Source organism: Hevea brasiliensis, chromosome 7 (assembly GCF_030052815.1).
Source record: "Hevea brasiliensis isolate MT/VB/25A 57/8 chromosome 7, ASM3005281v1, whole genome shotgun sequence".
Lineage (NCBI taxonomy): Eukaryota > Viridiplantae > Streptophyta > Magnoliopsida > Malpighiales > Euphorbiaceae > Hevea > Hevea brasiliensis.
The window spans coordinates 21,219,976-21,364,154 of NC_079499.1; the positions used below are offsets into that span (position 1 = coordinate 21,219,976).

General features: G+C 36.2%; 1 protein-coding gene, 1 non-coding gene and 1 pseudogene across 2 annotated transcripts; 1 reads left to right on the forward strand and 2 right to left on the reverse strand.

Annotated features, from left to right (window-relative positions):
* Nucleotides 1-32,689: 32,689 nt before the first annotated feature.
* Nucleotides 32,690-104,357, reverse strand: LOC110641111 (probable terpene synthase 12; annotated as a pseudogene).
* Nucleotides 104,358-116,813: 12,456 nt separating this feature from the next.
* On the forward strand, nt 116,814-121,317 carry LOC110661372 (probable terpene synthase 9). The gene is made up of 7 exons (XM_021819985.2): nt 116,814-117,149; nt 117,326-117,581; nt 118,830-119,211; nt 119,480-119,698; nt 119,807-119,945; nt 120,070-120,318; nt 120,901-121,317. Exons 1-7 carry the CDS (start codon nt 116,856-116,858, stop codon nt 121,192-121,194), a joined length of 1,833 nt encoding a protein of 610 aa, XP_021675677.2. The 5' UTR covers nt 116,814-116,855; the 3' UTR covers nt 121,195-121,317.
* A 5,422-nt stretch (nt 121,318-126,739) lies between these two features.
* Nucleotides 126,740-126,846, reverse strand: LOC131181877 (small nucleolar RNA R71). The gene has a single exon (XR_009150352.1). It is a non-coding gene; the product is annotated as a small nucleolar RNA R71 (small nucleolar RNA).
* Nucleotides 126,847-144,179: the final 17,333 nt, after the last annotated feature.

Consider the following 144,179-nt stretch of genomic DNA (forward strand, 5'->3'; position numbering starts at 1 on the left):
TTGATATGGGAATTCTTCTTGGCTAAGTTCAAGAAGTACATTGGTAATGTGTATCTTGAGGCAAGAAGAAGAGAGTTTATTAGTCTAAGACAGAGGCAATTAATAGTTTCTGAATATGAAAGGGAGTTTATTAAACTGAGTAGATATGGCAGAGAGATAGTTCCCACTAAAGCTGATAGATGTAGAAGGTTTGAAGAGAGTTTAAATGACAATATCAAGTTGTATATCACAATTTGAGGATTACTAGTTTTCCTCAATTGATAGAAGCTGCTTTAAAAGTGGAAAGTGTTAGGGATAGTGAGCAAACTAGGAGAGATAGGCAGTGTAAGAGGGAATTTGGATCGGGGCAGTTGAGTATGCCGACTACTAGTAAGAAGCCAAAAGGTTCACAGGATCAGACACAGGTCCAAAGAGGCCAGTCTGGAGTATCTGTAGCTAGTTCCCCAAGCACAGTAACTAGTTCCCCGAGTACAGTAACAAAGGGATCAGCCCCAGTGCCAAAATGAACCCATTGTGGTAGGAGACACCGAGGGGAATGTCGACTGTTGACTAGAGGGTGTTTCAAGTGTGGGGCTATGGATCATTAAATAAAAGATTGCCCCTAGAGGATTGGTTCAATAACTCCAGTACAAGCTGATAGACCTGTCCCCATGGTTCAAAGGGGTAGGAGACCTGGTAGAGCAGAGGCGACTGATACTTCACAGAAGGCTGCTTCTGAGATGGTCAAGATGCCCGAAGCCAGGGTAGCACCATGGGTATATGCCATGGAGGCTCGGGAGGAGCTGGATGCAGATAATGAAGAGGCAACACGGGAAAGTGGAGAAGCAAGGAGGTAGCAGTACTATTTACACCAGGTAAATTTCAAGGATGAAATTTTAATTAAAGGGGAAGAATTGTAACACCCTCACTTTAGGTAGTTCCCTACATTCTACTGTTTCAATCACTAACGTCTATTCAGACAGTCAGAATGTCTGGAATCACACTTAAACTAGAGTGAGGAGTCATAAATTGATTGAATAAAGATCAAGTAAAGTTAAAACAAAAATAAAAGAAGTAAAATACAAATTGGTTAAATGAGCATAAGTCCCAGCGATGGGTGACCTCACTGGGAAGTGACTATAGGTATGGTAGTTACTCCAGTTCCTGTAGAACTTTTTGCATAAATAAGTCAAGAAAATGAAAAGAAATAAGTTCAAATAAGTGGATTAAAAGCTATGAGAAAAATGAAAGCAAGGATTTATCAGGTATTAAGGAAAAAGATAAACTGAAAACTCGGTAAGAACAAAATTTGGTTAATGAAATTTAAAGGCCTCACATTGACCAAAAATGAAATTTATTAATTTAACAAAGCTAAATTAGTTTAATTAATTGAGATTATAAAAATTAAATATAATTATTTAATTAGTCAAACCAAAATGAATAGGAATTTCAATTTAATTACAAAAGTGCCATCTAACAATATATACAAGTTTGCCATTATAATTATTAAATAATTATAAATAAATTAAAGAGATTAACAAGACAAAAAGTGGTCCATTTCCAGCACATTCAGCCAGCACTTCTCTTCTCCTACTCTTTTTCTCTCATTTCTTCCACTGAACCTTAGGAATAAGCTTCCAAACACCCAAAATTTCCATAGATTTCATAGGGAATTGCAAGAAAAGGCTGTGTTAAGCATTGAATTGATGAAGCCAAGCGAGAAAAGAAAGGAATTTGAGAGATTTTGTGGAGATAAAATTCTGCTAGAAAGGGGAACAAGAAGGGATTCAAGTTTTGGTTGAGGAGAAGGTTGAATTGAAGTTGATTGAAGTTAGGAGACAAAGTTAGTGCTATTAAATCCATTGGATTTTAAAGTTTTAGCAAATTGGGTTAGGGTTTTCAGAATTTGGGGCTTTTAATTTCTATGATCTAATTGATGTAGGTATGCTTAAATTAAGTTTATTTGACATGCAATTAATGACATAAGTTGATGAGATAACAAAACCATTGAGTGAAAGGAAGGATGTTCAATGAGACTGGTTTTGGATAGCTTGTGTCCAGAGTGTTTAATTGACCATAACTTGAGTTCTATAACTCCAATTATTGTGAAATTAGTGCCAAATTAAAGATGAAATCCATATCTGAAACTTTGATGTTTTGACCCTTACCAAAATCCTTGAGAAACTTGATTAAATTGCTAAACCAAAGTAGAGTAGCTGAATCTAGAATTTCTGAAATTCAAGCAAAATATTCTGTGATATTCGTGTACTAAAAATGGAATAACTTACAATATATAACTCCAATTGAGATGATCTAAACTGTTCTGAAAACCTAAGACCTAGGGATACAATTTTGATTTAGAGACCTTACACAAACTCTAGGTGTGAAATGCCCAAATGTGGAATAGAAAATTGAGGTGGAAACCTAAAAACCTAGAAATTTTGGACTTTAGGCCATCCGACCAGTTATGGAAAAAATGCCATAACTCAGCCTAAAAAACTGCAAATGCAGTGATTCAAAAGCCAAAATTCTCATAAGACCTAGAACTACAATTTTGGTGTTTTGACCAAAACCCAGAACTAAATGAAATTTAGGGAATTCACTAGGAGAATTCAGGATTTCCCAATCTAGAAATTCCTGCACCTGAGTAATTGACCATTTGACATCAGAATGATTATAACACCATAACTCTTAGTAGGAAACTCCAATAAAGATGAGTCAATATGAACTGGAAACTTAGGAAATAGGGCTACAACTTTGGTTTAGAAACCTTCCTCCAAATTTGAGTGTAAGAACCCTAAATATTAAATTCAAAACACTGATATGAATATGAGATCCCGCAAGTGCAGGGTTTATGAGTGTAGGTCAGTTAAATTACTATTACTCACCCTACATAACTTGAAAAGCTATGATTCTTAAACCTGTGTGACCAGGACACATAGGGAAAAAACTCATATGAAGAACATTAGGCCAAATTATGATCGTAGCTTGTCCAAATGGCTGCACAAAGTGAAGTTCCAGAATCTGACAGATTCTAGAACAGCAAGTGGTCAGTGAACCAGTCTTGGTAAATTGACCATATCTTGAGCTACAAAACTCCAAATTAAGTGATTCAAAAAGGGAATTAAAGTTAACACATAAAGGAATAACTTTGGTGAAGAAAGTAAGGTCAACTTTCTACTGTAGATTGGCCTAATGTAATAGTTTAATGTACTAAAATGTGGGATGAATATGAATTTAGAGCTTGTGTTCCCATTATGAAAGGCATAATCAAAATTTAGCATAAATAGTGCAATGAATAGTAAATGTAATGACATAATGCAAAGAATAAGTGCTTAAGATATTATGTGCCCATGTATGCCTAATCTTTGTGATTGGTTTGGATAGGTTGGCATGCCAATAGGGTTTTGATTTGTAGTACTGCTTATGGCTTTATGCCATTCTGTTATCATGGCTTTCATGCCATTCTATTATTATGGCTTCTAGCCATTCTGTTATTATGGCTTCTAGCCATTCTATTACATGATGATGTACATGGCTTTATCCCCGATTGCTATCATGGTTTTTTAGCTATTCTGTTGCATACCTGGTTGACATTATGTGTCCCATAGTATGACGGCCCGCGGCATAAGTGTGTCCAGTGCTAGTTTATTCACTTATCCAGTCCAATCAGTCTGCTATAGGTTACTTAGGCAGTGAAAAGCATTAATAAGATTAAATATGTGTTGAAATGAAAAAGGAAAATTGAATATCAAGATGAAGAAAAAGAAAGATCCTAATAAAATAAATGTTCCCAAATATCAATAAAATATAAAACGATGTTTAAGATCATTATAGAATCAACTAATAAGATGCGTAAGAGAGTCAATATCATAAATTTCAATTAGCCTTAAACAAATCTATATTTCATTAAATATGCATTTTTCCAATAAGTATTACAAACAGGAGAATATTAATTTTACTTGTATAATAAATGTTCCCAAAGATCAATAAAATGTAAAACGATATTTAAGATCATTATAGAATCAACTAATAAGATGCGTAAGAGAGTCAATATCATAAATTTTAATTAGCCTTAAACAAATCTATATTTCATTAAATATGCATTTTTCCAATAAGTATTACAAACAGGAGAATATTACTTTTACTTGTATATTATATTTCCATTGTATTATTGTACCACTAAGCAGAAATACTTAGTGCGTTGGATTTGTCCACGTGTAGGTACTAAAGATAAAACCCAGTGGATCTCAGACATGGATTTTTGAGAGTACGGATCTGCAAACAGTGTCCAGTGTCACCTTCTCGTTGCAGTGCATTTTGGTGGGGCCCATTAGGTTGTGTTATTTATTTTTGTACATTGTAATTAAGCATCAAAATTTGTAATATAAATTATAAATTTATGCAATTATTTTGTAGATTATGTAATTAATATATTTTGTAAACTCTGTGAAGGGTATGAATGAAAGATGAAAATTTTATGAAATTGATTATGGAATGAGACTTTGATTTTGAAATGTTGAGATATGAATGAATATGGAAATTTTATGGGAATGCACATGGATGAGAATGGATATTATTATTTGATATTATGAAATGATGAAAATTGAAATTGAGATGGGATATAAGATTATTTTAAACAGGTGAATAGTAAAATACGCCAAATATTCATAAAATAGGGGGAAACTTCGTCAGTTTCTCTACTAAAAATAAATTGAATAATTAATTAAAATGGGATAAAATGGTAATAAAAATTTTATATGTAATAAAATAAGATAAGATAAGGTACTCCGGCACAAAATGTAACATTACTTGCTCAGCTATACTGTAGATCGAGTAAAGGGGTGTTACAATTCTGGTCAAAACATGAAGTTTTTAGTTCTATGTCCTATGAACATTTTGATTTTAGAATTACCTAATTTGCATTTTTGTAGCCCAATTTATGGCAATTTTGCCAAAACTGGTCGGATAGCTCATTGTTCAGGATTTCCAGGTTAGTCCAGAATCAGGGCAAATTTATTAGACCAATTTTGTCTAGTAATTTGATCAACTTAGGGTCATAATTTGGCTCTATGGTCTTCATAATAATTGTTCTCCTATGTCTCAGGTTTCCATTGGTTCAAGAATCACCTAATTTGGAGTTTTCTAGAGTGAGTTATGCCTAATTAACTAAATACTATTTATTTAGTCATTTTTTATTAGGTCTAAAATTGCAATATGGATTCAAGCCAAATTTGAGGTAACCTATGGTCACTTTCTGGGTTGGGTGTCTTCATGAAAAATTTAGCATTATGTCTTAGGTTTCTTTTTCAATTGGTTTTGTACTAATTGGAGTTATGTAGCTCAATTTATAGGCTGTTAAGGACACCAAGTGTCCAGATTCCAACAATTCAACATACTACCAATCCATTCACTCCTTTCATCAATTCACATCAATTCTCAACCAAAACATACCAAATGACCATAATTTGCTCTTATAAACATCAATTGCATCACATACCACAAAAGCCCTAATTTCCCATAAACCCTAATTCCTCATCATCCCAAATTCATGCAAACTCATGCAATTTAGCATACTAATCATATATACCACTTCAATTAAGCTAGAATTCATGCCCAATTCATTTAAAACACATCAAAACCCTACTCTCCTTTGGCTGGCCGAAATTCCAACCTCTTCTAACAACCATGATTTCATCAATTTTCAAATTAATTTTTACTCAGCTAAGCTTGAATCCAAGTAATACACCTATGACTAAGCATGAAAGTTAACTTACCTCTAATGATGCTTTTCCACTCTTCAATTTCTTCAAGTTTCTCTCAATCCTTTTGCTCCCAATCTTCTTATCAAGGTCCAAAATCAATTTTTTGTTCTAGTAGTTTTGGAGTTTATGGAGGGGATTCAAGAAAATCAGGAGCTTGGAGAAGCATTAATGGAAGAAAATGGAAGATGAGAGGAGAGAGATTAATAAGAAGATGGGAATTGTTTCTTTTTATTTTAATTAATGTTTTTGTCTTCTTATAATATGTAGATAATCTCTAATTTAAATTATTTAAATTATAATTTTTAATTATGTCATGCTTAGTCATTGTAATGTCATAATTCAATTAAAATTTGAATTTTTCATCCTTTTTCTTTTCTTTCCATACACTTATTCAAAGTTTTACTTCTTTTTCAATATTTTAATCTTACACAAATTAATGGACATTTAGGTCAAAAGTCACCTCTTGAAGTGAATTGACCAAAATGCCCCTCATCGGATTATAGTCCATCTTTTTCCATAATGCCCGATGGGTCCTTTGATTTTGATTCCCTTATTTATACTTATTCTCTTTTCCTTTCATGATTTTCACCTTCCTAATAATTTCACAATTAACCCTTAATTAAGGATGTCATGGGGTCCTACACGAATTTAGGGTAGCAATCACAGTCACTTCCCGGATCGATCACCCATCGCCAGGATCTTGGCTCATTTAACTTATTGGTGCTCCATTTCTTTTATTTTTATCTAACTTCATTTGATCTTTATCAATTTTATTTGTGGCTTCTCTACGTGATTTAAGTATAATTCTAAACATTCTAGCTGTTCGGACAGACATTAGTTATCGGAATAGTAGAATGAACAAGACTACTTAGTATGAGGGTGCGACAAAGTTTATGACTGATCAATCTTCCTAGAGGTGCACCACACAATGTAGATACATCTTTTTTTATTCAACTAGAAGGGAATTTGGTTATAGTTTATTACTGACTTGATCATGAGCATTATTATTTGTGGCTGTTAGAGGACTACCAGAATGAAATTTGGACCAAGTGTTACATCATCTTCCTATCATATTTGAAGAAAAGAATAACAGGACTCAACTTTGTTGTTTCAAGAACCATTAATACAGGTGAGATCATAATGGCACCACAATGTTTATCCACACCATTTACACCATTTTCTGTGTTTTACTATAATCTATGAAGAGGTAATTTTAGGAGGGTCAAAATATTTGGTCTACCTTATTATGATGATTTTGATATGTCTTGCAATGATATCATAATCACTAATATGTCGAGAATATCTTGTCTTTTTGTCAACAAGTTAGCTAGTTATTCTCTTGCAGCAAGAAAGTAATTTGGCTTGAAGGATGGGGTGGGTAGCTGCTTGGCTCCTCTATGTTTCTAAGTAGTCTATATAATTTAATTACAACTTAAAAATAATGTGTTGTGGAGTTGCCTTGGTGTTAATGGATTAGCTATGTATACCCTATGAGGTTGTTATAACACCCCTATTTGCATAGCCTGATAAATTATACTGTTCCGGTGATCAGTGTCGGTCTAGATAATTAAGAGAACTAGAACTATGTTTAAGACATATAGAAAAGCCCTGATCGAAAATAAATAGTGATTACCAAATGGAAAAGTAAAAATAAGGAAAACAAAACATAAAAAGTTGAATGAGCCGAGAGTCACAGCGATGGGTGACCTTACCGGGAAGTGACTGCGAAGTCAGTCCCAACCCAAATTTTGAATGGGAAAATGTGACGTCATGGTCCTAAGGACTATTGTGAACACAGTGAAAAAGAGAAAATCACAGAAAAGAATTTTTAAGCTGGTCAAATAATTAGTTCAAGGATACCAAAGAAATATCAAATAACTTGCAAATCGAATTGAACTAGCGAGGGGCAATTTGGTCAAGTCACCTCTAGAGCTGACTTCTGACCTAACTGTCCAATAAAATCGGAGAAACGAAAATTTTGGAATCGAGAATTAAATTAAAGAATTATTGAAAAAATTAAGGAAAATAGAAAAAGAAAAAAAAAAAGAATGCTTATATCACTTTAATGATATCATCAATGATGTCATAATAAAATTTTAATTTTCTCAATTTTTTTTGACCAAGTCAAAATTTGTTTAAATAAGACAAATACATAAAAAAATTAAACAAAAAAATTTACTCTTGTCCCTCATTAGAATCGGTAGCCCATCCTCTCTCTCTCTCACCACCATTGTTTCTCCATGGAAGCTTGATACAAGCTTCAAATCCCCAACCAAACCCTACTTTCTTCCCCAATTAATTGATAAAAGCTTGTTCTCCTCACTTGAAGTGGCATTTGAAGAAGGAAAGAAAGGGAAAAAGGAAGTAAAATTGAAGAATTGAAATTCAAGTAGAGGTAAGCTATTTACTTTGGAACTTTAAGTTTATTACTTGTGTGTTTAGCTCAATTAACTTAGAAATTCATTTAAAAATCAAAGAAATTAATTATTGGGGGACCTTTAGGGAATTCGGCTAGCCATCGAGGGAGTTTGAATTGAGTGATTTTGATGAAATTAAATGGTTAATTTAGGTGAATTAGAGGTGTAGACAATGAATATGTAAGCTAATTGCATTAAATTCCAAGATTTTGTAATTAGGGTTCTTGAGCAATTTGAAAATTGGAGAAAAATTAGGGAAATGGTCAATTGATGCCATTGACCTTAGTTGAGTTGAGAAATGGTCAATTGGGACCATTTTTGGTGTGTGTGAATTGGTAGAACCAAATTGTAATTCGGATTGGTTAGTGTACAGATTCTAGCAGCTTGACCTAGGTCCTTTTCAGGGACCAAAACTAAAAATTTACCAACCCAATTGGTGTGAGGTTAATTGGGAATGAAAACGGACACATAATGGCACATTTTTTATTTAGGAATCATGCCCAGAAAATGGCCATAATATAGTAAACAATTAGGTCAAACTTGGGTGTAGTGCACTGCCACTGTACCAAAATGACCAAATAAACAGTGTTTGTTCATTTGGCCATAACTTGGGCTATACATGTCCAAATGACCTAATTTTTGTGGCATTAGAAAGGTATGAAATAGCACTACAACTTTCATGAAGAACACAAACTCAAATTCTATCCATAACCCAGTCATTTTGCCACCCAAAATTAATGGTCTAAACTGCCAGAACCAAATTAGGTGCCCAGAAATCTGGGTTAAACCAATCCGGCCAGCTATGTTCAAATGGCCATATCTTGGGTTACAAAACTACAAATAGAGTGATTCAAAAAGGGAAGTAAAGTTAAGACAATAAGGAACAAGTTTTATGAAGAATACTTTGCTAAATTCTCATAGAAATATGACCAATGGAACAATATAAAACAGGACATCAAATCTGGAAATTTTGAAATTGTACCCAAGATACCTAAAATTTGAAGAAACAATCAAAACCAACAAATTTGGTACCCAAAATGTGGTATGTGGGTATAATTGGATTTCCCATATCTATTAAACATAAGAAAGTTAACATATTGATATGAATAGTAATCCCAAAATGAAAATTTTCAAGAATGTTAGTTTAAGCATATTGGGGCTAGAATAGAGTATATATGAATTAATTATTGGATTTATTGTGAGATAAGATACTGAAACACTATAAATTGTGTGTTTCAGCTGAAAAAGACTTGAAAAAGGATAGGGCAAACTGAGTCAAGGCCTAGAGGCGACTCACATCAGGTTTGTGCACAATAACTTTTCACTTTCGATTTGCTATTAGAAAATTTATTTGAATACATTATTGGAGCATTTTATGCTAAATAATGCCTTGAGAAATGTTGTGTTGCCTACTTTGTAAATGGAAATTTGAAATGAAAATTGATTAATGTTTTGCATGAAATGTTGAATAATATGATTTTGAAATTATTTTTATTTCACACTTGGCATGGCAGTCCCTTACTATGTTCCTCCTCCACTTGTGGGGTTGAGTTTGATATTTGATCATTTTTCTCCCTCTCTGGCTTGCCAGTCTGAGGTGAGTTTGGATGAGTACTCATTAGCTAGCTAGCCATCTTCCTCATTGATTTCGATTAGTGGGGTGAGTTTGCCTTGTCGTGGTGTACAATGCTGCATATTTGGAAATTTTGAGTGATGACCTAAGTTGTGTTATTGATTGGCAACACTGTGTTTATTAAATTGTTTGATCAAATTTGTGTTATATTAAGTTTTGAAAATTGTGATTTGTTATAAATGTGATTTGAAAATTTATGAAATGCAATTGTGAGATTTTTGAATTATGAATTGTTCATAAATGCTTTATATTATGCATTTTATATTTTATTGTGCACCACTGAGTATTTTTATACTCAGCGATAGCTTCTTTTGTTATCGTAGATAGAGGCAAGGAAAAAGCAGCAGAGTGAGCTACTGATTTTGGGGACTACTCAGATACTTTTGTACGGATATTTAATTATACCCTTATAATTAGTTGATATAAATAATTTTGTAGTCATATGTACTTTTGTAACTGAGCAGTTGTACAGTTAATATGTAATCATATTGTCTTTTGGCTTTTTATGTCTGTGAATTAATTTATGAATGTAATCAAATATTTTGAATGCAATGGGAATGAATTTATTTAATTGTTTTGAAAATGTTATGAATTGTAGAGATTGGATGCATTTGTATTGATTGAGAGTTTTGGTGGTTGAATTGGTGAATTGTATCATTATTGGGAGTGTTTTTTTTTTTACAGGTAAAATTTTCAACTTTTGCAAATACTGCCGGCACTCTGCCAAAATTTTTCCAGAATTTGCGAAAAAATAAAATTGGTCAAAAATTTTACATAACTTTTCAACTTCAATTAAATGTTTTTAGTTCCTACCAAAAATGCTCACCACTTTTAAAAAGTAAGAAGATTGTTTTAAAATCCCTTGTAGTGTACTTAATGGGTTATTGGTAGGTGAAGTTCGGTAAGTCATTAGGTACACAACGGGATCATGTTATGCCTTATAGAGAAGTAAGGTGTGACAGTTGTGATGTTATAATACTTAATCTACAAACTTGTTTAATAATTTTCTTTCTTCCCCTTTTAATGAATCATGTCAAAATTTTGAGGAAGAAAAAATGTTACTTTTCTAAAACCTATATGCTAATTGTTAAACTTTGGTGTTACTAACAGGACTTCTAAAAGCAATCCACTTGAAATACCCACGAAGCTACTCTGTTTTTGTTTTACAAATTAGTGGGTTCATATTGGATCATGAAACAGATAGGGATATTGAAAATGCAACTCATAACTCTACCTTAACCCTTTGTTTGGATAGAGGAAAATGGAAAGAAGATAAAAGAAAAGAAATTAAATTTGTTAAATTTCCTTTGTTTGGATGGCAAATAGATGCTATTTTTATTTGTGAATAAATGATAGAAATGAAGATAAATTATATTTCACATTTTCCTTCGTATCCAAAATATTTCTCATCAATTTAGAGGTAAATGGAGAGAATTAGATACTATTATATATTTATAGCCATATATATATATATATATATATATATATATATATATATATATATATATATATACACACACACACACACACACACACGAAGGGGTAAGGGAGAGACATTAGTTTTGCCAATAACACTCTTTATGATTTATATTATTTATAAAAAAAAAAATAATAATGTATCTATAGCGATAACTATATGTATTTGTTGTTAATAATATAAATTAGTGACAAAAATCAATCACTCATTACCTTTATCAATAGCATATTATTGCTAATACTGTTAGCAGGGTTAAGCTATTCTATATAATGTCATCGCTAATAATTTTTTGTGACAACTTATTTGTCGCTAATACTTTTAGCAGCGAGAAGAGATTCTATATAAGTCCATCGCTAATAAGTTTTAGCAATTAGTTATCTATCGCTAATACTTTCAACAATGGAAAGCTATTTAGTGCAAATTTGTCACTAATAATGTATAGTGACAACTTATCTAAATCAATAAATAATTTTAATTTTTAATATTACTATAATTAATATAAATTGAAATTTTAATATTGTTTTGAAAGTAATTGTACTTACACTAAAAATCCTATTATAATTATATATTTTTAATTTTATATGTAATATTAATTCATTAAAAATTATTTAGTTTATCACAATAAAATTAATAAACAACATTAAGCACTGAATCTCACTTATAATAATTTCTTATTTTAATTATAATGTTAAATTATAAAATTAATATTGAAAAATGACCTTATTTAATTAACTTAATTGTAAAATTATTATTAAAAATGAGCTATTTAACTAAATAAAAAAAATTGTATTTATATCAATAGATATAAAATTCTAATCCTTTTCAATAACAAATATTTTATTTGTTATAATATGTAGCCTTTTTTTAAAAAATAATTACTAACGAATTGTTTTTACATTTACACATTCTATTGTCATACAATAAGACTCAAGCTTAACTAACTTTGACTTATAACGTATTTTTTTCTTTCTTCGCTATATTTTTGTGTCTTTTTTTTTTTCTAACAAGAAAAATCTATTTATAAATATTTAAATTTTCTAAATTTTTATATGTCAGAAGTATCATTCTTATAAGGATAGTTGCAAGTAAATGTGATCACTAAGATTTTGTTATTATTTCAAATATTTAAATATCCTTGCAAATTCAATAATATTTATATGGACTAACATAGGTTGATTTTCCTTTTTTTTTATGTTTAAAATTGATGCATTCTATAATATTTGAGATGATTAATATCATTTTTACATAAAAAGTACATTTTACATATGATTGTATGAGATTTTAATTTTCTTGGTTCTATTTAATTTAAATGTAGATTAATTATAAGTTGTTAATATCCTTAATTCCTTTTGAGGATGAACATATTTTTTATTTTTAATTTATTAGTCAATATTAGTTAGGGTGTTGGTTTTGACCATATGGTTATAAGAAAGCCTAATTATATTTTTGCATATATTTATATGAAATTTTATACTCATATCAACACTAATTTTAAGTTGTTATGTTTTGGATTTTTAAAATAATGAAAATGAAAGGAAGATACAAAAAAGAAAATAAGAAAAAAACAATAACTTTACTACTTAAAAGTATTAATTATATAATTAATATGAATTAACTAAAAATGCATGATTAAATTTATATTTATATTTATATTTTAATCTATAATGTATTTATAATATATATAATATAATCTATAATTTTAAAAAATAAAAATACTTATTAAATATATTAAATAGGTTTGTATTAAATAATATGACAATATAAAATTTTAAAATATTAATATAATGAAAGTGAAAATTTTATAATAATAATGCACTAAACTATAAAATACATTTTAATTATCCTATTTTCTAATTTTATAAATATTTTTCTTTCATATTAATTTAGCTATATATGCAACCTCATTTTATAAATTAATATTATTTTAAATTATAATAAAATATAACATAAAAAAAAATCATACTTTTTAAAAGTAAAATAACAAAGTTTGAATAAATTTAATTCAATGAGCTAATTTGATTTTTTTTTATTAATTTACTTCAATTTTTAAACATCTTCACCCACTATATTTTTAAAAATTATTATTATATAATTTTTTATTATATTGCAATTAAGTTTATAATTATGTTATTATAGATAACACATAACTTTCATAAAAATATGATTCAATAAAAAACATAATAATTTTAAATTAATAAATATTTTTATCTATATAATTAATTAAAATAACATTCAAAATAATATTTTAATTTAAATTATTTAATATATTACTTATAATAGTATGACAATATTATATTATATATAAAAAATAAAAAAATTATATATATAAAAAATAAATGACAAGTATGTATAACGAGAATAATAACGTGCAATGTACGTTGTAGAAAAAACTAGTATATGTAAATGTGGGAAGGAGAGAACATTAGCTTTGCTAAAAATATCCTCTATTTTTTAAATTATTTACAATTATATTTTTATTATTAAAATTAATTTTAATATTTAAATACATCTAAAATTCTTAATTTTAGAGTTCATATAAATTTAAAATTCTTAATTCTACTTATACTACAACTTCAATTAAATAAAAAATTTTATAAATACTTAAATAAAATAAGAAATTAATTAGTAAAAAACAAAACACACACACATGTTTATATATGTATGAAGGGAGGGAACATGGGAATTTTCAAAATACCCTTAATTATTTTGATTATTCACAAAAAAAAAAAATTTAAAAACGTATTTATGGCGATAGATAAATAATTTTTCACCAATAATATATATTAGAGACAACAACCAATCACTAATCCATATAACTTTATCACTAATATTAATGACAAAAATTATGTCACTAATAATTTTAACAATTAGAAGCTTCCTATACAATACCATTGCAATAACATTTAGCGATGGAAAGTTAGTCACTAAATCCCTAATAATGTTAATTTCTACAATATACTATATCATTGCTAATACTTTTAGCGATGGATTATCTATTTGTAAATATCTAATAATTTCAATTTCTAACATTACAATAATTAATATACATTAAAATTTTAATATTATTTTAATAATAATTCTACTTATACTAGAAAAACATATTATAATTCTTCATATAGTAATTCTATAATTTTAATACTATCTAAATATTATTAATTTATTAAAAATAATTTTTTTTATTTGAATAGAATAATAAAAAAATTAAACAATAAATATTACTCATACTAAATTATTTTTTAATTGTTTTAGATATTTACAAACTTATAATATTAAAGTTTATTAAATTTTGAACAAATATATATATATATATATATATATATATATATATATATATAAAATAGTGAAAAGAAAGGGAAATAATAGAAGAAATAAAAATATCCTTTGCGTAATTATAAAATTATTATTAAAAATTAAATATTTAATTAAATAAAAATATATATTTATATCAATAGATATGCAATTCTAATTTTATTTAATTATAACTATACTATTTGTTACAGATTTTTAGCCACTTTTAAAAATATAAATATTAGTAAAAGATAAGTTTAACTAAATATTAAAATTAAAAATTTGAATTTTTAATTCAATTCAAGCAGAAGAATCACTTTATTAATTATAAATATATAGCATTCTTTTCTAAAAAAGAATTATTGATATCGATAAAAATGTAAATTTAACCAAACTTACAATTTATTTTTATATATAAAAAATTTTTCGTTAATTTCATTTTCATTAAAAATAAGAATAAAATTTTTTTATATTCTCGAATTATTTTTCAATATAATGAATTAAAAATAACTTTTATTAAAAATTTTAAAGAAATTATTATAATTGCTAGTGAAATTTGACTAAATTATGTAAAAAGAATAAAAATATAAATAGAATAAATATAATTAAAATTTTAAATTAAATTAAAAATAGAGTTTAGAATTTATTTTATTAATTAGTCCTATTTTCAAATAAATTTACTTTTTATGTCAATAAAATATTATAATTTATAAATTTATTTAAAATTTTTTAAAAATACTATTCATAAAAATTATTTAAATTTTATTTGGATAATTAATTGTTTGAAATAAAAGTAAAGTTTTATTTTGTATTAAAATATAATAAAAAATCATAATATCAAATTTAAATGCTCTTTTGAAAAAAAAAATCGAAGCCCTTTTTTCAATTTTAGCCAAACCTTTTAATTTTATTATTTCAATATCAAATTTTCACATTAGTTTTAATTTTAGCATTTAGACTAATTGTATTACTTAATTGGCAAAAGCAATTCAAATATTCACCTACATTATTAATATTAGTCAATCTTTTTTATTTTTATATCAATTTTAGCAGTTATCCTAAAATTGATAAAATTATTTTTCTCTATTATTTTGAAAATTACAATTGCATTTATTTTAGTTATTATTTTTTCATACTTTATGTTTAAATATTTGATTTTTTTTTTTTACTTTAAATTTGAAATAAAATGATAAGAAAAATGTTAATTAAAAGTATAAGTAGAAAGAGAGAGAGAAAAAATAAAAATTAAGATAACAATATTAGATATATTATTCATTTATTTTTTTCATTAATATATATGAAGTTTGTTAAAATTAATAAAAGTACTAAAATTATTGAATATATTAATAAAATTAAAATGAGTACCTAAAATTGATAATAAATAAAAAATTTAAATTATTTTTATTAATTGATGAGTTCATTTGTTTTTTAGTTAAATTTATTGCTAAAATTGAAAATAATTGAAAAGTTTTATGATCAAATTAATTAATAAAATTAATAGTTTTGACTAAAATTGATAATTAACATAAGGTTTTGATTTTTTTTGTCATTTAACCATATTTAATTAATTGAATATATGAATAGTTAAAGTTATATTAATTCTTTAAAACTAAAATATAATATATAATTATGACAATGTATTTTTAAATAATATAATTTAAGTTTTCATCAATATATTTACCATATATATTTTTTTGTTTTAAATATTTATTTTTTAATTTTTAATTTACATTACATAAAATTATACATATAAAAAATTAATAAATATAAAAATATGAATGGGAGAATTTATGAACTGATCAAAGTATTTTTATAATTTTTTAATTTACAATAAATAGTAATTAACATAATAAAATCTTAGTCTTATTACAAATCTTATTTCAAAAAAATACTTATATAAATAAAAATTCTAACTCATAAATAATTTTATTAATAGTAAATTATAGTATGTAATTTAGCAGCTTAATATTAAAGAATATATATATTTTTAATTTTTATAATTATAGCCAATTTTTTTTTTTTATAATTTTAGTGTGGTTTTAAAATTTTCTTTTACCTATATTCAAAATTGATTTAAATTAGCTAATTTAACTGTTGGTTTCTCTTCCGGTCAATTGGTATATTATAATTTTGATAGTTGATTTATTTCAATTTTAACTGGTTATTAAAAAAAATAAATATTTAAAATTGAGCTAAAATTCTCAAAAATTAAAGAATTGGCTATAATAGCAAAAAATTGAAAAAAAAATAAAAAGTAGGGGGCGAGAACATTGGGTTTTCCAAAAATACATATTATTTTTATTATTTACAAAAATACTAAATTAAAATGTATTTATAAAAAATTATTAGTTCTAAACTTCTTATTGTATTAAGATAAAATCAAGCAATAAAAACACATTTTTTTACCTTACATCTCTATTCTAAATGAACTATAGTAACTTTATTAAAAAATTTGTTGTCCCAAAGAAAGTAACCAAGAGAGGGGTGAATTAGACACTTTAGGCAATTTTTTAGTCTTTGCTCAAGACTTAATGAAAAATTGTGGTTTTGCACTTCTATTTATGTGTATAACTCTATTTTTAAGATGTAATTTAAGTGATCAAACAAGTTATTCACAAATATCAGCTCATACACAAAATAATCACTTAATATCAAGTGTATCTTTTCACATATAAATCAGAATTTGCAGGTTTAATTATCTAAGCTCAGTTTTAACTCAACAAAATAAATTCTCAACACATTCAATATATAATCAGAGAAACAAAGTGCTGAAAATTAAAGAGTTAAGGGAAGAAGAGAATCAAACACAACGTTTATAGTGGTTTGGCTCTCTTAGCCTACATCCACTCTTGCTAAAGTCCCACTTTGAGAGTCACTCTACTATTTGATCTTTTTCAACAGGCAAGACTTAAAGTCTTTACAATCTTAGTAAGCTTCCCAGGTGCTTGAGAACCTTTACAATGTCTTTACTTCCCACAAAAGACCACAAGCTTCACAAGGTGCTTGAAAACCTTCCACAAGCTTCACAAGGTGCTTGAATGTAATACCCATATATTTGGTAGTGCGTTCTACTGTTCCAGTGACCAGTGTTGTCCGGACAGCTAGGATGCCTAGAACTACACTTCGATATGAGTGAGGAGACATAAAATAATGAAATACAAGAAAAGAAAATACAAGAAAAACAAAGGAAAAATAATAGCAAAGAAATGTAACCAAGTTAAGCGAGCTGAGAACGCTAGCGATGGGTGACCACACCGAAAAGTCACGGCGTGGACCGTTGGCTAGCCCTGGACTGCGGGGAACCTTGGAAAATATTTTTAGGACTTAAATAGACACCTATTGAAATACAAATACCATTAGAAATATTAAATGAAAATTAAATAATTAGTACAAAGAAAAGTGAGAAATCGAAAAACGGGCAAAACTTGGTGTTACTAAAAAATCAGGAATGCAACCCGAACAGGGGCATTGTGGTCATTTGACATCCCGAGTTATCTTTTGACCTAAATGTCCATTGAAAATACATGATATTATATTTGGAAAATGTCATGAAAAATTAAATTAGGGGTACCTAATATAAATAGCCAAAAGTGGAATATAATTTGAGTAATTAGCACTTAAACATATAATATAATTAAAAATGGGTGAGTGGAGCACTATGGGGATTAAATAAACGCTAAGTGGGCAGGTTACTTCCACTCGCACTTCATCTTCAACCTTTCAAAACCACCATTGCCGAAATGAAACCCATCCAAACCTCCATAGCTGAAACTTGAGAGAGCTTCATAACCTCCTCCATTCCACCTCCAAACACCAAAGTCATTTCACTAATCTTGATCCCCACCTCATAAGGAAGAAGTAGATACTAAATTTAAGGGAGTTTGGGGAAGATTTAACAAGCCTCATCAATAGGTAAGTTTGTATTTTTAATTGTTGTTTTGTTAAAGTTTGTAAGGATGTTATGGGTGTTTGATTTATGGAGAAATTTTTGAGGTTTGATGTTTAAAGGGGGAAGTGTACTTTTGGCAGCCATGGAAACACCTTGAAGACAGTTTATTTTTTTCTTGTAAATGGTGAATTAAAGGATTAATTAAATGTATATTGTGTAGGAAATTATTTGAGTGATGTATACTTAGTATATGTGAATGTGTATTGAAATTTGAATGCTTGGAAATTATGGGAATGTAATGCATGAAATGGCGGCCTGGTTTGGTGAACCATAAGGATGTTATTTCATGTTTGGATTATGGAATATTAATGTTGAATTGTGTTGGTTATTATGGCAGTTTGGGTATGTGTGTGATGGTGTGAGGTTGGACATGTAAAAGTGTTATGGTTAGGTGATTGAATTGTTATAAATTGGGTTTGAAAAATTCTGTACTAAATGGTGCACATTGAATGTAATTGTAAGCTGCCAAAATGACCTATAATATGTTGTGAATTATGTTTAAGTTATGGTACAACCAGAATTGGCTTGAATGTTGAGTTTGGTAAGTGTTAAAAGTGATCCTTGATGTGTATGAAAGAAATGCAATAAGGCAGTTTGAGTTTTAGGCGTAGAACTTTAAGTGTGTGGCTCCAATTGGTATGAGACCAATTGGAGGTGAAACTAGGCACAAAATGTACCAACTTTCATGAAGGAAGCTTGCCAAAATTCTGCATGCAAGGTAGCTTGAAAAATGACCAAATCCGGATTAAGTGCAAATAAGGCCTGAAAATTGACCATTTGGGCAGCAGTTAGTGTTTAGGCCATAACTCACTCAAAACAGGTCCAATTGACCTAAAATTTTGACCATGAATAGTTAAGACCTATATATATAAGTATTATGAAGACACCAAAGCCCAGAAATGACCATAAGCAAGTCAAACAGCTTTCACAAATTCGGGTCCAAAAACTGACCGAACCAAAATTGACCTAAAATGACCTAAAGTGACCAATTTTGGTGCAATTTGACCAGCAATAGTAAAATGACCATAACTCGGTCTACATAACTCAGAATGACCTGAAATTTTTCCCCACATGCAATAAGACATAGATCTACAAGTTTGTAGTTTTGACCGAAACCCGAAAACCGAGGGAACTAGGTCGTCCGGCTAGGTCAAACTAGTATCTCGGAATCCAGGAAATTGCAAGAAAACGCAAAATACATAGAAATGAATTTGGTAACATGTACAAACCCTAAAAGACTATCGAATGTAACATATTAGTAACATTAAAACTTAAATTACCTAGAATGCACCGAGGGTCGACATATTAGGTTGGTTAAGAAAATAATAGCATTCAATGAATTACTTATCAAGCATTATCGTTAGAGACAGTTTAATTGAGTACTGAAACACTTCAAATTGTGTTTCTCAGTTAGCAAAGACTCAGGGAAAGGGAAGGAAACACTGAGTCAAGACCAGGAGACAGTTATCAGAGGTTTGTGCACAACAGCTATTTCTTTTGAATTTTTCAATTAAAATGAATTATGACTATTTGTACATTATTGTTTTAAATTGTGGAAATGTGTTTGAATGAATATTTATTGCTTGAAAAGCATTGTATATGGTTTGAAACTGTGAAAAAATTGTTTGAATGATATTGATGGATACTTATTGATTGAAAAGCATTGGAAATGATTTGAAACCACAGTTATCATGTATATTGATTGTATTCCTCGTTAGTTTGTCTTGTGGGACGAATTGAATTCCCTCTCTGGCTGAAGTATTGAGGTGTGTGCCTGTTAAGGACGAATAGAATGAGTACTCATATTTTTGCTAGCTAGCTATGTTATTCCTCATTAGCTATCGGCTTCTGGGACAAATTGAATACCTCATTATCCATCGGCTTTTGGGACGAATTGAACTTTGGAACATGATTAAGCTGTGTGTGATTTATTGATATGTATTGTGAGATTGTGAAATGAATTTAAATTCTTATTGATATTCATTGTCTTTTGAATTTAACTATGTTTTGATTTCTGAGATTTATTGTGATATTGTGTTAAATTCCTTATGACATTAATCGTCTTGAATTTAACTATGATTTTATGTATCCATCATTTATATGATTTATGAATTGTGATTTAAAGTTGTATTTGGTTAATGTTGTGCACCACTGAGACATTGTCTCAGCGATAGCTTTTCATTGCTGTCGCAGGTAGACAGACGGACAAGGCAGCAGATTAGGCTGCTAGTACATCCAGTGAGAGATTATCGGGTATAATGAGTATACCACAATTTGCATTTTGTACTGTAATGTATGACCACTGTATGTATATATTGTTCTTGATTTTGAGCAGTTGTAAATTAAAATTGTACATTGAAGTTGTAAAGTAAATTATGAGATATTTTGGCTTGTAAAATTTGTACTGTATTTCTTTATCTCAGCCTTTGAAAAATTATTGTGGATTGAGTTGAAAAACATATTGTGTTGAATTTTGTTGGAGTTTGAGATTGAGGAAAATATTGAAGTGTTTTTTTTACAGGTTTTTGAAGAACTATTTTATCCAAATTACAGAGGGCACTCTGCCAAAATTTTTACAGAAATTACTAATAGTCTAATTGTGTTAGCTAATTCACTTCAGTTCAAAAAGGTTTTTAACACCTGTAAATAGTGCTCACCACTGTAAAAGAAGTAAGAAAAGTTTTGAAAATCCCTTGTAGTGTATTTAATGGGTTATCAGTAGGCGAAGTTGGTAATTCATTAGGTATACTATGGGATCATGTTACGCCTTACAGAGGGGTAGGGTGTGACATGTTTTAGTGGTATCAGAGTTAGTTTTTAAATTCTATTTTCACTTGTTACTTGAATATTCTTTCTTCATAGTACAACTGCTCAATATCATTGTTTGATACATACAGTACATTACATTATAAATATGCACTAACGGGAGGAAATCTCCTTGTGTTAATTGTTCAGGAGGTCTAAGATCCTCGCATTGACCATGGAAGAGGGTGATCGTTCAGTCGATTAATCTATAGAGGCTGAGGTGCAAGGGGATGTCCCAAGCCTATACAATGTCAGTGGTTCAAGAAGACCACTGCAAGATCTGCGATTTCTGCTTTCGATTCGCTAGCGGATGGCTACAATGTTCCAACAAATGGCTGGTAATGTGCCTACTCAAGTCCCAATACAGACACCAGTGGTGCAACCACAGTCTTCTGCGAGGCAGTATGACAAATTGATGAAATATGGAGCTACATAGTTCAAGGGGACAGTAGATCCTCTAGAGGCAGAATAATGGTTAGAGAGGATGGATAGGGTATTCAAGAAGTTACATTGTACAGAGGATCTCAGATTTGAATACTCAGTATCTTTGCTACAGGGGGATGCTTATGACTGGTGGAAAACCATTCCCCACAGTCTGGTAGAACCTACAGTGCTAACATGGAATGACTTTCTCAGGGAATTCAGACAAAAATATGTCCCTGATGCTTATGTAGACCAAAAGCTACAAGAGTTCCTAAGTCTGAAACAGGGGAGTAGATCAGTGGCTAAGTATGAAAGAGAATTTTCTCCCCTGAGCCATTATGCAGTGAGTCTACTTTCTACCAGCAGGGAGAGATGCAAGAGGTTTGAAACCGGCTTGAAGCCCAGTATCAGATTATAAGTAGTCAGATTCAAACACACTAACTTCTCTGAACTTGTTTCTCAAGCCCTAGAGTTGGAAAGAATTGAGTCTGAAGCTGCTCCTAAGAAAAAGAAATCAGAGAAGACAGAGAAAGAGGGAAAATCTGTAGAACAGAGTTCCAGTGGTCCTACTGGAAAGAGTAAGAATCATGGGGAACACAACAGAGGTGGCAAGAAGTCTGGTAGAGGAAGATATTCATGACAGAAACCTCCTCTATCTGGTCAGCAGAGTACCAGAGGTTCCTACCCTCCCCGCCAATGTGAAACCTGTGGAAGAAATCATGGTGGGATATGCTACAAGGCTATTGGAGCCTGTTATAACTGTGGAGGCACAGGACACTTTGCCAAGGACTGCACCAGTAGTCGCAGAGTTGGACCACCTCCTACTACTACAGAAGGGTCAGTTCAAAGCCCTGTCACCAGAAGTTCACAACCACCCAGCAGAGGTAGAGACAGGGGTAGAGGTAGCCCAGCAGGCAGCCAAGGCACAGTGAAACATTCAAAGCAAGACAGTGCTTCAGTCAGAATCTATGCAATGAGACAGAGGGAAGAGGCCGAGACATCTGATGTTGTGGCTGGTACCTTCTCAACTTTTAATCAAGATGTGTTTGTGTTATTTGATCCGGGTTCTACCCATTCTTATGTGAGTGCTAGCATCATTGATTGCATTGCTGTTCCATTTACAAAAATGGACTTTGAGGTGCTAGTAACAAGTCTGCTAGGACAGGAGGTCAGGTTTAATAGAATGTATAGAGATTGTCCTTTGGTGATCCAAGGATACACTTTTCTGTCTGATTTCATTGAAATGCCCTTCAGAGATTATGATATCATCTTGGGCATGGATTGGTTAGCCAGGCATCATGCCATGATTGACTGTAGGCTGAAGACAGTCACTTTCGGTCTCCCTCAGTACAGTGATGTGGTAATACATGGGGAGAGGCAGCTATTGCCATCAAACATCATTTCGGCTGCACTAGCCAGAAAAATGATCAGAAAGGGGTGTGAAGCATACTTGGCACATGTAGTAGACACCCAAGTGGGGAGTCCAGCATTGAAGGACATTCCTACAGTATATGACTTTCCAGATGTATTTCCTGATGAATTGCCAGGATTACCTCTGGAAAGAGAAGTGCAGTTTGAAATTAATGTTATGCCTAGTGTGGATCCAATCTCCATAACACCGTACAGAATGGCACCAGCAGAGTTGAAGGAGTTGAAGATACAGTTGCAAGAACTACTTGAAAAGGGCTTTATCCGCCCTAGTGTGTCACCTTGGGGAGCACCAGTGTTGTTTGTTAAGAAGAAGGATGGTACTCTCCGCTTATGTATTGATTACTGAATAAGGTGACAATAAAGAATAGATATCCATTGCCACGCATTGATGATCTGTTTGATCAGTTGAAAGGTGCAGCTATATTCTCCAAAATTGATTTGCGATCTGGTTATTATCAGTTGAAGGTGCAAGAGCAGAGTATTCCAAAAACTGCTTTCAGAACTCGGTATGGCCACTATGAGTTTCTAGTAATGCCATTCGGGTTAACAAATGCTCCAGCTGCTTTTATGGATCTGATGAACACTATCTTCAGACCATATCTCGATCAATTTGTGGTGGTGTTTATTGATGACATTTTGATATATTCGAGGAATGCAGAGGAGCATGACAGACATCTGCAGATTGTACTGCAGACTTTAAGGGAGAAACAGCTATACTCCAAATTGTCAAAATGTGAATTTTGGCTGAAAGAAATCTCCTTTTTGGGACATGTTGTGTCAGCTGAAGGGATCAAGGTAGATTCCAGCAAGATAGAAGCTATCCTTAATTGGAAATCGCCAGAACATCACGAGAATTCGCGATTTTAGGTTTAGCTGGATATTACCGTCAGTTTGTGAAGGGGTTTTCTATTTTATCTTCTCCACTGACCAAGCTGCTTCGAAAAGATGTGAAATTTCAGTGGACAGATAAATGCCAGCAAAGTTTTGATGAGTTGAAGAGGTGTTTAACTGAAGCTCCAGTCCTCACTTTACCTACACCGGGTAAAGAATACACAGTTTATAGTGATGCTTCTCACAATGGGTTAGGCTGTGTACTGATGTAAGATCGGAATGTCATTGCTTATGCATCACGCCAGCTGAAACCGCATGAGAGGAACTACCCAACACATGATCTGGAGCTAGCAGCTATTGTTTTTGCTCTGAAGATCTGGAGACACTATTTGTATGGGGAGAAATGCTACATTTACACAGATCACAAGAACTTGAAGTATTTGGGCACCCAAAAGGAATTGAATTTGAGGTAGAGGAGATGGTTAGAACTGATTAAAGATTATGATTGCTTAATAGACTATCAGCCAGGGAAAGCAAATGTGGTGGCTGACGCCTTAAGTCGCAAGACTATGGTAAGTCTCAGAGTTTCTCCTTTGTCCATGGTATATGAATTGAAAGCACAGCATGCCAGTTTAAAGATTGATGATGAGGGACAGACAATAGTTGCATGGCATGTACAGCCAGTGTTGATTGATTAGATCAGAATGGCTGCTCAGAATGATGATAAATATCAGAAGCTACTGTAAAAAGTCCAGCAGGGCAAGAAACCTGAATTTTCTATGAAAGATGATGGTTTATTGCTACATCAGGGCAGAATGTGTGTTCCTAGTGATGTGGAATTGAGACAGATCATTATGAAGGAAGCACATGAGTCTCCATTTGCTATACACCCTGGTGGAACTAAAATGTACAGAGCGCTGAAAGAGCATTACTGGTGGATGAGTATGAAGAGAGATATAGCTGAATTTGTTTCCAAATGCCTAACTTGTCAGCAAGTAAAGGCAGAACATCAAGTTCTAGCTGGTTTGTTACATCCTTTGTCAGTACCAGAGTGGAAATGGGAAGGAATAACTATGGATTTTGTTACAGGACTCCCAAGGACACAGAGTGGTCATGATGCAGTATGGATTATAGTTGACAGATTGACCAAGTCTGCTCACTTTTTGCCAGTTCGGATGGATTATAGCCTGGAAAGATTGGCCAGATTGTACATATATGAGATTGTAAAATTGCATGGAGTACCAGTATCAATTGTGTCTGACAGAGATCCTAGGTTCACTTCTAGATTCTGGGGTAGTCTTCAGAGAGCCCTAGGAACTAGATTGAACTTTAGCACAGCATTCCACCCATAGACAGATGGCCAGTCTGAAAGGGTAATTTAGATATTGGAGGACATGCTACGGGCTTGTGTGATTGAATTTGAAGGTAGTTGGGATACACACTTGCCTTTGATTGAGTTTGCTTATAATAACAGCTACCAATCAAGCATTGGGATGCCTCCATATGAAGCTTTGTATGGCAGAAAGTGCAGAACTCCCTTATGTTGGGATGAAGTAGGTGAAAGGAAGATGATTGGGCCAGAAATTGTTCAGCAGACAGAGGAAAAGATCAGATTGATCAGAGATAGACTCAAGGCTGCATCAGACCGTCAAAAGTCCTATGTTGATCTGAAGAGAAGAGATATTGAATATGCAGTGGGTGATAAAGTATTCCTCAAAGTTTCTCCTTGGAAGAGGATTATGAGATTTGGCAGAAAGGGGAAACTGAGTCCTCGTTTCATCGGACCATATGAAGTTCTGGAAAGAGTGGGTCCTTTGGCATATCAGTTGGCATTACCTCCGGAGTTAGCAAGGATACACAGTGTCTTCCATGTGTCCATGTTAAGGAGGTACATATCAGACCCATCTTATGTACTATCAGTTGAAGAGATTGAAGTAAATCCAGACCTCTCATATGAGGAAGAACCCATAGAAATTCTGGCTTATGAGGTGAAGCAGCTGAGGAACAAATAGATACACCTGGTTAAAGTGCTGTGGAACAATCATTCAGGCCAGGAAGCTACTTGGGAACGTGAAGAGGATATGAGGAGACAGCACCCACAACTATTCAGAGACTAATGCCAGGTAAAATTTCGAGACGAAATTTATTTAAGGGGGGGAGAATTGTAACACCCCTATGTTCGGTAGTGCGTTCTACTGTTCCAGTGACCAGTGTTGTCCGGACAGCTAGGATGCCTAGAACTACACTTCGATATGAGTGAGGAGACATAAAATAATGAAATACAAGAAAAGAAAATACAAGAAAAATAAAGGAAAAATAATAGCAAAGAAATGTAACCAAGTTAAGCGAGCTGAGAACCTTAGCGATGGGTGACCGCACCGGGAAGTCACGGCGTGGACCGTTGGCTAGCCTTGGACCGCGGGGAACCCTGGAAAAAATATTTTTAGGACTTAAATAGACATCTATTGAAATACAAATACCATTAGAAATATTAAATGAAAATTAAATAATTAGTACAAAGAAAAGTGAGAAATCGAAAAACGGACAAAACCCGGTGTTACCGAAAAATCGGGAATGTAACACGAACAGGGGCATTGTGGTCATTTGACATCCCGAGTTGCCTTTTGACCTAAATGTCCATTGGAAATACATGATATTATATTTGGAAAATGTCATGAAAAATTAAATTAGGGGTACCTAATGTAAATAGCCAAAAGTGGAATATAATTTGAGTAATTAGCACTTAAACATATAATATAATTAAAAATGGGTGAGTGGAGCACTATAGGGATTAAATAAACACTAAGTGGGCAGGTTACTTCCACTCACACTTCATCTTCAACCTTTTAAAACCACCATTGCCAAAATGAAACCCATCCAAACCTCCATAGCTGAAACTTGAGAGAGCTTCATAACCTCCTCCATTCCACCTCCAAACACCAAAGTCATTTCACTAATCTTGATCCCCACCTCATAAGGAAGAAGTAGATACTAAATTTAAGGGAGTTTGGGGAAGATTTAACAAGCCTCATCAATAGGTAAGTTTGTATTTTTTATTATTGTTTTGTTAAAGTTTGTAAGGATGTTATGGGTGTTTGATTTATGGAGAAATTTTTGAGGTTTGATGTTTAAAGGGGAAAGTGTACTTTTGGCAGCCATGGAAACACCTTGAAAACAGTTTATTTTTTTCTTGTAAATGGTGAATTAAAGGATTAATTAAATGTATATTATGTAGGAAATTATTTGAGTGATGTATACTTAGTATATGTGAATGTGTATTGAAATTTGAATGCTTGGAAATTATAGGAATGTAATGCATGAAACGGCAGCCTGGTTTGGTGAACCATAAGGATGTTATTTCATGTTTGGATTATGGAATATTAATGTTGAATTGTGTTGGTTATTATGGCAGTTTGGGTATGTGAGTGATGGTGTGAGGTTGGACATGTAAAAGTGTTATGGTTAGGTGATTGAATTGTTGTAAATTGGGTTTGAAAATTTCTGTACTAAATGGTGCACATTGAATGTAATTGTAAGCTGCGAAAATGACCTATAATATGTTGTGAATTATGTTTAGGTTATGGTACAACCAGAATTGGCTTGAATGTTGAGTTTGGTAAGTGTTAAAAGTGATCCTTGATGTGTATGAAAGAAATGCAATAAGGCAGTTTGAGTTTTAGGCGTAGAACTTTAAGTGTGTGGCTCCAATTGGTATGAGACCAATTGAAGGTGAAACTAGGCACAAAATGTGCCAACTTTCATGAAGGAAGCTTGCCAAAATTCTGCATGCAAGGTAGCTTGAAAAATGACCAAATCCGGATTAAGTGCAAATAAGGCCTGAAAATTGACCATTTGGGCAGCAGTTAGTGTTTAGGCCATAACTCACTCAAAACAGGTCCAATTGACCTGAAATTTTGACCATGAATAGTTAAGACCTATATATACAAGTCTTATGACGACACCAAAGCCCAGAAATGACCATAAGCAAGTCAAACAGCTTGCACAAGTTTGGGTCCAAAAACTAACCGAACCAAAATTGACCTAAAATGACCTAAAGTGACCAATTTTGGTGTAATTTGACCAGCAATAGTAAAATGACCATAACTCGGTCTACATAACTCAGAATGACCTGAAATTTTGCCCCGCGTGCAATAAGACATAGATCTATAAGTTTTTAGTTTTGACCAAAACTCGAAAATCGAGGGAACTAGGTCGTCCAGCTAGGTCAAACTAGTATCTCGGAATTCAGGAAATTGCAAGAAAACGCAAAATACATAGAAATAAATTTGGTAACATGTACCAATCCTAAAAGACTATCGAATGTGACATATTAGTAACATTAAAACTTAAATTACCTAGAATGCACCGAGGGTCGACATATTAGGTTGATTAAGTAAATAATAGCATTCAATGAATTACTTATCAAGCATTATCGTTAGAGACAGTTTAATTGAGTACTGAAACACTTCAAATTGTGTTTCTCAGTTAGCAAAGACTCAGGAAAAGGGAAGGAAACACTGAGTCAAGACCAGGAGACAGTTATCAGGGTTTGTGCACAACAGCTATTTCTTTTGAATTTTTCAATTAAAATGAATTATGACTATTTGTACATTATTGTTTTAAATTGTGGAAATGTGTTTGAATGAATATTTATTTCTTGAAAAGCATTGTATATGGTTTGAAACTATGAAAAAATTGTTTGAATGATATTGATGGATACTTATTGATTGAAAAGCATTGGAAATGATTTGAAACCACAGCTATCATGTATATTGATTGTATTCCTCGCTAGTTTGTCTAGTGGGACGAATTAAATTCCCTCTCTGGCTGAAGTGTTGAGGTGTGTGCCTGTTGAGGACGAATAGAATGAGTACTCATATTTTTGCTAGCTAGCTATGTTATTCCTCATTAGCCATCGACTTCTGGGATGAATTGAATACCTCATTAGCCATCGGCTTTTGGGACGAATTGAACTTTGGAACATGATTAAGTTGTGTGTGATTTATTGATATGTATTGTGAGATTGTGAAATGAATTTAAATTCTTATTGATATTCACTGTCTTTTGAATTTAACTATGTTTTGATTTCTGAGATTTATTGTGATATTGTGTTAAATTCCTTATGACATTAATTGTCTTGAATTTAACTATGATTTTACGTATCCATCATTTATATGATTTATGAATTGTGATTTAAAGTTGTATTTGGTTAATGTTGTGCACCACTGAGATATTGTCTCAGCGATAGCTTTTCATCGCTGTCGCAGGTAGACAGACGGACAGGGCAGCAGATTAGGCTGCTAGTACATCCAGCGAGAGATTATCGGGTATAATGAGTGTACCACATTTTGCATTTTGTACTGTAATGTATGACCAGTGTATGTACATATTGTTCTTGGTTTTGAGCAGTTGTAAATTAAAATTATACATTGAAGTTGTAAAGTAAATTATGAGATATTTTGGCTTGTAAAATTTGTGCTGTATTTCTTTATCTCAGCCTTTCAAAAATTATTGTGGATTGAGTTGAAAAACATATTGTGTTGAATTTTGTTGGAGTTTGAGACTGAGGAAAATATTGAAGTGTTTTTTTTACAGGTTTTTGAAGAACTGTTTTATCCAAATTACAGAGGGCACTCTGCCAAAATTTTTACAGAAATTACTAATAGTCTAATTGTGTTAGCTAATTCACTTCAGTTCAAAAAGGTTTTTAACACCTGTAAATAGTGCTCACCACTGTAAAAGAAGTAAGAAAAGTTTTGAAAATCTCTTGTAGTGTATTTAATGGGTTATCAGTAGGCGAAGTTGATAATTCATTAGGTATACTACGGGATCATGTTACGTCTTACAGAGGGGTAGGGTGTGACATTGAAGACCTTCCACAAGTGTGTCCTTACATTGACACAACCTTAAATAGGTTTTGGTATAGATGAAATCACTCTCAATAACTCTCAGATATAGAATTTAATGCTAAAAGATTGAGAGAGAAGATTTGTCACTCAAGCTTAAGAGTATTTCAATGAAAACTTTAAAAATAGCACAATAAATTCTTAATGAATAGGAACACTTTCATTAGGTAAAATTGTAGTAAATGATGTGTTTTATAGGTGCTTTCCATTTCTAAAACGTCTGCTAAAGAGTGTGTCTAATGGCTCTTTAATTTTTAAAAAACTAGCCGTTACTTCTTTAAAAGTCATGCAGCAGAGTTGTATAAGGTCAGAGCATGAAAATAGTTAACTAAAATTTTCACTGGTTAACTAGTTTTGTAAGACAGAAAATTTTAAACAACAAAACTAGTTAACTAATTTTCGCAACAAGTTAACTAATTTCGCTACTGTCTGATTTAAATTTTGAAATTTTGAGTTTTTGAAGGAAGGTTGTAAAATTTATTTTGACCATTCAAAAACCTTAGAAATGATGTAAAAACACTTTTTAAACTCTTGAATCTAAAAACAAATTTGATTTTAGGTCTTAAATGGCATAATCTCTCTAATCTTGTACAATAGACCTAAGAACTTAATTTCTATCCTAATTATTCATGGACTTTGATTCGTCTTGTGGTATACAAGATAACAATCTCCTTTTATCTCAGTCATGTTAATAGAATAGACCTTCCATCAATGTCTTTGCATATCATAACCTATAAAATCACTTCAAAAACTTATGCACAAAGAGTTAATGTATTTTTCATTAAGTTTTGTTATCATCAAAACTAAGCTCATTATAACTTACGGGGCCTACAAAATTTTAAAAAATTAAAATTTTTTTGAAAATATCTTTTAGTAAATGATAAATTTTAATTATAAAATCAAAATATTCATATTCCCATACCACATTTATGGTATTCTATTTATAATATTTTAATCACTAAAATAATATATATTAAAAATTTTATTTCATTCGTTTTATTTATAATATTTTAATCGATTAAGGCAATATAACTTATTAATTTTATTTTCTTATAATTTTTAAACCAACTTTAATTAGAAGTAAAATACAATTATACTAATAAATAACTAAATTTAGTTGATTATTATCACAAACGAAAAATTGAAAAAAATTATTTAAAAAAATTTCAATCATGAGTTTATATAACAAGTAAATCAACGTGCACTACACGTTATTATAAAAACTAGTATAAAATAATTTAGTGAAAGAAATAATTTTATATGTTAATGTAATTGATGTTGTTTATATATATACATATATTATTGTAAAACTAACACAAAAGGTGTTGTAGGCTCATTTGGATGTTGTTGTGGAAAATCTTATTGAAGTTTAATGTTCAATTCCCTGAAGCGTTAGTTGCAAGTGGACTTTCTTTCATCGAGTAGTCAAACCAGGTCAAACTTCTGTTAAACTGGTTAAATTGATTGCTTTAATCTGCTTCAATTCAAGTAATTATGGTAATTTATATTAAAATTTATAGTTATAATAAATGTAACAGACATAATTTAAATTTTAAATTTCAAAATTTTACATTCTCCTATAAAAATACTCTAAAAGATATTATAGTAAAATAACTTAATTTTTATGTACAAAATAATATTACTATCTCCATTAATTTATATCAAATAGAGAGTTAATCCCCTAATCACAATCGTTTTGTTTTTAATTAAATTTATGTTGGCATGTATTGGAGAATGAAAATGATGCAGCAATTTGAGGATACAACATGGTATCTAATCATTTAAAAAATACTAACAATAAAAAAATTGATTCAATTTAGGTTCATTTCCACTTAAATGTATTTGATTCAATTAGAATTAATATAAATTTATCTAATCAATTTAAATTTAAATTTTAAATTAACTAAAATTACTTTTAAAAATTAACATCTTAATCCTTTTGGTGAATTAGCAAAAAAATTTTAAAATTTTGTATATTTTGCTATTTTATTCAAATGTTTTTAGTTTTGAACTATCAAAGAATTTTTATTTAACACTTAAATTTTATATCCAAATTTTAATAGGAAAAGCCCTTAAGTAAAACCCTTAATTCTATATATTTTCTTTGAGAGAAAAATGGAAAGCTATAAGCTTCTGTGCCTCAATCCAGTCATCATGAATTGCAGTCAAGTCAAGATGTGCTTCCATTAGCTGCTGGAAATACGAAGATCTCACAGTCAAGTCGTGACCAAGTGTCTCCTCTGTGTCCATTTTTTGTGTCCAAGCTGGGTTGGTTTCTCCTTCCCAAGCTACAGCTTGAAAGGGGATCTTATAACAGAGGCAACTGTAATTTGTTTAAATGCTCTTCCCGCCAGCTAGCATGTTGAGCTGAAGAAGACGATGTAAAACACTGCATTGCAATTAAGTGAAACGGTGCATACAGACAAGACTTAAGAAACAGTTTGTTACAAAGATTGAAAGAATAAGAAGCATGAAGCAAGAAAGGGCGGGAAATTTAATTAGAATTTTCTCTTTTGTACAAGAATATAAATAGATGTAGGTTATGTTGTTGCATTTTGCTCTTTTGTATTCTGTTGGCTGCAATTAATTTCATCACTATTGCTATGTTTGGCAGCAATTAACACATGTAGCAATTTTTGCAGGCCTTGTTAGGCTTATTGATGTATGTGATGGATCAATTAAAAAAAATGAAATTCCTTTTATTTCTATAATTTATAATATAGTAGAGCATTTTGAGTTGATGGCTAAAAAAATATGATTGGCTAAGTACTGTACAAACTCTATTTTAGCTTTCACAGATTGAAATTGGCTCAATTATCAACCACAAAACTCTTTTCTTTGATCTGCTATCAGGAGCTCCATGTCCATCTCCATGTTGGTATGTGCATTGGGAAATCCTAGCAAGATTAATAGATGCTTCAATGAAAGGTTTTGCGAAAGGAGTCTTCCCAATTTGATAATATTTGTTCATCTTCTTCTAAGCATTATCTATCAATTTATTTATGTGTTTACGTGCCTGCTCCTCTGAAACTCCAGTTTCATACATATAGCACGAAATTGAATTTGCAGTTTCACCTCTAGCTAACTCATCCTGGAAAATCACAAATAAAGAATCCATTGTCCATTCTATATGCTAAACAAAATTTGTCAGTATAAGAAATATACTATATGTACATACCGATGAAGTTCCCAAATCATTGCAAAGTCGGAGAATAACTGATGGCCATTTTAATAGTTCATGGTAGTTTACCAAGGAATCAAGTGCTTCCTTTGTGATGTCTTGATCCAGCATAAAATAGGCATGCTTAAGTATAACAGCTCCTGATACAGATCGCCATCCATTTTCAATATATTCATCAAATGATGGTATGGATTTTTTGTGGCTCCACTTTTCTTCTTGCAAGAATGCTTTCCATAAATCAGCCCACTGAAATTTGAAATTATCTATTGTTAATTCTACATGAAACGCTTATCTAAATCCAATTCATTATAGAAATTCAAGAAACAAGATGGAAGAATCCATATAGATATAAATCCTACATGTTTGTATCTTGAATGCATAACAAATCAGATCTAGATAAGGGAATAATAATCGGAGGAACTTACTGATTTTGTCAGGTAAGGAAGGATGTATTCTCCATGTTCTACGAGAGTGTCATAAGCTATCTCATTGACAATGTTGTGTAGAGCTAAGAAACAAAACTTCATATGCTCTGGAAGATCTTTCACGGCGTTGACATCCCATCTGATATGAAATTGAATAGTTTAGAATTTTTATAAATCTATATATAATTAATAATGCAAAATAAAGATTAATAGATGACAAGGTACATATTTCATCTCTTCTAATTACCCTAATATCAAAGTCATGTTGTGAGTCACATATCGTATCAAGTTTTCTGGTGAACTTATTCTAAAAATTAAGTAAACTATTTTATAATTTGCAATAAATTTATAATTTAATGATTACATCACAAAAAAAAAGTTTTGTAATCTCCGTAAAATTAGCATATAAATTTTATTTTTATGAAACGTAATCATATACTTATATACACGTTCATTCAATTCGTAACTTTCGACAGCATCTGTAAATAACTCCAATTCATCCAAGTGCCATAAACATCATATACATCATCAATGGTGGTTATAAACGAGGTTACTTTTGTTAGCCCTTTACGACAAGAACTTAAGTGAGGCTCAAAGGCCATTCCAACCGTCTAGAGGAAGCATTCCATCAGTCTATCTCTACTGAACTCAACTTGCCTGTTAGTCCCTTATTTTTCCTCCACCTAATCCCAAAGATAAATTACTGAAATTAATTACTATTTCTTTAGAGAATTTATATTACATTAAGTAGGTATTTTAGGCATACTTGGACATGTCTTTAAGATCTCTTTGGAGTATAGATTGAACCATGTTGAAATTCATCTTTGCAAGTTGAAGCAAAAAATGATTTGCATCCTTCTTTTTATTGTATGTGTCGACACCATATTTTGGCCGATCCCTAGAATCAATAAAAAAATCTTTTTTTTTGAACAGCTAATCACGTTTCCAGTCCCTCTTTGATAGGCGGTCACATTTCCGATCTCTCCTCACAGAGAATTGAATCAATGCTAAGTCCTCACATTCATTAAAGCCTCGCCGATCTCTCAAAATCATTTTACCGACCTCTCAAACCCGATGTCGGATTTCCGGACCTGTCAAGAATATTCCTGATCTCTGTTGATGAATAAAATGAACGGGCACTAGATCTTTTCCTACCAGTTTTATTGCCGACCTCCTTTCCGAAAGTTTAAGAGCTAAAGTTTTGGTTCGATTCCGATCTTAAGTGTTCGAGTTAAATTTTCGGTCAAGTTCTGTTCAGCATTTCTTCCCTACCGATCTCATGTTCAAAGTGCTTTCCGATCTCTCATACTTAGATTAATAATCACATTTAGTTTTTGTTTTGCTGTGCTCATACAATCAAATACTCAGACAAATAATGGTTTAAAATTTTCCGATCACAATCATTCATTGAACAAAAGGCATTTCATTTCATGTCATAATTTGTACAAGTTATTCGGCTGGGGGATCACCCCCAGCCTGATCTACATTTGGATCACTCCCTCTCCCTCTCACCCTCGGCTTCATCCTCACTGTCTTCATCATTGTCCTCAGGAGCCACATCGGCCATCCAAGAAAAGTCTTCTTCTGGGTAACGCTCCTGGAGTGCGGCCAAGAGATCCTTGTGAGCCTTCACATAGGCCTCGGCTATTCCCGTCACCATCTCTTCATCCCTCTCCTTAAGCTCCTTATCTTTCTCCTTAAGCTCCTTATCCTTCGCCTCAAGTTCCTCTATAAGTTGAGCGACACAGTAACTTCGTTGGCATGAAGCACTGGACTTCCTTAATAGCACGGTCCCTCTCATCCAAAGCACGATTGCTCGCCAACCGGTCTTCATGGAGCTTTGCCCGTCCCTCGACTTGAGATATATAATCCGGCGGATGAGAGTTGGGATCGGAGGGAATCCACCTCCTGATTCTTCTTCCCGATCTCCTTACCCAGGCGCTGAATCCTCTCCCGGATCATGGTCTGGTTCACCAGACACTCCACGTTTAAGCTCATGGTCCGAGTCAATATGTCGTCGAGACCATTCTGGGATAGCCTGTCCCGATCCTCCTGAAAGAAGATGGTAGACCCCAGGACTTTGGCGAAATCGAGTTCTCCTTGACATCGGTTATTCCTCAAGCGATCGATCAAGACTTGAGCGCCCGAGAAGAGGTCCTCCTGAGCTTGAGAAGGCCCCCTTCCCCGCTTGGAACAACCGCAGAGTCGGAGGCGCTCCTCCGATCTAGGAGGAGATCGGGTAGCTTCAGTGGTCGGCGGACCCGAAGGTTGGGGAGGATCACTTTGTATCTCCCCAGGTTCGTGACCGGGCGTTTGGAGTCGTTCCGAACGCTTTATCTCCTTTATCTTCCGGGAGATCTCTCTCTCCTTCTTCCGTTTCCTTGAACCCTCACCACCCGCCATACCTGCACAAAGAAAAGGTTAGTGAGATCACTAAGGTCGTGAGAATTGAGATATAGAAAATACCGATGCCGAGGTTAGAGAGCGGAAGTTCGCGGTCTTGGCGATGGCGGTGAAACAGTCCAATGGTGCAGCTCGGCAGTCACCGAATCCAAACAAGAATACTTTTTAGTGGCAGCCTCACTCTTCAGATCCATCACTATCAAACTTTCCTCTTCGCTCAGGGTAATATGGTTCGGAAGCAAGGGTCCCTGGTACCACCAGCTGCGGGGGAAGTCCTCAAAGCGGCTCGGATCTTTGCTCCTCACAATGAAGAAACGATTCTTCCAGTTCTTAAGAGACGAGGGCAGATCGGAAAAGAGCGCGCAATTAGGCTTCGCCTGAAAGAACCAGTGGTCATCGTCCTTTCGGTGAGTTAGCCGGCAGCTTGGCGAACACTTTAGTAGAGGTCTGATTCCCTTAGCTCGGCATAGACCTCGGAAAGCAACCAAGATCCACCACGAGTTGGGGTGGATTTGAACAATGGATATTCGGTGAAATTTTAGGACCTCCTTATAGAAATCGGCTAGAGGAAACCTCAGATCGCCTTTAATCGTTTCTTCGTACACCATGACCATGTCATCCTCTTCAAAAGAATGATCGACACGAAGATCGCCATGGCGCTTGATCAGCTCATATGAATCAGGACAAATGTTGTATTCTTGAACAAATGATTGCAGATCGGATTCCCGAAGAACCGATGGAAGCTCGTCTATAGGAAGGGTCTCTCTCCTTAAAGAAGGGCGCGTACGCCTTAATGGTACGACCCGACCCCGACCTGGAGCAGGGACCCTAAGGGGTCCAGGTTGCGCGCTTGGCCCGACTGCCTCTTCTTCATCAGACGATGACCAAGAGAACTCAATGGAAGGAGGGCTCGCCGCTCTCTGACCTTCGGCACCGCTCATTTTCAAAAGAAACAAAGAACTTAAACAAAAAAGAAGATCAAAGTCCTTACCAGAGTCTAATCGGCGTCGGAGAAACTGGAGAAAATGAGAGAACTTCGAAGCTATGAGCAGGAGACTGAAAATGAAATGAGAGAACAACTGGCTAACCCTCCCCTATTTATACTAGTCCGAGCATTTAATGCTCGCGAGGTTCTAGGCGGCGCATCGATTGGTGAGACTCGACAGCTGTTCTGACACTTCTCTCAAATATCCGAATGTTCAGAGATCGATTAATTGGAGATCGGCATAATAAGTTAAATATTTTGAATAAAGGATTAGTCAAGTGTCATTCAAGTAAAGAACCAGATCGGATAACCACCTTAGAGATCGGAAAATAATCAATGCAAAAATAATAAGATGATAACTGCTAAATAAAGTCTTTATTTGCAAAAAGATCGGATTACATCATTTGGGCGATCTCTAGGGATCGGATTACAATAAAGGACAGACTACATCATTTGGGTGATCTCTAGAGATCTGATTACATTGACAGACTACATCATTTGGGCGATCTCTAGAGATCGGATTACACTAACATTGGATCACATCATTTCTGTGATCTCTAGAGACCGGTGAAAAATCCTATCCAAGAGGTCGATCTAAGGATCGCTTTATAATCGATCCCAAGGATACTCCTGTGAGATCCATGGATCGCTTTATAACTAATGCCAAGGATACTCCCAGTGATCTAAGGATCGCTTTATAATCGATCCCAAGGATATTGCCGATCGGATGCTTCATCCTTGCCGTTTAACACCCAATGTGGGAGCAAACCGTCGAACACTCAATGTGATGAGAAGCCGAATGAACTCGGTTGAGCAACTCGAGATCGGTACAACCAAAGCCCGCAATACGGATCGGTCAAATCCAGCTTCTCACCATCGCCAATTAGGACCATCCAATCACCGGATCAGAATTTTCACGAGGAATAGGGAATTCCATCTAAGAGGATCAAAACCACGCTTGTAGCCTAACTTTCCCTAATAGCTAGAACCAAGAAACAAGGAGAAAGAGAGAAAATCGAATGAAGGAAATGCCACTATCAACAGGGTATATATAGGGAAAATGGGCATTTAATGTCGAGCGGAAAACGGCTTGACGCTTCAAAATCGAGATGTAATTAATGCTTGGACCGAATCCAGATCGATCAAGGGATAAAAGAGATCGAGATAGGAGATCGCATGAGAGATCGGAATAGGAGCTAGGGAGGATCGGAAGACAAAAAGAATAAGACAAATTCCAATAACCGCCGCCGTAATCGTGAGCCGAGGTAGTTAAAGCGCGATGCACGAGATCTCCACCGCACGCCTAAGAATCGCCCGCACGTCGACAGTGCCGTGGTATGTCATGACACCAGTACATCCCAATCTCCACCGTTGATCTCCTTGTAAGGATGAATCCGAACCCTTGGATCAAAAGAGAAGATGACAATACCAGCTGCTTTTTCACTCTCACCCTCGATCGTTCCGACAAGAGGATTCAAGACCGCTTGATTAAAAGAGGAAAAGGACAAATACTTTGAGAATCGATCTCACCATTCGCTTTGATTCTCTTTAATTCCCGAACATCCGATCATGTACTTCAAAATCCCGACCCTCCATCTCCTCAAAATGAATCCCGACCCTTCATGGGGAGCACCCGATTCCTATAAATACTGCATGAAAAAACTGCTCAGGGACGAAAAAGCGGACAAAAATATAGACAAGAGGTCGCTATTATCGTGGAGGAACTCAAACTTCATTCAGCTTTGTTACTCATTGCTTTTGTAGTGATCAAAAAGACTTTTGAAACTAGTTTTCAGGAGTGTTTTCTTGGAAAAGATTTTGAATATCGAACTCTACATTTCCAGCTTGTTCATTATCCGGTCATACTCGCCATCTTTGCTTTCTTTTCTTCCTGCTCAAGCTCAACTTCCTTCCACCGGTTCTTACCCTGCTAACTTTTAGCTAAAGCATCTCTCGGTTTCACGCAGACATCAACTCTCGTGCTGGTTAATCCGCCATCTTCATCACTATTTACCACCTCATAGTTATTTCAATACATTTGGCTCCTCACAGACATCAACTCTCAGCCGATCAATCCGCCATCTTCATCACTATTTACCACCTCGCTTATTTCAATATATTTGGCTCCTCACGGTAAGAGTTCATATTATCGCTTTATTAAGTATTTGCGCTTACTTTTCGCACTTTCTTTGTTCTCTACGCACGCGGTTTACTCTAAGTTTATTCTAAGAAAAAATCTCAAAGAACGTTACTCTCGAATTATCTCTTTAGTGATCGGTCCATCATTTCACAATTTTCGCTATTTCGAATACGAGCTTTTAGCTCCTAGTAGCGTGTAAGTGGTCGTGCAAAATATAGGTATCTGCAACTTAAGGGCCTCTTTTACAAGAGAAAGTTGAATAACACGTCCAGAAAATAGCCAAACTATTAGGTCGACGTGAACGGGAATTCGCAAGATACCATGAAGAGGAATAAAACCAAAATAAACTAGACAGTAATGATCGGACATTAATAGGTATGCGTGAAATGACTACATGGAAGGTCGGTAAATCAAGTTTAGTATTACCCATTTAGTCATAGGGTATCAAGAAACCTAACCTCCAGATTTTTGAATGCCGAAACCTTAGTTTTAGGTTCTTGTGACATGTAGCTGAAATTGAAATTCGAGATCGGCAAAGCCCCTTCCGTGCTCCTCGCTAATCCAAAAGAGATCGGAGGAGAGTTCTTATCCTGGTCTCACTTAAAATCTTAATAAATACTTAAAAGAGGTCGGAGGAGAGTTCTTATCCGACCTCAATTCAAAATTTTTAATAAATATTTAAAAGAGATCTGAGGAGAGTTCTTATCCTGGTCTCACTAAAATTTTAATAAATGCTTAATAGAGATTGGAGGAGAGTTCTTATCCTGTCTCACTTAAAATTTTAATGAATACTTAAAAGAGGTCTGAGGAGAGTTCTTATCCGATCCCAAATTAAAATCTCTAATAAATATTTAATAGGATCTAAGACAGTCCTTATCCGATCCCCAACCAAAATTTTAATGAATATCTAAAAGAGGATCGGGGGAGAGTTCTTATCCGATCTCCTAAATTAAATTTTAAATAAAACATTCCTTTTTAAGTAAAATTAACATGCAAAAGTAATTCACTAAGGTTGTCTCATTTACTTATGTATCTGGGTGATCCTAATCAGTGAAAAATCAAACATTCCTTTTACCAAAAGGACTAACATTCCCATCCGAGCCCTTCTAACTAATTTATAAAGGACGCAAAATTAAATCTACCTACCCTTATTAAGGGACGAGGTGGGGTGCCTAACACCTTCCCCACCCGTTTACGGACCCCGAACCTAGAATCTCTGTCTTGAAGTGGTTTCATTCTTTATTTATCTTCTTAAATGGTTTTCTTTAGTTCCCCTCAAAACTAAGGTGGCGACTCCTCACTCTTTCCCACTTCGGTGAGTGATCGTCCGGGCGACCGCAAAATCCCATTGCGACAGCTTGGCGACTCCACTGGGGAAATAGCGACTTAACCCCGGTCTAGTGGTCCAAAATTAGATTTAATTTTTGTCCGATCAAATTATAGTTAGATGGGCTCACTCGGCGATGTCTTATATGTTAATTATTACTGCCGCTAACTATTTTGTTTTGCATGTTCTATTTCTCACAGTGTTCTTCATTTCAAAAAGGAAGAAAAATGAAAAAAATGGAAAATAAAATCCCCCTGAATTGGGAAGAGGTAAAGGTGTCCCTTCACACACTGAACACTTACACAATGTCCTCACACACTATGGTCCTAACCCGGGCTTTCTTACCATTTTAGGAAAGTAGGAGGGGGTCATGTAGCGGTACCCGTGGGTTTTACCCCGTTAGTATCCGTGAAGGCTTCTGCTCAAATTGAAACTCGTTCTATTTACCGTGATACCCGTGGAATTTTCCCGACAATATCATGGGGGTAGAATGGGGCTCTACTGTTTACAGTAGGGGCAATTTGGGAACCTGTGGCTATTAGAAAAATTAGATCCTGAGCTAAACCGTCACGATAGTTGAAAGCCGTAGTAAACTACCTTATAAGATAGAACTAATCCAAATAGGTAGCGCTACTCCAGATCGTGAGTCTCCTATTATAGGACAAAAAGGGACATGTTTACTCTTACTTTGCTCTCTTTGATTTCCTTTCGCTCATTTTGTGAGGGTAATCTTGAATTTATCAAACACCTACACATTTTCCTACTTTGATAAATGTGTACGTGTCACCACAACAAGATGATTCAAAATTACCCTAATTTGTCTTACTAACGAATCTTCTCAGTGCATTACCAAACCAAGAGTTTGTAGAAGGATAGGCATCATTTTTATCATGGCATCCTCGAGTCGATCGCGTAAAAGGTTCGTAATGCTAAACTTTGGTCCGACCGCTCATAGTCCTGCACTCTCCCAAAATGATGCTTTCGAGGCGCCGCTAGCTCGCTACCTTCACCGGATTTGGATAAAATAGAGGTCAAAATGAACAACCTCGAGGGTCCTCTAGTAGATGGAGGTCGCTTCCGATCGTGTCAAGGTACGCTTTGAAGAAAAGTACGGAAGGATTGCAACCTTAATGCAAGTCAAGGTCCAAATCCCGGCATTAAAAGCCATGTTGTCGGTTTGGAATCCTAAGTACGGAGTATTCTCTTTCAATGATATTGACACGGTCCCCACTATGGAAGAATATTAGGCATTGCTGGGAATCCCATACTCCTTGCAATGTGATCTACTTACACCTCGAGCATAGATGCACTGAAACGGTTGGCACACATGTTGGGTTTTCCCCGTAAGAAGTGAAGTCCAGAGAAACACCAAGGGGAACACGCATGGATGGTATTGGACGTACCTTGAGAAGCGGTTAGATCATTACCTCCAAGAGAAACTGTGGGATCAAGCTTCCATGGCACTCGCCTTGGGAATCTATGGTCTGATCCTGTTCCCGGGGCCATTGAGGATTATCACTTGCATGCAAAGGAGGTATTTTGGACAAGAGAAAGACAGGATCAATCCGATACCAGCAATTCTTGCCAAACCTTGTTAACCCTAACTTACCGCAGCATAACAGGAAAGGGTCCATTAAATGTTGCTCTCAGTTGTTATACCTCTGGACTATCAGTCACATGTGTCCTGTGGAGACAAAAGGATTGACTTGGTACCTTGACCAGCCTCCCATTGAGAAGATGACCCGGTTAGTGATCAGCCCGAAGAATGAAAAACAGTGGCGGGAACGGATTTTGAGTTTCAATAGCCATGGTTACCGTTGGAGGAAGTTGTGGACGCCAAGTCAACCCTTCTTGATCTGCACAGAGGTATTCATCGGTGTCCCTAATTGGGATAACCGCACACAAGTTACACTCCGGCATTGGTAATGAGGCAGTTCGGCTCAACACAATCTGTGATCAACATTGAAGAATACCACCAAGGTCACTTCTACCATGAGCTCAAGGAAGAAGAAGGGTTGAAAATGGCTCGCAAGTCCTGGGAAAGCATCACTCTGATAGAGAAATCACCCAAAGGCCCAAGTGCCTCGGGCGATTATCTTAAATGGAGAACTGACAGGGACCGAGAACACTCTACTGTAGAATTCAAGGACGACAACCCTCGCCAAGACGCCTTATTAGAGGAAGCTGATAATCGCCTGGTCGACTTGCTACAAAAGGCAAATACCGAGAACTCACAATTGCAGGAACAAATAAAACAGCTGAAGGACCAACAGCAGAAAATTAAGAGGAGGATAAGAAAGCTCAGGGAAGAGGCAAGGGCCGAAAAAATAGGGTTCGAAGAGCAAGAGGTACAGTGGGAAAAGGAAAGAGACTCTCTCCAAGCTGAGGTTAAAGAGATGAAAGGGCAGAATAGTAAGCTTCAGGAAAGGATGAAGTACCAAGAGGTACTCGTTGAAGAGTATAAACAGGAAAACAAGAAGAAGAAGCTAGAATTAAAAGAACAGGCACTCCTCATCAACGACATCTTGAAAGAGTGCGCTAAAGAAAGGAAGGAGAAAGAGAAACAAGTCGCCTCTATCAAGGACTCAAAGAAAATGTGGACCATTGGAGAAGATGATAGCACAGGAAAAAGGAACTATTACTCAATCCGAGTATGCTCTGAAAGTGTTCGACCCTGCCAAGCAAGAAGAAAGGTTATATGGGTATCTCAGAAAATGTCATCTTATTATAAAGAATCTTCCAGAGCCTAGGCCAATGTAAAAGAAACGATGTACAAATTACTCAGTTAATGAAGTGATTTTTGGACCATTGTTTAGCAAAAATTGTGAATGAATAGTATGACTCCCGTAGGAACTTCCTCGCTAGGGTTATGTGAAAATTGAAACGCGCTTATATGGACAGTATCATAAATGCGCATTCAATCCCGTCATTCACGGTCGGACTATCGAACGATGCCATGATAAAGCTGAGGCAATTATCCTTTTTACAGATTTCAACTTGGCTCTCAAATGCCATCAGATCCTTCGGCCCGCATCAGACTTTTAGTTTCTCGCAAAAATTCAAATTTTATTTAAAATTTTCTTTTTACTCCTCACAGAAATCAATATTGATTCAAACAAGGCAAGTCCGACCAAACACACTGCTTAACCCAAGCGAGTGTACTTAACAAGATCTCGAACAAGGAAGATAATGGAAAATCAGAGCAAGTATGTAACCTACAAAAGGTGTCTCCGAGTTGAAAGATCACTTTCAAATTATGAGACTAATGAAGGAAATGTCTCGTAACAAACCTACTTTAACCTAGCCCACCATTACCTCCTCCGCCCTACAAAGAAATGATCCTCAACAAGCTTCAACCTCTTTACCTTTCAGCCTCCCATTCCGACCCGACAATCATCACAATCCGGTGACCATAAATAATGACCCACCTTTTTCCTATTACCCTGCCTCAAATGCCGAGCCTCACCATTCAATCCCGATCCTCCGCCATTTCCACCCTCGCCTCCCAGCTTGGAGGAGCATATCATACTGTTGGAAGGAGAACATAGGGCGAGAGATAACGAGAAACTATCTCGCCTAGAAGAAAGACTGAGAGCAATAGAGGCCGAACATGTATGGTTCAATGATGTGTCGCACCGAGATTGGTGCCGATGTGGTGGTACCACCCAAATTCAAGGTTCCGGATTTCACAAGTACACCGAAACTCTGATCCTCAGATCCACCGGCAACCTACATTGCCAAAATGTCCGCTTTAACTAAGACGATAGACTTCTCATTCACTTCTTTCACGAGAGCCTCCGAGCAGCCTCCGAGATGGTGCATACAATTGACAGAGCAAGCTACACTCGGAAGGATTTAGCCGATACCTTCTCAAGCAATATAAATTCAATTGTGATGCGGCACCCACAAGGAGGGACCTCTGCAACCTGGTACAGAAGACCGGAAAGTTTCAAGCAAGACGCCTAACGATGGAGGGAGAAGGTCAGTATACATCCTCCAAAGGACCGACAATGAACTTTGCTCCCTATTCATCGAAACATTAAAGGCTCCTACTTCAACTCGATGATTGGCAATACCTCCAATAGCTTCTCGATATCATCCAAGCCGTGAGAGAATTGAAGCTAATCGAAAATAGGAAGACTACAGAGTTGGTCAAAACCCCGTGGAAGAAGCCCGCCAATTTTGGCAAAAGAAGGAAGGTGATGTACACTCACCCGCCCAAATAATTACCCCCAATTTCCCAAAATAACTACCGCCATATTCCCTCTCATGGCCAAACCATCGCCAACATTCCACCTCCTTTCCTAATTATCCACAAACACGCCCACAATACGCCCCACCCACAAATTTCCAACCAAGACCACCTCCTCCACCAACTCAACCACGACCACCACAAAATAACCCGAGACCTCCAAGGAATCCCGATCCACCCCTTCCTCCCTCTCGGTGAAATATACCGATACCTTGTCAGTATAAACCAAATCGCACACCCCTTTGGACCCAATCCACCGCCAGATCCTGTGTGGTACGATGCCACCGCCTGTGTGAGTACCATGGAGGGGCACAAGGGCATTCAACCGATAATCGCGGGCACTCGCAGGGAGAGTGCACGCTTTAATCCGAACGGGTGGTTGAAGATTGAGGGGAATGGTTCCTCTCCCAATGTCACCTCAAATCCACCGCCCAACCATAATGCGGGTAGTGGTGTAAATATGATTGAGTCCGAGGGAGAAGGATCGACACCTAAGTGGACAAGTTGGTCCCTTACTTCAAAGAAATTTTTGCCATATCCAGAAGAGAGGGTCACCTTGCCCTGTGCAACGGGATTAGAGGAGAATACGGGTGTCCTTACCATGGAGGGGCAATGATCATGAGTCGCGAGATTGTGAGGGGTTCAGTGCAAGAGGTCCTAACTTATTGTCTTTTAAGGTTCTTAGATGTCAGAAGAGGTCAAAGACGGAAGGGGACGTGAACACCACAACATTCAGCCAAACTGCTTCTACCACCAATCCCAGAATCACCTTCTCACCACAAGAAGCCTCACCACCAGAAACAGTTATTCAGACTCCGCCACGCCTCCCATCACCAACACTCATGCTGTCCCTTGGAACTATAATTTCCAAGTTTTTACTCAGGGAGCGTCAAGCAGCACATCCGCTCCTAGCCTTGCCTCACCTCCGGCACTACCAAAGCCATGTTTCGCTCCTCACGAGTACTTCAGGATGACTTATGCCGACTCGCCAAAGAACATCACTCCCAAACAAGTCCTCACTGTTATTGCAATAAAACCCTCCACTGAGCAAGAAGTCGAGTTTATAACCCAAGTGGGAGGTGTTACTGAACGAGGAAAGAGAAAAGAGAAAAGGGAAAGTAAAGATGGGAGAGTCATCAAGAAACACGGAAGAGGAGGTTGAGAAAGCAGGGGAAGCAGAGCCTGTTGAGCATAGAGAAGATGAAGAACTGTTGCTCCAAATAATGAAGCAGAGCGAGTATGACGTGGTGGAACAGTTGAGAAAGACACCCGCTCGGATTTCGCTGTTATCGCTGATTTTGAGTTCGGAAGTGCACCGACAAGCCTTACAGAATCTCGGATCGTGCCTTTGTCAACCCTGACATTACTCCGGGGCAGTTTGAGAAGTTAGTGGGACAAATCCAGGCATCCAGCTCTGTAGCTTTTTCTGAAGAGGAGGTAGACCCTGCAGGCTTAGGGCATAATAAAGCTCTGCATATAACGGTGAAATGTAAAGGCTGTATAGTGGCCAAGGTCCTCATCGATAACGGATCGCCTCAATGTATCGCTTAGCGCTACCTTGGCTAGATTGCCGCTGACCAATCGGACATACGCCAAAGTGCTATGGTGGTGAGAGCTTTGACGGAACAAGGAGAGAGGTGTCGGGGACATTGACTTGCCAATCCGTGTCGGTGCATGTACTTTCAATATCACGCTTCAAGTGATGAACATTGAGCCACCTACACCATGTCGTTAGGGAGGCCTTGATCCATTCTCGAACGTCGTTCCTTCGACTTTGCACCAGAAGATCAAATACATTAAGGACGGCAAAATCATCACGGTGAGGGGCGAAGAGGCCATACTGGTCACCAAGCCGCAATCACTCCCTTATGTGGAAGCAGCCGAGGAGTCATTGGAAAGTTCTTTCCAGGCCCTCGAGTTGCAAGATACTGGGAAGGAGGGGGCCATGGCTATGGTGGCCAAAGTAATGTCAAGAAGTGGGTATGAAGAGGGTAAAGGCCTAGGCGCCACATTACAAGGGATTCTCGAGCCTATACCGGCCATTCAAAAGATAGGCCGTTATGGTTTGGGGTATGAGGAGGATGCCCTCGCGGATGGGCGATTCTGGATGAGAAAAATGCTTCGGATCGTAGATTTGACCGTAAGATGGGAAAGGTGAAAGTAGTCCCGAGAATCACGGAAATCTTCACTAAACCTGGCCATTCAACATCCGGCAAGTACGTAAGAATCACCGATGATCCATCCATAGATGTCATCCAACCGATTCCTTGTATGAGGCCCTAGTTTCGCCAATGGTCAAGAGCAGGAGCTTGACAACCGACAACGGAGGATATCCTGCACTCAATCTCGAGTAAAGTACCTCTGGTTATCTACACTTGATCACTTTGTCCATGGTGACAAGTGTAATATCAGAATGGATCTTTTCTTATGGCATTAATATTAATGAATTAATAGCGCATTTTTAATCCAATACTTTTTCTTTCCTTTTAATTCCATCCTTATAACATGTTCTATTCTTTATTCCTTCAGACAATTCATCAATTAACACCTAATAATCCAATAGACTCGTAAATTCCTCCGTTAATTTTGAAATCCCCATAACCGCCATTACTTCAAGTGATTCGAGGAAGACCTTACAGAATAAAGCAATGAAAAAGATGAACACTCCCTCGTGCCTTGTGAAGATGAAACTCACACAATAATCTTAGGCTCGTAAGAAGTAAAAAGGGAACTTAAGGTAGTGGAGAGTGAGGAATTGGGAGATATGATCGGTCCGCTAAGGAATTTCTCGACGATTTTCATGGAGCTATGACGATATGGTCGGTTTGGACCCTCGATAGTGACGCACAAGATTCCTTTAATTCCGGAACGATCCCTGAAGCGTAAATCGAGGAGAATGAATCCCGATACACCGCTCAAGGTTCGGATGAAGTCAAGAAACAAGATGACGCCGGTTCTTAGAAGTGGTCAAATACCCCAATGGGTGGCTAACGTCGTCCAGAATGAAGAAAGACGGGAGAGTCAGGGTGTGCGTTGACTACCGGGATCTTAATAAAGCTAGTTTGAAAGACGATTTCCCTCTCCCCCACATTGATGTGTTAGTTGACAATGCCGCGGGTTTGGGCAGATGTTCGTGTATTGATGGGGCATCAGGATACAATCAGATTCCGATGGACAAGGAAGACAAGGATAAACGCTTTATCACCCAATGGGGGTATTCGCTATCGGTCATGCCCTTCGGGTTGAAGAATGCCGGCTACTTACCAAATACAAGCAATGGTCACATTATTCCACGATATGATGCATAAAGAAGTAGAGGTGTATGTGGATGATATGATCATCAAATCCCGGGGAGAGGAGAGCCACGTTCAGGTGATAAGGAGGGTGTTTGAAAGGCTCAGGAAATACCAGTTGAAGCTGAACCCTGCTAAGTGCATATTCGGAGCTAGATCGGGAAAATTGTTGGGATTCATAGTAAGCGAGAAAGGGATAGAAGTGGACCCAGACAAAGTTCGAGCTATTCAAGAAATGCCGTCCCCAAAAATGTAAAGGAGGTGCGCAGCTCAGGGAAAGTTGAACTACATTTCGAGGTTTATTTCTAATCTCACCGCCAAAGCCGAGCCTATTTTCGACATCTCTAAGAACAACCCTACCCAATGGGATTCGGATTGTCAAAAGGCTTTCGAGACAATCAAGCAGTATTTGTCAAATCCACCAGTATTGGTCCCACCTGTGGCAGGAAGGCCTTTAATCCTGTACCTGGCAGTCCAACAGAATTCTATGGGGTGTGTTTTGGGACAGCATGATAATTCCGGCCGAAAAGAGAGGGCCATTTATTACCTGAGCAAGAAGTTCAATGATTGTGAGTCAAGGTACTCCTTCTTAGAAAAGACTTGTCATACAAGTAGCATGGACAAAGAAATCGCCTCAAGCACTATATGTTGAATCACAAGACATGGCTTATCTCCAGGATGGATCCTATCAAATATGTATTCGAAAGCCCATTCGTGCCGGGAAGGATAGCCAAGTGGCAGGTTATACTCTCCCAATACGACATAGTCTACATGACCCGAAAAGCGGTGAAAGGTAGCGTGATTGCTGACCTCCTAGCAGAAAACCCTATCCAGGATTATGAAGCTCTGAATTTCGAGTTCCCTGATGAACATATTAATGAGGTAGACTGCAAAGAAGACGAGCCAACCGATGTATGGGAAATGTATTTTGATGGAGCAGTCAATTTATCAGGAAATGGAATCGAGTCATTTAGTATCCTGACGGAAAACATTTCCCGACAGCTGCTAAATTAGGGTTTGACTGTACCAACAATGTCGCAGAGTATGAAGCTTGTGTAATGGGTCTACATGCCGCTATAGAGATGAAAATCAGAAAGTTGGAGGTGTACGGAGACTCGGCTCTGATAATCTATCAAGTCAAGGGAGAATGGCAAACTAAGGATCCCAAGTTGATCCCATATCAGAAGTACTTACTGGAGTTGATCAAGAAATTCGAAGAAATCTCTTTCACTCACCTGAGTAGAGACAAGAATCAATTTGCTGATGCCTTAGCTACTCTAGCTGTTATGGCTCAAATCGAAGAAGGGCAGACATTTCAGACGTTGAAGATTAAGGTAAGGGATGAGCCAGCCTATTGCTTCATGATTGAAGAAGAGCCCGACGGAAAGCCTTGGTATCATGACATCCTAGTCATCAGAGAACTGCAGAATTCTCGTGGGTAAGCAAAAATGAAAAGAAGATGATTCGAGGTTAGCATTAGGGTACTTTCCCAGTGGAGAAACCCTATACAAAAGAAGCTCCAACGGCGAATTACTGAGATGCGTAGATGCAAAAGAAGCAAAGAGAATCCTCTGTGAAACTCATGAGGGAAATTGTGCCACTCACGCCAATGGACACATGATGACGAAGCAAATCATGCGACGTGGGTATTTTTGGATCACAATGGAAAAGGATTGCATCGAGTATTTCCGGAAGTGCCACAAGTGTCGACGACGCAGATCCGATAAATGTGCCACCTCACAAGTCGCTCAATCTCGTCTCACCATGGCCTTTTGCAATGTGGGGCATAGATGTGATTGGTCCCATCAATCCCAAGGCATCCAATGGGCACAGATTCATCCTTGTAGCCATCGACTATTTCTCCAAGTGGGTCGAGGCGACATCCTACGCTCACATCACGCAGAACACGCTTTCTCAAATTCTTCGTAAGCAATATCATCCGCCGCATGGTCTTCCAATGAAATTGTCACCGATAATGCCAAGAACTTGAATGGTCCAAGATTCAGGAATTATGTGATCAATACAAAATCCGACACCTCAATTCCTCCCCATACCGCCCCTGCATGAATGGAGCGTGGAAGCCGCAAACAAAACCTCAAGAGAATAATCCGAAAATGACGGTCACATATAGGGATTGGCATGATATGCTTCCCACGCTCTTCACGCATACCGACTTCCGTAAGAACCTCGACCGGGCAACTCCATACTCACCGTCTACGGATGGAAGTCAGATTGCCTATTGAGGTTGAAATCCCATCCCTAAGGATTTTGAAGGAATCAGGGATCGATGAGTCAGAATGGATCCAGTCAAGGTTGGATCAGTTGAATTTGCTGGATGAGAAAAGGTTAACAGCAGCATGTCACGGACAATTATACCAGAGAAGAATGGCCAGGGCATTTGATAAAAATGTACGCACACGTGAATTCCAACCCGGGGACCTAGTACTGAAGAAAGTGCTGCTGAACCAAAACGACCCCCGGGGCAAGTGGTCACCAACCTATGAGGGACCCTATGTGGTTAAAAAGACATTTTCCGGAGGAGCCTTGATCTTGACCCACATAGACGGTGAAGAATTCCCGAGACCAGTCAATGCCGACACTGTCAAGAGATACTATGCATAAAAAGGGGAAAGGGTGAAAACCCGAAAGGGCATCCAAAAAAAAAAAAAAAAAAAAAAAAAAAAAAAACTTCTAGAGGTGAAAACCCGAAAGGGCGCTTCTGGTCGAATGGACGAAGAGAAAGTGAAAACCTGCAAGGGCGCTCTCCGTAGAGTAAGAAGAAAGTCGGGAATGAAAAAGGGGTATCCGAAAGAATGAGATCATAGGTCAGGTCTTGCAACTCCTCCTCCATTAATCATCCGCCTTCGTTATCTTGTTAAGTACACTTCTTCAGGGAAAGAACTTCATGTGTCAGGGTTAGACTCGCCTTGTAAGTTGATTTTAATTTCCTGCAATTTAATTTCCACCATCAACCTCTGGTTCCTTGATCCAAGTTGATTTTAATTTCATGCAATTTACATTTCTGCTATCAACCTCTGGTTCCTTGATCCAAGTTGATTTTAATTTCCTGCAATTCCACCATCAACCTCTGGTTCCTTGATCCAAGTTGATTTTAATTTCCTGCAATTTAAATTTCCACCATCAACCTCTGGTTCCTTGATCCAAGTTGATTTTAATTTCATGCAATTTACATTTCTGCTATCAACCTCTGGTTCCTTGATCCAAGTTGATTTTAATTTCATGCAATTTACATTTCTGCTATCAACCTCTGGTTCCTTGATCCAAGTTGATTTTAATTTCCTGCAATTCCACCATCAACCTCTGGTTCCTTGATCCAAGTTGATTTTAATTTAAATTTCCACCATCAACCTCTGGATCCTTGATCCAAGTTGATTTTAATTTCATGCAATTTACATTTCGCTATCAACCTCGGTTCCTTGATCCAAGTTGATTTTAATTTCATGCAATTTACATTCCTGTTATCAACCTCTGGTTTCTAGATCCAAGTTGATTTTAATTCTCTAGGTCATTAATTTAGGTGTGCTTTAGTTCCTTAATTTCAAATACCTAATCGTCCAAAATATGAGTCGGAATCTTTACATAATTCCTATACGGAAATTTTTCCTTTAATTGAAATTATGTAAAGAGGGGCAGCTGTCGACACCATATTTTGGCCGATCCCTAGAATCAATAAAAAAATCTTTTTTGAACAGCTAATCACGTTTCCAGTCCCTCTTTGATAGGCGGTCACATTTCCGATCTCTCCTCACAGAGAATTGAATCAATGCTAAGTCCTCACATTCATTAAAGCCTCGACGATCTCTCAATATCATTAAACCGACCACTCAAACCCGATGTCGGATTTCCTGACTGTCAAGAATATTCTTGATCTCGTTGATGAATAAAATGAACGGGCACTAGATCTTTTCCTACCGTTTTATTGCCGACTCCTTTCCGAAAGTTTAAGAGCTAAAGTTTTGGTTCGATTCCGATCTTAAGTGTTCGAGTTAAATTTTCGGTCAAGTTCTGTAAAGCATTTCTTCCCTACCGATCTCATGTTCAAAGTGCTTTCCGATCTCTCATACTAAGATTAATAATCACATTTAGTTTTTGTTTTTTGTGCTCATACAATCAAATACTCATAAATAATGGTGTAAAATTTTCCGATCACAATCATTCATTGAACAAAAGGCATTTCATTTCATGTCATAATTTGTACAAGTTATTGGGCCGGGGATCACCCCCAGCCTGATCTACATTTGGATCACTCCCTCTCTCCCTCTCACCCTCGGCTTCATCCTCACTGTCTTCATCATTGTCCTCAGGAGCCACATCGGCCATCCAAGAAAAGTCTTCTTCTGGGTAACGCTCCTGGAGTGCGGCCAAGAGATCCTTGTGGGCCTTCACATAGGCCTCGGCTATTCCCGTCACCATCTCTTCATCCCTCTCCTTAAGCTCCTTATCTTTCTCCTTAAGCTCCTTATCCTTCGCCTCAAGTTCCTCTATAAGTTGAGCGACTGAGCGCTTCGTTGGCATGAAGCACTGACTTCCTTAAGAGCACGGTCCCTCTCATCCAAAGCACGATTCTGTTCGGCCAACCGGTCTTCATGGAGCTTTGCCCGTCCCTCGACTTGAGATATATAATCCCGAGCGGATGAGAGTTGGGATCGGAGGGAATCCACCTCCTGATTCTTCTTCCCGATCTCCTTACCCAGGCGCTGAATCCTCTCCCGGATCATGGTCTGGTTCACCAGACACTCCACGTTTAAGCTCATGGTCCGAGTCAATATGTCGTCGAGACCATTCTGGGATAGCCTGTCCCGATCCTCCTGAAAGAAGATGGTAGACCCCAGGACTTTGGCGAAATCAGAGTTCTCCTTGACAGTCCGGTTATTCCTCAAGCAGTCGATCAGTACTTGAGCGCCCGAGAAGAGGTCCTCCTGAAGCTTGAGAAGGCCCCCCTTCCCTGCTTGGAACAACTGCAAGAGTCGGAGGCTGCTCCTCCGATCTAGGAGGAGATCGGGTAGCTTCAGTGGTCGGCGGACCCGAAGGTTGGGGAGGATCACTTTGTATCTCCCCAGGTTCGTGACCGGGCGTTTGGAGTCGTTCCGAACGCTTTATCTCCTTTATCTTCCCAGAGATCTCTCTCTCCTTCTTCCGCTTCCTTGAACCTCACCACCCGCCATACCTGCACAAAGAAAAGGTTAGTGAGATCACTAAGGTCGTGAGAATTGAGATATAGAAAATACCGATGCCGAGGTTAGAGAGCGGAAGTTCGCGGTCTTGGCCAAGTGAGCACCGAACAAATCCAATGGTGCAAATTTCACCGAATCCAAACAAGAATACTTTTTAGTGGCAGCCTCACTCTTGGATCCATCACTATCAAACTTTCCTCTTCGCCAGTGGTAATATGGTTCGGAAGCAAGGGTCCCCGTACCACCAAATGCGGAAGTCCTCAAAGCGGCTCGGATCTTTGCTCCTCACAATGAAGAAACGATTCTTCCGCTTCTTAAGAGACGAGGCGATCGGAAAAGAGCGCGCAATTAGCTTCGCTGAAAGAACCAATGGTCATCGTCCCTTTCGGTGAGTTAGCGGTGCAGCTTGGCGAACACTTTAGTCAGAGGTCCGATTCCCTTAGCTCGGCATAGACCCTGAAAGCAACCAAGATCCGCCACGAGTTGGGGTGGATTTGAACAATGGATATTCGGTGAAATTTTAGGACCTCCTTATAGAAATCGGCTAGAGGGAACCTCAGACCGGCCTTTAACTGTTCTTCATACACCATGACCATGTCATCCTCTTCAAAAGAATGATCGACACGAAGATCGCCATGGCACTTGATCAGCTCATATGAATCAGGACAAATGTTGTATTCTTGAACAAACGATTGCAGATCGGATTCCCGAAGAACCGATGGAAGCTCGTCTATAGGAAGGGTCTCTCTCCTTAAAGAAGGGCGCGTACGCCTTAATGGTACGACCCGACCCCGACCTGGAGCAGGGACCCTAAGGGGTCCAGTTGCGCTTGGCATTCGACCGCCTCTTCTTCATCAGACGATGACCAAGAGAACTCAATGGCAGGAGGGCTCGCCGCTCTCTGACCGTCTGAACCGCTCAATTTCAAAATAAACAAAGAAATTAAACAAAAAAGAAGATCAAAGTACTTACCAGAGTCAAATCGGCCGAGAAACTGGAGAAAATGAGAGAACTTCGAAGCTATGAGCAGGAGACTGAAAATGAAATGAGAGAACAACTGGCTAACCCTCCCCTATTTATACTAGTCCGAGCATTTAATGCTCGCGAGGTTCTAGGCGGCGCATCGATTGGTGAGACTCGACAGCTGTTCTGACACTTCTCTCAAATATCCGAATGTTCAGAGATCGATTAATTGGAGATCGGCATAATAAGTTAAATATTTTGAATAAAGGATTAGTCAAGTGTCATTCAAGTAAAGAACCAGATCGGATAACCACCTTAGAGATCGGAAAATAATCAATGCAAAAATAATAAGATGATAACTGCTAAATAAAGTCTTTATTTGCAAAAAGATCGGATTACATCATTTGGGCGATCTCTAGGGATCGGATTACAATAAAGGACAGACTACATCATTTGGGTGATCTCTAGAGATCTGATTACATTGACAGACTACATCATTTGGGCGATCTCTAGAGATCGGATTACACTAACATTGGATCACATCATTTCTGTGATCTCTAGAGACCGGTGAAAATCCTATCCAAGAGGTCGATCTAAGGATCAGTTTATAACTGATCCCAAGGATACTCCCAGGAGATCCATGGATCAGTTTATAACTAATGCCAAGGATACTCCCAGGTGATCTAAGGATCAGTTTATAACTGATCCCAAGGATATTGCCGACCGGATGCTTCATCCGCTGTCGGAACACCCAATGTGGGAGCAAACCGCTGTCGGAACACTCAATGTGATGAGAAGCCGAATGAACTCAGTTGAGCAACTCGAGATCGGTACAACCAAAGCCCGCAATACGGATCGGTCAAATCCAGTTCTCTCACCATCGTCAATTAGGACCATCCAATCACCGGGATCGTAAATTTTCAGTCGAGGAATAGGGAATTCCATCGGAAGAGGATCAAAACCACAGTTGTAGCCGGAACTTTCCCCGGAACAGCTAGAACCAAGAAACAAGGAGAAAGAGAGAAAAATCGAATGAAGGAAATGCCACTATCAACAGGGGTATATATAGGGGAAAATGGGCATTTAATGCTGAGCGGAAAACGAAGCGGACGTTTCGAAAATCGAGATGTAATTAATGCTTGGACCGAATCCAGACTGATCAAGGGATAAAAGAGATCGGGAGATAGGAGATCAGCATGAGAGATCGGAATAGGAGCTAGGGGAGGGATCGGAAGACAAAAAGAATAAGACAAATTCCAATAACCGCCGTAATCGAGCCGAGGTAGTTAAAGCGTGATGACGAGATCTCCACCGCACGCCTAAGAATCGCCCGCAATGCCGACAGTGCCAGGTATGTCATGTGATACCTGTACATCCCAATCTCCACCGTTGATCTCACTTGTAAGGATGAATCCGAACCCTTGGATCAAAAGAGAAGATGACAATACCAGCGCTTTTTCACTCTCACCCTCGATCGTTCGGACAAGAGGATTCAAGACCGCTTGATTAAAAGAGGAAAAGGACAAAAACTTTGAGAATTGATCTCACCATTCGCTTTTGATTCTCTTTAATTCCCGAACATCCGATCATGTACTTCAAAATCCCGACCTCCATCTCCCTCAAAATGAATCCTGACCCTTCATGGGGAGCACCCGATTCCTATAAATACCTGCATGAAAAAACTGTTCAGGGGACGAAAAAAAAACGGACAAAAATATAGACAAGAGGCTGCTATTATCGTGGAGGAACTCAAACTTCATTCGCTTTGTTACTCATTGCTTTGTAGTGATCAAAAAGACTTTTGAAACTAGTTTTCGTGGAGTGTTTTCTTGGAAAAGATTTTGAATCTGAACTCTACATTTCCAGTTTGTTCATTATCCGGTCATACTCTCGCCATCTTTGCTTTCTTTTCTTCTGCTCAAGCTCAACTTCCTTCCACCGGTTCTTACCCTGTTAACTTTTAGCTAAAGCATCTCTCGGTTTCACGATGCACATCAACTCTCAGCTGGTTAATCCGCCATCTTCATCACTATTTACCACCTCATAGTTATTTCAATACATTTGGCTCCTCACAGACATCAACTCTCAGGTGATCAATCCGCCATCTTCATCACTATTTACCACCTCGCTTATTTCAATATATTTGGCTCCTCACGGTAAGAGTTCATATTACTGCTTTATTAAGTATTTGCGTTTACTTTTCGCACTTTCTTTGTTCTCTACGACGCGTTTACTCTAAGTTTATTCTAAGAAAAATCTCAAAGAACGTTACTCTCAAATTATCTCTTTAGTGATCGGTCCATCATTTCACAATTTTCGTCATTTCGAATACGAGCTTTTAGCTCCTAGTAGCGTGTAAGTGGTCGTGCAAAATATAGGTATCTCAGAACTTAAGGGCCTCTTTTACAAGAGAAAGCTTGAATAACACGTCAGAAAATAGCCAAACTATTAGGTCGACGTGAATGGGAATTCGCAAGATACCATGAAGAGGAATAAAACCAAAATAAACTAGATGAATGCATCGGACATTAATAGGTATGCGTGAAATGACTACATGGAAGGTCGGTAAATCAAGTTTAGTATTACCCATTTAGTCATAGGGTATCAAGAAACCTAACCTCCAGATTTTTGAATGCCGAAACCTTAGTTTTAGGTTCTTGTGACATGTAGCTGAAATTGAAATTCGGAGATCGGCAAAGCCCCTTCCAGTGCTCCTGCTAATCCGAAAGAGATCGGAGGAGAGTTCTTATCCGGTCTCACTTAAAATCTTAATAAATACTTAAAAGAGGTCGAGGAGAGTTCTTATCCGACCTCAATTCAAAATTTTTAATAAATATTTAAAAGAGATCGGAGCAGACTTATTATCAGGTCTCACTTAAAATTTTAATAAATGCTTAATAGAGATTGGAGGAGAGTTCTTATCCTATTCTCACTTAAAATTTTAATGAATACTTAAAAGAGGTCTGAGGAGAGTTCTTATCCGATCCCAAATTAAAATCTCTAATAAATATTTAATAGGATCTAAGAGAGTCCTTATCCGATCCCCAACCAAAATTTTAATGAATATCTAAAAGAGGATCGGGGGAGAGTTCTTATCCGATCTCCTAAATTAAATTTTAAATAAAACATTCCTTTTTAAGTAAAATTAACATGCAAAAGTAATTCACTAAGGTTGTCTCATTTACTTATGTATCTGGGTGATCCTAATCAGTGAAAAATCAAACATTCCTTTTACCAAAAGGACTAACATTCCCATCCGAGCCCTTCTAACTAATTTATAAAGGACGCAAAATTAAATCTACCTACCCTTATTAAGGGACGAGGTGGGGTGCCTAACACCTTCCCCACCCGTTTACGGACCCCGAACCTAGAATCTCTGTCTTGAAGTGGTTTCATTCTTTATTTATCTTCTTAAATGGTTTTCTTTAGTTCCCCTCAAAACTAAGGTGGCGACTCCTCACTCTTTCCCACTTCGGTGAGTGATCGTCCGGGCGACCGCAAAATCCCATTGCGACAGTATGCTTCAATATACCAACGTGCTTCTAACATAAGCATTCTCCTACACAATGGAACCTCCAGAGTATGACTAACACTTTCCATAATAGACATATCCAACTCTCATGAGTTTCCTTTCTGAAGAGTATTGATGAGATGTGTTCTTGCCTGTGCCGATGCCTTTTGTAAAAGATCGTCTCCTTCAAAGACAAAAAATGAAGCTTTGTACAGACTTAGCATTCCTATTACATCCTTCTTGTGGATTGCTAGAATATTTTCCTCAAGGTCCATGAAATTTTTAAATTCATCTGCGTTTCAAGCAAAACAATCCTACTCAAACTCTTAATACACCTCATACATATAAAAGATTGGTAATCCATAGCACAAATGAATTACCTTGAGAAACCTCATAACCATATTGTCTTAGGAGTCTGAACCTGAGAGAAGTAGCATGGAGAGATTTCCGGGTAAACAAATTACATTCTGCTGAATCAACAATTCCATCAAGAACTCTCTTTATGTCCTTCTCGAAGTGGAGTGCCAATCCCAACCGTTGGATATGATCAATCAGTTCAAGAATGGTTAAGAAATCCTCTCTTTCATTACAAAGTACACCTCTAGTTTCCTCCTCCAGCTTCGTTGCATTGTCTTTGTACAACACGTCCTGCAACATGCTCACTCCAAGCTTAATTACTTATCGGCAATTGTAATGAAAAATCGGCAAAAACAAGTGTTGAATAATTGATTCAAAATTAACTGTTGCAAATTCATTTTTTTTATTGCTTATTGACTCGGTCTAAGTTTGTTTATGTTCTTTCCTTATTTTTCTATTTTCTGGTTTAGTCAAGGCACGTTCAGTTAGTGCCAAATATTTTTGCTTATTTGTTGCTTTTTCAGTTGCTATGTAAAGCCTATTTAAAGGCAAATTACAGAGCATGAATAATAGGAAAATTGTTGTGCATCATTTTACAGCACATTTGTGCCCATCACCTGTTTGTTTAAATTCCTCTTTAAAGATAATTTCTTGTTTCCTATTTTTTTAACTCTGTTTCCCAACATTTGTGGTATCAGAGCCTAGTTCGTTTGTAACTGGGCGTAAAAGTCATGGCAAGTAACAGCAATGCATGGAGCATTTCTCAACCATCAATTCCTATCTTCAAAGGTGAAAGCTATGAATTATGGAGCATCAAAATGAAGACCTTTTTTAGGTCTCAAGATTTGTGGGACTTGGTTGAGAAAAGGTATCCTAATCCAGATGAAGAGGCTAGGTTGAAAGAAAATAGGAAAAGGGACTCCGAAGCATTATTCTTCATTCAACAGGCAGTTTATGAGTCCATTTTTTCAAAAATTACAGCAGCAAATACAACCAAAGAAGCTTGGAGGACTTTGCAAACAGCATTCCAAGGCTCCTCAAAGGTGATCACGGTGAAGCTTCAATTACTTCTTCTTGAGTTTGAGACCTTGTAGATGAAAAGTGGAGAATCGATGTAAGATTTTTTGTCTAGAGTGGCTGCAATTATTAATAAAATGAGGTCCCATGCAAAAGAAGTTTCTGATCAAACTATAATAGTAAAGGTGTTACGAAGTTTGACTCTAAAGTTTGATTATGTAGTTATAGCTATTGAGGAGTCCAAGGACCTTGCTATATATTCATTTGATGAATTGATGGGATCATTACAATCCCATGAAGCAAGACTGAATAGGACGGATAAGAAGAATGAAGAAAAAGCTTTTTATATCAAGGGGGAGTCTTCCAATCAGAAAAATAAAAAAGGTAGGTTTCAAGGAGAGGACGTGGCAGAAGAGGATTCCGTGGAAGACGTTCATGTGACAAAGGACGTGGTGATGAGCAAAATGGTTAAATGTAACAAATTGAAAAGCCAAGGGGCAATAAAGTTGGTGTTCAATGTTACTATTATAAATGGTTTGGGCATGTAAAAGTTAAATATTAGAAAAGGGAAAAGTAAGCAAGCTATACAGGACAAGAGGAAGAGAAGGAGGTCAAGCTTTTCATGGCCTTTCATGATGGTACAACAGCTTCTGATAACATTTAGTTTCTAGACAGTGGCTACTCTAATAACATAATAGGAATAAATTCATTGTTTAAGGAGCTTGATGAGTCATACAAGATAAAGGTGAGACTTAGAGATGACAAATAGATCCAAGTATAAAACAAAGGTACCGTGGTGATCAATAATGGTCATGGTAATATAAAGCTTCTTTACAATGTTTATTTTATTCCTGTTTTATCTCAAAACTTATTGAGTGTTGGGCAACTTATGGCTAGTGGGTATTCGATTTTTTTTGATGATGTCTCTTATGTGATTAAAGATGAAAAATCTGATCAGATAATAGTTGATGTACATATGACGCCAAATAAGTTATTTCCAATTGAAATGTCTAGTGTTGAAAATCATGCACTTGTTATTAAAGATAATAGTGAATCAAGATTGTGGCATTTGCGGTATGGGCATTTAAATGTAAAAGGTCTAAAATTGTTGAGTAAAAAAGAAATGGTGTTTGGGTTGCCCAAAATTGAGCCAACAGATGTTCATGAAGGGTGCATATATGGGAAACAATGTAAAAAACCATTTCCAATGGGGAAGTCTAGAAGGGCGTCTAGTTATCTTGAGATTATTCATGCTAACTTGTGTGGTCCTATGTAAACAAAATCGTTTAGTGGTAGTAGATATTTTCTCTTGTTTATAGATGACTATACTCGCATGAGGCAGGTTTATTTTTTGCAATACAAGTCAGAAACATTTTAGACCTTCAAGAAGTTCAAAGCTCTTATTCAAAAGCAAAGTGGAAGATGCATCAAGGTGCTTCGTACAGATAGAGGTGGAGAGGTTTTGTCTCATGAATTTATTTAGTTTTATGAAGAGCAAGGCATACATAGAGAGCTAACTACTCCAAATACATCAAAGCAAAATGGCGTCCTAAACGAGAGAATCAAATTATTGTTGAGATGGCAAGGAGCTTGTTGAAGGCCAAGGAACTTTCAAATGAGTTTTGGGCAGAAGGTGTTGTAACTACTATCTATTTGCTAAATTTATCACCAACAAAGGCTGTTCTAAAACAAACACCATATGAGGGTTGGAGTGGTAGAAAACCTTGGGTAAGCCATTTAAACATTTTTGGCTGTGTTGCTTAAGCTTTGGTTGATTCTCATAATCATAGTAAACTTAATAATAATTCAACAAAATATATTTTTATTGGTTATTGCTCTCAATCTAAAGCATATAGGTTTTATAATCCTATTAGTGGCAAAGTAGTTATTAGCAGGAATGTGGTTTTCAAAGAAGAGGCAAGATGGACTTAGCATGAGAATTTAGATGGTGTTCAACTTGAAATCTCAACTGAAAATAAAGCTCCACAAACTGATGTTCAGCAACCCTTTTTGTTAAGTCCTTTGTCATCATCAAGCTCATCTTCTTCAACGTCATCTTTCGAAGAAACACCTCCAACAAAATTCAAATCATTATGGGAGATTTATGAGGCTACTCAAGCCTTATTTGTAGCTGATCCAATAGCATTTGAAGAAGCAGCAGAGAAGGAAGAATGGTGTAGTGCCATGAAAGGAGAAATTATAGCAATTCAAAGGAATGAAACTTGGGAGTTGATGGATTTGCCCAATGATAAGAATGCAATTAGCCTAAAGTAGGTGTTCAAAACTAAGTATCATGCAGATCGTAGTATACAGAAGCACAAAGCTCAACTAGTGGCAAACGGCTACTCATAGCAACAAGGTATTAACTTCGAAGAAACATTTTCTCGTTGCTCATTTTGAAATAGTGAGAATCATCTTGGCATTGGTTACATAATTGCAATAGAAAGTGTATCAGCTTGATGTTAAATCAGCGTTTTTAAATGGAGAGTTGCAAGAAGAGGTATATGTTTCGCTATTTTGCAATTACCATAAGTGCATGTATCACTAATAAGTAATAAAGTGATAAGTAGAGTATTGTTCCCACGAGGAATTTTGTTTAGCAAGTACCAATCTACACAGAAATCTTGATTGTCTAAGCTATCGAATACTTAGGGAATGAAGTTTGTTAACTTTAAATACTAAAATGGTAAACTTAAAACAAAATGATTTATTTGAAGCAATTCTGGAATTAAGATTTCACACTTTAATTATACTAGGGATGTTATCTCGTTTATTTACTGTATTGAGGATCATTTTCCTTGATGGAAATCAGTCCTAAGCTATCCTAGATCCTCTCTCAAGGTATCTAGGGTATATTTTAATTAACTCGAACCCTACTTTCTTGGTGATCAAATCAATTAAAATCCTTTAAGACCTTTGACCAATTTTTAGGTTCCACAAAGGTATCAGCCTATGTCTAGGTCAGAATTCCTAGGTTCAAGATCTTGATTTTCGAATGTTAATCTTCACCTTTTAGTCCTTCAATTAACATCTACAATCATAACTAAGTGGGTACCAACACATAGCATGCATTAAGATCACAAGAAATTAAATCAAGAAACGAATCTCAAATCCAATAAATAAAACTCAGTGTTCATCCATAATAATAATTACAAGAGCTACTCTCCCAAATCCAGAATAAGAAAACTACTCACTCATGGTGTGTTCAGCAAATGTCATGATAAAAAGTAAAAACAATAAAAAGAGAGTTATGCAAAAGAAATAAAGTAATAAAGTTATGTCTAAGGAGATGAAATGAAGGAGCCAAAGAGAGTTTCAGCTTTGATCTTGTGAAGCTTCAGCTGAAAGACTTCTTTTGGTACTGATGTAGAGCACAACAATAGCAACCTTTAGCAGCATTCCCGATGACAGTGGCTGACCTCTTTTCCTGATGTTTTCTTTTCTATATATATTGGTTGCTCTAGGATTAGGTCATTTTGAGTTCAAAAGGCTTTAGGAGTCTCGTTAGAATTAGAAAACAGTAGGGGAATTCGAGTCAGAAAATAGGCTATAGCATAGTACACGGCTCGTGTGTCACTACACGGCTCCCGCAAAGTAGGGCCGTGTAACTTACTGGAGGAGAATTGCGTGGTCTTGTTTTGGCACAGAAAGTTACATGGGTCAGTGCCAACTACACGGGCCTGATTACATGGACTGTGTACTATTGTTCTCATAAGGTTCTTCAAGCTTATGCCTGGCAGAGACTTACACGGGTTCCCTGCAGATTACACGGGTTCCCTGCACAACCCATTTACTTATGTTTCTCATTGATTCTCTTGGCTTTCTTCAGGCAAAGAGTTACACGGGTTTGGGGCTTGGTTTACACGACCTGTGTACTTTGTATCAGCAGCAATTCTTTGTCCTTTTACCTCTCCAAGCTTTCGTTTGCACTCCCATTCTTTGGGGCTTCACCCAAACACCTGAAATAATGCAGAAAACATGGAATTAAGGGCTTGGCAACATATTTTATGAAAACTAATGAAATCAACTACTATGCATGAAAATACTTGTCTAAATGCTATGATTTAGAATACAAATATGCTTAAAAACATCTATATAATTCAAGTGTGTCAGTATATGTTACTCAACCCATAGGATTTATAGTTGAAGGCTAAGAAGAGAAAGTGTACAAGCTATAAAAAGCAGTTTACGGATTGAAGTAGGCTCTATGGGCATGGTATAGCAAAATTGACTCCTACTTTCTTGATAATGGCTTTGAAAGAAGTAAGAACGAGCCCAATCTTTATTTGAAGAGACCAAGTGATGAGAATCAAGCTACATCCACAACAAAGGATTTCATCCAAGGTCCAATTACTAGGGCTAGAGCTAAATCACTTCATAATTTAATTTGTGAAATCATAAGGAGCAAGGATTATAAGCTGGAATGGCATGAAGAAAAATGTAAAGGATTAAATTTGGTGAAAATTATGCTTAGAAGTGACCAGGTGTCATATGGAGCATTAGATTACATGGAATAACCTGTGGACATGCATGCACCAGATCCAACCCATGTACATGTATCTGTTGGCACCTTTTTCAAGGAATATTCCATCTGTTATAACCACTTCTCTTTTGGACTTAAATGCCCTTATTTGCTGCTGCATTAAATTTACTTTTTGTAAGGAGTTTTTAGTCTTTTGATAGATTAATTTTTGTTTGGACTTAAAGCTCCCTACAGCTGTTACAAAAGTAGGGATATTTTTGTCTTTAGCTTTGAAGCTAAGAGGCTATAAATACAAGTGTAATGAGAGAGTGGGGGACATACTTGAATATTAATGAGAGATTGTTTCTGCTCCTCTAGTGAGTAAATTGGCTGTTGCCTTTGTTCTTGTGAAGCTCATTAACTTGCTGAGATTCTATCTTGCAAGGTTTAATGTGCATAATATTCTTGGTTTATTCATTCTCCATATGAATTAGGTCAAGAATCCCATTTACGATATTTTCTTTGAATTACACAACAATCGATTGTCTGGTTCAAAGATTCAAATTCATACATCTTGATTTGGTGCTTTCCATATTGTTCATTTAATTCTTGAATGTGGGTTTTCAAGTTACCAATTACTTGAAGGTTCACATCAGTTTTGGTATCATAGCAAAGGGACGTCCAAACAAGGTAGATTCTCTATTTGCTTTTTATTCTTTGTGTTTCTTACCTTCTTCATATTTGCTGTTTGGCTCTTGGGGTTTAGTTGGACCTGTTTGTTTAAAAATTTGTTTTGTTGGGTTTGTCTTAGGGTTTTGGGTTAATCAAGCTAAAGCAATTATTCTAGCCATCCATTTTGCTTCCTTCATTTTGATATTAAGCATGAGAGATTATCTGGTTCATTGAGTTCGACTTACCAATTTGGCCTGAAACTGTACCAGCATTATTTGGGTGTGTTTAAGACGTTGGGTGTAAATTTTGGGGTTGTTTGATATCGTTTTCTTTGAACCAATATTTTGCGGACAGATCAAATTATGTTCACATAGCAAATAGACCCAGAAATTCCTGAAAATTTACAAGGTGTTTATACCCCATATCAGTAGTTCCCATATTAAATTTCAGCTTAAAATTCATTCGTTTGTGTGGGGAACCAAAATTTTGCGGCAGAATCGATCAAAATAAGTTCACATAGCAAATATACCCAGAAATTTCTGAAAATTTACCAAGTGCTTATACCCCATATCAGTAGTTCCCAAATTAAATTTCAGCTTAAAATTCATCCGTTTGTGTGGGGAACCAAAATTTTCTGTGAACCAGATCAAATTAAGTTCACATAGCAAATCACCACGAAATTCTGAAAATTCTGAGCCATTTGTGCCACATTCTCAAATTAAATTTCAGCTCAAAATTTAATCGTTTGTGTGGGGAACCAAAATTTTGCGGCAGACACGATTATATTTGATTTACATAGTAAGTCTGTCAAGAAAAGCGTGAAATTCTTGCAACAATTAGTTAGTATTGGGTTGCATTTGCCTACTCAATTTCAGATCAAAATACACTCATTTGCTTGGTGATCCTAAATTTATGCAATTCTTGGTGTATTGTGTGAGCTAGTAGTCTGATAAGTTGGTGGCAAACTTGGATATTTAAGCTTAATATCTCTACTTTAGGTTGTCTCTTTTCCAGCTTACTACTCTTTTATTTTGGTGTCTTCTTTCTTGATTCCTATTGCATTACATTTCCATACTTGAGCTTTTCTTTTCTTGACTTCTTGAATCACATTATTGTTTTCTTGATTACTCGTTTTGATCCGTCACGTTCAAGAATTTTATTGTGTGTTAAATTTTTGTGGGTACAGTCTTGGTTTGAGTTACTTGAGTTTGATAAGAACTTGTGGACATAACCAAGAGAGGTAAAAGGCAGAGTGGTGAGTTCATAAGAGGGAAAAAGCCTTGTTGAGTTAAACACGAGTGGAGTGTCCTCTGTTGAGTGTAAACACGTAAGGGAGTGAGTGAGGTGTTTTCTTTACACTAACCATTTTCTTGCAGGTCTGAAAACATGTCTAAAAGGGGTGATGGTAGTGAGGGGGAAGGTGAAAATCCATTCTACATGCAGGCTGTCAGACAACAATTTGAAAGAATGAATGTTGTGTGCAATGAAATCATAGATAGGTTGGAAAGATTGGAGCAAAGAGATAGGCAAAATGAGAGAAGGCCAAATAGGAGGGATCTTGTACCTCCAGTAGTTGAATCTGATGAAGTTGAGGTTGATAACTATGATTTTGAGGTTGAAAGACCTAGGAGGGGTAGATATGAGAGAAGAGCTGAAGATAGGAGGAATGGGGATAGGAGGATAAGAAGAGAGGAAAGAGAGAGGAATAGGGTAGATGACAATATCAAAAGTATTAAAATGAGCATCCCTTCTTTCCAAGGGAAAAATGATCCGGATGTGTATCTTGAATGGGAAAGGAAGGTAGAAGCACTATTCAGAGGAAAAGAAAGTAAAGTTAGCAGCAGTAGAATTTACTGATTATGCTTTGGTATGGTGGGATCAAGTGTTAATTAGTAGAAGGAGAAATTATGAGCAATCAATTGCAACCTGGGGTGAGATGAAAACTATAATGAGGAAGAGATTTGTTCCTAGTCATTACTATAGAGAGCTACATCAGAGGTTACAAAAATTGACTCAAGTTCTAAAAGTGTTGAAGATTATCATAAAGAAATGGAAATTGCTATGATTAGAGCAAATGTGGAGGAGGATAGAGAAGCCACCATGGCTAGATTCTTAAATGGGCTAAACAAGGAGATTGCTCATATTGTTGAGTTACATCACTATGTTGAGTTGGAGGATATGGTCCACATGGCTATGAAGGTAGAAAGGCAACTTAAAAGCAAGTCAAAATTTGGAGGAAATGCAGGTACTTCTTCATCTTGGAAGTCTAACTGGAAGAAGGAGGATAGGGAAAAGGCTTTTAGCAACTATAAGAAAAATGAGGATAAGGATAAGGAAAAGAAGGCGGAGAAGAAATTTGTAGAAAGTAAAGGAAAGGAGGTTGCAACTACTACCCGAAATAGAGACGTGAAGTGTTTTAGGTGTTTGGGCAGTGGACACATAGCTTCTCAATGCCCTAACAAGAGAGTCATGTTCATGAGAGAAAATGGTTAGTTAGAAACAGAGGAGGAAATTGTGAGTGATTCCACATCTTGGGGAGGAGGATGCAGAGGTAGAATATCTTTCTTGAAGGAAGTGCTCTAGTGATTATGAGAGCATTAAATACTCAAGTAAAGGAGGATGTTGGTGATGAATTGTAAAGAGAAACAATTTTTCATACAAGGTGTCTTATCCAAGACAAAGCTTGTAGTGTCATCATTTATGGGGGAAGTTGTGCCAATGTTGCTAGTACTATTTTGGTGCGAGATTAAGGTTGAGGACTTGAAACACCCTAGACCCTATAAATTGCAGTGGTTGAATGAATGTGGTGAGGTGAAAGTAACAAAGCAGTATTGATTTCCTTTGCAATAGGAAAGTATCAAGATGAGGTTATGTGTGACGTGGTTCCAATGCAAGCTGGCCATTTATTACTTGGCCGACCATGGCAATTTGATAGAAAGGTGATCCACGATGGGTATAAAAATAGGTATTCTTTTGAAATGAATGGAAGGAAAATCATTTTGGCACCTATGACACCAAAACAGATTTATGAAGACCAAACAAGGCTTAAGCAAGCAATGGGTGAGGAAAAATCAAGAGTGGCGAAGAGAGCAGAGAAGAAAAGAAGGAGTGAAAAGAAATTGAGTGAAAATGTTGTGAGTGAGCAAGACAAGGGTGGTTGTGAGGAAAGAAAAGAGAGTAAAGAAAAGAGAGTAAAGAAAACATTCCAAGAGTGCTTGAAAAAGGTGAATCTTCGGCGCAAAAAGAGAGCTGTGCGGAAAGAGGAGAGAAAATTAAGCTTGTATGCTAAAGGAAGAGATGTGAGGAATGCCATGTTTGCCAACAAGCAAATGTTATTAATTGTGTTTAAGGACTCTTGTTTATCCACATCTGACCTTGACCCCAATTTGCCTAGTGTTGTCTCCCTTTTGCAGGAATATGAGGATGTACTACCTGAGGAGATGCTAGCTGGACTACCACCTATTCGAGGGATTGAGCACCAGATTGATTTTGTACTGAGGCGATTATTCCCAACCGTCCAGCCTATAGAAGTAACCTCAAGAAACCAAAGAATTACAAAGGCAAGTTGAGGAATTGCTAGCTAAGGGATATGTGAGAGAAAGTATGAGCCCTTGTCTTTGCACTGTCCTTTTGGTACCAAAGAAAGATGGCACATGGCGCATGTGTGTGGATTGTAGGGCGGTCAACAAAATCACTGTAAAGTATAGCCATCCTATACCTAGATTGGATGATATGTTGGATGAACTTTGTGGTGCTTGTGTTTTTACCAAAATTAACTTAAAAAGCGGATATCATCAAATTCGCATGAAAGTAGGTGATGAATGGAAGACTGCATTTAAAACAAAACATGGACTATATGAGTGGTTAGTGATGCCTTTTGGGCTAACTAATGCTCCTAGCACTTTTATGAGATTGATGAATCATGTGTTGCGTGCTTTTATTGGAAAATTTGTTGTTGTTTATTTTGATGATATATTGGTTTCTGATAGAGGCATGAATGAACATATGCATCATTTAAGGGCTGTATTCGATGTGTTAAGAAAGGAAAAATTATATGCTAACTTGAAGAAATGTTCATTTTGCATGGAAAAGGTTGTCTTTTTAGGATTTGTCATTAGTGCTAATGGTGTTGAAGTTGATGATGAAAAAATTAGAGCTATTAGAGACTGGCCCATTCCAAAGACTGCATCTGAAGTACATAGTTTTCATGGACTAGCTAGTTTCTATAGAAGATTTATTAAGAATTTCAGTACCATTGCAGCACCATTGAATGATCTTGTCAAAAAGAATGTTAATTTTGTTTGGGAACAGAAACAAGATTATGCTTTTCACAAAATTAAAGAGATGTTATGCTCCGCTCCTGTGTTGGCTTTACCTAATTTTTCTAAAACTTTTGAGATTGAGTGTGACGCATCAGGAATAGGTATTGGAGCCGTTTTAATGCAGGAAAAGAGACCAATAGCATACTTTAGTGAGAAGCTTAATGGAGCTAGCTTTTGAGGTGGAGTTAGGCAGGTTCATATCACCAAGTAAAAATGATCTTCTCATTGTTTACCTTTACGTTGATGATATGATTTATATGGGTTCTTCTTTCTCTCTCATTAATGAATTCAAAGTTAGAATGAAGAAAAAGTTTGAAATGTCATATTTAGGGATATTGAACTATTTTCTCAGGTTAGAAGTGAAGCAAGTTGAAGATGGAATCTTTGTGTCTGATGTCTGATGCGTACTCCGCAAGTATACGGGTCATTCAAGTAGTAAAAAAAGATATCGTCCCACAGAGATTTGTTGTTTGAGTATCAAACTATAAAAGTCACGATTATTTGGGCTATCGATAATTTGTGTTAAAAATAGAGTAAGAGATGCAGTAAATTAAATTGGAAAAATAAAGAAATTATGATGAATGAAGCAATTAAAATTCTAAGCACTATACTAATTTACTAAAATTTTCAATAGGTAATTAAGAATTTAATTAATTAATGGCAAAATGATTTTAGAGTTGAGGTTCATGAAGTAAATTTTATTGGGATTTGGATAGGAAAAACCAAGATTATGGAAAACACAGGCTTGAAGAAAATTAATTGTGATTTTCTTTAATTTCTCTTTAAAGCAAACTAAAGAGTGTTTCAAAAGAAACTAAACCCCATTCTCATGCTATGTTTAATTACCCAAAACCCTTTAAGCACTTCAATCAACTTGAAATTCCTCTTAACCCACTAGTTTATTTCTAACACTAGGTGATTAAGTTTATTATCTTGATTATCTATTATAGATTTTCACCTCTCGGTCCTTCAATCTAAGATTAAGAACAAAACCCAAAGGGTACTAACAATGGGTATGTAAATAAGCACACAAGATAAGAATCAAAACTTATATATATTAAAATCTGGCTAAAACCAGTTCAAATCCACAGATAAAACTTAGATCATTACACCCAACTCTGAAATCTTAAGTATCTACTCACTCATGCTTGTATTTACAAGTATAAAATATGAAATAGAACAAGAAAACATGAAAATAAAACTAAAAATAAAAGAACCCAGAAGAAGAAGATCCAAATCTCTGAAAAATGGAAGCTGGAAAACGTCACTTTGCAGGCGTTTTTCCTCCTAGAAATGGCATGATTCCCTCTTTCCTTTTTCTTTTGATTTTTCTCTCTCTTTCTTCTTATGATAAAAATGAGAATATGATGCTTATATATCCCCTCAAGGTTTGCCCTAAAAATAGTCTCTAAAAGGATAAAGACAAAAGGTGTAAAAAGAGAAAATTTTTCCATGTCAGCAAATCTGCCATCACCATCCCACATTCTTCATGTTGATTTAAGTTGTTTTCCACACACCTCATGTTGATTCAGAGGAGGAGCCTTTAGATTCTGCACGACCAGCTACACGAGGCATGTTGAAGCCCTTGAAACTTTCGACGTGTTTTGTACTAAAATCTCTGTTTACATGACCCAGTGTGAATTTACATGCCTCATGTGGATTCCTGCTGGCTAACTCTTATCTTCACACGACCCTTAACACGGAGCATATTGAAGCCCTTGAAAGTCTCAGTTGGACTTCTTCTTTAAGCGAATTTCCTTCATTTTTCACACCACTTTAGGCTTCCAAATCACTTTGAATTTCTTCTATATTGACCTTTTTGCCTTTAAACCTTATTAAAATCTATCAAAAACATTAAAATCCCAAAAATCAAATATAATGAAACTAAAATTAACAAATTAACTAAAATAAGCATTAAAAGCATAAAATTACTAAACTAAAAAGGCAAAATGGATGCAAAACTACCCTAAAATACTTATATAAAATGAGTTTATCAAATTCCCTCAAACTCAAATCTTTGCTTGTCCTCAAGCAAAATAAAAACAATTATATGCAATTGGATTGCCTTTTCTTAAATTCATGAAAATCACTCATTCAAGCTTTCAAACTTATCTCTAGCCACCAACAAATCATACACCCACCTTCAAGATATAAGGAATTCAATTCTCACCAAAGTTATCACCGCTTAGCCTTGGGTCAATTATTCATTCTATCAAACCCAAACCAATCAATTACATAGAGAAATCATGCTAAAATAGGCTCTAAAACAATCCATAAACTAAAGCATCTCAAATGATGATGGAAATAGTTTAAATAGATGAATAATGTGCCAATCCCATAGGCAAACCAACTAATCCTATCTCCACTAATGGAGCAAAACACAATCAAGAGATCAAAAGGACTTTTAATGGATGTAATGGGGCTAAAGGGTAATAATGTGGCTAACAAGAAAAGGTAAAAGGGAAGCAAAACATGAAAATAATTGAATTGTTAAAAAGATCAAGAAACACTTTTCTTTTATTATTATTATTATTATTATTTATTATTATTATTTTATTTTTTATTTTTATTTTTTTTATTTTTATTTTTATTTTTTTAGAATCAAATGGGAGGAAAAAAGTTACAATAAATCACCAATGCTAGCATACAATTTTTGCAACTCTTTTAGGGACTACATAAATAACATTGAATTTTACATTGCAATTGTCCCTTTTTAATCCACCCCCAAACTCATTTCTTTGTATACTTGGGTGGTAAATATTATTTTTTTCGCAATATGATATGATTGCTAGCCAATTTTACGTTAGTACTTCTCCCACTTGATTATTATATAATTTTTTTTTTTTTAAGAATCTATCTCTTAAACAAATTATTCTCACAAAGGACGGTAAGTGTTTAGGTTTATAGCTAGGTAAATTATGGGTGTCAAGGAAATAAAGGGTATAAATGAAGGCTCAAATTGGTTTCAAAGGAAAATTTTAAAATGAGGTTGGTTAAGGCTAAAAATGTGGGTTTGAAATTCGAAGAATGCCTTAATCATTTCTCTTTTCAAATGAATGCAAAAATTTCACCTCAAAAGGTCTAGAAGGCTTGTTCTAGGATTAGTGAGACACAATTAGTTATTTCTTACTCTAGAGTTTTCTTTAAGCACTCAAAACTCATTATAATTAATTGGGTAGCCCTTGGCTAAGAAGATATAAACCTAGATAAGAATCTCATATTCTCATACCAATTCAAAACTTTCAATATGTCAAACCCATCTAAAGGCAAGCTCAATTACTTTTCAAAATGATTCTCAATCTTCTAAGAATTAGGTAAAAATTTATTTATTTATTTATTTATTTTTATGTATGCATGATTCCTAAAATGAATGCAAAAATTAAATAAAATAAAAAAATTGAAATAAAAACTATAAATAATCTATATGATATCTATATGCAAATGTATATATTTACATGGTGTAGGTATATGGTGTATGTGAACCAAGTAACTAAGTATAAAGGAAATGCAATGAAATGCAATTTAAGTAATGTAAATAAAAAGGATTAAAATTTTTTACAAAAATTTTGCCCTCCCCCAAACTCAAATGAGACAATGCCCTCATTGGCTTAAATGATTGCAAAGATGGACAAATAGTAAATAAACTAATCAGCTCATACAATATGTACAATTGGGAATTAAAGCTAAATAAGAACAATTAATTCAAAATTAAGCTCAAAATAATATGAACAATGTAGCTCAAAGAAAATATGTGCAAAAGTATCCCAATTATATCAAATTAAATAGGAGTGAGGTGAAAAAGGGAAAAGTGAATTGGAAAATTTTAGAGTTCAGATTTTTAGGTGAACATGTGCGGTAATTGAGTAGCATGAGGCATGTTGAAGTAAAGGTAAATTCGCATGCCCTGTGCTGAATGCTGATCAACTGACACTAGGTACCAATTTGGGGCATGTCATGCCTCCTGAAAATTTCGGTGGGTTTTAAAAATTTTACAGTTTTAAGCAATTCAAATAGCTTACATGATAGCATAACTTTTAGTATGAGGCATGTCATACTCAATGCTATCTGACCTGATATAAAACTCAAGATTTCACTTTAAAAACCCAAAATTCTAAAAATACTCTACCAAAGAATAACCACAATCAGCATGAATTATTTCCCAAAACACTTTAAAATAGATCTCAATCGTAGTTCACACCTCAAAATGCAAAAGTTTAACTCAATATCATGTATTGTCAACCCATATACTCATACCATCAAAGCATATTCAATATATCCAATAAAAGTAATGAAAGTACTATTCACATGATATGCAGTAAACTCAATCTTTAATGTATGCTTGATACTCAAAATAACAAAAATCAATACCTTGACACTTTATATAAAATTTCCACCAAATTAACACTTCAAAACACATATATCAACCAAACATCCTCATTCCATCAAAGTATATTAAACCTAATAGCAATTTGGCATAAAAAAAAAATATTGTTCACAATGAGATAAAAGTGCAGAATACTTCCCCAAACAGCAGTTACCCTTTCTTCTTGCAGCATATTACTAACTCCAAATTATAGCAATCATCCCTTCAAGATTAACAAATTTAAAATAAACTGAATTGGCCAAACTAACACATATAAACATAGCTAAAACACTGAAATAAGCCACAATTAAATATGAACATGTTAAGCATTATTGCACAATCCTAGAGCAAATTTTAATCCTTATCATCAATTTCTCTCAACTAAATTTTCTGATTTCATTCTAGCTCAAGCAACACATCATCTTGGCAAAAAATTTACTGTTTACCAACAAATTAAAAGAAACACAGAAAACTTCCCCTAAATAAGCAATTTGGTTTTCTTTGCAGCAATTTCCAAAACATCCAATCTTTACATTTTGCTTACAAACCAAAAATTAAACAAATATCAAAATTTGAGTTATAAGGGATGAAATAAGAAAAAGAAAATTAACAAACTACTAAAAATAAACTTGGGTTGCCTCCCAAGAAGTGCTAATTTAAGGTCATTAGCTTGACCCCTTTTCAGTTCATAGTGGTTGGAATTGGAAAGTGTTGCCTCCTTTCTCAACAGGTGATGCAATAAATTTGTACTTCAACTTTTTCCCATTGACTATGAAAGTACCTGTTGCTTTGTTTAGAATCCCAACCACACCTTGCAAATTACTCTTACAAACTTGAGATGAACCTTCTACTTCGAGTTGTTTAGATGGAGCTTTAAGTTTTACTCTTGGAGTTTCATTCTTATAAAAAGGAAGTGGCAAAGGAGACTTTTTCTTTTGCACTGTATGTTGATTACACGGAGAATGAAGAGTAATTTGACTTCCCTCCAACTTAATATCTTTTCTTAAATTCTGCTTCCACAATCTCATCAATAACATCCACCCTTAAACAAGGATCAACTCCATGATGTTTCTTCAAAGTCTGATTCAAATTAAATTCCATGTCCTCTTCTCCAACTTTTAATGTCAATCTACCATTCTTTACATCACTTATAGCCCCAGCTGTGGCTAAAAATGGCCTTCCCAAGATGATAGGTATGTGAATATCCTCTTCCATTTCAAGAAGCACAAAATCCACAGGAATGAAAAATTTTCCAACTTTTAAGGGCACATTCTCCAAAATTCTCACTGGATATTTGATAGATCTATCAGCTAGTTGCAAAGAAATGGTGGTGGGCTTCAAATCTCCTACCTTCAGCTTTTCACAAATGGAGAGTGGCATCAAACTTACACTAGCTCCAAGATCACACAATGCCTTTTCAATACTAGTGTTCCTGTAACACCCTCCCGGTAGCAACTCCGTACATTCTACTGTTCCGGTGACCGGTGTCGGTCCGGACAACTAGAACGTCCGGAAAAATATTTAAACTAAAGTCAGGAACCATAATTAACTCAAATATTAATAAGAAAAATTTAGTAAAAATTTTAGAAATAAAATACAACAAAGTCAAATGAGCCGGTGCCCAAGCGATGGGTAATCAGAGGTAAGTTGCGGTTCTCGCAACGAGGAGCCCTAGACCCGGAGAAAAATTCATAAAATAATTTTTGGGACACAAGAGAAGGGTCATTGAGGTTCCTATGGCATTAGAATGCCAAGAAAATATTTAGAAAAATTTTTCAATCGGTACAGACAATTTTAACCTGTTAAGCCAAACGGAGGGCATTTTGGTCATTTCACCTTCAGAGGTGATTTTTGGCCGACTTGTCCAGTTAAGTAAATAATTATTATGACATAAAATGTGAATAAATATTACTAAAAATTGAATTGAAAATGAGTAGAAAAGAAAAGAAAAAAAATGAATTAAATGGGAATTTATGACATCACATGATGTCATTAGTGTGCCTTCACCCACTCAAGTGTTGACACATGGCTATAACCCATTTAAAATCAATAAAATGGGCAGAAAATGAATGAAAAATGCAGCTTTCTTCTTCTTCCCAATTTTAGACGTGAACCTTTTCTTCCTCCATTAAAATTCATTTCATTTTCTCTCTTCCAAACCTTGAATTCTCACCACTAAACCTTAAGTCTCTTCATTAAAAATTATCCTTACCTCTTGGGAAGGTGTTTGGCAGCCAAGAAAACAAAAGAAAGTGAGGAATTTACAAGGGAAAATTCTGCCCTCCTAAGGTTAGTGCTAAATTCTTACTTCTTCCTCTTATAATGATGAAAATAAAGTGAATTACACTAGAATTACATGATAAATGATGAAAATAAAGTGAGTTATACTAGAATTACATGATAAATGATGAAATTGATGGATATATGTTAGACTAAGAATCCAGCCAGCTTGTGTAGTAGTAGGATTTGAAGTGTTTTATTGTAAATAAAATGGATAACTTGCTTGATTATGATGAGAAGTGTGATTAGTATGTTTAATTGGTGTGTGTTGTGTGAACCATGAATTTGAGCTAGGGTTTTGGGAGTAAAATGTGGACTTGGCTTATGAAATGATTAATGGACATTCTAATGGTCAATTAGTGACCATTTAAGGCAAGTTAATCATAATTTGAAGTGAGCTAATGCATGGCAAAGTGAAATGGGAAGGCTGCCCAAAGACAGCAGAAATGAGGCTGTGAGTCCAGCCTGTTTGGACTGCCATATCATTGGCTGTGTTAGTCCAATTGATGTTTGGCCAATTGGACATGAAACTAGGCTTATAATGGCACATTTTTGCTGAAGAAATCATGCCCAAAAGACCAAAGCAAGAGGACCAAAAGTTGGCCCCAATCCGGATACCCTGCAAACAGCCCCTGCAGAAATGACCAAATAAACAGTAACTGTTCATTTGGCCATAACTCACTGTAGATATGGTCAGTCGGATGGCATCATCTGACACTTCATTTATTTTCAGCATGTCACTAATCTCAAGAAAATGTGCAAGGTGCACATGTGAACTCTCAGTAGGACCTCCCCCAAATTATGATTGTTGAACCATTTGACAAAGTGAGGGCTTCAACTCAAAGTTGTTTACTTCCACTCTAGGCCTTGTAATACTCGATCTAAAATCTCCAAAATAAGGAAAAGCATGATCCTTAATTGATCGGTTGTTGTTGTTTCCCATAGCTTCTATCACTTGTTGCTCTTACTGTTGCTCTTGCTGTCTTTAAATTCTGAGTTTAGCTTTTCTTCTTTTAGACTCTGCTCTTAAAGCTTTAGCTGTCTTTTCAATCTCAGGATCAAAAATTAAATCAATTTCTGCACTTTTTGTTCTTCTTATATAAAAGATATGTACCAGAAAAACCAAAATAAGAAAATCTCAAAGTAAAATGATAAAAAAGAGAAATTAAAATAAAAAAATAAAATGCCAAAATTAACCAAACTATCAATCATCTAATATCAAACAAAAACCTTGAGGGGATATATAAACCTTGAGGGGATAAAGACAAAAGGTGTGAAAAGAGAAAATTTTTTCATGTCAGCAAATCTGTCAGCGTCATCCCACATGCCTCATGTTGATTTAAGTTGTTTTCCACATGCCTTATATAGATTCAAAGGAGGAGCCTTTAGATTATGCATGACCAGCCACACGGGGCATGTTGAAGCCCTTAAAACTTTCGGCTTATTTTGTTTTGAAATCTCTATTTACACGACCAGTGTGAATTTACATGCCTCATGTGGATTCCTGTAGGCTGACTCTTATCTTCACACGACCTTCAACACGGGGCATGTTGAAGCCCTTAAAAGTCTCGGCTGAACTTCTTCTTTAAGTGAATTTCCTTCATTTTTCACACCATTTAGGCTTCCAAATCACTTTAAATTTCTTCTATATGGACCTTTTTGCCTTTAAACCTTATTAAAACCTATCAAAAACATCAAAATCCCAAAAATCAAATATAATGAAACTAAAATTAACAAATTAATTAAAATAAGCATTAAAAGCATAAAATTACTAAACTAAAAAGGCAAAATGAATGCAAAACTACCCTAAAATACTTATATGAAATGAGTTTGTCAGTGTCACAAAGGAAGTATGCAATTGATTTGCTTAAAAGGTTTAATATGTTGAATTGCAAGATTGTAGCCACTCCTATGAACTTAAATGAGAAGTTGGAGGTTGATGATGGAACTGAACGAGCAAATGCAAGTCACTTTAGAAGCTGTGTTGGTGGCTTAATTTACTTAATGCATACATGGCTAGACATTATTTTTTCAGTTAGAGTAATATCCAGGTTTATGCACAGTCCTTCAAAACACCATATCGGTGCAGTAAAAAGAGTTTTGTGTTATGTTGCTAAAACAATTGATTTTGGGTTATGGTATGGAAGAGTAGCAGATTTCAGGTTGATTGGGTTCACCGAAAGTGATTGGGCTAGATGCTTATAGGATAGGCAAAGTACATCAAGTTACATTTTTAATCTTGGGTCTGTTGCTATTTCCTGGAGATCTAAGAAGCAAAGTACAACAACTTTGTCTTCATCAAAAGCTGAATATGCAGCTATGACATTATCAGCATGTCAAGGAATTTGGCTAAAAAGAATACTTATAGGATCTTGTCAAGAACAATGTTATTTTTGTGGCTTTGAAATTTGGATATGTTTTTTATAGACCTGAATTGTGACCCGACCCTGAAAGTTTCACACTGCAATCCGATTGGGATAAAAAGTGAGATTTGTGGTGGTTGTGGAGGACTTAAGCCCCCACCACTAATCTTTTTGGGAGTACATGGGCAACGCCCCCGCGGTATGGATCAGTATAAATATTGTAATATTTTACCCTTTGTAGAAGAGTTGTGAGATATTTGGGAAATACACTAGGGTTAAGTTTTGAGAGTTCTGATTGATTGTATCTTGCTCTTTTCATCATAGTGGAACTTTTTCTCTTGTTTTGCCCGTGGACGTAGACCTTATAGTTGAACCATATTAAATCCTGTGTTATTCTTCTTCTCTTTTCAATACTGTGCGATTGTACAATTTGTGTGTGTGCCTTAGATTTAAGTACTTGTTATAACAAACTAGTATTAGAGCTTTGTGCGCAAAACCTAGGGTTTACAAATGGTGTCATCTTCAACGAAGTATGAAATGGAGAAGTTTGATGGTGGATCGAGTTTTAGTCTATGGAAGATTAAAATTAAATCTTCCTTAATCCTACAAGGTCTATGGAAGGCAATCGAGGATAACTTTCTAGAAGGTATGAAAGAGGCGGAGAAGGTTGATCTAAAGAGAGCCCTGAGTGTGATTTTCATGAGTGTAACTTATAATGTCCTACGTGAGATTATTGGTGAAACCTCAGCGTCTGTAGCATGGAAGAAATTAGAGGAGTTATACTCAGCCAAATCGCTGACCAACCGCCTGTATCTAAAGAAAAGGCTTTACAATCTAAGAATGAGCGAAGTTACATCCATTAAAGAACATTTGGATGAATTCAATTCAATCATTATGGACCTGAAGAATATTGATATTGACATTGATAGTGAGGATCAGGCCCTTATTGTATTATGTTCTTTGCTACCCTCCTATGAAACTTTTGTTAATACTCTGTTGTATCGGAAAGACAGTATTTCACTAGACGATGTTAGTAATTCTCTAAAATCGTAGGAGTTGAAAAAGAAATTTCCAGATAATAGAGAAAGATTTGAGGGGGAAGGTCTGGTGAGCAGGGGAAGAACACATTTAAGGGAGGGTTCTTCCAGCAGGAAGAAATCTAAGGCTAGATCTAAGTCAAGAATGAAAAAAAAGGCCAACTATTTTGAGTGCAAGGAGCAAGGTCACTACAGGAAAGGCTGTCCCAAGTTGAAAAATAAAAAGGGAAAGCAACCAGAAAGTTCTACGAATGTGGTTGATAGTTTTATTAATTCTGATATTTATCGCAAGGTGTTTTGCGGTCGCCTGGACGAACACTCACCGAAGTGGGAAAGAATGAGGAGTCGCCACTTTAATTTTGAGGGAAATTAAAGAAAACCATTTGCAAAAATAAATTAAAATGAAACCACTTCAAAAACAGAGATTCTAGGTTCGGGGTCCATAAATAGGTGGGGAAGGTGTTAGGCACCCCACCTCGTCCCTCAATGAGTGTAAGCAGATTTAACTTCAAGCTCTTTATAAACTAGAATTGGTAGTTAGGAGGTTCGAACGGAGATGTTAATCCTCTTGATAAAAGGGAATATTTGATTTTTCACCAATTCGGGTTACCCAGATATATAAATAAATGAGTCGACCCTTAGCGAGTTGCTGTTGCGTATTAGTTTTATTTCAGGGAATCATTTTACGTATTTGTTAAAATTTAATTTGGGAATCGGATAAGAACTCTCCTCCGATCTCCTTTAAATATTTATTAAAATTTTGGTTGAGAATCGGATAAGAACTCTCCTCCGATCTCTTTAAAATATTTATTAAAATTTTTAGGTTTGAGAATCGGATAAGAACTCTCCTCCGATCTCTTTAAAATATTTATTAAAATTTTTAAGCTTGAGAATCGGATAAGAACTCTCCTCCGATCTATTTTAAATATTTATGAAAATTTTGGGTGAGGATCGGATAAAAACTCTCCTCCGATCTCTTTAAAATATTTATTAAAATTTTGGGCTTGAGAATCGAATAAGAACTCTCCTCCTATCTCTCTTAAGTATTCATTAAAATTTTTCAGGTGAGAATCGGATAAGAACTCTCCTCCAATCTCTTTTAAATATTTATGAAAATTTTGGGTGAGAATCGGATAAGAACTCTCATCCGATCTCTTTAAAATATTTATCGAGAGTCGGATAAGGACCTTTCCGACCTCTCAAAGTTGGATTATAGTTACACCTCGTAAGAGCCTAAGACTAAGGGTTTTGGCATTCAAAGATGCCGGGGATCGGAATAAGGCCTCTTTTAACTTATTGGTACCTTGTGACTAGACAAGGGATACCAAACTGAATTTTCTGACTTTCCTATGTGGTCGCCTTACCAGTACCTTTTGATACCCGATCTATTCCATTTATTTATCTAAGGTTCGATTTTACTCTGCCTTGTGACGTCTTACCTAATTGTCTTTTGTGTTATTCTAGTGATTCGGCCTTACTATTTTCCTGACTTGTTATTCAGACCTTTTATTATTTTAAAGAAACGCTTAAGATACAGTTACCTACATTTTATCCAACTACTTATACGCTACTCGGGACAAGAACTCTTGCATTTAGAAGCAACAAAGATTAACAAAAGAATGGACTGGTTAACAAAGAAGTAAACTCGAGAATGACCCTCTCCGCATTTTATAATGCGATATAAACCTAGTGAAAATTACAAACATAAAGATAAAGGAAATACGTAAAATAAAACGAGCCCTTGATAAAGCAGAGATATAAGCACTCACCTGTAGGGAGCCGAATCTACTGAACTAACTATAGAATCATAAAACATAATAGGACTGCGGGCTGATTAGCCTGAGGGCTGAGGTTCGCCTTGAAATAAAGGATGCTTCACTAAAATACAGTCAGGTCAAAATAATAACCAAGTTGAATGAAGTCGAGCTTAGACAATGGGAGTGGAAATAAAGATAACAAAGAACTGAAAGTGAGAGCGTCACAGGATAATGAACGAACTGAAAACGGAGAGTTCCAGTATTCAAAAATCCCTTTGCAAGAAAACACTTCAGAAAACTGGTTTCAAAAGTTTTTCTTATGAAAACTTAAAATTAGCAGAGTAACGAACTGAATTAAGTTTCAGAGTTCTTCCGCTATAATAACTACCTCTTTCTTTTGTCCTCCTTTGAACAGTTTTCATGCAGGTATTTTCATGCATGTACCTTCTTCAGGGAGGGAAAATCTTCCCATGGAGAGCTGCCATCAATTCTTCAAGAAACCGACCTACAATCGTTCAGCCAAGAATACAACATTCATCCTGATTCATTCGAACTCATCCGGTGTCACGGCGATCTCCGAGCCGATCACTTCTTCGAAGAGAACGACATGATTATAGTATATGAAGAGCAACTAAAAGCTGGGCTGCGGTTCCCTCTTGACGACTTCTTCAAGGAAGTCTTAAAATTTCACCAAGTGTGCATAGTCCAAGTCCACCGGAACTCGTGGCGGATCCTAGTAGCCTTCAGAGGCCTCTGCCGAGCTAAGGGATTGCGTCCTACAGCTAAGGTATTCACCAAACTACATAGATTAACTCGTTGAAAGGACGACGAGTATTGGTTCTTCCAGGCGAAGCCGCATTGCGGGCTTTTTACCGATCTGCCTTCCTCCCTGAAGAATTGGAAGAACCGTTTCTTTATCCTTAAGAGCAAATTCCGAATGGCTTTGAAGGTTTCCCTCACAGCTGGCTGCACCAGGGCCCCGTACTTCCGAAGCGCCTCACCCTAAATAGGAAAGAGGGCCTGATGGTGATGGAGCTAAAAGATCAGGCGGGCAGAGAGAAGTTCTCTTGTTTAAATACAGTGACTGCCGAATTGCATCACTGGACAATGGAGTTGATCACTGGCAAAAATCGGGGGCTTCAACTCTCTGACCTCGGCATCGGTATTTTCCTATATCTCAGATCTTTAGACCTTAGAGATCTCACTGACCTCTTCTTTGTGCAGGTATGGCAAGCGACGAAGCTTCGAAGGAGAGCCGAAAGCGGAAGAGGGAGGTCTCCCGGAAGGTGTGGGAGATGAAGCGTTCCGAGCTTCTTCAAACGCCCGGTCATGAACCTAGGGAAATACAAGGAAGCTCATCTCAATCCTCGGGACCGCCGGTCATAGAAGTGGTCCGCTCTCCTCCTCGCCAAGAAGAGCCGCCTCCGCCTCTTCCAGTCGCTTCGAGTGCGGAAGGGGGTCCTTCCCAGCCTCCTGTAAGGACCCTTTCCCGTGGTGCCCAAATCTTGATCCATTCGCTGGAGAAGAATCACACGGTTCGAGAGAACCCGGGTTTTGCTAAGGTCTTGGGGTCCTCCATCTGCCTCCGGGAGGATCGGGATAGGCTGTCTCCGGACAATCTTGATGACATCCTGATTGTGTAAAGATTCAGACCCATATTTTGGGCGATTAGGTGTTCAAGGTTAGGAAACTAAAGCCTACTTAAGTTAGTGACCTAGATATTGGTAACAGGAGTTAAAATGCTAGAAAATTAAAACCAACTTGGATCAAGGAACCAGAGGTTGATAATAGGAAATTTAAAATGCTGAAAATTAAAATCATCTTAGATCGAGGAACCAGAGGTTAATAACAGGAAATTTAAAATGCTGAAAATTAAAATCAACTTAGATCAAGGAACCAGAGGTTGATAACAGGAAATTTAAAATGCTGAAAATTAAAGTCAACTTAGATCAAGGAACCAGAGGTTGATAACGGGAAATTTAAAATGGTGAAAATTAAAGTCAACTTAGATGAAGGAACCAGAGGTTGATAACGGAAAATTTAAAATGGTGAAAATTAAAATCAACTTAGATGAAGGAACCAGAGGTTGATAACGGGAAATTTAAAATGGTGAAAATTAAAATCAACTTAGATGAAGGAACCAGAGGTTGATAACGGGAAATTTAAAATGGTGAAAATTAAAATCAACTTAGATGAAGGAACCAGAGGTTGATGAAGGGAAATTTAAAATGCTGAAAATTAAAATCAACTTAGATCAAGGAACCAGAGGTTGATAACAGGAAATTTAAAATGCTAAAAATTAAAATCAACTTAGATCAAGGAACCAGAGGTTGATAACAGGAAATTTAAAATGCTGAAAATTAAAATCAACTTACAAGCAAGTCTAATCTCGACACGAGAAGTTCCTCCCTGATGAAGTGTACTTAACAGGATCTCGAAAGCCGATGATTAATGGAGGACGAGTTGCAAGACTTGACCTACGACCCCATTTCTTCGGATGCCCCTTTTCTGTTCTCGACTTTCTTCTTATTTTACGAAAAGCGCCCTTGTGGGTTTTCACTTTCCTTTAGCCCATTTGACTAGAAGCGCCCTTCCAAGCTTTTTTTTTTTTTAAGCCATCCCCTGCAAATCTCATAGCAAAGTACGTGAGGTTATCAATTTTCAAATCCTAATCTTATGGCAAAATTTTAAATGATTAATAGCGCATTAGATAAAGGGATTGAAGAAGGAGAATATTAAAAAGTTAGTGTACAGGAAGATAAAAGCAAAGTGAATAAAGTATAACTTTATTATGGTTTTAAGAAACAAAGGTATAGTTTCAAAGAAAATGGGTACAAGGATAGATCTCACATATTCCTTGTGGCTGGCTTTGAAATCCCTTAACTGCCATTATTTCTAGTACTTTGAAGTCTCGTGCCATGACAGTCTATTTCCCTTCTCAGTTTCATGCCCCGTTCCTTATTTCTCCCTTTTGGTTCTTAGGATGCCCTTTTGAGTTTTCACCCCTAGAATTTTATTTTATTTTTAGCTTGCTCTTTCAGAACGCCCTTTCAGGTTTTCATCCTTCACTCATTTTACAGAAAGCGCCCTTTGAGGGTTTTCACCTTCTTTCAGACATTTTGCTGGGAGCGCCCTTTCGGGTTTTCACCCCTACTCCTTTTTTTTTTTTTTTTTTTTTTTAAGGCATAGTATCTTTTGACGGTGTCGACATTCACAGGTCTTAGAAATTCTTCACCATCCATGTGGGTCAAGATCAAGGCCCCACCAGAAAATGCGTTTTTAACCACATAGAGTCCCTCATAGGTTGGTGACCATTTACCCCGGGGATCGTTTTGATTCGGAAGCACTTTCTTCAAGACTAGGTCCCCTGGTTGGAATTCACGTGGGTGAACCCCTTTGTTAAATGCCCTGGCCATTCTCCTCTGATATAACTGCCCATGACATGCTGCTGCTAGCCTCTTCTCATCCAGCAAGTTTAATTGATCCAATCTCGACTGGATCCACTCTGACTCATCAATCCCTGATTCCTTCAGAATCCTTAGGGAAGGAATTTCAACTTCTATAGGTAATACAGCCTCCATCCCATAAGCCAGCGAGTAAGGAGTTACACCAGTTGAGGTCCTAAAGGAAGTCCGGTATGCGTGAAGGGCGTAGGGGAGCATATCATGCCAATCCCTATAAGTGATCGTCATTTTCTGGATTATTCTTTTGAGATTTTTGTTTGCAGCTTCCACCGCTCCATTCATCTGGGGATGGTATGGGGAGGAATTGAGATGTTGGATCTTATATTGATCACATAATCTTTGGATCTTCGGACCATTCAAATTCTTGGCGTTGTCAGTGACGATTTCATTGGGGTGGCCGTACCGGCAGATGATATTATTTCTGAGGAATTTGAGAAATGTGTTCTGCGTAATGTGAGCATATGATGTTGCTTCGACCCATTTAGAAAAATAATCGATAACTACCAGGATAAATCTATGCCCGTTGGATGCCTTAGGGTTGATGGGACCAATCACATCGATGCCCCAAATTGCGAAAGGCCATGGCGAAACGAGGTTGAACAAATGGTGAGGCGGAACATTTATCGAATCCGCGTAGATTTGACACTTGTGGCACTTTTGGAAATACTAGACGCAGTCCTTTTCCATGGTAGTCCAAAAATACCCCCGTCTCATGATTTGCTTAGCCGTCATATGCCCATTGGCATGGGTTGCACAATTCCCCTCATGAGTCTCGAAAAGGATTCTCTTCGCCTCTTTTGCATCCACACATCTCAACAATTCGCTGTTGGAGCTCCTTTTGTATAGGGTTTCTCCACTGCGGAAGTATCCTAATGCCAATCTCCGAATCATCCTCTTTTCATTTTTGCTTGCCCCTGAAGGGAATTCTCTGGTTCTGATGTAAAGCAAGATGTCATGGTACCAAGGTTTACCATCAGGTTCTTCTTCGATCATGAAGCAGTAAGCCGGCTCACTCCTTGCCTTAATCTTTAGTACCTGAGTCGTCTGCCCTTCTTCTATGTGAGCCATAACAGCCAGGGTGGCTAAGGCATCTGCAAATTGATTCTTGTCTCGACTAAGGTGAGTGAAAGAGATTTCTTCGAATTTCTTAATCAACTCCAATAAGTACTTCTGATATGAGATTAGCTTCGGATCCTTAGTTTGCCATTCTTCCTTGACTTGATAAATGATCAAGGCTGAGTTTCCATATACATCCAACTTCCTGACCTTCATTTCGATAGCAGCTTGTAGACCCATCACACAAGCTTCGTATTCTGCGATGTTGTTGGTGCAATCAAATCTCAACTTGATCGCTATCGGAAAGTGTTTCCCATCCGAGGATACCAATATAGCTCCGATTCCATTACCGGACAAATTGACAGCTCCGTCGAACTACATTTCCCACACATCAGCTGGCTTTTCTTCTTCGCAGTCCACTTTGTTAATATGCTCATCAGGGAACTCAAAATCTAGAGCCTCATAATCCTGGATAGGGTTTTCTGCTAGGAGGTCAGCGATCACGCTACCTTTCACTGCTTTCCGGGTCATATAGACAATGTCATATTGAGATAGTATGACCTGCCACTTGGCTATCCTTCCCGGCACGAATGGGCTTTCGAATACATACTTGATAGGATCCATTCTAGAAATGAGCTATGTCTTGTGATTCAACATGTAGTGCTTGAGGCGATTCGCTGTCCAGGCTAACGCGCAGCATGTTTTCTCTAGGAAAGAGTACCTTGATTCACAATCATTGAACTTTTTGCTCAGGTAATAAATAGCCCTTTCCTTTCGACCGGTATCATCATGTTGCCCCAAAACACATCCCATTGAGTTTTGTTGGACCGCCATATACAGAATCAGAGGCCTTCCTACCACCGGCGGAACCAATACTGGTGGGTTGGACAGGTACTGCTTGATTTTCTCAAAAGCCCCTTGACAAACTGAATCCCATTGAGTGGTGTTGTTCTTTCGGAGTAGCCTAAAAATAGGTTCAGCTTTGGCGGTGAGATTGGAAATAAACCTTGATATGTAGTTCAACTTCCCCAGGAAACTGCACACCTCCCTTTTTATTTTTGGGGATGGCATCTCTTGAATGGCTCGGACTTTGTCCGGATCAACTTCTATTCCTTTCTCGCTCACTATGAATCCCAATAATTTCCCAGATCTAGCTTCGAATATGCATTTGGCAGGGTTCAGTTTCAGCTGATATTTCCTGAGTCTCTCAAATACTTTCCTCATTACCTGCACATGACTCTCTTCTCCCCTAGATTTGATGATCATATCATCCATGTACACCTCCACTTCTTTATGCATCATATCGTGGAATAATGTGACCATAGCGCGTTGGTAGGTGGCTCCAGCATTCTTTAACCCGAAAGGCATAACCCGATAGCAAAATACCCCCCATTGAGTGATAAAAGCAGTTTTCTCCTTGTCTCCCTTGTCCATTGGGATTTGATTGTATCCCGATGCCCCATCGATACACGAACACCTGCCCAATCTCGCAGCATTGTCTACTAACACATCAATGTGGGGGAGAGGGAAATCATCTTTCAAGCTCGCTTTATTAAGGTCCCTATAATCAACGCACACCCTAACTCTCCCATCCTTCTTCATTACTGGGACAACGTTAGCTATCCATTGGGGATATTTGACTACTTCCAAAAACCCAGCATCATACTGTTTCTTGACCTCATCCCTAACTTTGAGCAGTGTGTCAGGATTCATTCTTCTTAATTTCTGCTTTACCGGGATTGTCCCCGGAATTAGAGGAATTTTGTACGTCACTATCTGGGGGTCCAAACCGATCATATCGTCATAGCTCCATGAAAATACATCCAGGAATTCTTTGAGCAAACTGATCATATCTCCCAATTCTTCACTCTCTACAACCTTAAGTTCCCTTTTTACTTCTTCGATGCCTAAGTTTATGGTATGCGTTTCGTCTCCACAAGGCACTAAGGAAGGTTCATCCCTTTCATCCCTTTCTTCTGTGAGCTCCACCTCAGAATCACTTGAAGTAATGGTAGTTATGGGGATTTCAAAACTAACCAGAAGAATTTCTGAGTCTATTGAATTATTAGGTGTTAATTGATGAATGGTCCTGAATGAACGAAAATAGAATATATTATAAGGATGGAATTCAAAAGGAAAGAAAAGGAGAATTGAATATAAAATGCGCTATTAATTCATTAAGATTTATGACATAAGAAAAGGGTCCATTTACAATATTACACTTGATCACTTACCATGGACAAAGTGATCAAGTGTGGATAACCAAAGGTACTTTACTCGAAATTAAGTACAGGGATGTCCTCTGCTGTCCAGTTGTCCAGTTCTTACCCTTCAGCCATTGGGGAGACCAGAACCTCATACAAGGAATCCAAGTGGATGACATCGATGGATGGTTCATCAAGTGATTCTTCCACCTCTGCCAGATTTTCAATGACCGGTTTAGTGAAGACTTCCGTGATTCTCGGGACTACCTTCATCCTCCTGATTTTCTGATCAAATCTTTGATCCCGAAGTTGATTTCTCATCCAGAATTGCCCATCCATGAAGGTGTCCTCCTTATAACCCAAACCGCAATGGCCTACCTTCTGGATAGCAGGTATAGGTTCGACAATCCCTTGCAATGCGGCGCCTAGGCCTTTGCCCTCTTCATACCCACTCCTTGACATCACCTTGGCTACCATAGCCATAGCCCGTTCATTTTTTGAGATAGTTTCTTGTAATTCGAGGGCTTGGAAGGAGCTTTCCAACGACTCCTCGGCAGCTTCCACATAAGGAAGTGATTATGGCTTGGTGACCAATATGGCTTCTTCCCCTCTCACAGTGATGATTTTACTGTCCATAATGTACTTTATCTTCTGGTGCAGAGTTGAGGGAACAGCATTCGCTGAATGGATCCAAGGCCTCCCTAGCAACATAGTGTAGGCCGGTTCAATGTTCATCACTTGGAATGTGACGTTGAAAGTGCATGCGCCAATTTGGAGTGGCAAGTCAATGTCTCCCAGCACTTCTCTCCTTGTACCATCAAAGGCTCTTACCACCATAGCACTCTGACGTATATTCGATCGGTCAAATGGTAGCCTGGCCAAGGTGGCACTAGGCAGTACATTGAGCGTCGATCCATTATCAATAAGGACCTTGGCCACTATACAACCTTTACATTTCACCGTCACATGCAGAGCTTTAGTGTGTGTTAAGCCTGCAGGGTCTATCTCTTCTTCAGAAAAGGTGACAAAACTGGATGCCTGAATTTGTCCCACTATCTTCTCAAACTGCCCCGGTGTGATGTCGGGGTTCACAAAGGCCTGATCCAGAATTTTCTGCAGAGCTTGATGGTGTACCTCTGAGCTCAAAATTAGTGACAATAGTGAAATTCTGGCGGGTGTCTTCCTTAACTGCTCAACCACGTCATATTCACTCTGCTTCATTATTTGAAGCAGCAGCTCCTCTTCCTCTCTTGGTTCGGTAGGTTCTACTTCCTCCGTTTTCTCAACCTCTTCTTCTGTAATCTTCTGTGACTCTCCCATTTTTACTTTTCCTCTCTTCTTTTCTTTTTCATCACACCCGTAACATCTTCCACTTCTGGTTATAAACTCAACCTCTGATTCAAGCAGGGAAGATTTTGTGGCGATGGCGATGTGATGGCGGTGAGGATTAGCACAGGGAGTAATCTTCTTGGTAGGTCCGGCATAAGTCATTTTAAAATGCTCATGAGGAGTGAAGCACGATTTTGGAGGTGCCGAAGGTGAAGCAAGATTAGGAGCTGATGTACTGCTTGACGCTCCTTGAGTGAAAACTTGGAAGTTATAATTCCAAGGTATGGCATGGGTGTTTGTGACAGGGAGCTGAGGCGGGGTTCGGATGATTGTCACTGGAGGTGAGGACGCTGGGGGTGAGAAAGTAATTCTGTGATTACGGGTAGTGGTGTTTTGGCCAAGTTGGGCTATATTTACTCCGCCCTCCATCTTCGACCTTGTCTGGCATCTCAAGACCTTGAGGGATAGTAAGTTCTGAACCTCTTGCTTAAACTCTTCACAATTTTGCAGCTGGTGGTTAGTTGCCCCTCCATGATAGAAGCAGCCAGCCCCATCTTCAGGTTCTGATGCTTGAGGGTAAAGGTAACCTTCCCTTACTGCCATCCTAAAAATTGCCTCAAAGTGAAGAATCAGCTCATCTACCTCTGGGGTTGACCCTTCTCCATCTGAGTCTATCATATTTGCACCATTGCCCACATTATGGTTGGGCAACGGGTTTGAGGTAACGTTGGGGAGGGAACTATTTCCCTCAATCTTCAACCACCCGTTCCTGATTAAAGCGTGCACTCTCCCTCTGAGTGCCCCACAGTTGTTAGTTGAATGCCCTTGTGCTCCTCCATGATACTCACAACGGGCAGTGGCATCATACCACGTGGGGTATGGTGGCTGAATTAGGTCAAGGGGAACGGGTATTATCTGGTTTATATCGACGAGGTATCGGTATATTTCGCTGAGTGGGAGGGGCAGAGGTGGATCAGAGTTTTTTGGTGGTCTCTGGTTATTTTGAGGTGGTCTGGGTTGGGTAGGTGGAGGAGGCTGTCTAGGTTGGTAATTTGTAGGTGGTGGGTACTGTGGGCACGGGTGTGGATAGTTTGGGAAAGGAGGTGGGATGTTTGCAATGGTTTGGCCATGAGGGGGAGGGTATGGCCGGTAGTTATTTTGAGGAAGTAGGGAATAATTGTTCTGCCGGGTGATGGAATGCACATCACCCTCCTTCTTTTTGCCAAAACTGGCAGCTTTCTTCGCAGGATTCTCAGTCAACTCCTGCAGTTGTCCCATCCTTAAATTAGCTTCTATCCTCTCGCCAGCTTGGATAATATCCGAGAAGCTGTTGAAAGTGTTTCCGATCATCAAATTGAAGTAAGGAGCCTTCAATGTCTCGATGAACAGGGAGCATAGTTCATTATCGGTTACTGGAGGATATACTTCTGTAGCCTTCTCCCTCCATCTTTGGGCATATTCCTTGAAGCTTTCCCTGTCCTTCTACACTAGGTTTTGGAGGTCTCTCCTCGTAGGGGCTACATCGCAGTTAAACTTATACTGCCTCAGGAAAGCATCAGCCAAATCCTTCCAGGAGCGCAGTTTGCTCCTGTCCAACTGTATACACCATCTCAGGGCTGTCCCGGAGAGACTCTCATAAAAGAAGTAGACGAGAAGTCTGTCATCTTCTGTCAAGGCAGACATTTTGGCAATGTAGGTTGCCAGGTGAATGCGGGGCTCTGTGTTCCCAGTGTATTTGTCGAAGTCCGGGATTTTGAACTTGGGCAGCACCACCACGTCTGGCACCAATCTCAGTGACGCCACATCGACTGAACCATACATGTTCAGCTCCTCTATTGCTCTCAATCTCTCCTCTAGAGCAGACAGCTTCTCATTTTCGCTGGTCTTATTTTCTCCTCCTACTGCATGAAATGCTCCCCCAGTTGGGAGATGAGGGGTGGAGTGAACTGGAGGAATTAGTATTAAAGGGTAGGGGTCGGCATTTGAGACGGCTGGGTAATGGGAGAAAGGTAGGTCATTATTTATGGTAGCCGGGTTGACAGTGATTGTCGGATCTGGGATAGGTGACTGGAAGGTGAAAGAGGTTGAAGCCTGATGAGGATCAATTGTTGTAGGTGGTGGGGGAGGTAGTGGTAAGTTAGGTTCTGAAGCAGGTTTATTCTGGGACATCTCCCTCATTAGTCTCATAAGTTCTGAGACCTGATCTTTCAGCTCGGACACTTGCCCTTGTAGGTTCTGTACTTGTTCCTGGTCTTCCATTATCTTTTTTGTTTGGGATCTCGTTAAGTACACTCGTCTGGGTTGAACCGCGTGCTTGGTCAGACTTGCTTTGTTTGAAGCAATGTTGATTTTCTGTAGGGAAATAAAAGCTTTTAATGAATTTTGAATTTCGTAAAAAAAAACTAAAGGTCCTGGTTCGGACAAAGGATACAGTACAATTTGGGAGCCAAAATGAAATCTATAGAAGGATGATTGCATCAATTTTATCATGGCATCATTCGAGAGTCTGACTGTGAATGACTGGATTGAATGCGCATCTATGATACCTGTCCATATGGCACATCCAATTTTTCGTATAACCCTAACGAGGGTGTTCCTGGGGGAGTTATACTATTCATTCATAATTTTGCTAAACAATGGCCCAAAAATCATTCTATTAACTGAAAAATTTGTACACAGCATTCTTTACATCGGCCTAGGCTCAGGGAGGTTCTTTATAATGAGATGACATTTTCTGAGATACTCATATAACCTTTCTTCTTATCTGGCAGGGTTAAACGCTTTCAAAGCATACTCGGATTCAGGTAGGAGTTTTTGTTTTCCCTGTGCCATCGTTCTCTCCAGCTGGTCAACATTCTCTTTCAGCTCTTGATAGAGAGCGGCTTGTCTTTCTTTTTCCTTTCTTTCCTTAGCACATTCTTTTAAAATATCGTTGATGAGTAGTGCCTGTTCCTTCAATTCGAGCTTCTTCTTTTTGTTTTCTTGTTTATACTCTTCTACGAGTATCTCTTGGTATCTCATTTTTTCCTAAAGCTTGCTATTCTATGCTTCTACTTCTTTTACCACAGCTTGAAGAGAGCTTTTTTCCTTTTCCCATCGTGCCTCTTGCTCTTCGAAGCCCATCTTTTCGGTCCTTGCCTCTTCCCTGAGCCTTCTTACTTTTCTCTTGAGGATCTGCTGTTGGTCCTCCAACTGCTTTATTTGTTCTTGCAGTTGCGAGTTTTCGGTGTTTGCCTTTTGTAGGGAATCGGCCAAATGATTATTAGCTTCTTCTGATAGGACATTTCGGCGAGGGTCGTTGTCTTCGAATTTTGTTGAATCTGCAGTCAAGTGTTCTTGATCCCTGTCAGCCCTCCATTTAAGATAATCGCCCGTGGCACTTGGGCCTTTAAGCGATCTTTCCATCAGAGTGATGTTTTCCCAAGATTTGCGAGCTATTTCAACCCTTCCTCTTCTTTGAGCTCGTGGTAGAAATGTCCTTGATGGTATTCTTCAATGTTGACTCTGAATTGTGTCGAGCCGAATTGTCTCATTACTAATGCCGGAGTGTAACTTGTGTATCCAGTCACTCCGATTAGGGATACTAATTGATTACCCCCCGTGCCGACCAAAATGGATTGACCCGACGTCCATAATTTCTTCTAGCAGTAGTCATGGCTGTTGAAGCTCAAAATCCATTTTTGCCACTGCGGCTCATCCTTCGGGCTGATTACTAATCGGGTCATTTTCTCAATGAGAGGCTGGTCAAGGTACCAAGTTAATCCCTTCGTCTCCATAGGACACACATGACTAATGATCCAGAGATGCAACAATTGAGAACAACACTTAATGGACCCCTTGCCTTGTTGTCTGCAGTAAGTAAGGGTTAAGAAAGTCTCGGCAAGAATTGCCGGTACTGGATTGACCTTCTGTTTCTCCACTGCCCAGAACATTTCCACAACACCGCAGGTTATGATTCCGAAAGGTCCAGGGAACAAGATCAGGCCATAGATTGCTAAAGCGAGCATTAATGAAGCTTGATCCCACTGTTCATCTTGGATGCATTGATCCAACCCTTTCTTGAGATAAGTCCAATACCATCCATGCGTGTTCCCTTTAACAGTTTCCCTTGCTTTTGCTTCTTTTGGTGGAATTCCCAGCATGTGTGCGAACCGTTTCCAGGTCTTCCTATGCTCGAGGTGTAGGTAGATCCGATTCTGTGCTGCATAAGGAATTTCTAGCAATGCTTGATATTCTTCCATAGTGGGAGCAGTATCGATATCGTTGAAAGAGAACACCCCATACTTAGGATTCCACACTAGCAACATGGCCTTTAGGGCCGGGATTTGAACTTTAACTCGCATCAAGGTTGCAATCCTCCCATATTTCTTCTCAAATTGTGCTTTAACCTGATCGGGAAATGACTTCCAACCATTGGCCAGACCCTCGAGACTGTTCATTCTGACTTCAATCTTGCTCAGGTCCACTGGAGGTAATGAGCTAGTATCACTGTGTGGGGGCACTAAACTATTTTTGGGCCATGGTTTAGCATTATGTTCTGACTTAAGAACTTCTTCTGCCGACTGACTCGAGGATGCCATGTTAAAAATGATGCTTATCCTTTTACAGACCTTAATTTGGTGATGCCTGCAGGAAAAACTTATTAGCAGGGTAATTTTAGGTAATTTTGAATTATACTGTTGGCGTAGCAATACCTACACATTTATCGAAGTAGGAAAATGTGTAGGTTTTTCTGACAGTATGATTCAAGATTACCCTTAAAAATAAGAACAAAATAAAATAAACAGAATAGGGTAAGAGTAAGTATGCCCCTTTTGTCCTAAAATAAGGAGAGTCCTAGTACCGGCTGGGTGCTACCTAATTGGATAGTTCTATCTTATAGGGTAGCTTGCTATGGCTTCTAGCTATCGTGATAGTTTAAGCTCAAGGTCTAATTTTCTAAAAGCCACAGGTTCCCAAATTGCCCCTACTGTAAACAGTAGAGCCCCATTCTATCCCCAATGATACTGTCGGGAAAATTCTACGGGTATCACAGTAAATAAAACGAGTTTCAATTTGAGCAGAAGCCTTCACGGATACTAACGGGGTAAAACCCACGGGTACCGCTACATGACCCCCTCCTATTTTCCTAAAAGGGTAAGAAAGCCCGGGTATAGGGCTGAAGTGTGTGAGGACATCGTGTGAGTGTTTAGTGTGTGAAGGGACACCTTTACCTCTTCCCAGTATAGGGGGATTTTTATTTTTCCTTTTTAGATGGAGAATGCTGTAGGATATAAAACAAAAATAAACAAAGCGGTTAGTGGAAATAACAAACATTAATAAACTAAGGTTTTCAAGTTTCGTAAATTGTACCTATTTAAATATAATTCTAGTTTATAGGAACATAAAATTAAATATGCTTTTGGACCTCTGGGCGGAAATTTTGAAACCGTGTCCCCAGCGGAGTCGCCAAGCTGTCGCAAGGTGTTTTGCGGTCGCCTGGACGAACACTCACCGAAGTGGGAAAGAGTGAGGAGTCGCCACTTTAATTTTGAGGGAAATTAAAGAAAACCATTTGTGAAAATAAATTAAAATGAAACCACTTCAAAAACAGAGATTCTAGGTTCGGGGTCCATAAACGGGTGGGGAAGGTGTTAGGCACCCCACCTCGTCCCTCAATGAGGGTAAGCAGATTTAACTTCAAGCTCTTTATAAACTAGAATTGGTAGTTAGGAGGTTCGAACAGAGATGTTAATCCTCTTGATAAAAGGGAATATTTGATTTTTCACCAATTCGGGTTACCCAGATATATAAATAAATGAGTCGACCCTTAGTGAGTTGCTGTTGCGTATTAGTTTTATTTTAGGGAATCATTTTACGTATTTGTTAAAATTTAATTTGGGAATCGGATAAGAACTCTCCTCCGATCTCCTTTAAATATTTATTAAAATTTTGGTTGAGAATCGGATAAGAACTCTCCTCCGATCTCTTTAAAATATTTATTAAAATTTTTAGGCTTGAGAATCGGATAAGAACTCTCCTCCGATCTCTTTTAAATATTTAGGAAAATTTTGGGTGAGGATCGGATAAGAACTCTCCTCCGATCTCTTTAAAATATTTATTAAAATTTTGGGCTTGAGAATCGGATAAGAACTCTCCTCCGATCTCTCTTAAGTATTCATTAAAATTTTTCAGGTGAGAATCGGATAAGAACTCTCCTCCAATCTCTTTTAAATATTTATGAAAATTTTGGGTGAGAATCGGATAAGAACTCTCCTCCGATCTCTTTAAAATATTTATTAAAATTTTTAGTGAGAATCGGATAAGAACTCTCCTCCGATCTCTTTAAAATATTTATCGAGAGTCAGATAAGGACATTTCCGACCTCTCGAAGTTTGATTATAGTTACACCTTGTAAGAGCCTAAGACTAAAGGTTTTGGCAATCAAAGATGCCGGGGATAGGAATAAGGCCTCTTTTAACTCATTGGTACCTTGTGACTAGACAAGGGATACCAAACTGAATTTTCCGACCTTCCTATGTGGTCGCCTTACCAGTACCTTTTGATACCCGATCTATTCCATTTATTTATCTAAGGTTCGGTTTTACTCTGCCTTGTGACGTCTTACCCAATTGTCTTTTGTGTTATTCTAGTGATTCGGCCTTACTATTTTTCTGACTTGTTATTCACACCTTTTATTATTTTAAAGAAACGCTTAAGATACAGTTACCTACATTTTATCCAACTACTTATACACTACTTGGGACAAGAACTCTTGCATTTAGAAGCAACAAAGATTAACAAAAGAATGGACTGGTTAACAAAGAAGTAAACTCGAGAATGACCCTCTCTGCATTTTATAATGCGATATAAACTTAGTGAAAATTACAAACATAAAGATAAAGGAAATACGTAAAATAAAATGAGCCCTTGATAAAGCAGAGATATAAGCACTCACCTGTAGGGAGCCGAATCTAATGAACTAACTATAGAATCATAAAACGTAATAGGACTGCGGGCTGATTAGCCTGAGGGCTGAGGTTCCCCTTGAAATGAAGGATGCTTCGCTAAAATACAGTCAGGTCAAAATAATAACCGAGTTGAATGAAGTCGAGCTTAGACAATGGGAGTGGAAATAAAGATAACAAAGAACTGAAAGTGAGAGCGTCACAGGATAATGAATGAACTGAAAACGGAGAGTTCCAGTATTCAAAAATCCCTTTGCAAGAAAACACTTCAGAAAACTGGTTTCAAAAGTTTTTCTTATGAAAACTTAAAATTAGCAGAGTAACGAACTGAATTAAGTTTCAGAGTTCTTCCGCTATAATAACTACCTCTTTCTTTTGTCCTCCTTTGAACAATTTTCATGCAGGTATTTATAGGAACCGGGTGCTCCCCATGAAGGGTCAGGATTTGTTTTGAGGGAGATGGGGGGTCAGGATTTTAAAGGACACGATCTGAGGCTCGGGAATTAAAGAGTATCAGAACGGACGGCTGAGATCTCTTCCGAAATATTTGTCCTTTCTCTCTTCTAATCTGACGGCCCAAAATTTTCTTGTCAAGGGCGATCCGAGAGCTAGGAGTGAAAGGCGCTGGTCTTGTCATCTTCTTCTTTAATCCAAGGGCTCCGGGCTCATCCTTACAAGTCGGATCAACAATGGAGATTAGGATGTACAGCACTATCATGACATATTCTGGCACATGTCAGTAATGCGGGCAATTCTGGGGCGTGCGGTAGAGATTTCATTTGCAATGCTTTAACTACCTCGGCTCTGGTTATGACGACAGCGGTAGGCGTCTTATTCTCTTTGTTTTCCGATCTCCCCTCCTTTTTGGTCTTTCCAACATGATGCTTTTCCGATCTCTTATGCCGGGCTCCTCTTTTCCGATCTCTCCTACTCCAGTCTCCTCCTTCCTTCGGTCCGGTTCAGTCAAAGCATTTATTCCCTCGATTTTCGAGGCATTCGCTTCATTTTTCGCTCGAAATAAATGCTCGGATTTTCCTATATATATACCTTCAATCGGGAAACCCCCCGCATTTGATTTTCTCCTCTTCCTTCTCACAATTCCTGTTTTAACTGCTCTGGCAGTAGTCCCGGCCATGATAGTGGCTTTTGATCTTTTTCCGATTGTGCTTCTTATTTCTCGACTGAAAATTTACGACCCCGGTGATCGAAGAATTATGATAACCTCATTTGATGACAGTGGGAGAACCGGACTAACTTACCAACCTGGATCGAGGATTTCGATCATGTCGATCTCGAATCGTTCGGCCGATATAATCGGCGAACTGACTTTGGGCGAGAAGACTGCTAATATTTCCCTTACCATTGGTGACTGCGCCTTGAAGTTCATTTGGCTCCTCACCACATTAGGTGTCCCGACAGTGGCTCGGTTCTAAGCAATAACATTGATGATGACCTCTCTCATCCTCATGAGAGTCATAGTCCCCCCATCTGAGCTGTACATCTGTCCGATGTCGATGGCTGGCCTAACACATCTTTTGACTCAGCCACGAGACTAAGCTTTGACATAGGTCTTTATTAGATGGGATGTACTGCCGATCTCTAGAGATCGCCCAAATGATGTAATTTTACTTTCAATGTAATCCGATCTCTAGTGATCGCCTAAATGATGTAGCCCGACCTTTAATGTAATCCGATCCTTAGAGATCACCCAAATGATGTAATCCGAGCTTTTCGGAAATAAAATTTTATTTTGACAACTATAATTTTATTATTATTTCATTGGTTATTTTCCGATCTCCGAAGTATTTACCCGATCCAACTCTTAATTTGAATGACCTTATCCGATCCATAATTCAAAACATCTTAATCTACCGCTCTATAGTTGGCCGCTCTCTTTATGGAATCTCCGGAATATTCATGAGACGTGTCAGAAAAGACTGGTGGATCTCGTTAACCGATGCGCTGCTTGGGACATCATGAGCATTAAATGCTCGGACGGGTATAAATAGGGGAAGGGTTAGCCAGTTGCTCCATTATGTCATTTTCAGCCTCTCGCGAACAACTTTAAAATTCTCTCATTTTCTCAAGTTCTTCCGATACCGATCAGGCTCCGGTAAGGGTTTTGATCCTTCTTTTAGTTTAAATTCTTTGTTTCCTTTGAAAATGAGCGACGCCGAGGGTCAGAGAGCGGCAAGCCCCCCTTCCGTTCAGATCTCGTGGTCATCTGATGAAGTGGAGGTGGTCAGACCAAGCGTGCGACCTGAACCTCCTAGGGTCTCTGTTCTAGCTAGGGGGCAAGCAGTACCATCAAGGCATGTACCTTCTTCAGGGAGGGAAAATCTTCCCATGGAGAGCTGCCATCAATTCTTCAAGAAACCGACCTACAATCGTTCAGCCAAGAATACAACATTCATCCTGATTCATTCGAACTCATCCGGTGTCACGGCGATCTCCGAGCCGATCACTTCTTCGAAGAGAACGACATGATTATAGTATATGAAGAGCAACTAAAAGCTGGGTTGCGGTTCCCTCTTGACGACTTCTTCAAGGAAGTCTTAAAATTTCACCAAGTGTGCATAGTCCAAGTCCACCGGAACTCGTGGCGGATCCTAGTAGCCTTCAGAGGCCTCTGCCGAGCTAAGGGATTGCGTCCTACAGCTAAGGTATTCGCTGAACTACATAGATTAACTCGTCGAAAGGATGACGAGTATTGGTTCTTCCAGGCGAAGCCACATTGCTAGCTTTTCACCGATCTGCCTTCCTCCCTTAAGAATTAGAAGAACCGTTTCTTTATCCTTAGGAGCAAAATTTCGAATGGCTTTGAAGGTTTCCCTCGCAGCTGGCTGCACCAGGGCCCCGTACTTCCGAAGCGCCTCACCGTAAATAGGGAAGAGGGCCTAATGGTGATGGAGCTGAAAGATCAGACGGGCAGAGAGAAGTTCTCTTGTTTAGATGCGGTGACTGCCGAACTGCATCACTGGATAATGGAGTTGATCACTGGCGAAAATCGGGGGCTTTAGCTCTCTGACCTCAACATCGGTATTTTCCTATATCCAGATCTTTGGACCTTAGCGATCTCACTGACCTCTTCTTTGTGCAGGTATGGCAAGCGGCGAAGCTTCGAAGGAGAGCCGAAAGCGGAAGAGGGAGGTCTCCCGGAAGGTGCGGGAGATGAAGTGTTCTGAGCTGCTTCAAACACCCGGTCATGAACCTGGAGAAATACAAGGAGGCTCATCTCAACCCTCGGGACCGCTGGTCATAGAAGTGGTCCGATCTCCTCCTCACAAGAAGAGCCGCCTCCACCTCCTCCAGTCGCTTCGAGTGCGGAAGGGGGTCCTTCCCAGACTCCTGTAAGGACCCTTTTCCCGTGGTGCCCAAATCTTGATCCATTCGCTGGAGAAGAACCACACGGTTCAAGAGAACCCGTGTTTTGCTAAGGTCTTGGGGTCCTCCATCTGCCTCCGAGAGGATCGGGATAGGCTGTCTCCGGACAATCTTGATGACATCCTGACCCGATCCATGAGCCTGAACGTGGAGTGTTTGGTGAATCAGCACATCGTTCGGGAGAAGGCTCACCGCCTGGGTAAGGAGGTCGAGAAGATGGGGCATGAGGTGGCTTCCCTCCGATCCCAACTCTCATCCACTCAGAACTACATATCTGAAATTGAGGGGCGGATGAAGTTCTACGAGGACAAGCTGGCCGAGCAAGCTCATGTTCTGGCCGAGCAAGATCATGTTCTTGAGGAAGTTCAGGTGCTCCGGGCCGGTGAAGTTGCTCACCTCACTGAGGAGCTCAAAGCGAAAGAGGAAGAGGTAGTAACAAGGGAGGCCGGCGCTTATGTACATGCTCATGGGGACCTCTTGGCCGAGCTCAAGAAGCGTTATCCCGAGGAGGACTTCTCCTAGATGGTTGACCTGGCTCCCCAAGAAGAAGAGGAAAGCTAAGAGGAGGCTGAGGGTGAGGAGACTGAGAGAGGAAGTGAGAAAAATGTAGATCAGGCTGGGGGTGATCCTCCAGCCGAATGACTTGTACAAATTTTAATATGAAATGAAATTTCCTTTTTTGTTCAAGGAACATATGTGATCGAAAAATCTCTAAATTACTTAAGCACTTGATTGTCTGAGCATATTAAAACAACTAAAAAGTGATTATTAATCTAAGTGTAAGAGGTTGGAAGACACAATAAGCATGAGATCGGCAGGGAACCAATGCTGAACGGGACTTGATTAAAATTGAAAATTTGGCTTGAACACTTAAGATCGGGATCATCATTAAACTGGATTGGAACCTTAACTTGATTATTCCTAAACTTTTAAAAGGGAGATCGGCAATAAAAATGGTGACATAAAGATTTAGTGTTTATTCAATTTCGTTTGTCAAGAGAGATCGGGAATGTAATTGACTAGTCAGGAGAATTGACAATTGGTCCGAGAGGTCAGTGAGGCTTTAAAATGACATGGGGACTCAATATTGATTCGATTCCTTTTGAGGAGAGATCGGAAATGTGGTTGTACGGCAAAGAGAGATCGGACATGTAATTGGCTGGCAAAGGGACACTTAGTGCTGGGGATCGGTTTCGAAATTTATTGATTCTGGGGATCGGCCAAAATATGGTGTCGACAATATTGATGACAATGCTGGAGAAATTTTATCCGTGAGTTCATATCATGGACAAAATTTCTGGATTCTTGATACTGGTGCTACTTATAACACGTGTCCACATAGAAACTGGTTTATCACTTACAAATAGATGAGTGGCAAGGTGTTTCTGGGTAATGATCATGCATTAACTGTTGAAGAAATTGGTAACATCAGATTGAGGATGTTTGATGGCGTTGTCAGAACTATAAAGTGTTGGCATGTTCCAAGACTAAAGAGGAACCTGATTTCTCTTGGGACACTTGACTCTCATGGATTCAGATACCATACAGAGAATGGAGTTCTCAAAGTGTTCAAGAGCTCTATGGTACTCATGAAGAGCAGTTTGGTTTCAGGATTGTATTTTTTTCAGGGCAATATAGTTTTAGAGGAAGCTGCAGTAGCATCTGAAAGCAATAATCAGAATCAGACTCAATTGTGGCATATGTGTCTTGGTCATATGAGTGAAAGAGGATTATCTGTGTTAAGTAAGTGGGATTTGTTGGATAGGTAGAAAACAAAATCTATGGACTTTTATGAACACTGTGTGTTTGGCAAACAGATCAGGGTGAAGTTAGATAAAAAGGTAGTGTGCAAGAACAGAGGAACAGTGGATTATATCCACTCAGATCTATGGGGTCCTAATATAATCCCTTCCAAGAGCAGTGCCAGGTACTTTATGACTTTGATTGATGATTACTCTCGGATGGTGTGGGTTTATTTTTTGAAAACAAAAGATGAGGCATTTTCAACCTTTGTAAAGTGGAAGACGATGATTGAGAAGCAGAGAGAAAAGAAGTTTAAGCGTCTTAGAACTGATCACGGGTTAGAATTTTGCAATCGTGAGTTCAATGCATTCTGCAGTAATAAAGGTATAGTGAGACATCGCACTTGTACAAGGACACCACAACAGAATGGTATTGCAGAACGCATGAACAAAATGCTTTGTGACAAAGCACGAAGCATGCTCTCACATTCAGGATTAAGAAAGGATTTCTGGGCTGAAACAATTAATAAAGCTTGTTTCTTGGTTAATAGATCTCCATCTATAGCTATTGAGTGCAAACTCCTTTTGAGATTTGGTCCAGTTCACTTGTTGATTACTCTCAGCTGAGAGTATTTGCTTGCCCTGCTTATGCTCATGTGAGAGATGGTAAGCTTGAGCCGAGGGTAAGAAAATGCATATTTCTAGGGTATGCATCTGGAGTGAAAGGCTACAGGTTGTGGTGCAATGATCCAAAGTCTCTAGGATTAATTATCAGCAGGGATGTGAGATTTAATGAGTCTGCTTCATTGGATAGTCAGAGGGAGAAGTCAATAGTAGAATTAGATCATGGTGTCAGAGAACAGGTGGAGCTTGATATTGATACTTCAGCAGTTCAGTCCAGTGATTCAGAGGATGAGGTACAAGATCCTGATCAACAAGAGAATGCACCTGAGCAACAGCAACAAGAACCATATAGCATTGCAATTGGTAGATAGAGAAGACATATTAGACCACCGCAGAGATATGCATATGCAGATCTAGTTGCGTTTGCCTTGTCAGTTGCTGAAACAGTTAATGTGCATGAACCCAACAATTATAGAGAAGTTATTTCTTGTTCAGATGCAGATTAGTGGGTAGGTGCTATAAGTAAAGAAATTGAGTCTCTTCACAAGAATCAGACTTGGCAGCTTGTAACATTGCCTAAGGGACGTAGGTTACAAATGGGTGTTTAAGAAAAAGGAAGACACTCCAGGGGTTGAAGCACCTCGATATAAGGCACAGTTGGTAGCAAAAGGCTTTACTCAGAGGGAGGGGATTGACTTTAATGAAGTGTTTTCTCCAGTTGTGAAGCACAGTTCTATCAGAGTCTTACTTGCTATGGTTGCTCTTCATAATCTAGAGTTTGAGCAACTAAATGTGAAAGATAGCATTTTTGCATGGTGAGTTTGAGGAGCAAATTTATATGAGTCAGTCGAGGGATTTGTCATTCCAAGTATGGAAAACTGTGTTTGCTTGCTTAAGAAATCTTTATATAGTCTGAAACAGTCTCCTAGGCAGTGGTACAAAAGATTTGATACATTTATGGTTCATAATGGCTTTAATCGTAGTTCATATGACAGTTGTGTGTATCATAAGAAGCTTTCAGATGATTTCTTTATTTATTTATTGTTGTATGTGGATAACATGCTTATTGCTGCTAAAAGCATGTCACAAATTAATATTCTGAAAAAGCAGTTGAGTGATGAGTTTGAGATGAAGGATCTGGGTACTGCAAAGAAGATATTTGAAATAGAAATTACCAAGGATAGAAGTGTTGAGAAGCTTTTCTTGTCTCAATAGGCTTATGTTGAGAAAGTGCTTAAGCATTTCAACATGAATAATGCTAAGCCTGTGACTTTCGTTTGCTGCCCATTTCATGTTATCTACAGATATGTCACCAAAAACATATGAGGAGATGGAGCACATGTCTAGTGTTCCCTATTCAAGTGCTATTGGTAGCATCATGTATGCTATGGTATGCACCCAACCTGATAATTCACATGCAGTTAGTGTTGTGAGTAGATACATGGCATGTTTTGGGAAAGAGCATTATCAGGCAGTGAAATGGATTTTGAGGTATTTTAAGGGTACTACGGATGTTGGTCTGACATTTAGCAGGGCCAAGATGAGTGATTCAGTTGTTGGCTATGTGGATTCAGATTTTGCAGGGGACTTAGATAAGAGGAGATCTTTGATAGGTTATTCATTTACTCTTTCTGGAAGTGCTATCAGTTGGAAGGCAACATTGCAAGCTACAGTTACTTTGTCTACCACAAAGGCTGAATATATGGCCTTAGCAGAGGTAGTAAAGGAAATTTTATGGTTATAAGGTTTGGTGGGTGATCTTGAGCTGATACAAAATAAGGCAATAGTGTTTTGTGACAGCCAGAGTGCAATGCATCTCACAAAGAATTAGAAGTACCATGAGCAAACTAAGCACATTAATGTCAGATATCACTTCATTTGAGACATTATATCTTAGGAGACTGTAGTTGTGCAGAAAGTTTCTACACATGATAATCCAGTAGATATGATGACCAAAGGAGTCCCAGTCAGTAAGTTTAGGCATTGTCTAGACTTGGTTGGTATTTGTAGTGCTCAGCAATGCCCTTTGCAAGGGCATATGGCAAGACAGAGTGTTTGTAGTTTATTTTATTGATGATAGAGGAAATTCAAGCCAAGGGGAAGAATTATTATTTTTGTGGCTTTGAAATTTAGATATATTTTTCATGGACTCGAATTGTGACCTGACCCTGAAAGTTTCGCGCTGCCACCCGATTAGGATAAAAAGTGAGATCTGTGGTGGTTGCGGAGGACCTGGGCTCCCACCACTGATCTTCTTGGTGGTGTAGGGGCAACGCCCCTGCGGTATAGACCAATATAAATATTGTAATATTATACCCTTTGTGGAAGAGTTGTGAGATATTCAGGAAACACACTAGGGTTAGGGTTTGAGAGTTCTGATTGATTGTATCTTGCTCTTTTCATCATAGTGGAACTTTTTCTCTTGTTTTGCCCGTGGACGTAGACCTTACGGTTGAACCATGTTAAATCCTGTGTTATTCTTCTTCTCTTTTCAATTCTGTGTAATTGTACGATTTATGTGTGTGTCTTAGATTTGTGTGCTTGTTATAACAAGCAAATTGAAGCAACCAAAATTTTCTGTGACAACAAAGCTGCAATTGCTATGACAAAAAATCCAATCTACCATGGAAGAACAAAGCACATAGATATTCGAGTTCATTTTATTCAAGATCTTATGGTAGAAGGATTAATTAGATTGTAGTACTACAATACAAATGAGCAAGTAGCTAATATTTTCACCAAATCTCTCCCACGTGATAAGCATGTCTACTTCAGAAATCAGCTTGGAGGGTGCAATTTTGAATCAAGGGGGAGTGTTGAATAATTGATTCAAAATTAACTGCTGTAAATTCATTTTTTTTTTATTGCTTATCGACTCGGTCTAAGTTTGTTTACATTCTTTCATTATTTTTCTATTTTCTAGTTTATTCAAGGCACGTTGAGTTAGTGCCAAATATTTCAGCTTATTTGTTACTTTTTCAGTTACTATGTAAAGCCTATTTAAAGGCAAGTTACAGACCATGAATAACAGGAAAATTGTTGTGCGTCATTTTACAGCACATTTGTGCCTATCACCTGTTTGTTTAAATTTCTCTTTAAAGATAATTTCTTGTTTCCAGTTTTTTTTAACTCTGTTTCCCAACAAGAAGACTAATATACATATATGTACTCACCGCATTATCATTCTTTAAGGCCTACAAAGAGCTGTGACTCCAAATCGTAGGTTGGTAATTGGCAGATCGTATTTGATTTGCAGGATGAGATATCTGTGCCTTCACTGAGCAAGTGAGCTCTACATTAATGTTATTAGAAGTATGAAATGCACTTGGCTGTGGATGTGCAGAGACATTACGATTCATAGGGTAGAAAAGGGACAAGTCGGAGAGTTTGATAGCCATTTCACTGGGCAATTAATATGCTTGAAGGGGTACTCGGAATCTTTATACAGCTATGCTTATATGCCTATGCATATGTGTATGTATATATATATATATATATATATATATATATGCTTGAAGGGTATCATATTCTTCACGTGCCAATTAATTAATTTTAATTAGTGTGGAATCATTAGCTATAAAATATTATTATAATTAGTGTGAAATTGAGGTGCAGGTACAAAACATGGACTAATAATGATTTTAAAATGGTTAATTATTAGCATGCCATGATAAAGTAAATTTTAAAATGATTAATCATTGTCTAAGGTTCAATTAAGACTAATCCAAAATATTGTTGAGTGCTTATTACATATATATAAGCGGTTAGGTGTTTGCCATCTCTGAGTTTATAAGGGCATAATAATTCTATTTATCCAATCGGCGTGGGATAATTATAATTAATTTTTGCATTAAATAGTATGAATATGATTAATTGGCCGTAAAACAGTAAAAGTTAAATTCAAAATTTGGTAGGGTAAAAGAAAGAGCTATCTTGAACATTTTATTTTAATAAAAGTGATGAGAAGAAGACAAAATCTGAGTAGTTTTGAGAAATAATTAAATAACGCATTACCATGCTACCAATTCAACCTTGCATTAGACATTTGTTAAGCCTATAATAGTTCCGTCTCTGTGAAGTCCTCTTTTTCGTCATATATATATATTGACTTAACAAAAAATTGTTAGGAATCAATCATATATAAGGAAAAATGAATTATTTTTCACAAAATATTCTAATTTCTACATATTTTTTTAATATTTTTAAATTAAAATAATTAATTTTTTTCACTTATTATATTTTCAAACATAAGAATTGATAAAAAAAATTAATTGAATGAATTATTATATATATTTGAAATATTTGAAATTAATATATATATATATATATATATATATATATATATATATATATATATATATGACACCAACTCAAATTAGATGTTGCGCAACATCAAGTTTTATAAGTGTTTTGAAAGTCATATTTAATTAATTTAATTTCATTGAATTATTAGAATAAATTAATAATAATTAATATATTATATAAGCAGTGATACTAATTTTTTTAATAAATTTTACTGTAAAATTAATATATTCATGATTGGCAAATATATATATATATATATATATATATATATATATATATATAGACATACACACACATATATTTTTGAAGTATATTATCATTGTTACACTACAGAGTCATATACTTGGAACCTTCATCCCAAAATTTGTTTCTGATCATATTCTTCACGTTTTAATTGATTAATTAATTAATTAACTTGAGCTATAACGTATTATTATAATTAGTGTGATATTGAGGTGCAGGTACATAGACTAATAATGATTTTAAAATGGTTAATTATCAGCATGCCATGATAAAGTTAATTTTAAAATGACTAATCATTATCTCAGGGTTCAAAAATTAGCATAACATTAATACAATATTTTTTATTATATACGTAAGTGGTTAGGTGTTTGTCATCTCTTTGAGTTTATATACGTTTCAGTTAGTCAAATCAAGAAAAAAAAAATAAGGGCACAATAATTCTATTTATCCAATCGCTGTGGGATGGTTTTATCCTTTGTATAAAATGCATTTATTAATTAACGTTAAAGATAATTAATTCAAGCAAAAAAAATTAATAATATGATCCTAGAATTAATAAATTAGTATGAATATAAAATTATATCATAATAATAATAAAAAATACTATTGCAGCACATTTGGTATAAAATTAGATCATGATAAAAAACATAAAAAATTAAAAAAAACAGTGCAGGAAGAGAGCTGCAATAGATACCAAGAAGGTGGTATCTACCAATAATAATAAAAATAAAAAATAATTATAAATGAGAATTATTTGAGTTTAGATTTATTTGATTATTAATTTTTTTTTTCAATTAATTAGTATGAATAGATTAATTGCCTGTCAAACAGTAAAAGTTAACTTCAAAATTGCAGGGTAAAAGAAAGAGCTCTCTTGAACATTTTATTTTAATAGAGGTGATGAGAACAAGCTAAAATCTGGGTCGTTTTGAGCAGTAATTAAATAACTTATTATCCATTATAAAAATCTTCTTTCTTTACCACCAATCTTGCATTAGACATTTGTTACGCCTATATTAGTTCCGTATCTGTGAAGTCCTCTTTTTAGGAGTTTGTCTATGGAAAAATTTCCAAACTAAACTCCAATCATGAAAAAGTCTAAATTCAAGTAAAATTATAAAATTTGTTTTATTTTAATTTTTTATCTTCAGTGATTTTTTCTTTATTTATTTCGTGTTATTTTATTTAATTTTTTATTATAATATATGTGAAAATAGATTTATACATAGGTGGCTTAGTTAAACATGCATTAGAACAAGTAATAAAGAAGGTAATATCATTAAATTTAGTAACTTAATATGATTAGAAATTATGTATTAGTGATTCAACTTGCTTGTATGAACAAGATGTCTGTGTAATGATTTAGCTTGCATAAATGTGTGTTAAGGAATTAATAAAAGAAAAAAAAAAGATAGATTTTAGGAATCATTAATAGAGATTAGCCCTTATTTTAAACGTAAGTTCAGCCAAAAAGGATGCTTAATATATTCTGTCTGGTATCTACTATTCCAAACATAGGTCATTGAGCTCATAGTATAAAAAGGGTAGTGAACCTCTGTAAGGGGTAAGTTGTCAGGCACGTCTCTTTTATAATTTCGTTCCAATTATGCACGGGTGGCGACTCATTTTCTCTACCGTTATAGCATTAATATCAAATATTGTGGTAATCTTATGAGAAGAGGATGCTAGTTCAGGTTCGAGGGTCCTACAAATAGCCTCAACCTTAAGAACATGAATAAGAATGGGAATAAGAAGCTAAATAGCATATGGTGTTTGTCCTTATCTCTCATTAAATATGCTAATGATGCCTAACCCATATCATATAATTTTTTTCCTTACATTCAATATATTTTTGAACTTAAAGAAATCATATTAAAATTATTATAGTAATTTTAATTTATAATTCCAATACAAATTTGGGCGGAGTTAAGGTTAGTTTCTCACTAGTTTTTGCTATGGTTTTTCTGCAACAATGATAATGACTGCAGGACGATGATTTCATTGTAAGAGTGATCCAAAGAAAAGTGAAATGAATGAGGATTGTAAAATGATTGAAGCAGTACAAGAATATTCATTGTATTGGCTATTAGAGTAAGGGAGAAGTGGGGATAAGAGGGGAAGAATTAGAGAGAGGGCACCACAAGGTAGGGAAGAGAAGGAGAGATCAAAGATGACTATACTTTTGGTAGAGAGTAAAAAAGTAACTTTAAGTGTTTTTTAAATGATGCCACAACATCTTTATAATCTGAAAATTAACTAGGGGAGGTCATAAGGGATTTTAGGCTCATTCAATACATCGTTTAGGGATTTAAGGGTTACACTAAGTGCCTTACTATTACATATAAATTTAGGTATGGTCAACATGATTTACCCTAAAATTTAGGCAAACCATATCCCAAAAACTATTATACCTTTTTTTCTATTAAATCTCTCTACTTAAATTTAATCATATTAATATTCTACACATTTATTAACTTTTTATATTTTGCCATTTTTAGATAATGTCTCTTTTAAGCATCCTTATAGCACATTTATTGATTAAATTTCATCAACTGTCTCTCAACTTTGGAGTTGTTTCATTTTAGTTGCTCAACTTTAATTTATTAAAATAATGTCCACCGACATCATTTAATTAATGGTGGAAAAGGTCCCTCTCACCTTTTTTAGTTGGTTTCCTTGTTATCTCTCTTTCTTTCTCCTTTTCTTTCACCTTCTATTGTCCCCTCATATTTCTATAAATTGCCTCTCACCTTCTCAATGATCTTGAAGGCTTTAAAGAATAATCTCTTTGCCTCTATCCCTCTTTTTCTTTAGGGAATAAAGATGGTGAATTGTTAGCTAATTTCTTACGGAGAGAGATGTGGGAGGGATCAGAAAGAGATGGTTTACAAAAAGATGAGAAGGACAAAGAAAGTGAGAGGGAGAAAAAGACAGAAGGGAGGAAACCGAGCTAAAAGAGGTGAGAGGAACCTGTCTGCCATTAAAATGAAGTTAAGCAACTTTGTGAATGAAATAAATCAATCTCTAAAGTTGAGAGAAGATTAGAAAACTTTAGCTACATTATTTATATTAAAAATTATATTTGAATTATTATTTGAAATTAATAAAATTAATAAAAAAAAGAAAAATAAAAACAGAGTCGTTACTTCATAAGATCCCTTCTTTCTTTAAATTTTTTTTTCTCTCTCAATTGCAATCTATTGCATGTATGATAATTTTCTTTCAACTCTATTATAACAAGCACACAAATCTAAGGCATGCACACAAATCGCACAATCACATAGCATTGAAAAGAGAAGAAGAATAACACAGGATTTGACATGGTTCAACCGTAAGGTCTACGTCCATGGGTAAGACAAGAGAAAAAAAATTCCACTATGATGAAAAGAGCAAGATACAATCAATCAGCACTCCCAAACCCTAACCCTAGTGTGTTTCCCGAATATCTCACAACTCTATCACAAAGGGTATAATATTACAATATTTATACTGGTCCATACCGCGGGGGCGTTGCCCCCGCACCCCCAAAAAGATCAATGGTGGGCTTCGAGCTCAATCCTATCGGCCTGCACCCTCTGCTACTACCACAAATCTTACTTTTTATCTCAATCAAGTTGTAGCACGAAAACTTTCGGATCAGGTCACAATTTGGGTCCATGAAAAAATATATCCAAAATTCAAGCCACAAAATATATAACAATTCTTCCCCTTGGCTTGAATTCCCTTTATCATCAATAAAAATAACCATAAAATACTCTGTCTTGCCATATGCCCTCACAAAAGGGCATTCCTGAGCACTACAAACACCAACCAAGTCTAGGCAATGCCTAAACTTGTTGACTGGGACTCCCTTGGTCATCATAACTGCTGAATTATCATGTGTAGAGACTTTCTGCATAACTATAGTCCCCTGAGATATAATGTCCTAAATGAAGTGATATCTTACATTAATGTGCTTAGTTCGTTCATGGTACATTTGATTCTTTGTGAGATGTATTACACTCTGGCTATCACAAAACACCGTTGCCTTGTTCTGTATTAACCCAAGATCACCCACTAAACCTTGTAAATTTACTGCCTCTGCTAAGGCCATATATTCAACCTCTGTGGTAGACAAAGCAACTGTAGCTTGCAATATTGCCTTCCAACTGATAGCACTTCTAGAAAGAGTAAACAAATAACCTATCAAGGATCTCCTCTTGTCTAAGTCCCCTGCAAAATTTGAATCCACATAGCCAACAATTGAATCACTCATCTTGGCCCTGTCAAATGTCAGACCAGCATCTGTAGTACCTTTCAAATACCTCAAAATCCATTTCACTGCCTGCTAATGCTCTTTCCCAGGACACGCCATGTATCTACTCACAACACTAAGTGCATGTGAAATGTTAGGTCGGGTGCATACCATAGCACACATAATGTTACCAACAGCACTCGAATAGGGAACACTGGACATGTGCTCCATCTCCTCATCTGTTTTGGGTAACATGTCTGCAGATAACTTGAAATAGGCAGCAAACGGAACAGTCACAGGCTTAGCATTATTCATGTTGAAACACTTAAGCACTTTCTCAATATAGGCCTGTTGAAACAAGAAAAGCTTCCCAACACTTCTATCCCTGGTAATTTCCATTTCTAATATCTTCTTTGCAACACCCAAATCTTTCATCTCAAACTCATTACTCAACTGTTTTTTCAGAATGTTAATTTGTGACATGCTTTTAGCAGCAATAAGCATGTCATCCACATACAACAGCAAATAAACAAAGGAATCATCTGAAAGCTTTTTATGATACACACAACTATCATATGAACTATGATAAAAGCCATTACGAATAATGAATGTATCAAATCTTTTGTACTACTGCCTAGGAGACTATTTTAGACCATATAAAGTTTTCTTAAGTAAGCAAACATGGTTTTCTATACCTGGAATGAGAAATCCCTCAGGCTGACTCACATAAATTTGCTCCTCCAACTCACCATGCAAAAATGTTATCTTCACATCTAGTTGCTCAAGCTCTAGATCATGAAGAGCAACCATAGCAAGTAAGACTCTGATAGAACTGTGCTTTACAACTGAAGAAAACACTTCATTAAAGTTAATCCCCTCCCTCTGAGTAAAGCCTTTTGCTACCAACCGTGCCTTATATCAAGGTGCTTCAACCTCTGGAGTGCCTTTCTTTTTCTTGAACACCCATTTGCAACCTACCACTTTTTGTCTCTTAGGAAATGTTACAAGCTCCCAAGTTTGATTTTTGAAAAGAGATTCAATTTCTTCACTCATAGCACTGACCCACTGATCTGCATCTGAACAAGAAATTGCTTCTCTATAATTGCTGGGTTTATGCACATCAACTGTCTCAGTAACTGACAAGGCAAACGCAACTATATCTGCATATGCATATCTCTACGGTGGTATAATCTGTCTTCTCTCTCTACCAATTGGAATGCTATATGGTTGCTGTTGCTTAGGTGCATCCTCTTGTTGATCAGGATCTTGCACTTCATCCTCTGAATCAGTGGACTAAATTGCTGAAGTATCAATATCAAGCTCCACTTGTTCTCTGACACCGTGATCTGCTTCTGCTATTGATTTCTCCCTCTGACTATCCAATGAAGCAGACTCATTAAATGTCACATCCTTGCTGATAATTAATCCTGGAGACTTTGGATCATTGCACCACAACCTGTAGCCTTTCACTCCAGATGCATACCCTAGAAATATGCATTTTCTTGCCCTCGTCTCAATCTTAACATCTCTCACATGAGCATAAGCAAGGCAACCAAATACTCTCAGCTGAGAGTAATCAGCAGGTATCAACCAGACTAGATCTCAAAAGGAGCTTTGTACTCAATAGCTGTAGATAGAGATCTATTAACCAAGAAATAAGTTGTATTAATTACTTCAACCCATAAATCCTTTCCCAATCCTGAATGTGAGAGCATGCTTCGTGCTTTGTCACAAAGTGTTCTGTTTATGCGTTCTGCTATACCATTTTGTTGTGGTGTCCTTGTTAAAGTGCGATGTTTCACTATACCTTCATTGCTGCAGAATGCATTGAATTCACTATTGCAAAATTCCAACCCGTTATCAGTTCTAAGATGCTTGACCTTCTTTTCTGTTTGCTTCTCAATCATCGTTTTCCACTTTACAAAGGTTGAAAATGCCTTATCTTTTATTTTCAGAAAATACACCCACACCATCCAAGAGTAATCATCAATCAAAGTCATGAAATACCTGGCACCACTCTTAGAAGGGATTCTGTTAGGACCCCATAGATCTGAGTGCATATAATCCACTGTTCCTCTGGTCTTGCACACTACCTTTTTATCTAACTTCACCCTGGTCTATTTTCCAAACACACAGTATTCACAAAAGTCCATAGATTCTGTTTTCTACCCGTCCAACAAATCCTGCTTACTTAACACAAATAATCCTCTTTCACTCATATGACCAAGATGCATATGCCACAATTGAGTCTGATTCTGATTATTGCTTCCGAACGCTACTACAACTTCCCCTAAAACTGTACTACCCTGAAGAAAATACAATCCTAAAACCAAAATGCTCTTCATGAGTATCATAGAGCCCTTGCACACTTTGAGAACTCCATTCTCTACTTGGTATCTGAATCCATGAGAATCAAGTGTCCCAAGAGAAATCAGGTTCCTCTTTAGTCCTGAAACATGCCAACACTTTGTAGTTCTGACAACACCATCAAACATCCTCAATCTGATGTTACCAATTCCTTCAACAGATAATGCATGATCATTGCCTAGAAACACCTTGCCACTTATCTGTTTGTAAGTGACAAACCAGTTTCTGTGTGGATACATGTTATAAGTAGCACCAGTATCAAGAATCCAGGAGTTTTGTCTATGATCTGAACTCATGAATAAAATTTCTCCAGCACTGTCATCACCATCAGAATCAATAAAACTATCAACCATATTCATAGAACTTTGTGGTTGCTTTTCCTTTTTATTTTTCAACTTGGGACAGTCTCTCCTGTAGTGACCTTGCTCTCCGCACTCAAAACAGTTAGCCTTTTTCATTCTTGACTTAGATCTGGCCTTAGATTTCTTCCTACTGGAAGAACCCTCCTTTGAATGTGTTTTTCCCCAGCTCACCAAACCTTTCCCCTCAAATCTTTCTCTATTATCTAGAAATTTCTTTTTCAACTCCTTCGATTTTAGAGAATTATTAACATCGTCTAGTGAAATACTGTCTTTCCTATACAACAGAGTATCAATAAAAAGTTTCATAGGAGGGTGGCAAAGAACATAACACAATAAGGGCCTGATCCTCACTATCAATCTCAATATCAATATTCTTCAAATCCATAATGATTGAATTGAATTCATCCAAATGTTCTTCAATGGGCGTACCTTCACTCATTCTCATATTGTAAAGTTTTTTCTTCAGATACAGGCAGTTGGTCAGTGATTTGCCAGATTATAACTCCTTTAATTTCTTCCATGCCATAGATGCTGAGCTTTCACCAGTAATCTCGCATAGGACATTATCAATTACGCTCATGAAAATCACACTCAAGGCTCTCTCCTTTAGATCAGCCTTCTCCGCCTCTTTCATTCATTCTGGAAAGTTATCCTCGATTGCCTTCCATAGACCTTATAGGATCAAGGAAGATTTAATTTTAATCTTCCACAGACTGAAACCACCATCAAACTTCTCCATCTCATACTTTGTTTAAGACGATGCCATCTATAAACCCTAGGTTTTGCGCACAAAGCTCTGATACCAGTTTGTTATAACAAGCACACAAATTTAAGACATATACACAAATCGCACAATCACATAGTATTGAAAAGAGAAGAAGAATAACACAGGATTTAACGTGGTTCAACAGTAAGGTCTACGTCCACAGGCAAGACAAGAGAAAAAATGTTCCACTATGATAAAAAGAGCAAGATACAATCAATCAGAACTCTTAAACTCTAACCCCAATGTGTTTCTCGAATATCTCATAACTCTACCACAAAGGGTAGAATATTACAATATTTATACTGGTCCGTACCATGGGGCGTTGCCCCCGCACCCCAAAGGAGATCAATGGTGGGCTTCGGGCTCGGGCCTATCGACTTGTGCCCTCTGCTACCACCACAGATCTTACTTTTATCCCAATCGAGTCGCAGCGTGAAAACTTTTGGGTCAGATTACAATTCGGGTCTATGAAAAAATATATCCAAAATTTAAGCCACAAAAATAACAAACTCCAATTTTAATAAAACAATCAATTGAGGTAGCATATGGAAGAGGCTACAATTGCAATGGAGTTATTTCTTCCCTCATCTTTAATGCTGCTTCAAAGGGATCTCAGGCATGCTTAGCGCACTCTTGATGGGACTAGGAGAGAAATTAGGTAGTGAATGAAGAGGAAAGTTCTTTAGGAATTGCGAAGGAGGGGAATGACAAGGTGGTTGAGATTTGGGTTCAAGAGGAAGCGGCACAATGTGAGAGTGGGACTTTAGAACTTCACATAGACATAACATCATTAAGATTGAGAATGGTTTGGATGGCAATAGATAGGATAGCCATTAAAATTATTATAACCGACTTAAAATCTGATTATTAATTCTAATATTTAAATTCGTCTTAAATTCAATTAAAATTATCTTATACTATTTAAACTCTTCCCAAATTTGATTATTATCACCGAAATACTAGCTAAACTCATTTAACTTTGTATATTTAAATTACTAATAATCCATAATATATTTTTATTAATAATTTATATTTAAAAATTAATAAACCTGTAAAATATTTAAATTTATTTATTTGAAATATAATATTTATAAAATTATAAAAAATATTTTATATTTAATTAATAGGTTTTATAAATGGATTTGAATAATGAGCATGTTACACATAAAATCTAAACTCGATATGAATATTAGTTTTTAATTCTGAATTAATTATAAACTTGATTATATATATTATTTAATCCCGTCCCAAAAAAATTTAGTCGGATATGGTGAATATGGACTTCTTTTAATGCTATATTGTTGTTTGCTACAAATGCCCTTCCATTCTCTATTCCATGAAAAATTTTAATTTAAACAATTTTATAAAAAATTTTATTTGAATTATATTATTTGAGATAAATCAAAATTAAAAATATGTAACTTATTTAACGAAATTTCCTGTTATAAACTCAAGATATCCTATTTAAATTATATTATGTTTTATAAATAAGAAAAATAACAATTTTTTAATTTTGATTTATCTCAAATAATATAATTCAAATAAATTTTTTTATAAAATTATAATATTATTAATATGGATTCATTTTTTAAAATAAATTTTTAAAAAAATAAAATCTGATTAAATTCTAATAACATCTAAAATTTTCAAACGTGAAAAATGAACGAATTGTATTCAAGAAAAGAAAAAGTACCCTGCCACGGTACAGACCCTGGTTCAATTAACAGAAGATTACACATAAAAAGAATAAATTACGGGTTAATAATAGTTTTTATAAAGATACATATGATTGATTTAATTAATTTGATCCAATCATTTTAAATTTTAATTTAAAATAAGTAAAATTACTTTTTTTAAAAATTAATATTTTGATCCTTATTATATAAAAATTTAATCAACAATCCAAGTTAATCCATTAAATAAAATGAACCAGGTTATCATTTCTATAATCATATTATTTTAGCCATGGTTATCATTAAATAAAATGAACCAGCTTCAACTCAACTCTAAAATTTTGAAATCATTTTAGATTTAAGCGCTTTAATCCTTAAAAAAAAAAGTTTCGTTTTAATAAATTATAAGAATTTAAGGTTTAATTATGTTGTAAAAAATACCTTAAAGAATAATTTCCAATTAAAAAAAATATAGTTTTCAAATAAAACAAAAAGGAGCAGTTTTTTTTCCTTTCGATTATGACGATGAAAAGGTAAAAAAACAAAATGATTATGTTATTAAGGATTTTTTTTTTCTAATTAACGTGAAGATTTTATTTTGGGATCTATTTAAATAAAAAAATAAATATTAATAATTTTGTAATTATATTAAACATATTTTTATTCGTTGATAAATTTTATAAATAGAAACGTGTTTTATCACAAGCAGTGATGAAGCTTCCATGTATTGTTGTTGACTAAAATATTTGGTTAAGCATATCACAAGTCTCCTTTTATTTTTTAAATAAAACATGTTTTAAATAAAGCATGCATTTAAAACATGTTTTAAATAAAACATGTAATTATTTTTTAAATAAAACATGTTTTAAATAAAGCATGTATTTAAAACATGTTTTAAATAAAACATGTAATTAAGAAACATGTATTTTTTAAATAAAACATGTTTTAAACAAAGCATGTATTTAAAACATGTTTTAAATAAAACATGTAATTATTTTTTAAATAAAACATGTATTTTTTAAATAAAACATGTTTTAAATAAAGCATGTATTTAAAACATGTTTTAAATAAAACATGTAATTAAGAAACATGTATTTTTTAAATAAAACATGTTTTAAACAAAAGCATGTATTTAAAAAATGTTTTAAATAAAACATGTAATTATTTTTTAAATAAAGCATGTATTTAAAACATGTTTTAAATAAAACATGTAATTAAGAAACATGTATTTCTTAATTAATTTGCTTAAGTGAATTGTCTATTTAGAAGCTTCTCCCATCTTCTTTTTTTATTATTTTTTTGTAAGCAAATTTATTTTATTAATATAATATTCAGGAAAAAAACAATCTAATCACGTGTTCTTTGATAAAATTTATCTTCTTTCTTTATTTGAAAAATCACGTGTTGTAATACCAATCAAACTTAAGCTATTAGTCTATTTTTGATGGATATAGACTTCTGTAGCTAAGATGGATATGTTGACTTCCAGGGTTGCTGATAATTAAGGTATTAGTCTATATTTGATGTATTACACCTCATCATAATGAATAAATGAATTTAAGCGAATATTTTAGTTTGAGGTTATTAAAATTATTTTTATAATATAATATTTTCGATTTAAATTTTTAATTAAAATGAGATTAATTAACAAAGTAATTAAAATAATTATATACTATTAATTAATAGTTGAAAGTAAAAAAAAAAATTGACAATCGAAATAATAAAATTGGCAATCAATTATTAATTAATTATTCAACTCTATTTTTAAGTTAAGTATAGATTAAAATGGCTGTATTCTTCAGGGCATCTCATTGGTTTGATCCAAAATATTCCTTTTTTTTTTTTATGTAAGTAATTGGCTTTTACAGAAAAAGTATTCTATTTTCTTTTCCTATAAATTTCAGAACACGGATTCGTATTTCATTGTTTCTACAAATAAGTTGGAAATGAAGCTAGCTTCGTCTCCCTTTTCTTTCGCACTATCAACTTCCATTACGTCTCCCTTTTCTTTCGCACTATCAACTTCTATTGCTCTTATCAATGTCCCTAAGAAGCTCATGCTTCCACCCAGGAACCCAACAATAAACAAACCAGCACATTCCTCTAGATTTCCTAATTCTTTTGCAATTTCTTCCAAATCCAATAACGTTTTGCAAGTTAATAAACGACGACGATCTGCATATTATCATCCAAGCATTTGGGACCGCAATGCCATCGACTCTTTAAACACTTCTTATACGGTATCATATACTAACCGAATTAATCTTTTTTTTTTTTTTTTTTTTTTTTTTTTTTTACTTTTGCTCTAGCTGGTATTGAAACTGGTAAATTCACTGTTTTGAAGAAGAAGCTAGAAACATTGAGTCAAAAACTCGTGGGTTACTAACTTCGAGGTTTGTTTTGTGTTGTGTTGCAGTATGATGTTCATGGCACCCGGTTGGAGGAATTGAAGCATGAGGTTAGAAGCTTACTAGCTTCCACTAAAGACCGTTGTGTTCAACTGAAGTTGATCGACTCAATGCAGCGATTGGGAGTTTCTTATCATTTCCAAGAAGAGATAAAAGGGATCTTGAGCCTTATTGTTGATGAATTAGGCTCTATAAATGAAGATCTTTACACAACTTCTTTGCATTTTAGGCTTCTGCGAGAACATGCTTTCCCAGTCAACTCAGGTATATTAACTATACATCTATTACTTCACCTTTTCTTTTGATTCGGGTTTTTGATACCCATGAAAATCTCTGCATAAATGATATAGTTTTAATTATTAGATGGCTTTATATAGCAGTATTACAGATATATATTTTAAGAACTTTATATAGCTTTATGTAGCATTATGTAATAGGCTACAGGGTTGTTGTTTCCACAAAAAAAAAAAATATTCATAATTCAAATATGAATTGATGTACAAGCTATCTGTAGGGTTTTCTGAAAGTTCAGCAAGAACATGAAACCTAGAGGACGATCTAAAAAATTGGGAAAAAGAAAAGGAAACTTAAAAAATGGAATAGATATATGAAAAAATAATGGGCTGTTTAGATGTCGAAATTATTAGTAATGTTATATATAGCCTAACCTAAACAAACACTTAAGAATTCTCATCTTATGAAAAAAAATATGGAGAATGGCAAAGATAAATACTACTTAATTAATTTTAGTTAGGATAACTCCAAATACGGTTATCATCTTAATAGAATAACATTTTTTTTTTTTGAGAAAATAAGATTTTATGTATGTGAGAAATTTAGAATGTAATAAAAAAAAGTAAAAATGGTTAAGAAAATTAACAAATTTTACAATAGACATGTTTTATTAAGTTTCCAAATGTTGTTAACTAAATTTTTGGATTATCACAAATTCATAAGTCTTCTTATTTCCTTAATTGAAAGTTCTTTTGCATATGCTTGAATTCACATCAAATTTGTGATGGACATTTACTATATGGCTTGGGACATTTTTTAATGTAAATAACTTGCTAATCCATTTTTCATTTTTTTTTTTATAATTGACTCCGATTAGAATTTGAACTTAAGATCTTACAGTTCTAGAAATAACTCAAATACTATTAAGCTAAAACTCCTTGCAAAACATATTTATTTACTATGACTATTCCTAGAATTTTTTTTTTTAATGTAATCCACTTGGATTATTCACATAACATTTGTGATATACATATTTTTTTTAGGAAATTTTTAAATGTAAACAAGATTTGAAAAAATAATAAATAAAACTACTCCATGCATTTTTCATTTTCATTTGCAACTTGTGAAAGGCACATGTATTCTTAATAATTTTTAGACATTTTGTTAACGTAGACATTAATTGGGGAATGGGTTTTGCTTTCATCTCTCCATTGATTGTTGACAAAAAGTTTAATTTTTTTGTTTTTCTGTATTTCGTGGTGAAAATTAATCAACTAGATGTATTCGACAAGTTCAGATACGAAAATGGGAAGTTCAAGGACAACTTAGTAGGAGATGTGCAGGGGCTTTTGAGTTTGTATGATGCTTCACACCTTGGACTGCAAGGAGAAGATGCTATAGAAGAAGCCAAAAACTTTAGTACTAGGCATCTCAAGCTATGGTTGGGGAGTTTACAGAGCAACAATAATATTCTAGCAAACCAAGTGCAGCTATCATTGGATGTTCCTCTACATTGGAGGATGCCGAGGATTGAGGCTCGCAATTTTATTGATATCTATCAAATGGATAACACAAAAAATTTGGCTTTGCTAGAGCTAGCTAAGTTGGATTATAATTTGGTACAGGCAGCGTATCAGATGGAGCTAAAGGAGCTAGCAAGGTATTTAAGATTTACTTCTAATTAATAAATTTGCTTTATTAGGAGAATCTTCATTATATAGTAAATTAAGTTGCTCTATAGTGATTGAAAGTCACGGTTTTAAGTCCTGCAAATACCATTAAGATCCCTATGTATTTGTTGATTATGGTGGGACTTATGAGTCCCACCATAATCATTGTTTAGGCTGCGTTCGTTCTACTTATTCCATGTATAGAATTGCTTGTATGAGATACTTAAAACTAAGGTTGCTTTGAACTTGACATATTAGGTGGTGGACTTCATTAGGATTCAGAGAGAAGCTTCATTTCTCAAGAGATCGATTGATGGAGAATTATTTATGGGCAATGGGAATAATATTTGAGCCACAGTTCTCTAAATGCAGGATAGGCCTCACAAAATTCGTATGCATTTTAAGTGCCATTGATGATATGTATGATATATATGGATCATTAGATGAGCTTGAACTCTTCACGGATGCAGTAAATAGGTATTACATGTACAGTCTACATAATAATTATTATTATATTTCTTTGAATCTTTTTCCCCCATAAAAGATAAATTGTAATTACTATTCTTCAATCTAATTAACGTACAGATGGGACACTAAGGCTATGCAGAAACTTCCAGAGTACATGAAGATATGCTATTTTGCTATGTTTAATTTTGGTAATGAATTGGCTTTTGATGTCTTAAAAGAAGAAGGCTTGGATGTTCTATCTAATATTAAGGAAGAGGTACGCAATTTAATTTAATTTAGTTTTCCAGCAAAATTTTGTGTTAAAATATCAATTTAATTAAACAATATTAGCTTTTCATTAGTTATTTTAATTAACTATTTGTTTTGTCTATGGCATGCAGTGGATAAAACTTTGTGGATCATATTTAGTAGAAGCAAGGTGGTTTGCCAGAGGATATGTACCAACTTTAGAGGAATACCTAGAAAATGCATGGATCTCTGTCGGAGGTCATGAGGCTATTGTCCATGCTTCTACTTTACTAGGGCATACTTTATCCAAAGATTCATTGGGTTGCTTGAAGCATGGATTCAAGCTAATCTATTGGTCATCACTAATCACTCGACTTAGCGATGATTTGGGAACTTTCACAGTAAGATTATTACTTCATTTAAAATTGTTATAACACTCAAATATAAGGCACACAGCACATAATTACATCCACAAGTAAAATATGGGAAAAGAATTACAAGTTACAAGAAGATGTGCTTCATTGGCCTATTTGATAGAAAAGACCAAATATTTTAACTAATTGGCAACTGTTTCTAAACATTATAATTTTGGACTGCATATCCAAATCTTTAAAATTAAGAGCAATTATAGCCAAAATCTCAAAATCAATTTGGGAAATTTTGAATTTTATCCACTAAAGCTATGATTGATAACAAAAAGAATTCGAAAAATAATTTATGGACAATTCATTTTCTTGTGGATAACAAAATGATGTTTAAATATAATTGCTCCCAAACTTAAGGCTTGGACATGTAATCTAAATTAGAATGTTTGGATATCCAATTTACCCATGTGCTCACATGTGGTTCATGAGATACAAGCAATTGATTATTCTAATCTTAATTTGGTAACATTTAGATCATATATAATTCTAATTATAAATTATTAGTTTTTCCTTGTTAATTATTGTAATTAATTGATATATATTGTTTTTTTAATATAGGAAGAGAGCAAGAGAGGTGATGTGACAAAATCTATCCAGTGCTATATGATTGAAGAAGGTGTAAATGAAGAAGAAGCGAAAGAACATATAAAGAGTTTGATAGGCAATGCTTGGAAAGAACTTAACAAAGAGAGTATGAAGCCTTTTCTTTCCAACTCCATTGTAAACATGTCACTAAACATGGCACGAACCGCTCAATGCATCTTTCAATATGGAGATGGCATCGGAACATCATTTGGAGTGACTAGAGATCGCTTAATTTCATTAATTGTTCAATCTATTCCGATAAACTAATTATAATTAATTAATGTAATATATTTTTCAATGAGAAACTATCAAATATATCTAATGATGTAAGAGTAATGTAATCCTTGAAAGGACTACAGTTGAATGAAATAATTATAATTATTACAAGGTTCTTTTTTATATAATTATTTTCAAATCTCAAAGTTTGGAGATGACTCCAATTACATTAAGTTAAAGCTCATTAATTAAGATTTTATTTTATGATTCACCTTATTCAATATAATGCTGCGATTAAAATGACATCTTTTTTTTCACGTGATTTATTTATTTTTCAATAAAAGGTTAATTAATTTAGGTATTGAAGTATTTTATTTTTTAAGTAAATTGCTAATTAATTTTAATTTTTTTAAATGAAAAAAATGTCACCCAAAAAATATATGTCTTAACCTTCCACTTTATTTTAGTTGCTACGAAAAGCAGAATTTTCAGTGGTTGATTTAATGATGGAGCAAAATTTCATAGTTAATAAAATTGATGGTAAATGAATTTAGCTATAGATTTATCGCTATTCTGTCTCTAATATTATAAGCAATGAAGATTTTAGTGACAAATTAAAATCCATCACTAATGCTAATTTTTTGAATTAATTATATATTATCGTCATCTAATATATAGAAAATAACTCGAAGTGTCAACCCATAACAATTCAATTTCTTTTTTAAAGTCTACGCCTTCTAACACTACCGCAAAGTTGAGAGAAACTTTAGAATACAATTGCTATATGTACAACCAATTTATTATAAACATTAATTATGATGGATCTTATGCGGATTCCATCACAATTGATGAATTTTTTTTACAGAAATGAGGCATGCAACAATAGAATGCAGATGGAGGAGAGTCAATTAATGTGCAGTATATATACCTTCTTAATTATATTGGGAATAAATAGTATAGTCACAGCCACTGCCTTATTAAAATCAAAAAGATTCTCTTCATCAGCACTTTAATTTCTTAATTTTTTTAATTTTATTTTAGGAAATGATAAGAGATCAACTTGATTCACATTTAATGTAGATTAATAGGTTACAATAATATGAAATGTCATATTGACCCCTCATGTTTTTGAAGCAAAGGTTCCCTTCATTTACAGTCCTCTTCTTCTACAATTTCCCTCCAATTATATTAATTGATTCTCTTTCTCAAGCAAACAATAATAAATTATGTTTTTAGAACTAAAGTGTTGTGCACTGTGGAAGTATGTAAACTGCAAAGAAACAAAGCAAACATACCAAACATTGATATTTATATGGTTCACTCTCTCAACATTGGGCTACATCCATGGGCATGCCATTTTCCACTATCAACAATAATAAATCATTAATTACAAGCTCAAAGCTATACTACCCATAAATCCAATTACACCCAAAAGAACCCATGCTACATAACTGCTCATAGTAAATATATTAGTTTGTCCTTTTCAGTCTCATCTAGACATAACTCAATAAATTTACTATTATAACACTACACCACAAAGGGTGCCTTCAACTATATGGGTAAGAGACCTCTTATTAATGGACAAGAATCCTTTCCTCTTAAATTCTATGTCTTTACTCCACTATAAGCCGAAGCCTCTCTCCACTGTAATGGGTAAGTATCCTTCATCAATGAGCAGAGCCATATCCTCAACAATTAACAAAGCCCCTTTCTACAATGGGCGAGAACCTTACTCCATGAGTTGAAAGCCAAATAACCTTTTCCACCATTCTCCTATTTATAGTATTAATTTCCTTAATTCTAATCTGAATAGGAGTCTCACTCAATTTAGGATAACACTAAAATAAGAGTTATACTCTATATAAGAAATATTTATCTATCATATTAAGGAATATTTCTCTCACTCAAATTAGGAAAAAGTCTCTTTAAATCCCACTAGGATTTTGAGTCATAATTCTAATAATCTCCACCTTAACTCAAAATCCATAAACCATTACATATCTCAAATTTTTGGGTGCCTTCCATTATTACATCTCTATGCTTGAGCTTAAACCCTTCAAATCATCAATCTCTTCAATCTTCATCTTAAGTGTAACTTACTTCTTTCTTCAAAAAATCTTTCCATCATCAACTTTCTTGATTTTGCATCAACAGCTCCACCTTAAATTCAACTCTCAACCTTCACCATTGTTGCATGTGTGAATTTTCACATGTCGCAGTACCTTCACCTTTAACTAAATTCACCAAGATCATCCCATGCTCTGATACCAATTTGTTGTGCACTGCAGAAGCATGTAAACTATAAAGAAACAAAGCAAACATACCAAACACCAATATTTACATAGTTCACCCTCTCAACATAGGGCTACATTCACGAGCATGCCATCTTCCACTATCAGCAATAATAAATCATCAATTACAAGCTCAAAGCTATACTACCCATAAATCCATTTACACCCAAGAGAACCCATACTACATAACTGCTCATAGTAAATATATTAGTTTATCCCTCTCAGTCTCCCAGTCTCTTCTATACATAACCCAATATATTTACTATTGTAACACTACACCATAAAGGGTGCCTTCAACTATATGGGCAAGAGCCCTCTTACCAATGGATAAGAATCCCTTCCTATTGAATTCTATGTCCTTACTCTACCTTAGGCCTAAACCTCTCTCCACTGTAATGGGTAAGTATCCTTCATCAATAGGCAGAGCCATATCCTCAACAATTAGCAAAGCCCCTCTCTACAATGGGCAACAGCCTTACTCCATGAGCTGAAAGCCAAATAACATTTTTCACCATTCTCCTATTTATAGTATTAATTCCCTCAATTCTAATCTAATTAGGAGTCCCACTCAATTTAGGAATAACACTAAAATAAGAGTTCTACTCTATATATGAAATATTTATCTATCATATTAAGGAATATTTCTCTCACTCAAATTAGGAAAAGGTCACTCTAAATCCACTAGGATTTTGAGTTATAATTCTAATAATTTCTACCTTGACTCAAATTCCATAAACCATTACATATTTCAAATTCTTAGGTGCCTTCAATCATTACATCTCCATGCTTGAGCTTGAACCTTTCAAATCATCAATCTCTCCAATCTTTATCTTGAATGTAACTTGGTTCGTTCTTCAAAAAATCTTCGCATCATCAACTTTTTTGATTTTGTATCAAGAGCTCCACCTTTAATTCAACTCTCAACTATCACCATTGTTGCATGTGCGACTTTTCATATGTTGCAACAGCTCCACCTTTAACCAAACTCATCAAGATCATCCCATACTTTGATACCAATTTGTTATGCACTGTAGAAGTGTGTAAACTACAAAGAACCAAAGCAAACATACCAAACTGATGCATGCATTTTATATCATCATTTAGGTATAATTTTTGTACATAATTTACCTTTGTTTATAGCTATTACTAGAGATATTAGCATATATTTAGTCAATTTTTCCTTTTTACACTTCTTAGCTTAATTTTTAGAATTTATTTGTTTTGTAGGTTAAATTTGGAGAATTTTGGTGTATTTTGATTAGAGCAGCCATTTGGAAGAAACTAGAGTTGAATTGCAAAATTTTGAAGTTGAGTTAAAGAAACCGAAAGTTGCACAACCTGTGACACAGCTTGTGTCACAGGTTGTGTCATTTTGAGATATGAAGTTTTTCTCAGGCACAAGGTTTCACAACTTGTGACACAAGATACGACACAACTGATTCATCTTGTGTCGTTTTAATGAAAATGGCTGACATGGCACTTTCGTCCCTCTGATTTAATACATCACTTTCTCCAGAATCTTTTACCTTTTTACCCATTCTAGGGCAGACCTCTGAACCATATAAAACTTTTTTTTCTCTTTCTTTCCCAAAGGAGAAAAACAAGGAGATTTTGCAAGGAGAGACGAAGGAGAGAAGCACATGAAATCTGGTCTTGCTACAGCAAAAGGGACTCCTTCTACAACACTCCAGCAACAGATTCTTCATCATTTTAATGGGTTTTTCTGTTCCTTAGCTTAGATTTTCATTATTTCTTCATTTCTATACTTGAGTTTGTCTTTAAAGCATGATTTGTGAGTAGATCTTTGAGATTTTAGAGATGGGTTTGTAAATATTCCTTTGTATTGTGGTTTTTGAACTGATTTAGTAATTTAAATGAGATTTGCTGCATTTTGATTTATTGCTTGTGAGCTTGTTGCCTTGCTTGATGAATGGGCCCTCATTAAGTTAAGTTTTAATCCTTGAAAAATGGACTGAAAAGTGAATATTTGGGATAGATAATCTTGCAATAAACTTAGTTTTCTTGGTGTTAGAGATAAGCTAAGAGGATTAAGGGGACTTTCAAAAATTAATTAGAGCATTAATTGAGTTTTTATCAGGTTTGAAATACCGTGAAAACAGGGTTTGATTTGATGAATATCAACTTTGAAATGCTTGAAAAAGGTTTCAAAGAACTAAGAATTGATTTCCCTCAAAATTGCAATTCTCATGTGTTTGGCTAAATTGGGGATAAACCACATACAAACAATATTGAAAACCATATTTCTAGAATCACTTTAATTTTTATTGAATTTAGATTTAATTCCTCCTAATTTCATAATTAGCAATTTCAATTTAAATTTTGGCAATATAATTTAATTAATTTAGTTAATTATTTGATTTAGCTTAAATTCCTCAAATACCAATTTTAAATTTTAAATTTCTTTTTTTTTTTAATATCTTTAAATTTTACCATTCTAATTAGCTTATATTTTTATTTCCAATTTAAGCACAATTCCCTGTGGGAACGATATTATTTTTAAAACTATACTACTGTGACCCGTGCACTTGCGAAAGCTATTTCACAGCTAACATCAAGTTTTTGGCACCGTTACCGGGGAATTGTTTGTTTTTAAGTTGGATTTTAATTGTTTTAAGTTGATTAGAATTTTTATTTTCTTTTATTTTCACTGTTGTTCCTTGTGTTTTTCAGGTACTTTTCTTATTTATGAGACGATCGAAAAGCACAAGTGACACTCAATTGTTGTTCAACCTTGAAATTGAAAAATTTTGTCGAGCCAACAAAAAGGAATCTAAAAGGAGAAAGGAAGCAGAAAAAGAAGAACAAAGATTTGACCAAGAGGAGAAAATTGAAAATATGGAGAATCAAAATAGAGCTATTGATGGAAACAATGGAGGAAATGAGAAAAATAGGCAGAATGTAGTTGCTAATCAAAATGATCTTCAGAGAAACCCATGTTAGATTATGCTTTTCCTAGATTTGCAGATGTGAAAGATAATAGACCTATCATTGGAGCTAATCAATTTGAGTTAAAGACTGGTCTCATTCAAATGGTTCAAAATTCATAATTTGGAGGTAGTTCACTTGAAAATCCTCATTCTCATTTGAAGAAAATTTTGATGATATGTGGCACACAAAAGCAACCTAGAGTTTCAGATGAAGTGATTCGGGTCACCTTATTCCCATTCTCTCTTCAGGATTCAGCATTAGAGTGGTATGACTCACTTCCACAAGCTATTATAGCTACTTGGGAGCAACTATCTCAAGCTTTTCTATCTCAATTTTTCCCACCTGGGAAGACCACTCATTTGAGGAATTTGATGGTAGCTTTTAAACCAAGGGATGATGAAACTTTGTATGAATCTTGGATGAGATTTAAGGAGCTTGAAAGGCAATTTCCTCATCATGAAATACCCAAATGGATGATTGTTTAGAATTTCTACACCAGAGTTACTCCAGCCATAAGAAACACAATTGATTCACAAGCAGGAGGAGATTTCATGAGAATGACAAGTGAAGAATGCTATGATCTATTAGAAAAAATTGCTCATAATACCTATTTATGGGGAAATCCGAGAGCACTTGAGCCAAAGAAGGCTGGGATTTATGAACTTGACTCAGTTAGCTACATGAATGCAAGATTTGATCAGTTAACTCAGCTTCTTAGTGATTTTTGCACAAAGGCAACAATCTCAACTCCTACAACTATGCAACAAGTTGCCTACACAGATGGAACCCAAAGTTGTGGAGTTGATTACTCTTCTTATGGTGATGATTACAAGCTGCTTATGCAAGAGGTTATCAACAGAAACCTATGAGAAATTTTTACTCTAATGTGAACAACTCAACATGGAGACCACAAGCAACTTTTGCTCAACAAGGTCAAAGCTCAAATTATGCTCATAACCAGTAGTATATGCAGTAGAATAGGCCTCAGTTTCAGCCTCAATTTGAGCCCACAAGGCAGCGACAACCTGGATATCAAGCAAGAGCACAACAATCCCTTCCACCTCATTAACCGAAGCCAACCTTGGAAAGCATGATAGAGAAATTTTTTGCTGAACAAAGCAAGATGAATAGAAAATTGGAGGAAGAAATGCAACACATGAGACAAACCATGGATCAATTACAAGCCCACAACCGTATGTTAGAGACTCAATTGGCACAACAAGCAAGCTCATTGGGAAGTAAATCCTATGGCAAACTACCTAGCCAACCACAAAACCCTCTTGAACAATGTAAGGTTATGACCTTGAGAAGTGGTAAAAAAGTTGGTCAAGAGTGTGAAAACAAGAAAGAAGAAAAAGAGAGCACAAAAGAAGAAAATTTAGTTGAGAGCAAGAAAAATGAAAAAGAAGAAAAAAAGCAAAAGTAAGTAAGATGAGGGAGAGAAACCATATATCCCACCTGAGCCTTATAAGCCCACCCTTCCCTACCCTCAAAGATTCATCAAGCATAAACTAGATAAACAATTTGGCAAATTCCTTGAAGTGTTAAAGAAGTTGTATATCAATGTGCCATTCATTGAGGCACTATCCCAAATGCCAAGTTATACCAAGTTTTTGAAGGAGATTCTTACCAACAAGAGAAGGCTAGAAGATTATGACACCATCAACTTGGGAGAGCAATGCAGTGCTATAATTTAGAAGAAGTTATCTCCCAAACTCAAAGATCCAAGTGTGTTTTCCATTCCTTATCATATAGGTGATAATTGTGTGGCAAATTCCATATGTGACCTTGGAACTAGTGTCAGCCTAATGCCTCTTTCAATATATGAGAAACTAAATATGGGAGAGTTAAAGCCCACAAACATGTATCTTTCATTGGCTGACCGTTCAATTAAGTATCCAGAAGGCATTCTAGAAAATGTGCCTATCAAGGTTGGGAAATTCTACATTCCGGTGGACTTTGTCATTTTAGATATGGAAGAAGACACAAAAATTCCCATCTTATTGGGAAGACCCTTTTTGGCAACAGCTGGTGCATTAATTGATGTAAAGGGTGAGAAATTGACACTTAGAGTGGGAGATGATAAAATGACATTCAACATAAATCCAACCATGAAAAGAAAACATGAAGAAGTTAAGTCTTGTTTGCGGATAGACATTATTGATGAGATTGTTCAAGAGCATTTCAGAAAAATCTATCCATAAGACCCAATTGAAAATTGCTTAGTCCATGGTGGGAGCATTGATGATGACAATCACAACATAGCTGCTTTTACACAACACTTGGAGAGCTCTCCACCACATCCTGAAGCTAAAATTTTTTAGCTTAAAGAAGTGCAAACTTTGGAGATTAAACCACCATCATTAAAGGTAGAGGATGCCCCAAAGGTAGATCTTAAACCTCTTCCTTCCAACCTCAGGTATGCTTTTCTTGGACCCAATGGAACATATCCTATTATAATTAATGCATCTTTGACTGATATTGAGATTGACAAATTGTTGAGAGTTTTGAGAGAATATATGAGAGTTTTGGGTTATGCAATTGATGATATAAAGGGAAGTAGTCCAACAGTCTATATGCATAGGATTTTCCTAGAGCCAAATAGTAGACCTTCTATTGAACACCAAAGAAGATTGAATCCTACAACGAAGGATGTTGTGAAAAAGGAAATCTTGAAATTACTAGCTGCTGGAATTATTTACCCCATTTCTGACAGTGAGTGGGTTAGTCCTGTACATGTTGTACTAAAAAAAGGTGGGGTGATAGTTGTTAAAAATGAGAATAATGAATTGATACCCACTAGAACTGTTACAGGCTGGAGAATGTGCATAGACTATAGGAAGTTGAACAATGCTACAAGAAAAATACAATTTTCCCCTTCCTTTTATGGATCAAATGTTAGAGAGATTAGCCAATCATTCTTACTTTTGTTACTTATATGGATATTCTAGTTTCTTTCAAATTCCAATCCATCCTGATGACCAAGAAAAAACTACCTTTACCTGTCCCTATGGCACCTTTGCCTATTGAAGGATGCCATTTGGATTGTGTAATGCGCCTGCCACCTTTCAAAGGTGCATGATGGCCATTTTTTCTGAATTTATTGAAGAAATTATGGAGGTCTTCATGGATGAATTTTCAGTATATGGCACTAATTTTGATTCATGCTTGACTAATTTGTCTAAAATCTTGCAGAGGTGTGCTGATAATGATCTAGTGTTAAATTGGGAGAAATGCCACTTTATGGTCCAAGAGGGGATCGTTTTAGGGCATTTGATCTCAAACAGGGGAATAGAAGTAGATAGAGCCAAAATAGAAATTATTGAAAAAATGCCCCCTCCAACCACTGTCAAAGGAGTGCAGAGTTTTCTTGGACATGCCGGATTTTACCAGCGATTTATTCAGGATTTTTCTAAACTTGCTATACCCTTAACAAATCTTTTGAATCATGATGTTAAATTTGATTTTAATCAAGATTGTATGATTGCTTTTTGCAGGTTAAAGACGACATTAACAATAGCTTCTATCATGCAACCCTCGGATTGGACTTTGCCATTCGAAATCATGTGTGATGCAAGAGAGTTTGCTGTTGGAACTATCCTTGGCCAGCTAAAGGATAGAAAACCCTATGTCATTTACAATGCAAGCCAAACCCTTAATGAAGCTCAAGTTAATTATGCTACAACTGAAAAGGAGTTCCTTGCGGTAGTATTTGCACTCAATAAGTTCCATTCTTATTTGGTCAACTTAAAGGTAATAGTTTTCACTAATCATACAGCAATAAGGTATTTAATGAGCAAGAAAGAAGCTAAATCTAGGTTGATTAGATGGATTTTATTACTTCAAGAATTTGATTTAGAAATAAGAGATAAAAAAGTTATTGAGAATGTGGTGGCTGATCACCTTTCTAGGATAAAAACTGAAAATAAAGATGATGATATTGTGCCAATTGATGAGTTTTTTATGAGTGAGCAGTTGTATGTGTTGAAATCAGCACTTCCTTAGTTTGCTGATATTGTGAATTATTTGTCTTGTGGTGTCTTGCCACCTGATTTATCTTGGTAGCAAAAGAAAAGATTCTTACATTATGTTAAATTTTATTCTTGGGAAGAGCCTCTTTTGTTTAGGAGATGTAATGATGGAATAATTAGGAGATGTATGCCAGAGGAAGAAATAAATGATGTTATTTACCATTACCATTCCTTTGAATATGGTGGTCATTATAGTGTCTCAAAAACTGTTGAAAAAGTCTTGACATCAGGTTTCTATTGACCTAATATGTTTAAACATGTGAGAAACTTTGTAAGCAAGTGTGATAGGTGTCAAAGGGTAGGCAATATTTTCAAGAGAGATGAGATTCCCCAACAGTCCATACTAGAAGTTGAATTGTTTGATGTGTGGGGAATTGATTTCACAGGGCCATTTCCATCCTCATATGGGAATAAATATATATTGGTAGGGGTGGACTATGTATCTAAATGGGTAGAAGCTATTGCTACACCTACCAATGATGCAAAAGTTATGGTGAAATTTCTGAAAAAATTTATTTTGACCAGATTTGGTGCCCCACATGCCATAATCAGTGATGGTGGTAGCCATTTTTGCAATCACCAATTTGAAAAATTGATGAGAAAGTATGAGGTAAAGCATAGGATTTCCACACCATATCACCCTCAAACAAATGGCCAAGTAGAAATCACAAATAGAGAACTTAAGCAAATCTTGGAGAAAACTGTCAGCAAGTCCAGAAAAGATTGGTCCCTTAAGTTAGATGACACTCTTTGGGCATATAGAACAGCCTTTAAAACCCCCATAGGAACTACACCTTATAGGTTAGTTTTTGGGAAATCATGCCATTTGCCCGTAGAGTTAGAACATAAAGCTTATTGGGCCATAAGAGCAATCAATTTTGATTTACAAGCTGCTAGATACAAAAGATTTTTGCAACTTGATGAGTTAGAAGAATTGAGACTTGATGCTTATGAAAATGCTAGGATCTATAAAGAAAGAACTAAAAAATGGCATGATAAGCATATTAAGAAAAAGGACTTTAAAGAAGGAGATTTGGTGCTCTTATTCAATTCAAGGTTGAAATTTTTTCCAGGAAAATTAAAATCAAGGTGGTGAGGTCCATTTAAAGTTGTGAAAGTTTTCCCTCATGCTGCTGTGGAAATTTTTGGTGAAAATTCTGGTAATTTCAAGGTAAATGGGCAAAGGTTGAGGCATTATTCAATTGGTGAACCAATTGAGAAGATAGCAACCTGCTATCTCTCTCGTTCTCCATAAAATTTTGGTTGAGTAAGGTCAAGCTAAAGACCTAAACTTAGCATTTCTGGGCAAAACCCATAATTTTTCATTGATTCTTTATTTCTTTCATATATTTGTTTTAAGTTTTTCTATACTCTTTATTCAGAGTTTGACATTATTCTATTTTTCTTGTGCAGACTGTCACACCATACCCCTCTGTAAGGCATAACATGATCCCGTAGAATACCTAATGAACTACCGAACTTTACCTACTGATAATTTATTAAGTACAATACAAGGGATTTTAAAACCATTTTCTTACATTTTGGAAGTGGTGCGTTTTTTGGTAGGAATTAAAATCATTTAATTAAAGTTTCAAAACTAGTCAAAATTTTTGTCCATTTAATTTTTTTTCCGTAAATTTTATAAAAATTTCGGCAGAGTACCGTCTATATTTTGAGAAAACAGTTCTTCAAAAATCTGTAAAAACACTTTCAATAATTGTTTCCACAACTCCCAACCACAAAAATTATTCAGTTCAACATAATTCAAATCAATTCCACAATTCATATCAAAGTTTATCAACTTAAAATATTTCATAACTTTATTCACAGTGCATATAGTACGAAATTCACAAAAAAAAATCTAAAATAATATTATTACAATTTATTGTACAATTGCTAAACTTTACATTGATACATAGAACATTAAAATGTTTACATCAAATAATTACAAGGTAAAAATAAATACCCATACAAAAAGGATCAGTGAAGTCGACTATCTCAGTAACAGCTCACTCTGCTGTTTTCCTTGCCCTTATCTGCGATAGCAAAATAAGCTATCACTGAGTATAAAAATACTCAGTGGTGTACAATAAAAATTAAAATGCAGTACATAAAACATTCCTTGACAAATTCACAATTTGAATTTTTCATAATCACATTTCACAATTTATCAAAACTCATTATAGCACAATTTCGGTCAAATAATTTAATAAACACAGTGTTGCCAATTCATACACAACTTAAGCCATTCCACAAAATTTCCGATCAATGCCGTGTTGTACACCATGACAAAGCAATCTACAACCCCACTAATCGAAATCAATGAGGGAGGTAGCTAGCTAGCTAATGAGTACTCATCTGATCTACAACCTCAACTGGTAAACCAGAGAGGGAGGAAAATAATCGATCTCAGCCCCATAAATGGAGGAGGAATAATAAGGCACTGTCATGCTAAGTGTGAATCAGAAATCCATTTCAAACATTTTATTCAAAAATTGCATACAAAAATCAAATTAATTTCCAAAGTTATAATTTTATCACAAAGTGGCAATGCAAAAGTTCTTAAACTCATAATGCGTACTAAATTAATTTTTCAAGGATAAAATGCTGAAATAGGGTTTGTTGTACACAAACCTGACGTGAGTCGCTTCTAGGCCTTGACTCAGTCCCTCAGACTTTCCAAGTCTTTTTCATCTGAAACACAAAATTTATAGTGTCTCAGTATCTATACTTCATAACAATTCCAATAACTAATTCCAATATGTTTAAACTTACATTCTTGCAATTTCATGTTGAGATTACTATTCATGGTACTATTCAAGTCAATTTATTGACTTTCTGAGGCTTAATAGGTATGGGAACTCCAACTTCACCCACATACCACATTTTGGTCACCAATTTTGTTGGTTTTGGTTGTTTTCTCAAAACTTAGGTCTTTTAGGCAAAAATTACAAATTTTTAGTTTTGGTGTCTTATATTGCACTGTTCTATTGGTCATTTTTCTGTTAGAATTGGGCTAAGTTTTCTTCATAGAAATTGTTCCTTATTGTCTTAACTTTATTCTCCTTTTTGAATCACTCCATTTGGAGTTTTGTAGCTCAAGTTATAGCCATTTGAATCATGGCTGCCGGATTGGACTTAACCTGATTTACAGGCAAATTATGATCTGCGGTTTTAGGTCACCAATTTTGGGTGGCCAAATGACTTGGTTAAGGGCATAATTTGGGTTTACGTTCTTCATAAAAGTTTTAGGTCCCGAATGCAACTGCACTTTCAATTCTTTTAGTTTTGCTGGTGCCATTCTATATGGTGTTATAGAGATTGGGTCCACACCAGGCATAACATCAATTTCAAACTGCACTTCCCTTTCTGGAGGTAATCCTGGCAATTCATCAGGAAACACATCTAAAAAGTCACATACTATGGGGATGTCCCTCAATACTGGACTACCCACTTGGGTGTCTATAACATGTGTCAAGTACGCTTTACACCCCTTCCTAGTCATTTTTCTAGCCAGTGCAGCTGAAATAATGTTTGAAGGCAATAACTGCCTCTCCTCATGTATTACTACATCACCATACTGAGAAAGACCAAAAGTGATTGTCTTCAGTCTACAATCAATCATTGCATGATGCCTGGCTAACCAATCCATGCCCAAGATAATGTCATAATCTTTGAAGGGCATTTCAATCAAATTAGACAGAAAAGTGTGTCCTTGGATCACCAAAGGACAATCCCTATATAGTCTATTTACCCTGACCTCCTGGCCTAATGGACTAGTTACTAGCACATCACAGTCCATTGGTACACTCTGAATAGCAGTAAAACTCATCACACTAGCACTGACATATGAATGTGTGGAGCCAGGATCAAACAACACATATACATATTGGTCAAGAATGGAGAAAATACCATCTACTACGGCTAATATTTTAGCCTCCTCCCTTTGACGCATGGTATAAACTCTGACTGGTGTGCTACTGGGTACTGGCTGGTTAACAGTGCTTTGACTTCCAGGAGTGTTACTAGGACCCCTACCTCTGCCTCTACCTCTACCAGCTGACTGTGACCCTCTAGGTGCAGAGACTTAGGCTGATCCCTTAGATGTAGCAGAAGGTCTAGATCGGCGCGGACTAGTACAATCCTTAGCAAAATGTTCGCTCCCTCCATAGTTATAGCATGTGCCTATGGCCTTGAAACACACCCCACTGTGTGTTCTACCACAGGTTTCACACTGCTGGACTGATAAAGATCCTCAAGAAGTTTGCTAGGTCTGCTAACCAGACCGGGGTGGTCTTTGGCCAGAGAATCTGCCTCTGCCAGATCTGCGAGAGCTAGATCCCCCAGACTATTTCTCTTCCCTGAACCACTTTCAGGTGCTTGACCAGTAGTCTTTTCAGTCTTCTCTTTCTCTTGTGTACCCTTCTTCACTGCCCCTTCTGATTCTATCCTCTCCAGTTCCAGGTCTTATGAAATCAGCTCAGAAAAATTCTGGTGTCTAAATCCCACAACTTGCATCCTCAGATTCGGCCTTCACCCGAACTCAAACCGCTTACACCTATCTCTGGGGGTGGAGACTAAGCTTCCAGCGTAGTGGCTCAGTCGAGAGAAGTCTCTCTCATATTCTACTATGGTTCTGTCCCCTTGTTTCAAACTCAAGAATTCTTGTAACTTCATATCCACATAAGCATCAGGGACCCACTTCTGTCGAAACTCCCTCAAAAAGTCTGACCAGGTCAACACAGGTGGCTCAACCAGGCTGTGGGGGATGGTCTTCCACCATTCATATGCATCCCTTTGCAACAGAGAAACAAAGTACTCGAACTTCAGCTCTTCTGCACACTGCAGCTTTCTGAAAACCCGTTCCATTCGCTCTAACCACTGTTCTGCCTCCAGTGGATCCACAGTGCCTTTAAACTCGGTGGCCCCAAATTTCATCAATTTTTCATATTGCTGAGCGAAGGCTATGGTTGTGCTGCAGGTGCTTGCATCTGAACTTGAGGTGGCACATTTCCTGCCATTTGTTGGAAAAATGCAGCCATCTGCTGTGCAAACTGAGTAGGAAACTGCGGTGTTGAAGTAGGAGCTGGAGTAGCTGACCCACTCACGTTTTGGAGTGCTGGGGCTTCCCTTTGAACCTCAGCCTCAACAGATTGTTCCATGGAATGATCTTCCTCTTCCATTCTGTTTCCCAAAAAATTCTACTTCCTGAGATCAAACACAAGGAGGTTGACCTCCATTAGTGCATATTCATGATGTAAATATGTCATATGTATCAATTAAAGACACTTGAGTCGTTGTACTTATCAAAGAAATATTCACATACATAGTCAAAATTTATTGCAAAACCATACTCTGATACCACTAAAACATGTCACACTTTACCCCTCTGTAAGGCATAACATGATCCTGTAGAATACCTAATGAACTACCGAATTTCACCTACCGATAATTCATTAAGTATACTACAAGGGATTTTAAAATCATTTTCTTACATTTTGGAAGTGGTGCGCATTTTGGTAGGAATTAAAATCATTTAATTAAAGTTTCAAAACTAGTCAAAATTTTTGTCCATTTTATTTTTTTTTCGCAAATTTTATAAAAATTTCGGCAGAGTACCGTCTATATTTTGAGAAAACAGTTCTTCAAAAACTTGTAAAAACACTTCCAATAATTATTTTCACAACTCCCAACCACCAAAATTACTCAGTTCAACATAATTCATATCAAAGTTTATCAACTTAAAATATTTCATAACTTCATTCATAGTGCATATACTACGAAATTCACAAAAAGAAAATCCAAAATAATATTATTACAATTTATTGTACAACTACTTAACTTTACATTGATACATAGAACACAACAATGTTTATATCAAATAATTACAAGGGTATAAATAAATACTCGTACAAAAAGGATCAGTGAAGTCCACTATCTCAGTAGCAGCTCACTCTGCTGTTTTCCTTGCCCTTATCTGCGACAGCAAAATAAGCTATCGCTGAGTATAAAAATACTCAGTGGTGTACAATAAAAATTAAAATGCAATAAATAAAACATTCCTTGACAAATTCGCAATTTGAATTTTTCATAATCACATTTCACAATTTATCAAAACTCATTATAACACAATTTCGATAAAATAATTTAACAGTGTTGCCAATTCATACACAACTTAAGCCATGACACAAAATTTTCGATCAGTGCCGTGTTGTACACCACGACAAAGCAATCTACAACCCCACTAATCAAAATCAATAAGGGAGGTGGCTAGCTAGCTAATGAGTACTCATCTGATCTACAACCTCAACTAGTAAACCAGAGAGGGAGGAAAATAATCGATCTCAACCCCATAAATGGAGGAGGAATAATAAGGCACTGTCATGCTAAGTGTGAATTAGAAATCCATTTCAAACATTTTATTCAAATATTGCATACAAAAATCAAATCAATTTCTAAAGTTATAATTTCATCACAAAGTGGCAACACAAAAGTTCTTAAACTCATAATGCGTACTAAATTAATTTTTCAAGGATAAAATGCTCAAATAGGGTTTATTGTACACAAACCTGACGTGAGTTGCCTCTAGGCCTTGACTCAGTCTCTCAGACTTTCCAAGTCTTTTTCAGCTGAAACACAAAATTTATAGTGTCTCAGTATCTATACTTCATAACAATTCCAATAACTAATTCCAATATGTTTAAACTTACATTCTTGCAATTTCATGTTGAGGTTACTATTCATGATACTATTCAAATCAATTTATTAACTTTCTAAGGCTTAATAGGTATGGCAACTCCAATTTCACCCACATACCACATTTTGATCACCAATTTTGTTGGTTTTGGTTATTTTCTCAAAACTTAGGTGTTTTAGGCAAAAATTGCAAATTTTTAGTTTTGGTGTCTTATGTTGCACTCTTCCATTGGTCATTTTGCTGTTATAATTGGGCTAAGTTTTCTTCATAGAAATTGTTCCTTATTGTCTTAACTTTATTCTCCTTTTTGAATCACTCCATTTGGAGTTTTGTAGCTCAAGTTATAGCCATTTGAATCATGGCTGCCGGATTGGACTTAACCCAGATTTCTGGGCAAATTCTGATTCTGGCAGTTTTAGGTCACCAATTTTGGGTGGCCAAATGACTTGGTTAAGGGCATAATTTGGGTTTACGTTCTTCATAAAAGTTTTAGGTCTATATCTCAGATTTCCACTGGTAAAATTTCAGGCCATTTAGACCTGCCTAGCCCAAGTTATGGCCAAATAAACAAACATTATTTATTTGGTCATTTTTGTACAGGTCAGATTGCCTAAGTCTGGATTTCGTCAATTTGATCACTAGGTTTTAGTCACTTTTTGGGCATGATTCCTGAATAAAAAATGTGTCATTTCGTGTCTAGTTTCATTCCCAATTGGCCTCACACCAATTGGGCTTGTAAATTTTTAGTTTTAGTCCCTGAAAAGGACCTTGGTCATGTTGCCTGCAGCATGACCATTTTCAATCCAAATTTAAACTCACTTCTAACGCTTCCAACACATCTCAATTGGTCACAAATGACCATTTTCCATCTCAAACAAGGTCAAACACACCATTTCACAATTTCTCACATTTTTTTCTTTCAGAACCCTAGGTGTCAAACCCTAATTTACACAATTGATTAGTTCATACCCAATTTACTACACTAACCACATATTCAACCTTAATCAATGTTAAATTCATGTCTAAATTAAATTGAACATATCAAAACTTCAAGGTACCATGGCTGGCCGAAATTCATGTTTAGTCCTCTAACAATTGTTTTCTTTTCCACTTTCCATAATTTCTAAGTTTATTCAACCATAAGCATAATAATTAAACTCGCAATTTAAAGTTTAGATTACTAACCTTTATGCAGAATTTTTTTTTTACCTCTTCAACTTCTTCCTTTCTTTTTTTTTTTGTTGTTAATAGATGAATCAAGGTTCAAGGACAATATTTACTGAAGAAACCTTAGGGAAATTATAGCTAGGTTAGGGTTTATGAAGCTTGAGTCAAGCTTCCATGGAGGTTTCAAGAAAGAAAATGAGAGAGAGACCAAGGGAGAGCTACAGCAATATGGATGAAGAAGACCCAAAAATGATTTTTGTTTTAATTTAATTCCTTTTTTTTTATTGGTCACTTAAGTAGATAATTATCCCACTTTTTAAATTTTAAAATTAGATTTATTATGTCATCAATTATGTCATGCATGATGATGTCATCACTTTTTCACTTTTTCTTTTTCTCTTTTTTTTTCTATTTATTTTTCCAATAGTTCTTTAATTTAATTTCTGACTCTGAAATTTTCTTTTCTCTAATTTTATTTGATAGTTAGGTCAGGAGTCAGCTCTCGGGTTCAATTGACTAAATTGCCCCTCACCGGTTTGATCCGGTTTGCAAATAATTTAATATTTCTTCTGGATCCCTGACTTAATTATTTGATTGACTTAACAATTCTTTTTCATGATTTTCTCTTTTCTACTGTGTTCGTAATAGTCCTAAGGACCGCAGCGTCACATTTTACGATTCGAAATTTGAGTTTAAATCGACTTCGCAGTCCTTCCCGAGAAGGTCACCCATCGCTATGACTCTCAGCTCGTTTAACTTCTTATATTCTGTTTTTCTTATTTATACTTAACCAATTGATAATTACTAATTATTTGTGTTCAGGGCTTATCTAGTTGTCTTAAGTGTGATTCTAATCCCCTTAATTATCCAAATCGACACTGGTCACCGAAATAGTGAAATATACTAGGCTATGCAAATAGGGGTGTTACACAGATGGGATACAATTCATTGCAAGCAAATGAGCATTAGTCATTCTGTTTTTGTTCTAGTTTTAAATTTCAGCTTTAAATTTTAGTTTTAAATTTGTTCACTTATACTTTTCATCTTTCTATTGTTGATTATTTACTGGTGGATTTTGCAGGACTCATTACCCTTTTTGTTAATTTTAAGAGGAAGTTTTTTCTAAACTTTGTCATTTTGTTTTAAAAAGAAAATTATTTGAATGTGAATGTGTGAATTGGTGCTTTGAAAATTTTTTAATGAGTGTTTGTTGAACATAGCAGGTTGAGCAATTAGAATTCATGTTATGAAGGTCTGATCACTTGAAATCTAATTTGTTTCAATTTTTCAAGTACTGTGTAATTTTATCAAATTTGGGCATAAAGTTTCACAACCTGTGGCACAATCAATTTTGGTTGTGTCGTAGCTTGTGTTCACTGGGCACAATTTAGGCAGAAGGTTTCACAACTTTCGGCACAATCGATTTTGGTTGTGTCATAGCTTGTGTTCACTGGGCACAATTTGGGCAGAGAGTTTCACAACTTTCGACACAACTTCCATCCCTGTGTTCTAACTTGTGTCGTTTATTTGGTTTTACAGGTTGACAACCCAATTCATCAGAATGGGCCCCCGACCAACCCCATGCCCAAAAGCCCACTAACCCATTTTGATATAAAAAAAAAATGCTAACTAACTAAACCAAACCCATTCCCAAAAGCCCATTATCATTTCTTTTTTATCAAAAAGCCTACCCCTAACTAACAAAGCCCAAAGCCCATAACCCATATCCAAAACCCTCACTTTTACTCCCTAACCCGAACCCATACTCGATACCCAAAATCCCCACCACCCCTTCTTTCTCTCTCTATAACCCCCGACACAACCCACGCCGCTCCTATCTTCATGCCACAACCTCCGCCACCCACGATCCACAACCGTATTTTTCTTTTTCTTTTACTCCTTCGTATTCTTCTTCTTCCTTGTTTTTTTTTTTTTTTTGCTCCCTCTCTTCCATTTTTTCCATGACCGATTCCCCTCTTTCCTTTGAAAACTCCCCTCCCCATTCCTCACACTCTACGCCACAACCTCCACCCACCCACCCCATGGATACTGACTCGCCGGTAGCCCATTCTGGTGATGTCCCTATTGCTACATACAAGAAGAAGAAAGCCAAGAGTATTAAGCCACACAAAACCACAAGCGGCACAAAGAGAAAGAAACCCAAACAGCCCACCCAGCCTCAACCAGTCCAGCCGCCTACTTCTGCTATACCTAGTGCTCGCATTGGAATTCTGAGATCAGTGGTAAAGCGCCCAGGGAAATCTTCAGGTAACCCCACTATTCCTTCATCTGTACCTACTGCCAGATAATGGGTGTTGCCTACTGCTAAAATGAAGAAAAATAAGACAAGAATTGAAACCAAAGAAATTGTTCAGACTCGGTATTTGGATGTGTTTACACTTAAGTCTTTGAATATATATGATGACATGCAGAATTTGTTGGATGCTTTGGGTTGGGTGAGATTTGTTCATAAACAGGAATTGGTTTACCCCACTCTAGTGCAGGAATTTATGGCCTACCTATCCACTAGTAAGCATAAATATGAATTGGATCATAAATTGATAATGAACTTTAAATGCCTAGGTCAAGATAGGGTACTGTCCATGGATGACTTTCATCATATATTCGGGTTCCCCACTAATGGTTTGATTAAAATGCCTACCAGTAGAAGAGACTATAATGGGCATGAATTCTAGTAGCAAATAGCACCCTTAGCAGGTGTTTTCAAACCTGGGCACAGTAAGGCCTCTAAAATTGAGAGTCACTCTTTGCGGTTGCTTCAAAGGTTAATTGCAAACACAATTTTAGGAAGAGAAGCAAGTGTTGGCACAATGTCTCAGTATGACCTATTTTTTTTGTGGTGTGCCAAAATTGGTAAAAAGGTTTCACCTGGTTATTATTTTTGCTGCCATGTGCTCCACCAAGCTACTAGGGGTACTGGTAAGATTGTGTTTGGAGGTTTGGTCACACCCATTGCACACTATTTTGGTTTTGACCATCGAGTTCATAGGTGTGCTGCCATCACAACTGGCTTGCTATATTTGGATGGACCTCATTTGGCCAACCAAAAATTCTATGTTAAAAATGAGGCTACACAGCTTTATGAGATTCCAGCACTAGCAGCAACACCACTAGGCTCCCCTACTGCAATTAGCTCCTCTTCACCATCTGAGCAACCTACTGAGCAGCCCTCTACACAACCTCCACGTCAGGCTCCACCAACTGCACAACCTGTGTAACATCCTCCCGGTAGCAACTCCGTACATTCTACTGTTTCGGTGACCGGTGTCGGTCCGGACAGCTAGAACGTCCGGAAAAATATTTAAACTAAAGTCAGGAACCATAATTAACTCAAATATTAATAAGAAAAATTTAGTAAAAATTTTAGAAATAAAATAAAACTAAGTCAAATGAGCCGGTACCCAAGCGATGGGTAACCAGAGGGAAGTTGCGGTTCTATAACGAGAGCCCTAGACCCCGGGAAAAATCCATAAAATAATTTTTGGGACTCCAGAGAAGGGTCATTGAGGTTCCTATGGCATTAGAATGCCAAGAAAATATTTAGAAAAATTTTTCAATCGGTACAGACAATTTCGACCCGTTAAGCCAAACGGAGGGCATTTTGGTCATTTCGCCTTCAGAGGTGATTTTTGGCCGACTTGTCCAGTTGAGTAAATAATTAATATGACATAAAATATGAAGAAACATTACTAAAAATTAAATTGAAATTGAGTAGTGATGAAAAGAAAAGAAAAATGAGAAAAAAGGGTTTATTTATGACATAAGGTGATGTCATTAAAAGCCACCACCAATCACTATTGAACAACCAATTAATTAACCAATAAAAGAGACCAAAAATGGACCAAAGGAATTAAAAATGCAGCAGCCATCTCCTTCCCCAAAACCAGCCAAAACGTAGAGAGAGAGAAGAGAGGGTTTCCACCATAGCCATTCTTTGCAAGCTTTCATTCTCATGCTTCCTCACCATATTTCCTCAAGACCCCAACACTAAAATGAATCCTTGGACCTAGAGGAAGTGTTTGGCAGCCAAGAGAGTACAAGAAAAGTGAAGTTTGAGCTTGGGAAAAATCTGCCTACAAGAGGTTAGTGCACCTATCTATTTAAAGCTCTTTATTTCTATGCTAAGGGACTTAAAATAAGTAAGGAATTGTAACTAAAATGAAAAAAATTATGTGTATGCATGCCATGCATTTTGGCAGCCCTATTGAAGGAATAGAAATGGAGTGTTTGATGGACTTAGAGTGAACTAGAGCTTAGGTTTAAAGTGTATACATATATATATATATATATATAGAATGAAAGAGTAAATTAGGGAAATTGTGAAAACTTTGAAATTTAGCTAGGGTTTAGGAATGAAAATTTGACTTGGCTTATGAAATGGTTAAAGAACATTCTAATGGTCAATTAGTGACCATTTGAGGTATGTTGACCATAAATTGGACTGAAAAATGGCATGGCAAAGTGGAATGGTAGGCTGCCTAAAGACAGCAGCATGGTGGCTGAGATTTCAGTCCAATTGGACTGCCATAACTTTGGCTGTGTAGGTTCAATTGGTGTTTGGCCAATTGGACATGAAACTAGGCTTATAATGGCACATTTTTGCTGAAGAAACCATGCCCAAAAGACCAAAGCAAGAGGACCAAAAGTTGGCCCCAATCCGGATACCCTGCAAACAGCCCCTGCAGAATGACCAAATGAATAGTAACTGTTCATTTGGCCATAACTCACTGTAGAATGGTCAAATTGACCTGAAATTTTTACAGTAACAAGATATGATATAGACAAACAACTTTTATGAAGAACATCACCCCAAATTATGCCATTAACCCATTCAAATTATTGGGCAAAGTTGAGTTATCAAACCTGCAACTCTGCAGATTTTCATTTGAGCAGTAATGTTTGGAGGACTATAACTCTCTCTAGAAAACTCGGATTTAGACGATTCTTGAACCGATGGAAACCTAAGGTATGGTAGAACATTTCATAAGAAGAAAGTTAGATCAAATTATGAACTTAACTTGATCAAATTACTGACCAAAATTGGACCAAAAATCTGCCAGACCCAAAATCTCAGCATGAACAGTGCACGTGAACAGTAAACTTATTTTGGCCATAACTTGAGCTACAAAACTCCAAATGGAGTGATTCAAAAAAGGAAATTCAACTAGACAAAATAAGGAACAACTTTCATGTTTACCATTTCCTCAAATTCCCACTGCAACAGTGCTTAATGAAATAGTAAAATTAAGTTTCAAAAACTGAAAATTTTATTTCCCTTGGTTAAAGCTTAGAAATGGTATTAATGCTTAATGCCAACAAGTTTTAAATGAAAAATGTGGTATGTTTGAAGTGCCAAAGTCAGTGTACATATTCTCTATGCAAAAGTCAACTTTCTTGTTGACCAATGAAATGAATAGTGACACCAAAAGTTAAAATTCAAAGATTGAAGAATTTTAAAGTATCAAATGCCCTAGTATACCTAACAAGATTGGTTTGGATAGTTTGGCATGCCAATAGGGTATTGTTTTAGCAGTACTGCGAAAGGCTTTATGCCTGTATTCATGGCTTTATGCCCGTATTCATGGCTTTTATGCCCATATTCATGGCTTTTATGCCGATTATGTGATATCATGGCTTTTCAGCCATACCGCATTTATCGTGGTTGACGTTCTGCGTCCCATGGTATGACGGCCCGAGGCACCGCGGTGTCCAGTGCCAACGACCCGTTATCCAGTCCAGTCGTCCAGTATAGGTTACTTGGGTAACCAAATGAATGGAAAAGTATAACTGTAATTGAACTGATTGTTAAAGAAAATACGAAAATTAAATATCAGGAATGATTATGATAGAATACAAAGAAACTCAAGATCATGAAGAAAA

Bases quoted from the DNA above. Each gene is read 5' to 3' on its own strand.
- LOC110661372 (XM_021819985.2), top strand. From the start codon at position 116,856: ATGAAGCTAGCTTCGTCTCCCTTTTCTTTCGCACTATCAACTTCCATT. The intron at 119,699-119,806 runs GTATTACATGTA...ATTAACGTACAG, and splicing joins TTCACGGATGCAGTAAATAG to ATGGGACACTAAGGCTATGC. The intron at 120,319-120,900 runs GTAAGATTATTA...TTTTTAATATAG, and splicing joins ATGATTTGGGAACTTTCACA to GAAGAGAGCAAGAGAGGTGA.